At 41.0% G+C, this 144179-nt stretch overlaps 5 protein-coding genes, 1 long non-coding RNA gene and 2 pseudogenes across 6 annotated transcripts; 5 read left to right on the top strand and 3 right to left on the bottom strand.

Moving 5' to 3' along the window:
* The first annotated feature begins 27223 nt into the window (after window positions 1-27223).
* krt8 (keratin 8) lies at window positions 27224-32649 on the top strand. The gene is made up of 8 exons (XM_006785263.3): window positions 27224-27741; window positions 29382-29590; window positions 30225-30285; window positions 30564-30659; window positions 30959-31123; window positions 31213-31338; window positions 31423-31687; window positions 31800-32649. The coding sequence occupies exons 1-8, from the start codon at window positions 27340-27342 to the stop codon at window positions 32039-32041; spliced, it is 1566 nt and encodes a 521-aa protein (XP_006785326.2). The 5' UTR covers window positions 27224-27339; the 3' UTR covers window positions 32042-32649.
* A 35589-nt stretch (window positions 32650-68238) lies between these two features.
* Window positions 68239-72853, top strand: LOC102782105 (keratin, type II cytoskeletal 8-like). The gene is made up of 9 exons (XM_087834360.1): window positions 68239-68898; window positions 70237-70445; window positions 70542-70602; window positions 70714-70809; window positions 70931-71095; window positions 71184-71309; window positions 71443-71663; window positions 71780-71838; window positions 71969-72853. Exons 1-9 carry the CDS (start codon window positions 68365-68367, stop codon window positions 72196-72198), a joined length of 1701 nt encoding a protein of 566 aa, XP_087690486.1. The 5' UTR covers window positions 68239-68364; the 3' UTR covers window positions 72199-72853.
* Window positions 72854-75425: 2572 nt separating this feature from the next.
* Window positions 75426-90872, bottom strand: zgc:171775 (STKc_p38 domain-containing protein). Its single transcript, XM_087834359.1, has 12 exons — window positions 90315-90872; window positions 88839-88968; window positions 87957-88015; window positions 85271-85382; window positions 82321-82350; window positions 78654-78701; window positions 78360-78474; window positions 78169-78240; window positions 77322-77401; window positions 77060-77138; window positions 76645-76818; window positions 75426-76455 (listed from the first exon to the last, which is right to left on the bottom strand). Exons 1-12 carry the CDS (start codon window positions 90446-90448, stop codon window positions 76394-76396), a joined length of 1095 nt encoding a protein of 364 aa, XP_087690485.1. The 5' UTR covers window positions 90449-90872; the 3' UTR covers window positions 75426-76393.
* Window positions 90873-92703: 1831 nt separating this feature from the next.
* Window positions 92704-99515, top strand: LOC118453851 (uncharacterized). The gene is made up of 3 exons (XR_004843465.2): window positions 92704-93017; window positions 96480-96643; window positions 96851-99515. It is a non-coding gene; the product is annotated as an uncharacterized LOC118453851 (long non-coding RNA).
* A 4048-nt stretch (window positions 99516-103563) lies between these two features.
* Window positions 103564-113029, top strand: LOC148096925 (uncharacterized). Its single transcript, XM_087833947.1, has 5 exons — window positions 103564-103680; window positions 103770-103891; window positions 104025-104411; window positions 104822-105161; window positions 112942-113029. The coding sequence occupies exons 3-5, from the start codon at window positions 104151-104153 to the stop codon at window positions 113013-113015; spliced, it is 675 nt and encodes a 224-aa protein (XP_087690073.1). The 5' UTR covers window positions 103564-103680; window positions 103770-103891; window positions 104025-104150; the 3' UTR covers window positions 113016-113029.
* On the bottom strand, window positions 110752-111881 carry LOC148096926 (uncharacterized). Its single transcript, XM_087833499.1, is given in 3 exon segments — window positions 110752-110822; window positions 110825-111352; window positions 111422-111881. Coding segments are annotated over 3 exon segments (1059 nt in total).
* Window positions 113030-117283: 4254 nt separating the features above from the next.
* LOC148096924 (uncharacterized) lies at window positions 117284-119543 on the bottom strand (annotated as a pseudogene).
* A 3402-nt stretch (window positions 119544-122945) lies between these two features.
* LOC102776459 (kinesin-like protein KIF1B) lies at window positions 122946-129574 on the top strand (annotated as a pseudogene).
* Window positions 129575-144179: the final 14605 nt, after the last annotated feature.

Below are 144179 nucleotides of genomic sequence, written 5' to 3'. Positions count from 1 at the left end.
ATACTCCTTCACTCACTCATTTCTCTGAACATATCAATGATTTAATCAATCGCTAAGAGAAGGAATGCTTTCCTGCGCAGTCACTCGCAAAATCAATAGATCCTCTCAATTAAAGATTCACTCTTTTGAATAAATTGTTAACAGAGTCGACTTTATGTCATTCCATCAGAGAGTGAATCTGAATTTTAGGGGGTTAATTGCATAAGCTTCCCTTAACAAGATGGAACCTATACTTGGATTACATGAGCAAATCCTACAAATACAGTCTGCTTAATTTGTCGGAGTAGACCATATATTGGGGTGAGTGATTTAGACGTGAAGGAAGGTAGTGTGCTGAGCGACTGATAAGATACTGTAAAGGAATGTCTGAGATACTGCATAGATGAGGGGAAAGGTTAATTTACCACATGTGCTTGCATAGGAGGAAAAGCTTTGAACAGGAAAATAATATTTTCATTGTGTGATTTCCAACTTTACATAACAAGGATTTGAAAGATTGGTGCAGGAAAGGCTCATGGAGGGTTACAGCTATACAGCTGAGCATTGTTTAAGTATTAAGGGTGTGATCATTTAGTTATCTGGCGCACACACACACACACACACACACACACACACACACACACACACACACACAGGTTGATATACTGTATGCCATTTAGCTGACTTTTCTTTCACTCTTTCATTTTCCATCTTACACCCACTGTGGCATTCCCAGCCACTGTGTCTCCTTTTCCCGATCGCAGTCCACATTCCCGCTCAGTAATTGCTCCCAGAATGCCTCCGTCTCAGCGCTCCCAGGGAAAGAAAGTTTCAAACTGGATCCTTACTGTGTTACCATGGTGAAGGGAAACAAATTTGGAGAGTTCACTTTGAAAAAGTGCACAGTTCAGGCTGTTATTTTACATCCCCCGTTGGGTACTCATCATGGGCCCGTATATTAGTCTCCTGGCAAATGCCTGGTAGAGATGAAACACCACATTTCACAAACGCATGCAAGAACACACTGCAGTAGCCAAAGTCCAATTCTTCAGAGCTTTTGCCCCCTGCTCCCCTCTGTGTCTGAGCTGCTGGGCTGCATGTTTTCAGACACAATGGGTTCATTTGAGTGGACGGACACAGGGTGGAAAAAGTTCTCTAAAGAGCTCTCAGTCTCAGTCAAGGATAACAAGAATGAAAAGAAGGGGGAGAGAAAGAATGACCACTGTCTGGTTTCAAAGAATGTTCAAACTGGCCCAGTTTGACTCAGAGATGAATCAGGCATTGACTGAGATGTGTGTGAGGGGCAAGTGTTCCTATTCACAGCTCAGGCTTCTTAATGTGAAGCCAATTACGGACAAAGGTTGCGTCCATGCCGGACAACAATGGGTTACCCATCACATAAAAGTACAGTACTGTGCGAAAGCCTTGAACCATCCTCATGTCTTTAGATTTTACTTCCAAGCAGCCAGACCTTGTTTTTTGAGTGGGATAGAGCAATACTTCAGGCTCCCTTTCAAAGTTGTTCTTTGAACTCTGGCTGCTTGTCCTTGTACCTGAACGTTTTCAGAGGAAAGCTTTTTGTTTGTTAAGCCAATTAGTGCTGGCATATAGTAAAGGGACAGGTTCTTGACTCAAGCATAGCTTGGCACTCAAAGTGGTTTACACAACTTGCCTCATTCACCCAAAGCACTTCTTTTATATGCTTTTTAGCAAACATTCATATGCATTCTTACTCCAGTGGATGCATCAGAGAGCAACCTGGGGTTAATAGCATATTTGGCATACCTACTGGAGCAGAGAGGTATCAAAACACCAACCTTCTGATTAGAAGGTGACCTGCTCTACCTCCTGAGCTACAGCCACCTGATGAAAATCAACCATTTAAGAGCAAAAAGGCACCTCACTCAAGGGAGGAAGCAGCATTGTGGCTGCATACCTTGCTGGTAACTTATCTTTAGGCACTTTGTTACTTGCAGCCTATTGCAAACAGAAATCATTTGCTCCCATAGAGTGATGAATATAAATATGAATAATTTAATTAATTAATTCTTAATATATATGGAAATCAGTAGAGAGGTAGAAGTGTGGGTGTCTACAGCCATCTCTAGGCTCTGTCATGGCTTGGGGCTGCATTCAACCAGTAGTTTTGGGAATACTGCCAAAATTGATGGACTTATGAACACATCAAAATGCCATATGGAAAGTGTCTCATTGGCAGCAGGTTCATTTTTCAGCATGATAATGATTCAAACACACTGCCACAGCAATGTCTCAAGTTTGGTACCAGCATAGACTACTGGGGTCTTCCCATTGTACAGCTCTTTTAATGTATTATTTGTTTCACTATGTTTCTGTTATACATGTTTCTTTGAGACTGGGCTTATCATCCTTGCAGTTTCCAATCTATTACATGGTCCAAAACACAAACTTAACCTCTGATAGGATCTCTCAATTGAGTCACCTAAGTGGTGAATTGTGAGTCAGTTCAATTCCCCAAGCAATCATCAATACTTAAAAATAGCCCCTGTGACCACAGGATCTATCCAAAGTTTATAAACTTAGCCATGGCCACCAGACTGTAAGCTAGTAATCACACTGATGATGGTGTTTTAACCCTATGAGGTCTAGATAGGAGGTGTAACTCTTAAACCCTCAAACCCAGTGCTATCAGAGTATGTGAATCTTGGCTGTTGGAAATTGTTTTCTAAAGTCCCCATAATCAGGTTGGAAAAAAACAAATATTGACATTTTCATTTGTCTAAAAAAATGTTACACATGCTTTCTTATTGAAAGTCTAGCAATGAGCTGAATTACTGCAACTTATTATCATCTGACAGCAAAATACTCAGTGTTAGAGCAGAAACTGCCAATTTCTCGGAAACCGCTTCTTTCCATCCAGTCACATGCTTTCAACGGTCAGAAGATTAAATCGTTTCCCTTGATTCCATTGGTCCTGAAATCCTTCATATATCTGTCCCATCTTTTAACTTTTTTTTTGTGGGTTGAATCTATTTGAGGCACAGTGACTCATTCCTCCCGTATAATTACCTCTTGGCTCATAGACCATACAGTAAAGCAGGGAAGGAAGCTGCCTTTGGGAAATCTCACTAAAGAGGGGGTATTCCCGTACCAAGGAAACCCTCTAGATCCCCTCCTCTCCAAACCACCGTCACAATGACCATAATGCGCGTCTGGGAACTATTACATCTTCCTGCTTTCCACTCCTTTTTTGCTAGTTTTTCCATCCTTTATTTTTCTGTGCCACCTCACCGTGTCCATACGTGATTTCAATTCATCCCAGATGAGGAAAATGGGAAAATGTATTTTCCACACTCTTCCTCTCGCTGTGGTCTTTGTCAGTTCTGTAATTTACAAGCAAACATTTGCTCACACCACACTCGCACACATAGAGGGACAGTGAGAGGTAACGTGGGAGCAGTGGAATGAAAGAAAGCTGGAGTGAAAGGCAGGGAGAGTCGATAAATATCGCATATGTTCACGAGCCGCAGTGCACCAGTATGAAAATGAAAAACGGCAATCTCCGGCCTCCTCAGTGCCTCTCGGACCGTCTTAGAGGAATTTGTCTGTCTGGCAGCCACATGTTGGCAGGTCAGAAAGTCAGACCATTTGCTGACCTCTCTCTGGTAGAGCCATGGAAACACTTTGTGGTGCAATAGAATTTGACAGCGCCACTGAATGCAGACTTTTTCAGTGTGACTTGGTAGGAACGCGACGCATTCATTACAGTGAATTAAAATCTCGTAATTTTTTTTTCAGTGCAGGAAGACAAACTACGATGATGCCACAGCTATTCTTTTTAATGTTCTTACTTCCAGTCAGTAGGTTGGTGATTTAAATGGCTGGCATTTAGGAGATGAAGGGTGGCATTTCATACTGTATGAACTACAAACAGTAATACAGGGCTTTTCTTAATCCGTTGTCAGGAACAGCATAACAGTGGTTGTGCTGCACAGCATTAGAGATTAGAGACTTCCCCACCCCACTTTTTCAGAAAAAGTGGGGTGGGGGATGAAGCCTTAAATCTTCATCCCCCCACCCCACTTTTTCAGAAAAAGTGGGGTGTTGGAAGTTGGAGTTTGTATCTGGTGCAGAAATTTGAAACTAGTTTGCTGAGCTTGATAACATTCCAACTGGGCTGTCGCATTTGTTCATGGTGAATACACACCTGCTAGCTCTATTTCATGGGTCCAGATGTGGTATAAAACCGACAGCAGCTGCTTATCCTGAAGAAACACTATGCTTTAACCATGGATGCTCATAAGAATACTGGAAAACATAGCAGGGGCGAAGCAGCACTGGCATTGTTGGTCACATTGTTGGTCACTCCTGCTGTTAGAATATTACTCTCCCTCTTTTGAAGTCTGTTGTGTATTCACTCAGCACCAGAGAAAGGTGCAGCTAGGCCGCACAGCTGTTCCAACTTTCAGTCACAGTATGAGGTAGTGTGGGATTCCAGCTGTGCCTCTTAGTACAGCGGTCCCCAACCCCCGGGCCTCGGACTGGTACCGGTCCGTGAGTCGTTTGGTACCGGGCTGCGAGAGTTGAGGCTCAGGTGTGAAATGTATGGTTTTCAGGGTTTTTATCGGTTTTCAGTGTTATTTTGTTATTGTTTTTATTGTTTTATTGTTTTCCTGGGTCTTTTCACATGTGTTATGAATAAATCTTCTTTTTTTCAGTACTGGTACTAGTTTTATTTTGTTGTATTTATCCGCGACACCTTAAAGGCCGGTCCGTGAAAATATTGTCGGGCATAAACCGGTCCGTGGCGCAAAAAAGGTTGGAGACCGCTGTCTTAGTAGACACAGAACTCCCAGAAGTGCTTCTTTCCCCCACAGACAATCAAATGTCAGATTATGTGTCAAATTATGTAATCAAATTTAAAATACTTATTGGGAGCCCTCAATTGCTTATATAATGCACACAACTATATATATGGATATGGTTGCGTGCGTATTCATGTGTGCACAGTTGTCATGCATAAACGTTTTTTCTATGTGTGGATCCTTTTGTGTTTTTTAGTCGCCCGTGTGTCTTCTTCCACATGTATCTTGTAGGTGTGGAGTTTGCTTTCTGTGTTGACATTTGACCAGGGAGTGGTGGATGATGACCTAAACGAGTCCAAACACGCAGAAGTCAGCAGAGCTGGAGCCTCCCTCCTTCCTTTCCGTCCTGAAACGGTCTCAGTTCCCTAAACTTTAAACTCTCCCTTTTTTTTAGGAAGTCTTTCTTTTGGTTGTTCTGTTTTGTCTCTTTTCTTTTACTAACGCCATCCTCTTCCCGTTGTCCTCCTTTATCAGCTATTTGTAATTCTGGCATCATCTTAGTGTTTACTCCCTTTTGCCTTTCACTTGTATACCACACAGTAAATGCTTCCTTTCCTCCCCATGGCCTATCTTCCATCCACCCCCGTGTGTTACTCCCTCGGTTCCTCCCTCATTACTCCGTCTTCATTTCAGTGCAATATTGTGAGCCGTTTAATAATTTCTTGGCTCTGGTGTGTTTTCTTTTTCTCTCCCTCTGCTTCTTTATCCCTTCCCCTCTGACCTTACAGCCTGGGAGCTGAGCTCGGATCCTGTTCTCCACGCCTGTCTCTCTGACAGGAATGTGCTGTTTGTACATAAACACAACAAAAGGACTGATAAGAACGTGTCTCCACAAGGACAAGGCTTTATGACTTCTAACACAACACTGTTGGGGCATCTGGGAGACGGGAATACTCATTAAATTCTCAGTTTGGTTCAGGGGAATTCCTGAACAAAAATCTCAAAGAAAAAGGTTTTAGTACATAAAAAAGCAGAAACAGACAGTGAGTAAATTAAAGCTTTGTTTCCACTGAATGCTAATCACATTGCAATATCTGGGATGCTTATCAAATGATTACTTGGGGGGGGGGGGGGAAAGCCAGATTTACTTTTTTCAACTTAATTTTCCAAACTTTAACTAGCACATTATGTGATTTTATATATATTGTATCATCAAGGTAACGTGAGTGAAGACAACATATTTAAGGCTTTCTTTTGCTGTGTTTGGATAATAACCTGGCAGCTATCACAAATGTATTGCTTGTTGCAAAAAAATAACAGTGCTACATGATGACATGAATGATGACATAGTTACAGTAAATCACCCAACAGCCCCAAACTCCTTAAAAAAATGACTTCTAATATCAGGTCACTGCAGTTTTTTTGTGATGACTGGTGTTTTTGCATGTGGTTAGTGGTTTAGACTCCCAGTTTGACTCCAAATACCAGTAATGTGATTATGAGTGATTGTTCAGGTGTGGCATTATGTGAAAGTTATTTGGTTTTTCATTTTCCCCATGCACACTTTGAAGATTAGACAAACAGCCCTTACCCGTCAATGATTGACCAGAGCAACTGAGCAGTTACTGCTTAGTCATAGCCAAATGGGACGGATGGGGACGTGCCGGTCTCCATGGAAACAGGACGTAGCAGGTGATTCATTGACAAAAATGGACAAGCTGTCAGCTTCTGTACAAAATAGGAAATGTTGCTCACTGCTGCAAACATACCGCCTATTCTCTCGTAGATAGACTTAACATCCCCAGGATCTCGTTCCCCCAGTGCTCAAATCACCCCATTACTGCATTACATAACTGTCTGAATGCATGCAAATACACACAGCTGGGCCACACAATAGCTGCTCTTTCTTTTACCGCTATGCTGAATCTAACAGGGCATTATAATATAGGCTACGTGGTGGATGAATGTCTGCTTTTGATGTGCAGACATGCTGGTTTATTGAACTTTTCACTGTCTTTTTGTTTTTCAAAGCACCAGATGGGGCAGAAGGGGGCAGTGTGGTGCAGGTGTTTGCTGCACAGGTAGATGCTGCAGGTTAAGAATCAGGTGAGGGACATGACTGTCTACCCTACTTTGATCTTTCCTCGCCTTTGCTTCCCTCTCCTCAGTGTGGCTTTTCTGCCCTTTACTATCTAAAGTTTGCCTTCACTCCTTGTTTGTATGGGGGGGTTTTCTCTCCCTCTCTCTCTGTGTGTGTGAGCGTGTGTGTGTGTGTGTGTGTGTGTGAGAGAGACAGAGAGAGACACATCCAGTGGAGAACAGAAACTACATCTGTGGGAAATTGAAAATGTGTGAGTGTGTAAGTGTGTGGCTGTCAGGAATTGGCATTCTTATCAGCACCAGGGGAGCAAGCAACATTAAAGGCGTTGTGACTGGTGTCCAAAACAATGCCTTATAGAGAAAATAAACTCTGGAATACCACATGCCGACTTTTAAAAAAGCCCAACTGCTATCGCAATGCAGCATACCGAGTACATAGGAAATAACAGGTCTGGTGTACCCCTCCCTGTTCCATTATAGCTGACTCTGCTACCTTTACCTCACTTTGCTTGAAGCTTTTGGGAACTCTTTTACAACTCTTCTTCTTCTTTCTGCTTTTTCTTTAGTTCTTTTCTCTTCACTGTGTCCAGTTAGAGTAAACTCTTCATCTTTTGCAGTCAGCAGCAATTTCTCCCAATCTGATCTCTGTGTATTTTCCCTGAAGCAATACTCTGCTGCTTAACCCGTTTACCTGGTTCACATTTTTCATTGAAACTAAAAGCGAGCTGAACTCTCTGTGCCTAGAAAGGGAAGTAGACTCAGTAGATCTATGAGGTGTATTGCGGCACAGCTTGGACAAAAATCAGGAGTGTGATTGTTACAAGGAGATTGGTCGAAGGAGATGGATCAACAATTGTGATCAAACCTTGCAGTCAGTCAGTGTCACTACCCTGTCAGAATTCATGCAAATGCTCCCAGACTTCCACACTCATCTGTTCCTGAAGCAGGTCTGTAACCAGCCATCTTTGCTGTAAAGCTGTACAAAGAAAAGAAAAGACAAAAACAACAAACAAACCCACAAGCATTAAATTACACAGGGTACCTGCAGTTTATATAATACTGGTTGAAGAATGTTCCTGCAGGCAAAGATCCTCCTGAAAAAAAAAAAATCAGCGATGCAAGTTAAATGCCTATCCATCACTCAATACCCTCAGGGAGGCATTGGAGAGTCACAGAATAATTTTACAGCAGGGCAGCAAACCTGAACTTCCAGCTAGAGTCATGAAAACTACATTACATTTCAATTCAAATTTAAATTCATCAGCTCACACTAACATGCTCATTCTCCTTTGAGGTGCTATTACCAAGCTTGGATCACTTTCAGGGTCCTGTTCTCTCACTTTTTAGGACCCCCTCATGATTTCAGCTTGCTCCAAATGCACACATTATGTTTTGTGTCTAGGTTCATCGTTAGTGATTAGTCTCATCCAAATAATAAGACATCTGAGGGAGAAAAAAAACAGAAAAATACATTTGAATTGTGGCAAACGCCACCAAGCACACATTAAGTGAAAGAAGTTTTGTGGCCACACCCACACAGCAGTCGCTCCTTCCCTGCCAATTAGTCTGTGACTTCATTGTCTGCAGAAAAAAAGACCCAGTGGATGAGATCCAAGTGCAAGTTAAAATGGGACTTCTAGGGTAAGAATGAATACACCGAATAAATAAAAACTGCAGTTGACACTAGAGGTGGTCCAGAGGTGCACAACTAGTTCACTAAGAAGTGAACAAGTGAAGAAGTGAAACTTCGGTAAAGTTTCTGCTTCTAATAACAAGATCAAGAAATGATTTTTCCATCACACTTACTGTTGTGAAAGGTTGCAACCAATGTGGGGATCTAGTATAAAGACCACACAAAGGAGCTTGACTTTGCATCTATTTTCATGAGCCAACTGGCTAATGCTAAAGCTTGTTTGTGTGTGTGTGTGCATGTGTCCCAAAAGAAGAGATGACTCACTACTTATGCAATAGAATAAAAAGTAGGAATAGTATCCATGGTATGAATATGGCTTTTTATGGCCGGTGAACAAAAGAATTATCACCTGCAGCACTAAATATGGATTCACCAGCTTTTGGTATACTGATGCTTTTGACTTTGCTACATTAAAAACCAGCAAGTATTAAAATGCAATAGAAACTGTCCAATATGGCTCTATTTATTTGAATATTTTTCAACTTTCTGTCATTTTCTTACCTTGACTACTGAGCATGTATCTTGACATTTGTTAACCATCCTGCTTTTATATGAATTAATACAAACCTCGCTATAGAAGTCTCACAACTGGAATCCGAAAAAGATCCGATTTTGAGCTATTTTACAGTCACGGTGTTGATGGTTGCCAAACACCATTGCAACAGTCATGTTTAGTTTATGTATACATCAACTTAACAAACGCTAATATTTTTTCAGATAAGGCTGAAATGCAAAGTTGTGAAATGCGCTTTTGTGTTATCATGGCAGAGTCTGAGGGTGTGAACACAGGCCAGGTGTAGACCCATATCAATAATTTACACTGTCAGTGGAAGGATCACAATGGGTATTGAAGCATCAGCAGTTGTCATGTGACTGTGTACACAGAGCCTCACAAACCCTCTGACACACAGAAGTGCGCACACACACACACACACACTGTTTATCTTTTCATCGCTGCATAGTCCTTATTATTTTTGTAGATGGGATGATTACTTATGTCAGTAACTTGAAATCCAACGAATGCAAGCGAGACTGTGCAAATCAGCTGCTGATTTCAAGGCCTGGATGGAGACTCATGAAAGTTACATAATTCTATTACACAACTAATCCAGCCTCTTGTGTGGCCCCTCAAACTCTTAGCTGCATGAACTGATGCTAACTCTAAACAAAATTCCACTCCCCTTCCTTCACGTCACTCAACTTGGTATCAGGAAATCTGAACCATGAATACGGTGTGTTGCACATCTTTGGTATACAAGCCAGCACAGATAGGATAGAAGTATCATCAAAGCGCTGAGCGCTGATACAAAGTCTTCCTCGCACATCAGTAAGCTCACAGGAACTTGTTTATTTCTTCAGACATTACAGTTAGTTTTCAATCAGACTGGCCCCAATAAGAAAACACTGGCCAAGAGTTGCTTAGCAGAAATGAACACCACACAAAATATAACAATTTATTAGTTTCTAATACTTTAAAACATAGTTTTGCTTCTAAAACCAAACAAACAGGGATTTCATCTGTCTGACACAAACGTTCTTATTCAGCGTTCATCATTTGTCTTTGTTTCCTGTCTAGTGTTTGAGTTTTGTGTCCCTGAGTTTCCGTGTTTTTGTCTTCTTCTGTTTTGTCTGCGTGTCCGTTTCCCTGACTTCCCTGTTTTCACTTTACATTTATTTTGGTACTGACTTTATTCATTTACCTCAGCTGTTTGCATGTCCTCTGGTTTTCCTGTTTTGTGCGTGTCTGCCTCACCAAGTTCACCTGTGTATATGGTCTAATTTCACTCTTTTACAGTTGTCATTTATTTTCCCTTCTGTTCTTTTTGTTCATTCTTAGATATCCCTTTTGCATCATTGTTTTGTTTCAACGTTACACTGTGTGTATTTCCCATCTATATGCTGTCTTGCTGGTTGTCTTGACATGAATGAGAACAGTGAGACATCACTCACTTCACTTCTTCACTAACTTTATTCTGACTGCACTGATGATAATAAAAATGTGGGAGCTTAGCTGGTAACTCTGAGGAGCCTTAAATCATGATATTTTTTACTTGTAAAATAATAAGAGCGTTAACTGCATTTAAAGTTTTGTAACAAAAACATTTAATAATAGACCAAAGAGTTGGCGGTGTCTTTTTCTTGGCTGTAAATCTTCAAAGACTCTTTTGTTATTTGAAATTTCTGCCTCAACACTGATCCCGTTAACAAAGGTATCCAGTGCTACATCACCCCTGAAGATTGAATCAAATGTTCTGTGATGGACAACATGATCGCTCCCCAGACATGAACCCACAGTAAATTTAGTTTGAAATCAACAGTGTGACACAAGAGGGAGTTTTGGTCTGTGATATTTTGTTATTTATTTATTATTATAGGCAATAACTACTGTAAAAATCTAATGGAAATTGTAGAAACCATATTTTTTGCCAACACAAGTCTTCAAGAGAGCAAAGGGAAAATCATTTATCTGACTCTCAATTAATATACACATGCACAAACACAGGAGCTGTCCTTGTTAGCACAGACTTTTAGGTCTTTAAGGCTAATTCAAATGTTAATGCTTAACTTAACATAACATAACAGTGTCATGAACATGGAGTCGCTTAAACTAATTTCTGTTCAGGCCACGCCCCTAACCCTAGGACCCACAAAATGAAGTCTTACATCAGGACTGTCCTGACAGGGTTTCTAGAAAAGGTCCCAAAAACATGCGCAGCCACATATTTTCTGTTGCTGGTAATTCAGTGTTCAGTTCATGCAGAATAGCAACAAACCTAAATGTGTGGGTGTGTCTAATTTCAGCCAGTGTGACTGGATGTGGCAGGTTATACACGCAGACCTCGACTAACTGGGCGGAGAAGAGGACAACATTGCTTTCTTGTATTAGTCTGGTCAAGCACTGTTGTGTGTGTGTGCATGTGGCCTTAGGTGCATGCATGCTTGAGTGTGGGATTTGCACATGTGAAGTTAAAAGAATGGGACTGACTTCAAAGACAGTTTGCTTGTTGTAACAAACTGACATCCCCTAACACTATGTGCTCTCTAGCACATCGTACAGACCACTCCCTGACAGCCACTCTGGGTCAGGCCACTCATGATTCACTCCACATGTCTGAGTAAAAGAGTAACTAAGTAACTGAACCAGGTGTGGTAGCTCATATTTATGTAATAATTGACAAAACATAATATGAAAACAAAAACAATAATAACCAGGACAATAGAATCAATTACAAGAGTAACAGACTGTCGTTGGTGCTTTTGTTTGATTATTAAAGGCAGAATCTGCTAATAAAACCTAACAAATCCTAATTTGTCAGTGACGTAAACTTGTTTAATCACCTAAAATCTCACTTTATGTTTGCCATTATGACATGAATGCACTCCACCAACACAGGCCTTCAAGGGCAAATACATCCTAGAGATCCCAAAAAACAGTTTTCAAAGGTACCTGTGCTTTTCTGTCCGAAGCTTTGACCCTGCAGGCAGAAAGTTAATTTGGCAAGTCCCTTCAGGATAAAGTACCTCCTTTTCAGCAAGCTTCTCAGAGCAGGATTATGGGTTGCAGACAGAAGGCAAGTGAGGAATTGGACACCTCACATTCTTCCCCGAAACCCATAAATCAGGCTCTTCCTCCACACTGACGGTCTTGTTTGGCCCAGACTCGCTTTTTTTCTATCACACTTTTACTTTATTCCACTCCCAGTGCTTATCCCATAATCCCATGCTTGTATTATCCACCTCACTGTTTGCATGAGAGACAGTTTGTGACGTGCTTAGTGCTTGCTCTCTCTCTCTCTGCCTACCACACTTCCTATTCTGCTGATCTCTTTTAACTACTTTCTGCTTGTGGCACTCTGTGGCAGCCCCTTTGCTTCACACAACAAAAAAAATCCAGCATTTTGACACAGCTCCCCACCCCCACCGCCCATGCCACCCCTACTTTGCAGAGTGGTAGACGTGACGATTGAAACCACTCTCATATCTGTGGTAAATATGGACGGAGATACGGAGGAGTGCTTACTTTAAGCCAAAGATTAAACCAACTAGGATTGTTTTTTTTTATTCTTACCATTGTAAAAGGAAGTGTGAATTAAATAAAATATGATTAAATGTCTGCACATTCATTAGGACTGCAACAGATGGGCATTCCTGATATTACATCCCCAACCCAGTTATTCTGTTTTTCACATGAAGTCTTTCAGAGGTAGGGTGTATAACCCTAAATGTCCAATTACACCTTTAATTCTATTTGATCCCAAGCTAACAACAACATGCTATTTTAAAATGACTATACTTCACTTTTAAAATGACTATACTTTGCTTGACCTTGGTGGAAGGCAGTTGTTTCTTCTAGTACTTGTTATCTAAGAAAGCTTTTCTTTCCACCTTCCATGCCCATCACTCACCAGCGTCTTGTTGCCATACCAATCTCTCCTGTCGTTCTGCAAATCGCCTTCCTTTCCTTATCTGCACTCCTTCACCCTTCAGCAGTAACTCCCTTCCATTCCTGGCAACATTTACGCCCATTTCTTGTCTTCCTTTGCTCCATTTGCCCATTTTGCTGCATTCCGATCCTCTGCCATCATACCTGCCTTTCACACGGGCAAGTTCCCCTCTCTGCAGTAAACCAAATTTTGAACAAAGACTCTTTGGTGCTTCTTTGGGCTCCTTGTATGCTGTTCACAGCTACTGCACAGAGAGGTAGAGTGTAAACAGTGAACCGGATTGCCAGTAAACTTGGTTTATTTGCATATTTGGGAGAATTTTGGAGCACGCTCATTCAGCTTACTGTGTCCATTCTAACGTTTAGTTTTAGTTTGGGGGCTCACTTTAATTGGTGCATAAGCCCACTGCCAAAGTGTGCAAACATTGGTGCAGAGGGCAGGCTCAGAACATTATCCGTTCCACATATAATAGCTCTTTATGAGTCATTTGTGGTCAGGACAGGAAGCACAGATGCAGATTTGAGGCTTAGATTTGGAGATGTTCATTTGATTTTTTTTCCCTGCCACTTCTTTTTTCTCTTCCTCACCAAAAAGTAGCCATGAGGGAGTGAGTCACGTAAGTTTTATTTCCCTTCCGTGAGTGCCTGCTGTTTAACTGCGCCATTGTGTTTCTCTTTTATTGTTCTCCGCTCATTGTGCCAACGTACAATTTGGCTTACTTTGGAAGGTGTTAAAAGTGTAATTGCATAACCACATTTCAAGTTATGTTTTTGGAGATGAATGCTGCACGTTTTTTAATGCCTGGGAAAGTGCCGGCAGTGTTTTGCAAATACTGACTGAATTCCGATGTTTGAATGATAAAGCCGGGATCATAGAGGGTAAAGAAATCATTCAGCTCTTTGCGGCAAACACTTCAAAGGCCTAACGCTTACGGTTTGAGACAGCTACTGCTGCACACACAGATTGCCAGTGTTCATCTTCTTACTATACCTATGACAAAGTGACACACCTTAGCATGAGGACAGTAGCTGTCGGATTACCATTCTCCCCTCTGTTTATGTCGCCGATCGCCTTTATTATACCAGGCGGTATATATTATGTATCACAAAGTGAATTAAAATCACCTATTAAATGTCCGATTTTCCAGCTGTCACTTAGAGAGTCTTTAGCTTTCCATACAGTCATGTTAAATTCCTCACACTGCATCAAGCAAACACAATCGTCCTCAATGCAATAGTTGTGTTTTGGACTGAATTATTTGCTGCTGACTTTGAAGCACATACCTGAAATAAAGCCTCACTCTCTGTTTCCCCTGAATGCCCCTCTGCAGCTTTGTGCTTTTATGGTGAACAAACTCCGAGCTCTCCTTGACCTTTTTGTCATGTTTTTTTCTCTTTTAGCTGTTATCTGCTCTGTCAGGGAGGAGCGCCTGTCAGAAAGAATGCCTCAGCAACCTGATACTCAATCTTTGTAGTTTTAGAAGACTGCACATCCACATCGTCACAATCGAGCATCTTGCCTTTTTTCCCCATGGATCATCATGGCCCACTCTACATTCCTTTGCAGTCTTAACCACAGGAAAATTTCACAGAGTCAGCACTTGCGTCTTTTTTAAGGCACTTTTAGCTTTAGATGTTTTCTATTTGCTGTTTGAAGTTTTTAGCTTTTTAATCCAGGATCAGTCTTACTCTTTTAAGCATACTTAATCATAATGAGCCTTTACTGAGCTCGTTACTTTTATATTCCTGCTCAAGGTCACCGCTGGTCTTTATATAAATCTTAATATCTGTTTTATTTTTCTTCCTGTTAGCTACACCAACCCTTCCATTTACATTATGAATCTATGTATTTTAGATTATGTATTTTGCAAAATACAATTACAAAAACATATAAACTAAATTTGTAAACTAATATATGTGTAAGATAGTCTCATCTGTACAGATCATATTTAATAGCACTGACTTTCATTAATGAACTGTTTATAGAGACACATAAAAAACACTATCATAACAGTATAAAGTCAACCAAACAGCTGACAGTACCTTTTTTTGCAAACTCTCGATTTAGTTACAGTGTTACAGTGTATTACATAGTAAGTCATAATCCAAACATTATGTGTCCAGTGTTTGTGGCTTTGTGACTGTAGTAAAGTTGTGTATTGTATGTAGGTAACTTTTAGGAATTTACAAAGGAAGGTAAAAGAAAACAGAAACATTTCAGGCTAGTCTTTCCTCTTAGATTAGTTTAATGACAGCTAAACAAATAAAAGCTGATTTAATTAAGCCTAAAAAGTAGGCTACATTATCCCCAGGTAAATTAAGAATCTTGTTTCCATGGCAATTATCATTCATGAATACAAGCCATTGTCTCAAACTGGCAAAAAAGAAGCCTGATTGAACAATATTGTTAAACTAGCGTTTGATAACAATATTGTGCTACAAATAATGAGAAGTGTGAGGATGTCCTTTGTTTCACTTTTCTAAGGAAAAACTCATGACCAGCCGTTACAGACTACAGATCTCTCTAAAGCTCTTCAAGCCTTTTTTAGTTTGAAAAAAGTATTCAATTACTTTTAATTTGATTCAATTTGGGGCAAATATTTTGTACTTTAGACAGCTTTGTGTAGTGGATAAATGTAGCCTATCTGTCTCGTGTCTGTTAGACTGATCTAATCATGATCCAGCTTCTCATACTGGCAGACAACCTAGTGCCTGCTTTAAAGCTTCTACACTATGCAAATGCTGGAAATGCATGCAACATGCATGATTAGAGAAATGAGCATTTCTTTTTGACAGACTATGTGTTGATTAGGAAATAAATGTCCTAATTTTGGTTAAAATCAGGGCATTTCAATGGAGGTGATGCTGCCTTTTATTCTCTCAACAATCTCCTTCATTAGTATAATGCAAAGTACAAAAGATAAGACACGGTCAAATTGTTTTGTAACTCCTTTCTCACCCATGCTATCTACATTAGGTGGCCTTGATTTGGTCTTTAAACCTAAATTACCCACATTACACCAGCGTGAAGAGGGCCTCAATCAGCAGCCAAACATTAGAGTAGGCTCAGGTTAAACAGTGCAATCATGTTGAGGATATCATACACTTTGTTGTGTGTTTAAACACAGGCACAGACACACCCAGCTGCCTAGTTTAAGGCCAAAGCAAACAAGGACTGAAGCTGCACACACACACACACACACACACACACACACACACACACACACACACATATATATGCATGTATATGCAGCTTTTTTTTTTAGAAAAAAAAACAAAATAAACAAAATGGTTTATTTAATGACAGAAGAAGGGATAGAAAGTAAGACAAGTAAGACAAGAAAAGGCACGCCTGAAAACCCCCGACTCTGACATGCTACGTATATTTTCATGTTTCCCACTCATACACCCATTCGCCTGTGACAGACCCACCCAGTTAATCCAACCTCACATAAAAGTAAGTGAAAAAGAATCCACTGAACCTGAGCTCAGCAACCTAGTGAAGGCTGCCTGGAGAGTAATGTTACACAAAATCCTTGGCTGTTACCGGTACATCCTTGTCTCACACAACTTGTTCTGACACTAATCCCTTTCTTTGTACTAAACAGGCTGTTTATAATTAAACTGCATTCTTGCTTGTTGCGTATTAATGAAGGCTCAAGGAATGGATTTATGTGATGCAGATAATGCTTGCAGAAATTCACTTTACTACTTAACATTAAAACTAAATTTTGGATGGTTTTTTGTTTTGCATTGGGGACAGGCAACACAGAGCTACTGTAGGTGATCACATGGACTTGCTGGAGTGACTCATAGTCACACTGTTGTAAATATTAGACTTAAGGAAGCGATAAATCAATGAAGCCAGCAGGATAAAACGCAAGACAAAGGACATGGATAATGGTTTAACCATTCCTCTGTGGTTTTTTGTTTGAAAGTGAATATACTGGTATTTATCACGCGATGGGTTGCAAGACGGAAGTGAAAGAGGTGGAGCTAAAGTAGGTGAAGAGGAAGACGTTTCACTCCTCGTGTGTTGCTACGGTCTCCCTAGAAACACACTGTAGCGGCTCGCTTCCTTTTTTATCTGCGTTTTGACAGCTGCAGATAGCGACCGATATATATGTAACTGTGACACGTCATAAACTAGCAAATGTTTCAGATGCGCTCTGTATGAGTGAGGGTGTTCCTTTAAGGGCATTTCTGAGGAGGATGGTAGTATGGTTTGTGTAACTGTTTGTGCAACATGGCAACTTTAAATCAGGAAATGATATTGAGGTCAGGTTGCTTTTTGCAAGAAATTACTGAGTATAGTGCAACATCAAACAAGATGAGTCATTCGCACGCTTTTAGACTGCCGTAGAAAAGAAGTAGTCACAAGAATCCGAAAGAGGGCTGGTTTCTCCGAGCCCCCTCGGTACTGGACTAAAAACTTACCAACACACAGTAACATCTGGCTTTTGCCGTCAGTGATAAAGTGTACTGTCAATATTCATTCCTCAAATAACTCTGCTGGAGATCACGGGTATTCATTAAATCCAGCTCCAAATGGCACTGATGGAAACATGATACCCGGCTGGCTTGGAAGCACATTATTTTTGTTCATTAGTGTTGCATCGAACTACTCCAACTTGTACTTACTTTTCTCATATGTGAACACGCATTTCTGTTCTCCCATCCATAGGTTTCACCAAACCTCTATAACATTTTGTCATTTTGCTGTGACATGAGGATGAGCTACAGTTGGACTTTTATCAGCCTGATAAATACCACTTGTTGGGGTAAGTGTCATTTATCGCTACCAGGCTCTAATACCCTTTGCTGAGAATTCCCACAGGAGCCCAAAACAGTCTCTTTTCCAGGCTTGACGCCAATGTTTTTCCTGTTACTTTCCTTTTCCACGCTCATTTTCAGCACCGCGGAGCCTTTTTGGATGTAAAGCTCTGGCCTTTCAGACACACTGTAGGCATTGTTCTTGGTCTCCATAGAGATGGTCATATTTCAGTTTATGATGCAAGGGAGAGTTGCACTTTCAGTACCCAAGCAAAACATGTACAGGATTTTCAGCAAAGTACAAAAAGCAACCCCCCCCCCCCCCCCCCCCCAAAAAAAAAAACCCAACAACAAACAAACAAAAAAAAAAAACGGTAGTTATCAGAGTTACTGCCACAAAGCTGTCGAGTTTCAAATGTTTGAGGTCTCTGTGGCTAAGGTAAAGTAGCATTATCACACCTCCTACATCAACCCTGAAGCTGTTGCTGTCGTCAAACCAAACTGACCTTTGGCTTGGCCGTGTCTTCTGTTGCTAAACCATTTATTCCATCCAAGTAAGTAATCAATTTATCAGCGAGTGCGCCCTACGAAGTAGTCAAAGCAGTTATAGTTGGTCATCATAGGCCTTGGTTATTTAATTGGACACATAAAGGTTGTGTGGTGAGCTGAGTGAAACCAGCATGTATAGTTCCCTGTCCGAAGTATCAAAACCTCATTAACAGTCTTACTGATATTTGTAGCCATGCCAACAACGAAGAGTCTTAAACAAGAGAGTGCTGTGTGGTCTGTCTATAAAAGGTAAAAACTGCAGTTCGTGGTTGTTTGCACTGAATGTTCTCTCTAAGGTGTTAAAGTATAATTCATTGCTGAAAGTATGATGAATTTATAATGCACAACACCATGAAGCATGTTCCTCATTGCACTCCTGAATTGATGCGGCACCTTTGGTTTTTTTAAGAATGTGAGGTATTCCAGGGCAACCTGCTTTAGTATCTGTGTTATAGCCGGAGAGCCAAAGACACAGACAGACACTGACACAGAAGTAGTCAGTGAGTGAATTAAATCAGGTGTATCAGGTGTTTATATACGCTGTGTACAACGTTTGATCCTGCCTCATAATACAAATTTTTATTCGATATTTTATTGTGCTGTTATAAAGCCGGAGGCTCCAGCTTGCATTACCCAGACTAAAAAAAATCCTTTATCACACAGTCATGCAGTCAGCTTATTGAGTCATAGCCTTGGAAGTTTAGATAAGTCTGTCGGTGAAAACTCGGATGGCATGTTATTCTAAAACATCCTGAAACGGGAGCAGAGTTGTTGTTGTGTCAGCTGGTAAATATGTAACCCAAAGGTTGTAAATGGAGTGTAATTTCAGAGAGACATATCAAAATAAAAGTAAGTGAAATGAAAAAAAGATTCAGCTGCTGTCTGTTTTCTTTTGTTTTTCTTCCCACACTTCTCCTCTGATATTTGCCAATATAAAAATGAATTAAAATGGACCATTTAAAGCTTTATAGATGACCTGATTATATATAACAGTTGTTCAAAGGCATTTTGACAACTATATATAACCCTGCAGGTTTTAGTGAATTTCCTGAATTACCTCCCCCTCCTTCACAAACACCACAGCTTGTTGGTCTCTTCTCTTAATTTACACTAGACGCTGATTATAGCCAGTAAATAAATTCAATATAACATAAAAAGTCCCTGTGCTTATACATTATTTATCTTTATATATTATATACAAAACATTAAATTTGATAAGTGAAGGCTTAAATGCCTTGACACATTGGTGCGACTATGTGACAATTTCAAACTTAGCTTAAAATATAGATAAATAAAAAACGGATTAACAAAAAGGTCCTATGAAAAGGTAATAATACCAAGTTGCATAACACTTAGCTATCCTTCCTTTATACTGTTTCCATCATATGGACAGACCACGTGCCCACACTCGTACCCTCAGAGAACGAGGTTTACAGCTTTGACTGAAGCCTGCTCGCTACTCTTGACTGTTACAAAAAACAGATCATTCTTTGGCTTTAATCACTGAAAATCTTCATGTCTGACTTACAAATCTGTCCATTCCATGTGAGTAACTGAAACCACACAAGTAAAAACAAGGGAGACTATTGTAAGCAGCACTATGATTGGAAACAGATTTATCACAACCAGTTTTGGCTACTTACATTTAGTTTGGAAAAAACAAAACAAAAAAACCCCGAGGGATTCTTAATTGGCTCCTTGCAAAAAAAAAGAAAAAAAAAAAAAAAAGAAAGAAAGAAAAGAAAAGAAAAAAGCATCCATAGACTTCCGTTTCCATTTTGCAGCCCTGTCAAAGTTTATTTATTTTTGCATTGTTCCACAGTCTGTGGGGACTGTTTGGGTTTATCTCTCAGTTTCGATTTTTCTAAAAAAAAAGCAGGGAACAGTCAGGCTTAAGGAATGACCCTCGGTACATTAGCATGAGGTCTACGTGAATGAGTCCAGTCACTTGACAGGAACACGGGAGACTGCAACAGTCTGTGACACATGCTGCAGTTTCCGCAAATACCCAAGTTCCATACAGTGTGCAATTACACATTGTATGCTTCTGTGTGTCTCCGTACCCATGGCAACCACACTATTTCCATGGCAGTCACATATACATCTGACAAAGTCATCACTACACTATGGTAACCCCGTTGCCATAGCAATTGTGGGTGTGGCGTTGAGTGGGGGTAAGGGTGGTGGGTGGTGTTTGAGAGGAGGGTGGTGGGTGGGGCAATACAGAGATCACACGAGGACACACATCAGAGGAACATGTGGTCTGTGTGTGTGCAAGCGTGTGTGTGTGTGGATAGAAACAGCAGACAGATGCATTTGCAACTGATATAAATAAGAGGAAAAGGTTTCCACACACACGCTGCAAATAAAATTAAGCCTTTGTTTTATAAATCAGGAAATTCTGCTGTTCAAAAAGGAAGGAAGAAGAGCGAAAGAGACAGAAACTCAAATAAGCCATCCAGTTTTCTGTGGGCACTAGTAAACTGGGCGCAAGGCCACTGAGTTGAGTAGGACCAGGTTTTTCCATGGAACATGTTGGGTTTCTTACTTCTCTCCTCCCCTTCTCCTCCTCAGTTTTTCTGTCCAAGCTTTATTTAATTTGTTCAAACGGCTGTGAGAGAGTTATAAAAAGAACACAGGAGTATGTTCTGCTGTGCAGTGAGGCACATCAGTAGTGTCTCAATAGATGTTTAAGCCTAAAAACTCAAGGGCTAGTATAAAGTTACTGAATTACCAACATGTATTTTCTTTGCCAGTAGGAATGTTCATATTTCATATCTGTAATAGAGCACTACACTTTCCCTGTAATCACAGTTGTGACTAATGGGGTTTTAACCAAGGCATGCAAACAACTGCAAACAGGAAAAAATGATGACTAAAAAAACCTACAGATGAACAAAATGATAAGAAAGAGATGCAAAAAGAAACTCAAGAGAGCTTCAAAATGACACAAAATAACTACAAAGACAATGATTGACAAAAAGAAGCAGCTAACTTCAAAGAGGCTTAAAGCAAAGACACAAAAACTGACTACGTGCACAAAATGACAATAATGATATGCAACCAATGTCAAAGAAACCCAGAATTATTTTTTTTTAAACTAGTTATGTTATTACACTGTAATACTGCATGATGCCAAATATGTCCCAAAAACATATCACTTAATCTGTTTCTTAAACCTGTTTTGTTTGTTTGCTTATTGGATAGTAAAAAAGAAGGCAATCTATCGTATCTCCGTTTGTATGATATTTTTGTGTTGGTACTGTTTATACACTATTTTGACAATCCACCATATCCAAATCTGGACAGACCTGCTGGTGCACTGGACAGGGTGTGTGTGTGTGTGTGTGTGTGTGTGTGTGTGTGTGTGTGTGTGTGTGGTGGAGGGCTTAGTTTTAATTCTGGTTAAATTTTCACTGTGCATCTAATTGAAGAAGAATTTAAGAGTCAGCCTGTTTTCAGCTTACAACAGGTGTTAGTGATTACCTGCCTGAGCTTTACCCTGGTAACCACCGAGTTGTCATGCAGGAATCACAAGCAGAACTCAGAATCCAATCTCGTGTTTGAGAAGGAATGACTGGCACGCTTGAAATAATAGGTGAAAGCCTGGTATGGAGGATGATTCTGGGGCTGTAGAAGGATTTACTGCGAGGGAGCAGAGCAGTGCTGCTACTGCACCTGTATACACTGAAAGCTACAGCACTAACCTGTTTCACTCTGGCTAACTACACAACAGATGTAGCTTGTCGTAGGCTACATGCACCTACTGCTGCCAGTCCCTCGTTCCTTCTCCCATTTTAATATCAACCCGAAAGGGGAGAATAACAAACAGAATGGGCAAAATCCTAATCCCAGTTATCTATTGTTATAGTTGCTCACTATTTTATTTTTTTCTAGTCCTTCTTTGACCTAAAGACCCGGATCACCATCTGAGCTTCAAATTTCATTAAAAAAAAAATCAGCAATGCATAAAGAACGTATTGTGTCTGATGGGACTCTTTCATGTTGTATTTACATGCTCCCCACTCATTCAGCCTTTTCACACCTGTTAGACAGGATATTTATCACTGATATTGGGTTTGCTCCAACCTCTAACCAGCAGTAGGTGTGGTTTTTGTTCCTATTTGTGTTTGGCACACAACGCACCATGCTTATGCCTTTATGCCTATGTGTGGCAAATAAATTATTTTGTGTTGCAACTGCACTGTGAATGACAAAGATTAATGGACCTCTTTAAGAGGTCGTGTGATTGGGGATAGCATAACTCCACATTGCTTCAGCCTGAACTATTCAACTAAAATTGGTGCAAAATTAACATCATTAACATTAACATCAACATTAATCACTTTAATCACAGGTGACATACAGGATTATGAGGAAACTGCAGCTTTGTTGGTATTGTAGCTCATCCTCATATCAGAAGATTGGAGGTCCATCCATCCTTCCATCTATTCTCTTCGTGTTATCCGCTGATCTGGTACTTGACGACAGGGGGAATAAAAAAAAGAACCAAGCTCAGGAAGGGGCAAATCCCCAGCTCCTCCACACTGAGGTATACGATTTCATAGCTACGAATCAATCTACATTTGTTCATTTTACCATGTGCACCAGTTCTACAATGCGCAAATGAGTCTGAATCCTGAGCATGTATCAATATTTAAAACTTTGGTCATATTCTGAAACAAACAAATGGCAGAAGAGGACAACTTTAACATATAAATCATGCACATTACAAACTACAGAACATGCATGCTTGTTGCCATTACATTACTGTGAAGAAAACTGCATGTGTTGACACTTTTTCCAAGAAAAATGACTCAGACAAGTTTTTGCCAAAGTCAGGATTTGTGGGTTAGAGTTAGCGTTATATCTATTATTACAAGTTATAACATGGAAAACACTGGTTTAATTGTGCAACAGATTATTGTGTGAAGGTTTGCAGTGTGTCCTGGAGTCCTGACACTTTATATTGTGGTTCACTGCGAAACCTAAGTAGAACTGAAACATTGTTAATATTGTTACATTGGTGGTTTCCCTGCCTGACCCTCAGACTCTCTTGATCTGCAACCTTTGATGAGTCTGTGCACTTTGTCACTAGTTTCTTACTGTGCATACCTATTGAATCGGTCTGCAAACACTGGTTAAAACATACAGCTGACATACTTAAACATTTATTGCTTAGCAGGCTTGTGCTGCAAACTTCAGAGGCCCCTTTCTTTAGTTGTGTTAAGACCCCCCCACCCCCCGACTTTTCCAGAGGGAACTCAAGTGAAACAAACAGGTTTGTGCAGTCTGACAGGAAGGGTCCTGTTTAACAATTTATGGTATAGAAGGTTCAATTGGAAAACAATGCTCCCTGAAAATACAAAGGGTGGTTCAAAGTGCAGGGCGAGTGCAGGGTATCCTGTCAGGAAGGACTGGTGTGCATTAAGAGTGAAGACAAATCCTCCAGTTAAAATTCTTAAAAAGCCAAAAATCCAAAACACAAAAAAGTTACACAGTTATTAAATTTGACTTTTAATGCTTTTAGTGGTGTAACTGTACTTAATGCATTTTTGCTGACAAGTCACAAGTTCACCCTGTAATTCCTCCATCTTTTAAAATCTTGCAGGATGAGTAAGTTTCTCCTCCGCCCTGTGTGTCCTTTAAGGTCAACAGGCACATAGGGGCGAGAGTGTTACACCCATCAACATGACAGACTCTGTACCTGCCCACACACGCCCACACACCAAAGTAGCTTGTGACACACTTAGACACACCTTGTGACAGCTGCGGGTTGATGTGACAGCAACGGGTCCTTTGATATGTTGGTAGAGTGTTGTAAGTGTTGGTGTGAAGGTCCACCTCTCTGTGTTCTCATTCATCCCGGTGAATGCCTTAGTCCCAGTCAAACCAGAAAATCAGCTGCCTCAATGGCATGTGATTAGCTGGCAGACACAGGGTCAGTCTCAGGATGTTGATGTTTTTATGACAGACGGTGAAAAAAACTTCAAGCATGTGCTGGTGATGATGAAAGCATCATTACATCTGGTTTAGGTGGACGGTGAGAACGACAGGCGTAGACTGAAACCGCCTTTTTGTTAAGTAAATAAAACTCAAAATCAGATAAACGTGTTGCAATTACAGTGCTTTACCAATATGGGAAGAGAAGGAAGCCTTATGATTACCCTCTGTGTGAGGTTTTATTTCAAACAGGTATCTGCTGATGCTGACATTCTGTGCCTTTATCTCATTTATCTCAGTGGAAGACCACACAAATGTCAGCTGGACTGATCAAAGCGGAACTAGAAGAATCCTCTTTGTTTCAGGTGTCATGTGATTGAAGAAAGAGCAGTGCAAAAATCAGCCCACAGGGGACTCTGATGATTCATAATCTGCTGATACTATATGAGAACTATGATTTCACTGCTATCATATGACGTACACAGAGCCCAACAGGAGTTCCCTCTTTAGTTTGTATTTGTCGCTTAACAGATTCACCAGCGTGACAACCACAGCAACTCACAATACCATGGCAACATTGCCACATAGCACTTCAGTCCCTATGTGCTTTGCAACTTGGTAGAGCTCTTCAGCTGGCATCAATTTGGCATTTCAAAGATGGTGATGTGTTTTATTTCTGCATGTTTCCATGACAGTTATGAGGCCAAGAGGCACTGGCGGGAAAAAAGAAGGCTACAGAAAATGGAGGAGAGAGGGTATGGTAGAGAGGGTTGAATCGGTAATGCCAAGACTCATGACTCATTGTGGCGAGGCACTGAAGGAGGAAATGAATGAGGGAGGAGAAGAACGCAGGGCGGGTATTGGTGGAAAGACTTTTGACACAACATCCTGTCCTATAGTCTGGTAAAAACATGAAGTTACTGTACGCACATTTACACAAACTCCCTCAGGTATCAGCTGTGAATTTGGGAACATGTTTAGAGAGAACAACAATGCATCACAACTGTTTAGCTGAGAAGCGTGCACATCATTTAAACAACTGCTAATGTATAACAGCACAGTGTATATATGCATGAATAAACTGTTAAGCACTTGTGTTCATTTTTTTTTAAAAGCCTCAGGCTTAGTGGCGTTAACCTGACATACTTCTTGGTGGACCGTATCAAAAGCCTGCTGGTTTGTGCAGTTCACCTGGTTTGCAGATGAAAGTACACAGACCTGTATATGTGATGTGCTAAGGCACAGACTGGGATTTGCATACAGGTTCCCTGTAGCTGCAGAGGATCTTGAGCCCCGATGAAAATATTAGAACTCTTTCACTCTTGTTTAAAACAAGGTTGGATTTTCCAAAATTAAATTGTCCTGTCTGGTCAACTATCTCTATTCGTTTTATTCATAAACTACCAGTAAACTCCGAGGTGCTTTATTTTGTAAGGTAAAGAGGCTACAATGTTAAAGGGAAAACCCTAACAATCAGTCATTTACCACAACCAGTTAGGGGACAAGGACAAACCATAAATAAATACAAACTAAGACACATCAAAGTGACTAATCCATTAACCTACACTTTTATTTTTATAAATCACAGTAAGAGCATGAAACCAATTTTTCTGGACTCTGATGGTGAAGTCTGCAGCAGTAGTTATTCAAGAAGCCAGCCTTCCACTATTAATAATACAGAAGCTAAGTTTTTCTCTATTTCTCTGGATATTATCATAAAAATGTTACTATATTTAAAGTATGCTTTTAAACAATGTATAGTTTTACAAACTTGATTTGAAGTGGGCCAGCTGAGCGAAATGGACAAACAGCAGTCAATTACCATAGCTTGACAAAAGGCCAGGCTAGCCTGTTAGCATGTAAGCTAGATTTCTGTACAAATTAAAATAAATATTAAAAAAGAAAACATTTCCTATTGAAACTAATAAGAGACCCTTTATAAATGGTTAATCACTGGCCTGTTAGTTAATATTTTACTAATGATTTATAGGTTATTTAACAGAGTAAGAATAACTTTCAGTTGTATAAGGAATGCAAGCTAAGATATCACTAACCGGCTGCTGGCTGTTGCTGGCTAGCTTAAGCGTGGGATCAGTGTAAATCTTTGCTGCTAACTCAAAGTAAGAAAATAAAAAGTTCTAACTCCTACAAGGCTGATGGCCAAACTGCAGGAAGCTAACATTTAAAAAGTTAATTCATACACAAGTTTTAAACTGCATCCACAACAACTTGTAGTCCAACCTGTTATTTGAATATATGATATTGCAAATTTGCAGTGTCCTACTGAAATGTGTTTTGGACAGACATCAGAAAGATCTGTACACAGACTTGGTGGAGCTGAATGATCTGTGATGATGCGTTATTTGTGTTGAAGTCACAGAAAGGAGGGTGAAGAAATTCCTTGCAGAATAGACATCCCAATGCATCCCAGTCTACATTCCTTATTCATTGTTTGTTTCATTAAGATGACACCTCCCTTCTTACACATACCAGTTCACAAATGCCTTATCAACAGATCATTTTTTGTTGTACAGATGTAACTCACGTACATGTGCGAGAACTGCTGAGCTGCTTATCAACCACCCACTCAGGCACCAGCCCCCACACGCTAATGCTGCAGTTTTTGTCATACAAAGCTTCAGCTGGAATACAATCATTATTACTACAAAGCATTTTATTTGTAGTGTGCTTGAATACTTTTACTAGGAAAGAGACAGACTGAGGAGAGAAATATCTCCACATTCCTCAAAAAGAAAAGTTTTTTCTTACAACCCAGAGAAGCCTGTAGAAAGGGCAGGTAATGGTTTTAAATGACTGGACCGTGTGTCATAGAAGTGTAAAGTTACAGCCCAGCCCTCCCTGTCATAGACTTGCAGCCAATGGCATCTAAAGCCTGAAGTCACTGAAGTCCCCTCCCACTGGGGAAGGCTTTAAAACTCTTCAGTAGATTCTCGTCTTTCTATCCACTCTGGTCTCTCCCGACTGCTGGCCTTCCTGACTGCCTGCCTTATTTACCAAGCCACTTGGTCTGACCTACCCAGACTTTTTTCATCCAAAAGAAAAACTACTTCACAATGGCTTACAGGGTGAACACGAGTTACAAGAGCTCTTCTGCTCCAAGGAACTTCAGCAGCAGTTCCTATGCTGGATCGGGTATTTCTGCCAGCAAGAGGTACTCTGCCAGGAGTTCCTATGGTGCCCCTAGTCAGTTTGTGGGTGGTGGCATCACCAGGTCCTCTGCCTACAGCGTGAGCTCAGGCATGGGTGGCTCAGGAGCAATGGGCATGGGTTTGGGCTACGGTGGTGGTTTGGGTGGTGGTTTGGGTGGTGGCCAGACCATCACTGCTGTGACTGTGAACAAGAGCCTTCTGGCCCCCCTGAACCTGGAGATTGACCCCAACATCCAAGTTGTCCGCACCCAGGAGAAGGAGCAGATCAAGAGCCTCAACAACCGCTTTGCTTCCTTCATTGACAAGGTAAGAGTTTGTAGTAGTGGTCAGATGAGTGTAGCTCAAAGTTTCAGGCTGTTTTAGTCTTCTCAAGCAGGAGCTACTTTGGTTGCACTGAAAGCTGAAAGCTTGGGCAAAGTGTGCTAAGAACAAAGAATGCTGTATTGTATGTATTTCAGAGCTGTTACACTGTTATGCAACATTTGAGAGGGAGACCCATATGTTCGCCACATGTTCTGTAATGCTGATTTCCTCACTTTTGCTGCATGGGGAAATTTGATTTATTCCTCTCTTTGCTTCCCTCCCACAAATGCTGCAAAAGGCAACTCGGGGTTAGGCTCTCATATCTTTTGGCTCTGGCTGCCCTTTTATAGTGATGAAAAACAGACGTGTAGAATGAGAAACGAAGACAAAGAGAGAGAGAGAGGAAAAAAGTTCAGGGTGTGTCAGGGCAGAGCTCAGGGCTTGTGATACGAGTTACCTTGGGAATGGTCCCTCCCTTTGCTTGGGGTGTGGCTCTCCCTGCTGGCCCCCACCCCTGCCAAATACACGCATACAGTCAGTACTGAGTGCTGTTGTTACCTTTGTGACAATGGCGTCTTTCACAGTGACACACTGTATAAAGAATGCCCACCGGGTGTATCAGCACATGAAGTTTTTATCTTTCTAATCAGCAGTGAAGTCCATAAAAGTTTGTGTGACACTCAGTAGAGTATTTGTCCTCTGAGCTCTCAGGAGTGGGTTAATATTTAAAAAGGCCAGTTGGTTTCATGTTCTCTCCAGTGCCAGCTGACTGGCTACATATCGACTCTGTTACTCCCAGAGCAATGATTAAGGAAGCTAGAGTGCATTTTGCATGCTTTGACATCGAGCAAACAAACTTCCGCCCACATGTCTTTTATTTCGTGCGCTGTATTTGGAGCCACTTCTGTTATCTGATTTCTCTCCAGCTCTAATGAAGACAACAGGAGGCAGTCAGGCCTCAGCTTTAGAGTGCACTGTCTCATGGTCCAAGGTCCAATGAGTCACATATCTGCTTTCACTGTTTCTCTTTTTAGTATGCAAGTATGCAAACCACACAGCTCTTCACTTTGCCCCATCTAGCTTTATGTTCTATCCGTTCAGCACATCCATATTACGCGGTTAAATATTGACCTTTCTTCATCTGCCTGCTGACAAAATTCAGCTTCGCCCCTTTTTTTTATTTGTCGCACAAAAACAGGAAGACATGCGGGAGAATGGTCAGCTAAAGCTGTTCCTCCATCACTGCTTTTTTCCAACCCCCTACCTCCTGTCAGGATGCGAGCATGTCATGCATACCTTCCTTTGGAAAAACACAACAGCCAGTCTGGCAGCAGAGCAGCTTACAAAACATAGGCAAGAACAACAAAGACAATAGGTGGCAAATGGCGAGGTTGATGGCCATGTTGATGGTAACTGAATCCTTAGATAAAGCTATTCTATTACATCAGGGTCCCATCGACCGCACGCTCATACTTTACAAGGAAGTTTCATAATAACTCGCATGTCTAACAACAAGCAAAAATGTAAGTGACTGACTTGTTGAAAACCTGTTTCATTTACTGCTTGCTTATATTCATCCATAGATGACTGTACACAGTCAGATGCATAACCCTGTCTTTTCTGCCTCTTTCTGTGAACCTCAGGTCCGCTTCCTGGAGCAGCAGAACAAAATGTTGGAGACCAAGTGGAGCCTGCTGCAGGGACAGACCACCACCCGCTCCAACATCGACGCCATGTTCGAGGCTTACATCGCCAACCTTCGCAGACAGCTGGACAGCCTGGGCAACGACAAGATGAAGCTGGAGGCTGACCTGCACAACATGCAGGGCCTGGTGGAGGACTTCAAGAACAAGTGAGTGTGGAGGGAGGGGGTCAGTGAGGGCAAAGAATGAGCCGCTTCAGTCCTGCAGGGCTGATACGTATGTTTTATGTAGGATTCATCTGTTTCCATTCAACTAATATGTGCACAAAAGAAGCCTTACATTTGAGTGAGCTGTACAGACTACTCCCTACATCTGTCCGTTGTTTTGCGTCACACTTACTCGAGGGAATTACAACACTCAGGAAGCATGTTCCAAACACCCATTACATTACGTATGAGTGGAGGTAAAGCTCATGGCTCATGAGTTGGCTGTCAGCAGACCTGTCTATAGCATTTACACAAGAGGGAAACAAGCTTGATTGCATCCATGCTGGCGTGCACATATCTCCATCAGAGGACAGCAGTGCTGCATGCGCTCTTTAGTTGTCTGCAGACAAATGGGGCACATCAGCTGAGGGGTTCCCAAGGGAGAAATATCAGCAACACCTCTTGGCCCAGAGTCAACAAACACTGTGTGAGGCAAATGTCCCAAAGGAGTTCACCAATCAGTTATGGTCGTCTTGCACCACCTAGTGTTACTTTAGTTTAAAAACACTGAAATACAATAAGTTATTTCTGAATTTTCAAAATGTCCTCATAAATACTATTGTCTTTATCCTTTCAGGTATGAAGACGAGATCAACAAGCGCACAGAGTGTGAGAATGACTTTGTCCTGATCAAGAAGGTCAGCACTGTTTTTTTCTTACAGCATCGTAACATCTGCTGGGCCAGGGGTTGGGGTCGACTGTTGTTTGAGCCACAGCAGAAATTCAGAAACTAGGATATGTTACATGTCAAATGAAGTCTCATACAGTCTTTCTGTTAAAAGCTTTACCGTTTGGGTGTTCTATAAAAAAAGACTCTAACCCTAGGTGGGTTGGAGTCGATGTTAAGAAGGTACAACTTTTCTTAAATTAGCCTCCTATTCTAACAAAAGTTTTGCTTTTCTTTTCTTTCTTCCAGGATGTCGATGAGGCCTACATGAATAAGGTTGAGCTGGAGGCTAAGCTGGAGAGTTTGACAGATGAGATTAACTTCCTCAGGTCGATCTATGAGGAGGTACGGCACAAAATCAGCATGACTGCATTGTTTGTTCCCTGCTTCCCTTTTGGCTTCAAAACCTCCAACCACTAAAACACTTGCTGCTTTCATCAGCATTTATCTTCCCTGTCATGGCATTCTTATGATGTTTGTGGTATCCTTTTGGAATATGTTTTGCCTTTGCAGCAATCTTGATTTTTTCATCTTTTTAGCATCTTTCCTTACAGCACCTCTTTGAGTGTGTTAGTTTTAAGCATTTCATCCTGGGGTTTACATGACTAATCTTTCACCTCTTCTTCTCTTTCCTTTTTGACTAGGAACTGCGTGAGCTCCAGAGCCAGATCAAGGACACATCAGTCATCGTGGAGATGGACAACAGCCGCAACCTGGACATGGATGCCATTGTTGCAGAGGTTAAGGCACAGTATGAGGACATTGCCAACCGTACCCGTGCTGAGGCAGAGACATGGTATAAGACCAAGGTAACAGACGATTCCTATTACTTTTATCAGGTCGTTCTCATTAGAGACTTTCGGGTTTGTAATATTTTGCTTTATTAATGTTCATTTAGTATGAGGAGATGCAGACATCCGCCAACAGATACGGAGATGACTTGAGGACTACAAAGACAGAGATTGCAGACCTTAACCGCATGATCCAGAGACTACAGTCAGAGATTGACGCCGTCAAGGGACAGGTATTTTCAGCCACCACACTTAGCCTAGTCAATTTCTGCCAGTTGTTTGGACAAAGTCTTATTCCTTTATCAATCATCTGTTAGCGTGCCAACCTGGAGGCCCAGATTGCTGAGGCAGAGGAGCGTGGCGAGCTGGCTGTGAAGGACGCCAAGTCCCGCATCAAGGACCTGGAAGATGCCCTGCAGAGAGCCAAACAGGACATGGCCCGCCAGATTAGAGAATACCAGGACCTAATGAACGTCAAGCTGGCTCTGGACATTGAGATCGCCACGTACAGAAAACTCCTGGAAGGAGAAGAGGACAGATTGGCAAACGGCATCAAGGCTATCAACATCTCCCAGCAGAGCAGTAAGTTCCCTTCAGTGACATCCTGCAGCACTTGTAGTTTGGATTCTCTTGTAGTTTTCAGGTTTAACAGATTAATTGAACACTTGTAAGTTAAAGTATTGTCTCTCAACAGCAAGCTACAGTGGATTCCCCATGGACAGCATGAAGAGCAGCTACTCGAGCACCTACTCCAGCGGTTTCAGTGGCGGATACGGTAGTGGATACGGTGGTGGATACAGTAGTGGTGGCTTCAGCAGCAGCAGCGGCAGTGCGGGTGGATACAGCACCCAGACTAAGAAGAATGTTGTGATCAAGATGATTGAGACCAAGGATGGCAAAGTGGTGTCTGAATCCTCCGAAGTCATTGAGGATTGAGCGGTCTAGTCTAGAGGTGTAGCTGCCTGTCTGCTATGATCTTCTCTGCCTCTATGGTAGTTATATAGTCACAGTTCACCCCCAACCCAATAAACAAGTCTGAAACAAAAGCTTGCCAGCCACTCTTCAGAGCCTTTACATGTTCTTAACAAAGCAATAAATGATTGTAACACTACCAAAGATTTGAAAGGGACCAAAGGATTTTGTTTTGTATGTCTGTTTTCTGACAGTTTGTACTAAAAATAGTTGTTTGTTTAAAAAAGTCAGATAAAACCTGGGCCTACTTCAGCTAGGAATAAAACACAGATGTGTCACGCTCCCTTGAAATCTATGCAACTGCTGTTCCATGCTTAAAGTGCCTTTGCGGTGCATCAAATAGACAGTGGTGTTGTCAGAGGAATGTGAATGTACTGACACAGTGCTCCAGTGTTCATGGTCAAATAATGTCGTAAAATTGCCTGCTACAGTAGGTAGTGCATGTGTCTCCTGTGCGTGCCCTGTAACTGAAACTGTTTGACCCCTTAGGAGGCTGCCCACACCAACCTGTTGTCCTGAGGTGCTGTTTTTGCTACCAATTCAAATAAAAATGTGTTTACTGAAGGTAAAAAGGTGTTTCTTTATTTTTTAAATAAATAGTGGTCCAGACTGAAAACTAGAAGGAATAGTAGTGATAGTAGAGTCTAAACAGTCTCCCTTGTTTCACTGCCCAACAAGTCACAGTAGATTGTTGCCCCTCCATGAGCCAGAGGTTCATCCTTCCCTTTCTTGCCGGGGACTTGTTCACAGGGGTCGTTGGATTATTGGGGTTTTTTTTGTATTATTGTGAGGTCTGTACCTTCATCACATCTCACACACCTCATATTCATCAATCAATCAATACCATCCAAATACAGCACTTCACTTCCAGATTAGAGGTTTAGATGTGGGCCTTAGAGATTCCAAAAGAAGATGCAGAGCCTCACACGAATAAACTGGGACAGTAAATACATTTTTTTTAAATGTAAGTTCACACCTATGTGGCTTTACTATCATATTGTAACATAGAGTATGCATCATCCTGTCTTTATGTGGTCACAATAGCTTAAAAATAGTAAAAATATTTTTTAGGGAAAAAGAATAAAGGTAAGGGTCAAACAAAAACACATAGTATGCATACACATATATGCACAGTTTCTGACTGGAGCTAGTATAACACTGCAGATTTATAAATACTTCAGTTTCTAAACAGAATACAGTATTTACTAAAAGGCTTTACACAGAACTTTTACTGTGTATAAAAATTGTCTTTGTTGAGCATGGCTAAGCTACAAAGCGTCTGGCCTTTTTTTAGTTGCTTGAAGACGTTTCACCTCTCATCTGAGAAGCTTCTTCAGTTCTAAGGTCAAATGGTCCCAGATTTAAGCCCTATGGGAGCGTCCCCCAAGAGGGACATGGGCTTCGTATTGATGCTCTACCTTGTCCTTGACATTGGCGCCCTCAAAAGAGTGACCTTTGTCCTTTAGATGCAAATGGACAGCCGAGTCTTGTCCCTTCGAGGTGGCTCTATGTTGCGCTCTTCTATGTGGTCTCTCTCTCATACGTATATAGCGCTACAGAACTGTGCAGTTCAAAATGTGCAAAATGAATATGTATTAATTATGTAAATAAAAAAGACTATGAATATCCTTGGAGTAATTTAAAAGGATCTGTATAGTTGTTTTTATTGAACTTTTAAATACTAATAGTGAATAGTAAAGAAACATTAATAGTATTTATAATAATAGTTTAAATCCAAAAAGTAAGTAGAGATATAGTGTAGTTTACCCAGAATCATAATCATATAACTAAGAATAATCTAATTGTAACTATTTCAGTACTGCAGTATACAGTACAGTACAGTATCTTCAGTACTTCAGATACTGTAATAAATCTCTTACAAAGTAGCCATTTTGAGATGTAATACAAAGGAAATAATAATTGCACTAACTATGGCTCTACACAGCACCTTCAGTTTCCCCCAAAACATTAACTGCACACAGAAGAATATATTGACTTTTTAAAATTTTTCACAAGGAATGTTTACTGGCCACTTTGTGGCAGTTTAACATGACTGTATTGCAGTATTTGTCAGGGTCTCTGTGCCTACCCGGTCGGCTCAGTATGGCTACATATGTTTATATTCTTTTTTGTTCCTGCTCTCTCCCTTCCCCTCTTTCCCTCCTCCCTCTGCTTGGGCGGAGCTCACCTGTGGGCTCCTGCCCTTGGCCCACGCACCTGGTCGCAATCACGCACCTGTGGCTCATCACGAGTGTTCCAGCTCCTTTATAAGATGGCAGCTCTGTGTTTCTCGTCGCTGGACCGTTGCTGACCCTCGTCAGTGTAACCCCAGCTCAGTTAACTCTAGAGTGTTTTCACAGCGATCTTCCTTTGTAATCCCTTCGTGTCTCTGTGTACAGATTCCCTGGACCAACCCCTGTGTTACCCGAGTGTTTGGAGCGTGAAGAGGAGCGTGAGGAGTGGACGGAGTGTGTGTGTGTGAGTGTGTGTGTGTGACTTTCGGCGTCTTTCCCGTTCGTGTGTGGACCCCCGGAGCCCGGCTTTCCCCTTACTTTTGTATATATTCACCTGGTGTATCATAATAAAGACTCTTGTGCTTTCACGACCTAGAGCCTGCGCGTGAGTCCGTTCAGTCCCGTTGTGACAGAAATAATATCGCATTGCAAGTCATTTAATTTAGTTCTAGATGGTTCTAGATCTTGGATATGGATATGTTAGTAAGCCAATTGATATCAGTCAGAGGGAAATGCCCAGACTACTTGAAGCTGATGGGAAGAAAACTTGGACAACAGAAGACTGGAAAAAACATTGTCTCTGAAGAGTCTGGATTCCTGCTGCAGCATTCAAATAGTAGGGTCAGAATTCGGCATAAACAACACAAGAGCTGTTTTCAAATATCAATGATAGCTCTAGATAACATAAACAGTGACATTGAATGGAGCTATAAAACTACAAATACATAGAATATCCAGGTGCATGATTATTTCTTAATTATCATGACTGTCATTTCCCCTTGGCTTCTCTCTGTTCTCTGTAACGTGGTTGCATACCAGATTAAAATAGCTAGCATCATTCCTGTGCTTAAAAAAAAAAACACTCCCTAGGGCCGATTGTCTTAGGCACAGCTTTAAAAAGCTGTTTCTCATTTGTTACTTGGACTGGTCAAAAGAAGAAGAACCAGTATCTTTGATAAATTCCAATCTGGCTACTGAAGAAACCACATGATTACTGAAACTACCCCTGATATGCTTAAATGGTAAGAGTACTGCTTGACTCCAGCCTTTCACACCACTGATCATGACATTCTTACTTACTGTATTTGACAAACATTTCAGGATTGATATTAATTGTATTGCCTCATTTGTGCCCCATGTATGTGGAGTCCCTCAGGGCTCAAAACCTGGTCCAATTCTGCTTTCTTTATAAGCACCAATCAGGAATAACATGATGATCACCTCCCTAATTTTGTGTTGGTCCCCATTTGTTTTACAAACAGGCCTGAGCCATCAAGGGCATGGACTCGAATGGATCCATGAAATATGTGGCACCAAGTTGTTAGAAACACTTGGTGTTTCATCCTTGTCCTGCTGATAGAGGCCACAGCAACCAGGGAATACTGTTTCCATGAAAGGATGTACAGGGTCTGCAGTACCACTTAAGTAGGTGGTACGTGCCAAAGTAACATCCATATGGGTGGCAGGAACCATGATTTCCCAGCAGAACATAGTGACACTGGTCTAGTTTGGACCCAGTGTTGGTGCTTGCAGAAATGCTGACAGGGGTCATGTAGGCATGTGCAGCCTGACTGGTCTGCAGCTATGGAGTCCCATATGCAACAAACTGTGATGCCCTGTGTATCTACAGTAGCTCATCTGTTGAGGCCACACAAGCTATATATATATATATATATATATATATACGCACGCACGCACACACACACACACACACTCGCACACACACACATACACACAGTGGGGCAAAAACATAATTTGAAAATAAATTCTTTAAAAATCAGACAATGTGGTTTTCTGGATTTTTTTTCTCATTTTGTCTCTCAAAGTTGAGGTATACCTATGATGAAAATTACAAGCATAAGTGGGAGAACTTGCAAAATTGATGGCTGATTAAATAGTTTTTTGTCTCACCTTATGTATTTGTAGTGACATTTGCCCTCAATATAAGTGAAACAGTGGTCTTTATTTTCTCCAATAGAGTACCAGAGCCTTAACGACTTGACGTCAAGTTCCATTGAACCAACTCTAGTGACACCTGGTGGTCAATCATTTTTTTATTTTCATTTTTTGACTGGTTATATCCATAACCCTGTGTGCTACATTGTAACAGAAAAGAAAAGAAAAATGACTAATTGCCAACCTGGTGTACGTCGCCTTTCACCTAGTTTTAGCTGGATCCCGAAATGGATACATAGACAAGAAGATGTAGGGTGCGTATGGATGCGTCATTGCACTACACTCTTTAATCCAGGACAAAAAACACATAACAAAAAAAAAAAAAAAAAAATTTAACTGCCAGTTGACTTCTATACAGTGACCCTGAGAGGTCATACACATTGCAATTTAAGAATACACCAGCAAAAGTTTATGTGACCTCTCAGGGCCACCATACTTAATTTTTATGTACTTATTTGCATATGATTGCATAAGGCACAAATGTTCTAAAGAAACTAAAGAAAACATACTGTAAATAATCTCTAAATGATCTGTGTTGGACCTTGAGGAGTTTACTTCCACAATCAATCAGCTCAAAATATTGGTCCATCATTCTAAATTCTGAAATCTCCCACAGAGAATAATCTAATCAATTATCTTCCAAAAGTGTGTTATATAGCTACATATCAAAGAACCTTATCTGCAGGTGTTTATTCACCGATGCCGATGAATGGTATGTTAGGTATGTTATCTTATCTTATCTTATCTTATCTTATCTAACGCTGCCACCAGACCTGACATATAGAACCATGGGTGAGTGGGAGTGACTGGTTTGCTCTTCCTATAGAGCTTTTCTAGGCTTATGGAAAACTCAAAGTACTCATCATTACAGACTGGGTGTTCAGCATCAGGCCATCAAGAGTTGTAGTTGTTGTAGTTCTGGGTTCGTTTAACATTCTGAAAAAACTGAAATGCAAGAAAACTACAACTTAAGAATCATTTGTGAGAACTAGTATACCATAGCTACCTAAACCAATCCGGTCGTTAAGTGATGACGTGACGAATCCTACTTCCGGGCCTAAAGTAGTCTGCGTTTAATATGGCTTTTGTGTTGTTAACATGTTTAATGTTTTGTATTTTCTTCTAATTAATCTCAAAAAGCTCCTAAAACAGTCAGTGATCACTGTTGACCTCCCTCGGCTTTTATTTATAATAAATCATTTATTTAAGCTCAGTTTTTAAAACCTTAGGATATAACTACAGCCCAGCCCATGCAGCAGTATATGAATGACTAACCTCGTATTGTGGATGGATTATCTCAGTCGTTCTCCTGGCTGAAGTTTGGTCCTTTTACAGCATCCTGCCATGCGATTACATTTGTTCCTGACCACCAAGAACACTCACGTTAACTTTTATCGAGTGGAAAAAAAGTTAGCTTGTTCATATTATGCTAACATAGCTGTGTCGCTAGCGGTCACGTAGCACATCATTATATACCAGCTAGCCAAACTTAAGTAACCCTACAAATGTCACTGCTGTTTAGTTTTCTGTCTTCATTTATGTTGGAAGTGTTAAAAGAGCTGTACGTTTTAATTTGTTTCCAAAACCCCGCAGTCAGGACATGCTATATTGTATTTAGATAGAAGCTAGCGAGCTAACTTCCTGCTAACTTCTAACTCCGTTAAATGTCATAAATTCCGTTTTCATGGATGCCTGGATGTTAAACTCAATTGTTACACCTGGTAGAGCATAACGCTGATCATTTTATTAAAGATGAAAGACTTTAGACAGTTTTTCAACTCTCAGTAATGCCATAGTGATCGTTTGATATATGGACCTGCAGCGGAGTTTAGGTCCAGACACGGCTAGTGACGTCAGACTTAACGACCGGATAGAAACGCTCCTGAGCCACAGATCTTACTCCCTTTTTTCCACAAGGTACCACCAGGGGGCAACGTCTCATCACTTATCTTGCCTGCAGGTCACTGAATACTCGAGGAGCAATGAGAGTTGATGCTGGGCACACCCTGTGTATGTATATACCGTATATACTGCATACCAGCAGTATATACGGCATACTGCTGGTATGCTGATCAGAACAAAGGAACTAGAATGTGGAACCAAAATGCGAAACATTACAGATCCTGCTTGTTCTGCTCTCCTGCACAGTATGTTCTCTTTAGAGTTAAATAATATCAAAATACAGTCCAAGCAAAAGCAGCTTAATTGTGAAAACATTCCATAGTTGTGGGAAAAACAAAGTAGATTTTTCAAATGAGCCACCAAGAACGCTCATAATGCCAAATGCTATACAGCAAGTCTAGCATTAGTAAGTTACAATTATATTACAAGCTTTTACACCAAATGTGCCACACAAGAGATGCAACATAGATGTCAAACCATGCATGTTAAAGCTGCATGTCAGGCTTAAGCTGCATTTTGAAGTTATCTCTCTTTTGCTGTCCAGACTCAGAGAATGGCACAACAGTGAGACACAAATCTGTGTACGTGTGTGTGTGTGTGTGCACGTGTAGGTGTGTGTGTGTGTGTGTGCGCGTGTTTGCTTACTTGACATAATGACTCACAACACAGGTAGCTGTCTCTCAGTGACCCTCTGCAGTCCTCATCCGCAACAGTGCACAAATGGAACAGAAAAATAAGCTCAGCTCATGTCAGCAGCCCTGTAGTCTTACACATTTATTTACACAATTATTGCACTTTAATGAAGAACATTCAGGAGGGTGGAGCAGTGATATCTATAATCTCAGCATGTAGCGACCTGAGATGCTTTCGATTTGGCACGTCAACATACGGAGGCAGTTTGCCTGTTAGCGCGATTGCTCCGTTTTGTATGAGGATTACGTGACTTTTCCATTCCTAGCAATGATTTCAAGTTTCATTAAATGTCAGTGCAGAAATGCAGATACATTTAGCTCAAAGTAATTCATTATTAGATATATACTTATTAGAAATCAACAGTATACACACCTTTAAAAAAAGTGTGAATCAGATGCAACAGTTCCACCCTGAATGTGGTCACTGAGGCCATAAAGTCAGAATCATAATCATTTACGGGCATGCAAGGTGGCTAAGCAGGGAGGAGAAAGTGTTAGCCCTTTCTACTCCCTTTTCTGTTTAAAGTCTGAATCATGTCTTGTGTCTGAAGGTCTTTGAACATGTACAGATGTGTAGAGACTTAGTCTTGTCAAAAGATAACACTCATCCTTGTATGGGTGTAGAGGAGAAATGCATGACTGCTGGAATTTTGGAGCTGTGCCGTAGTTATCTCTGTACACACACACGCACGCACGCACGCATACATACATACACACACACACACACACACACACACACACACACATATACATATATATATATATATATATATATATATATATATATATATATATATATATATATATATATATATATATCCCAGGATCCCGGGAATAACATCGGAGATCTCTGTCCAGAAGAGCGCAGTCCTGGGAACAGCTAAGATACTGCGCAGGACCCTCAAGCTCCCAGGCCTCTGGTAGAGGACCCGAGCTTGAAGGATAAACCACCCGCAGGGGCGTGCTGGGTGTTTTTTTATATATGTATGTATGTATGTATGTATGTATGTATGTGTGTGTGTGTGTATATATATATATAAGGTGAGCCCATGTGGGTGTGACCCGACTGTTCCACGAGAGAACTCGTTGGCTTGGTGCCTGAGCGTGGATGAGGGTGTGGACGTTTAGTAACCACCCTGAAAAAACACATGCAGCATTAATAACCATTACTGTCCTTCAATGAACTGGCATGCCAAAAAAAATGATCTGTATGTCCAAGATGGAAGTGTTATACTACTTTTATAGCTCAGGCATTTCCCATGCACTTCAGCCATGCAGAGGATTTTCAGATCCAACAAGAAACTGGAACTGCAACCAATCAACTAAGTACTAATGCTCAGGAACAAAGGAAAAGCAAACAGGAATGAAAAGCAAGATGACAGTACATGACAGCTGTTTTGTTATGCGACCACATACTATTTCTACAACAACACTTGTTGAAATAGGACATGCATGACAACAACTTTCACTCACTTGACTTTGGGCTACAACATCAAAATGTTCTCAAAGTAAAAGAGTTTGATTAAACGAATGACAGGATTGCACCATTACTGATACATTAACATGTAAGCAGGATTTTAACAATCTCTATTTAGTTGAGACTATTTATTAATATAATGGGATGTGGCATTTAAGGCTTCATTTATTGACTGAATGGTCACTAAATCACTGTTAACATAACAAAATACACATTTCAGCTCTTCATCAGCCACTGGTTTAGCAAATTAGTCAATACAAAACAATAAGTGCCAAAATACCTTTGTACAGAAGTGATTGTGTGATCAAGTACTGCAGATCGAGTAGTCTGACTTACTGAACCCCTTTGCCCCACCCTTCACCTGACTAGCTGCCCCTCCCTGTGCCACGCCGCTGAAAAAGTTCAAGACACACCCCCTCCCCAGGTGACGTCACCCTGACTAGGTCTATGCTCAGTCCTCGGGGGGCTTTTCCATGACAACAGCGTATGTTTTCAAAAACATTTCTCCCTCTGTCACAAACATATGTTTTTATGGCTGCATTCAGCAGAGGTCAAAGTCTCTCACTGTGTCGTGTGCTATCCATCTTAGTCTGTAATCCTAATCAATGGCTGCACAAGCAGCTAGAATTCCTCGGTTTTTTGTGTAATATATCAATCACTCCTGTGGCAATTGGTTGCCAGTCCTCCTCTACGTGTTTGGGCCTTTTAGGTTGTAGGCTGCAGGTCGACTCCAGCCCCCCTCCAAAAAAAGAGAAGAAAAATAGAGTGAACTTAGAACTGAGAGGCTTCTCTATGTTGACGCCTTTAGACTTTCACTCAATCTTCTCTAAAACTCACCCGACATGGCTAAGAAAGCTAGCTCTCTTCTGATTGGTTGCTTTAGGCAAGGCTTGTTTTAAACGACTGCCAGGAGAAAGCAGGTTCAGGCAAGGCAGCAGCATAACTCACCGAGTATAAAACAAATCAGATTTGACTCCATATTACAAAAAAGAGAATCCGCCTTTTAAAGGAGTTACCAGTAGGTTCAGATCTTGTCAGAGCCTGTCTCCATGCATAAGTTTCTCGGAGCTGTACAGACCGTTCAAAACAAAAGATGAACCAAAACTGCTCATCAAGCCTCAACCAAAATCTCACATGATCTAACTTCAATGAATAGTCGGTTTGGTTCTTCTGGGGTTGCACTCGGAGCAGTCTGAGCATGTAGTGGGACAACATGTTTGTGGATGTGGGTTTGAAAATGACGTGGTGAATCAAAACCTCAATGACTTCAACTTCATTCAGATGCAAAAGCTTTTTTTCTGCTTTTTTTTCTTTCACAGCCATAAAAGCTGAAGGATGTCATTCAAAAGCTGGGAGTACTTTCAGCACAGATAGCTGAACACCACTCATATGGGTTTGCTTATATCCACTTATGGTACAGTGAGAACATTCAAAGATCAGAAGCTGCATTTCCAGTTTACATCAGAAGTCCATAAAAAATAGAAAGGAAACAAATTACATAATTTCTATCAAATGACCTGCACCATGCCTCTTCTTTCATGCATACAACTCACAATTGTTGCTGCTTCCCAACTCTTACGTTAAAATGCCCAACCTTATAGCAGAAATAGGTAGCCTGTTTTGGATGTTATCATTAATTATATAATTGTGGCGATTTTTTCTTTTTTAAAACACATCTTTAAAACTAAAGGTAACTTCAAGTTAGGAGAAGTGGCTGCTTTGGCGTACAGGTGTTTGCTAGCAGGGGGAGCTTGGTTTTGCCCTGCACATATCATAGGTGCAAGAAAGTACCCAAAAGAAGACTTCTGAGGCAAGCAAAAATGAATCGGGTAAATTCCTAGATGATTAAACATGCAACTATTTTGATGGTAATACATGAAATGAGTAAAGAAAATCAACAGGCTATTTTTGCAAGAAAATTCATAATGTTATTGGGGGGGGGGGGGGTTATATTGGTTGGATCTGATTAATGGGGGGGTCATAGCCCCCCTAACCCCCCTGGAAATTATGCCCCTGGGGTATCTCTGTCTTTGTGTGTGCTGCAGCTTGCCAAATTAGCACTCTGCGGTCTGATACAAGCAGAGTGCAGAAATACAGAAGATAAGAAAAAAAAAATCTACCAGCCCAAGTATGATGTCAAGATGTCTATGTTCCTGTACAGGCTGTGGGACCACTTAAGCCAGGGGTGTCAAACTCCAGGCCTCGAGGGCTGGTGTCCTGCAGGTTTCAGATATCAACCTGGGACAACACACCTGAATCAAATGATTAGTTCATTACCAGGCCTCTGGAGAACTGCAAGACATGTTGTAGAGGTAATTTAGCCATTTGAATGAGCTGTGTTGGATTAAAGATACATCTAAAACCTGCAGGACACCGGCCCTCGAGGCCTGGAGTTGCCCACCACTGACTTAAACAATGCATCATAAAACAGAAAACACCAAACAGCAGAGTTAAAACAGTAATTGAGGCAAAATAAATTTTAGCTTATTGTTAGTCACTTGTATCCCACATCATTACTTTTTCTTTTTAATGCACTCGTTTAAGATACTGCATCTGGATTCTGTCTGCTGAGATTTCCCTACAGACATGTACACTGCATTTGCGCTGACACTGCAGCAATAGCACCATTTTATGAGCCAAATGAGCAAAGTTCCCATAAGTGAGATTAAAACAGCAATAATATGACCTTTATCTGAAATCACCAACTTCTCCCTCGAAGATGTGTTTTGTTTTTTTGTTTTTGTTTTTTTTTGCCTGTCCCGTTTGGTTCTTTTGCCATTAGAATTATTGTCTAAAGGCAAAAAAAGTATGTACACCTGTGAGCATGAACGCGCTTGTTTTTAAAAGGTTCCTTCATGTAATGATCTGCTAGAGGGTGTGGGGAGCCACAGCCCCGTCCTCTAGGGCATGAAGCAGGTATTGAGGAGATCAAGACTCCAGACATCTAGAGGCCCTCAGAACACAAGAGACCAAGGAAGACCAACAGAGCGGCAGCCACGCCACTATCCCAGAAAGAGCTGAGGAGAGTCCCAGATGAGGGGTCACTCAGCAGCCGCGGAGCAGAAGCCAGGGGGGGTTGCAGTGACATGCCCGTGAGCTCCGCCGGCAGCCAGCTGTGCCAGAGTGACAGAGCCCCAGGCCGAGAGGCCGAGGGCACCCCACCCCCGAAGTGGCCCGAGCGAGCCCCAGGCTCCAGGCCCCGACAAGCAGCCACCAAGGAGCGAGCTGGTGTGTACCTGGACGCACATCCCCGGACACAAAGAAGCACCAACGCACCGATGTCTGAGGGCGTCTGCCACTGGCAGGGGAAGTGGTGGGGGGAAGATAGGCCTCCATACCTTGGAGGGCCTGAGATGTCCCCAGAGAGGTGACGTCTGATACCCGACCTGACATATGGACACAGACAAACAGGCACACACAAATACAAACATCCATTCCCACCCTCATGCTCTCATATGCAATTACTCAACACTCACCCAACGTGGAGACAGACATAAAGAGACGCTGTACACACAATCACACTCCCCAAGCGTACTCTAAGCCCCGGGTCTAGGTACCCCTGCCCCTGGAGGGGGAAACTGCACCCAGACCCAGGTGGTGTTACCCTTTTCCCTGGGGTGGGGAGAAACAGACCGCTCCGACTCCGCAGCAGCAGGGAGGCCCCACATTCCAAACCCCAGTCGGACGGCCAACTCCTCCTCCTGGCCCACCCGCTCCAGCAGGCCGCAGAGAACGGGGGTGTGTGAAGACTCCAAACCTCCCTCCGCCCGCTCATATGTAGTGTTGATGCATGTGTGTTCTAAGGTGCCTTTAAAACCCAGGAGGGCATGGAGCTACCCACCAGAGAGCAGCAGGTAAGCGCATATCCCCTCCTGATGCCCTCAATGTCTATATGTATTTAAAATTGAGAGGTGGGCAACGACGCCAGGGGTGAGGTGTACACCCTGATGGTCTTTTGGATTCCGTGTAGTGTGCCCACCCCGAAGATCGGGGACCACAGGCAGCCAGAAGGGGACCGGGGGGGGGGGGGGGGGGGGGGGGATGCCTCCCCTGCACCCTGGTGACACACCTTTACCCCAAGGCCCTGCATGTGTGGGTGATTGTGGTGGAGCGGGAAGAGGGAGGCAGCTGGAGATGGGAAGGGAAGGAAGGGAGGGCCCCTCCCTGGGGCCAGCTCCCCCGCTGACCCCAGTAGGCACCCCCACACTCTGCAACCCGCCAGGGAAAGGGGGCCCATGCCCATCCGGACCGGGGCCCATCATAGCAGCATCTCCTTCGAAGATGTTAAGTACCAGTCATGCGTGCCACTCATCATGACCATAAACCTTCAAATAACTGAATGGGGAGCTCGATGAAAGTGACCCCAGTGGCAGGTAGTTAGTTGCTTTCTCTCTGTTGTTGAATCTGGTTGACCTGTTCCAAAGTAGTTTAGGTTGAAAAAATTGGACAAATTCAGATCCCAGAAAAGGGGCGAAAAATACTTCACTTAGACTTGGATTTCTGCTTTCATGTTGATGTGGTTGGTCCTTTGTACCGCTCTGTTTGAGCCAAGCCTTAACATAGAGGGTAGGGCGAGAAAGAGAAAGGAAAAGTGACCATAAAACATTCAAAGTATACATTTCACAGAGATGACACGTTAAAAAGAATGAGTTAAGGCATGTATATTGATATCCTTACAACACAGACGCTTTCCCTTGAAAAATGATTGTTTACCAAGTATCATAACAGTCAGACTGTATGATTTCACAAAACCTCCTTCTAAGTTTTTTTTTTCTCTAGCAGTCATTAAGACTGGAGAACAGGAAGAGCTACATGATATTTGGGAATGCTCTTTGTGGGCTACAGCTCACCATTCAACACCCAAATGCCAGCCATCGTCATTACCCAACTGGACCACATTCAGATCCCCCCTGGCACCTGTAATTTTCTCACAAACCAACCTCAATCAGTCCAACTGTCACTCAGCACTGGATTCCCACAGGGCTGCGTTCTCAAACCCTGACTTGTATACATATGATTGTAACCCACCCAACCAATATCATCATCAATTATGCCGATGACACTACTCATGACATCGTGGTTGGGCTCATTTCTGATGGAGATGAGTTAGCGTAATGGGTGGAGGTAGAGCACTTGTCCTGCTGGTGCTCAGAAAATAACCCAAACTGAACATTCTTAAAACCAAAGAACTCATGATGGACTGTGGGAGGCACAGACAGGTCCATTCCCCCCTAATAATAAATGGAGAACGGGTGGAATCTGTCTAGGCACAAACATCTCTGCTGATCTCACCTAGACCCACACCAAAGCCCTGGTAAAGAAGGCCCAGAAGCAGCTGCACTTCCTTCATGTCCTGAGAAAGAATAACCTGGACTGGAAGTTGCTTCTGACCTTTTACCACTCCTCAGTGGAGAATGTGCTCTCCTGCTGCCTGGGTGTTTGGTACACAGGGGTCAATTTAATTCAATTTATTTATACAGCGCCAAATCACAAAAACAGTCACCGCAAGGCGCTTTATATTGACAGGTAGACCCTACAATACAATACATAAGAGAAAAATCCAACAACCATATGTGTGTTGGTGAAGGTGGGAATGAAAAACTCACCTTTAACAGGAAAAAACCTCGGGCAGAACCAGGCTCGGGAGGGGCGGCCAATCATCAGCGACTGGTTGGGGTGACAGAAGAAAGGCAGTATAAAAGACATGCTGTGGAAGAGAGCCAGAGATTCAAAACAAGTATGATTGAATGCAGAGAGGTCGATTTACATATAGTGTAAGAAAGGTGTAGTATAGTAAGGAAAGCGACTGAAGAAGAAATACGCAATGCTGGAATCCCCCAGCAGCCTACACCTATTGCAGCATAACTAAGGGAGGATTCAGGGTCACCTGGTCCAGCCCTAACTATATGCTTTAGCAAAAAGGAAAGTTTTAAGCCTAATCTTAAAAATAGAGTTAGTGTCTGTCTCCCAAATCCAAACTGGAAGCAACTGGTTCCACAGAACAAGGGCAAGAAAACTGAAGGCTCTTCCTCCCATTATTCTTTTAATACTCTAGGAACTACAAGTAAGCCTGCAGTCCGAGACCAAAGTGCTCTATTATTTCTAGTATAAGGTCATTAAGATAAGATGAGCCTAATAATTCAAGACCTTGTACTACTTAACTTCTGAGAACAGTAAGGCTGCGCAGAGGGTATATTAACACTGCCCCAAAAACATTAGCTGCCCTCTGCCGCCCCTGGAGATCATCGCAAGATGGAAAACTAGGGGCATCACAGGTGACCCCTAGCACCCACCACCTGTTTGAGCCGCTGCCCTCTGCCTGACCCCTCAGGTCAATCGGGTCCCACAACTCCAGACTCACAGCTTCTTCCCCTGGGCCATTTGGAATGACAACAAACACTATCCCTCCACACCCCACCCCTTCCCAACTACCTCACCAATCTGACCCATGGTCTGAGTAACCATCACTCAGGCCACTCACACATGGACTCTATACTCAGACCAAGTTCCTTTGCACTGCTTCCAAGCACTTTGCTCTTCAAAGTGTTCTTTTCTATTATGTTCCTCTAAACCACAGGTGTCGAACTCCAGTCGAACTCTTGATCCAACACAACTGATTTAAATGGCTAATCTACCTCCTCAACATGCCTTGAAGTTCTGCAGGGGCCTGGTAATGAACTGATCATTTGATACAGGTGTGCTGACCCAGAATGAGATCTACAGCCTGCAGGACACCAGCCCTTGAGGCTTGGAGTTTGACACCTCTGCTCTAGACTGTATATATCTCTTTTATTTGCTATTTATTCCTGATGTGTTTATATATATATATATATATATATATATATATATATATATATATATATATATATATATATATATATATATATATGTATATATGTATATATATATATATATATATATTACTCCTGCACAGTGGTGTGGAACAACCATAATTTTTTAAATAATTATATAATTATAATTATAATTTATATAATTTTATTATACAGTGACAGTAAAGGGCTATTCTTCTTCTTCTTATAAACTGCACAGCTTGTTGCAATTTTCTTATATACTTAGCGCAAACAGCTAAGTAATTACTTTTTTAGTATTTCCTGGGCTGGAGTTCCAAGTCACCTCAGTCAATGTGAAACGACTGGCCCATCAGAGGCATCGCTCCCAAGTCATGAAATCAAAATTGTCCTTTATGAAACCCAGGTACGAGTGAAATGACTGGACAAACCAACAGTATGGTCCACTGACAAGTTTAGTTTAGCAGAAAGGTATACCACCGTGTGCTGTACCTTCAATAGAGTCATGTGTGTTAAGCTTGCGATAGTTTGAGGTAACAGTTGAGAGTTTGGTGGGAGAAACTTTGATGAGCTAACCGCTAGATACCTGGGGCAAATAAGGTTTCAGAATATGTTAATGTGTTTACATGTGTTGTATGTGATAGATCATGACTCAGTGTTTGAAATTGTAAAAACAAGTCAATTACATCACAAGTGTAATATTTTATTTTTCATTTCTGCAGCACAGTTTTATATTGCAGCTAACAGTAAACATCTAAAACATATCTTCTGATTCCTGGATGTTTATTGTGGATCTGCCATGCTAACTGCGAAGCTAGAAACCAGCTTTACACCCTACTGAGGGCAGAATGCATCACCCCAATGTTCTCCATTTTTTTGTTGTTTGCATCGCATGCAAATTATCCAATGTGACCTTTGGCTACACTCCTATAATGACCCCAAGCACATTATGTTGGTACTCAATCAACTTAGTTTTTATCCTGAGGTGCTTACTGTGACAGATTTAAAAATAGTATTCTGCGTTCTCACTATAGCGAGAATGGCTGGGAGGCATGCGGCAGTCCCAAGCGTCAGCCCAGGAGCATTAAAAGAACAAGCCATCAGTTTGTCAACAGCTTAAGCGTCTCTATTTTGTCTTTGTGAACTTAACTCAAAAAATGTGCCAACAATAACAATCAGAAAGACGCTTTGTGTGTTGAAACCAACTCTAGTGAATATCTGCATAGTTGCTCTTGTGAAACTTCCGAGAGAGCACAGGGATATATTGTTTTACCCCTACTTACTTACTTAGTTACTTGGCTATATCTGGACTAGTTATTTGTGTTATGTGTGTAGAGTGCTGCAGCCCTTAGCGTTATCAGCACTTCAACTAATCTCTAAACAGATACCTGCAGCCTGTGGTGTATTCATAATTGTCTCTGGTACATTTGTTGGGCAGTATGTGTTCATTGTTTGATTGTGTAATTACACGTTACGCACTGGTTACGCACTGGCCACTTAAGCCATAATGTCCACATAATAGCACTGATTAAAAAAAAAATACAGCTAAATGTAACATTAGACCACAGGTGTCGAATTCCAGGCCTTGAGGGCTAGTGTCCTGCAGGATTTAGAGTTTCCTTGATCCAACACAACTGATTTAAATGGCTAAATTACCTCCTCAATATGTCTTGAAGTTCTCCAGAGGCCTGGTAATGAACTGATCACTTGATTCAGGTGTGTTGACCTAGGGTTATATCTAAAACCTGCAGGACACCGACCCTCAAGGCCTGGAGTTCGACACACCATTAGACCTTCAAATGGACCGGTACTTATGCTACAAACCTCATTCGACCAATCATACAAGCATTTTTTTTGTCTAACATCCATCCACACACACACACACACACACTCCAGTGGTTGTAGAATCACCTCAGGGCTTAATGTCTTGTCTAAGCAAACATTGGCGTGCAGACTAGAGTAGTTGGAGAATGGATCTACTGACTTTCTGAGTGATGGACAACCTGTTCTGCCCCTGGGATTGTTGAATATTAAATCTAGTTGGGAATGCAAATTGCAATGATCTTACACACGTATTTTTTTGAATTGTCATAACTGGCTTAGGTTACAAGTAAGCTCATCTTATCATACTCCACAGTAATTACAGCTATCCTGAATAATTTGTCATATTCTTGGAGTAAAGTCAAAGGCAAACTGTGTAATGTTACATTCTTTTACAGTTGATTTTTGTTCCTGTTTTTTCTAGGATGTCCTAGAATTCTCTCTCTCTCTGTTTCTGTCATATTATTTTGTTTGTGTTGTCCGTGGGTTAGAAATGGGGGAGAACTAAAAGATATTCACCACAAACACCTCATGCCAAACATAGTGAGACATGGCAATGGAGAGGTGATGATTTGGGCTTATTTTGCAGTCACAGGACCTGGGTACCTTGCTGTTGTTGAGTTTAACATAAACTCCTCTGTTTACCAAAGTATTCTAGAGTCATATATGACGACATCTGACTGCTAAGGCTTGGTCCACACTGGGTCATGCAACAGGATGATGATGCCAAGCACATGACAACAGTTTGGCTGAAATAGAAAGGATTCAAGCTTTTGCAATGTTTCGATCAAGGTCCAGACATCAGCCTGACTGAAATGCTGTGATGGGACCTTAAGAGATCAAATTGTGCCCATCTGACCTTGCTACAAGAGGAGATTACTTCCGATTGGATCACTTCCAAACTCGTCCCACCTCTCTGTACAACTTAATGAATTTTGATTGGATCTTGTATTTCCAGATAACTTTGATCTTGTTTGGTTCGTCGACGAACTTTTAAATATTTACATCTTACATCTTTATCAGATCAAGAAAGGTTGTTGACAAAAACTATTAGTAAATAAAATTAACATTGACATGATCAAATGACTGAAACTTAAAAAATTAGAGACTGATATAGCCATGCAGAGAATGATGACTTCATGTTATTGCTCCTGAAGGTGGTTCTGCAAGCTGCTGAAGCACAAGACTTGCTATGTTTTTCACACACTGCTTCTGCAATTTAGCCAAATGTTTGAATTTAAAAGAGGATGTGCTGTCTTTGACACTGCTGTGACAGCTTCAGTAGTCTTATTGTTTGGTGGACCTGTTTTTGTTTCCTTTTGTTCATAAATGTGGGATGTCTGTTGACATAAGTTCTTGGTTGGAGGGAGCATGCAGCTAAAGTGGTAAATTTACATGTATTTTATTATTTCAGCTCTTATCAAAAGGCACCGAGGGAGTGAAATAAAGTGCAAAACGTCTTTTCTTTTTGGTATTTCTCCACTGCAATTTCTTTTTACTTACAACATACATGTACACTAATACTAAGCTATCTGCAACAAGCTTAAATGAGCTGATATACCAGCCAAGCTAATTTATTATATTAGTACCAATCATGTTGAAAAATCATGTTGAAGTGTGTTTATATTTTACTAATTAACATTTAGAAAAGTTTGTAAAATAATGAGAGATTATAGTCTGACAAGATGAGACCAAAACTGAACTCTTTGGATAAGATAACACACACTATGTTTGGAGGTAAAAAGGACGTGCATATCAGTCCAAAAACATCATACCAACAGTGAAGTTTGGAGTTGGGAACATCATGGTGTGGGGCTGGCACACTTCATAGCATTGAAGGAAGGATGAATGGAAAAATATGCTGAGACATTCTTGATAAAATTTTGCTGCAATCTACCAGGATGATGAAAATGAAATGAGGACCGACGTTTCAGCAAGACAATGATCCTAAACACACACTCAAGGAAACTCTCAGCTGGTTACAGACAAAGAAAATAAAGCTAGAATGGCCCAGCCAATCAGCTGACCTGAATCCAGTGGAAAATCTATGGAAGGAGCCTACGCAACCTTTGGGACTTTAAGACTCTGTGAAAGAATTCCAAGAAATTGATTCTGTTCATCTGGAGGTAACCTTTTCAGTGCGGGAAATTGTGTGTTATATACTTTTCTCTGTGTCAACGATCATTATTTATGTCTAATAATCTCCATAATTTATGGAGATCAATGGTTTGATTTTTTTTGTATGTATAAACTGGATGTATTGTTACCAGTGTTGGGACTAACGCGTTATTAAGTAACGCGTTACAGTAACTACGTTATTATTGTGGTAACGAGCAAGGTAACTAGTTATTATGCCAAAATCAGGAACGCGTTAGTCGTTACTGGGATTTAGATAGGGTCGTTACTCGTTACTTCGTGTGGTGGCTATCGCAGAGCTTCCACAGATTCAGTAACATTAGCAAGTGGTGGAGGCAGCAGGTGGATGAGAAAAAGGGGAGGCAGGAGGAGAAGCAGAGACCCGAGGCAGCCGCTGGTCCGACTGTCAGGTGAACTGAACTTCAGGTAAGAAGTTATGACCTGCAGTCTGAGTCAGATATAAACCAAGTTTAGGTGGAGTTTATTTTCGTTATTCTGACTTTTTCCGTACTGCGTACTAGCTAGCATGACGGAGTTTCTATACAGCTGGGTGAGTGCTATGAAGATGTTGAACTTTATTTTGTTCATAGGTTAATTATTAGAGTTTCCAACCGTCCCGTAAAAAACAGAATCGTCTCGTATTCAGAGAAAATATTGCGCGTTTCGTATTGAGGTGAAAAGACACACAGTTTGTCCCAGACTTCAGCTACAATGAAAAAGACACAAAGCTGGAGTTATTCTGTGTTTGCTGCACAGCTGCCTCTTCTTCTCTCATTCTCTCCTCTCCTGTTTCTACTTCAATCATGAAAACTGATCAAGATCAGCTGATCGGCTTTTCTCTCGTTTGTTTATCGCCCACTTTGCGCCAGAAAGAAACCAGCTGATGTCGCTAAACAACAGCAGCACGTTTAAGCTTGATCAGCTGTAGTTAGAATTTATTTAATATTAATTTCTACTATCAGCTGATGTTTGCTGGAGCCACAGCTGTATAGCTGCTGGTCATGATATCGGTTTGGTTATCTGGTGAGAGGGAAACATGAAGATGAAACCAGGAAATGTCCTTACTGAATCATCAGAGCTGAGCAGGTGATGGAGAAACAGGTTTACCTTTTAGGTGACATGAATGAGTTGAAGGGAAGTTATGAACTGTTTCTGAGAGACAAATAACACCAGGATCATTTTTCTACGTAGCTGACAGCTGGTAACTGTGCAGGGGCGGGTCTAGCAAAGTGTTGCCAGGGGGACCAGGTAGGGCATTAACAGGGAGAGGGGGGCACAAAGAAATACTTTTCTTTCTTATTCTCATTTAAAATGTCTCGCTTTTAAAAAATAATTATCGGAATCTTACAACAAACGATTGATAGATTGATACATATATACCATCAAAACAGTGTACATCACTGTCACAACAGCGTTTGTTTTTATTCAAAGGCTTTATGATTTTTCCTATAATGGCAGGCCAGTCTCTAGTCAAAATGCCCGGGACGATTTTTTGTCCCAGTCCAGCCCTGTATGCAGCTCATCTGCAGTCTGGTGTTGCTTACATCTTCCTATTCAGAAGTCAGAATTTCCGAGTACAATCAAAAGCATCACGACTGCGGTTTTTGTGTTGGATGTAAAAAGCACACATGATGCTGTGACGTAGGCTAGAATCATGGCTGCGGTCAACGATGGTCCAGGCGTGGGATTTCTCTTGTGGAAATATGCACATTATTATTATTTTTTCTATTGGTAGGTGGCACAGTGCACTTGTGGCAAGTAAGTGTCAGGGTTCCTGGGTTGCTGACCCAGTGCTTTCAGTTTTGTTCATGTTCAGTTTATTTTGCCACTTCCATGTTCTCACTTCCTGCTTTTCCTGTGTCAGCTCGTCTCGTGTCATTAGCCAGATTATGTTCAGCTGTGTACTCACTGGTCTCTCATTATCATCCTCATCAGTCTGTGTATTTAAGTCTTCTGTTTCTACTCGTGTCATTGATGTTAATGTCGTCTGTCCGTATGTATGTTCAGTTCAGTCAGCCAGCCAGCCAGCCAGCCAGCCAGCCAGCCAGCCAGCCAGTCCTTCGTTCCTGCCCTGTTTATCCACGATTCATAATAAACCATCTTCAGTTCTTCACTATCCACGAGTCCTGCGTTTGGGTCACTTCCTCGCCTCCACACACGACACTCCTGACAGTAAGCAAGCTAGAAGACTGGCAAAGTTATGGAAGCAACACATTAACAAGAGAATTCTGAGTAAAACCAAAGTTACTTTCCCTAGTAACTAGTTACTTTGAAAGTAACGAGTAACTTGAAGTAACGGAGTTACTTTTGATAGAAGTAACTAGTAATGTAACTAAGTTACTAATTTAAAGTAACTTACCCAACACTGATTGTTACTGAAATATGTTGAGGAGTTCATGTAGATAGCAACTTTAGAAATATATTTACTTAGAAAATTGGCGATGTGTATTTGCTGCATGAAAAAAAGGATGAGATTTATCTGGATATGAATGCTAATAAAAGGATATTGTGATTAAGCTATACACACAGATGTATAAGACATGCAAAACCTGAAGCAGTTGCATAACGCTGCTCATGTTTTCCAGTATGGCTTGCAAGCTTCTACACAACATGCATTATTTGCATTTACAGTGATGTGAAAAAGTGTTTGCCCGCTTATTTATTTCTTCTATATAGTTTTTTTTTTTTGCATGTTTGTCACATTAAATGTGTCGGATCATCAAACAAATTTCTATATTAGAGAAAGACTACACAAGTAAACACAAAATGCAATTTCTGAATAAATAATAAAAGATTATCATTAACATAACATTAAAATGAATTAACTATAGTGTATCATATCTGTGGAAACCTTAGTTTTAGTGTTTTAATGAGGGAAACGTCTCCAACTAAATACGCTCTCTATGTCCTGAGTGACCTGATTTGAATTTATGTGTACAAGCAGCAACATTCAGAATGTCACATCAAATCCTTTGAACTCTTGGAGGGAGTGACATAGTGACAACCTGGAATTAATAATACCACGCAAGAGGACTGATAAAACTGGCTGTGAATGTTTACAGTGAAACCCACAGTCTCTCCCATAGGTGAAGCATGGCTCCAGGGCTCTAGAAAGTGCTTTAATTATCTAACGGCCAATGAGGAAAGGCATTATATAACAGCTGAACAACAGCAAGTACACTCATGCACTGAGAGCAAGCAGAACATAAAACTTTCTGTAACTCATCTCTGGGGTACACATCAATCATCTATACACAGGCACATAGAAATGAATTCAATAACTGATTTCCATCTGTAGTGTGCACATTCTTGTTAAAGTTTCATGCAGTGTCCTGACCTACAGTGTGTGTATAATTTATGGTTTGGAACATGCCTGTAGGATTGCCTGAAGTGGTGACACTGCACACCTGCGCTACTTTTCATGACAACATGTTGGTATTTTGGTATTGCCTCTTTTTGTTGTTATATCTGGCATTTATGCATTTGGATCTCACTTTTTAAAAATCTCCACTCCATAACTCTCTGCAGTTTGCACTGATGCAAGGTTGCATTTCCCAACATTTTTAAAAAAAATTTCATACACATCTGAAGTCAGTGCAGACCATTTTGGTACAAGGTACTGAAGTCACACGTCACTGAACAGCTCATTATTTCAAAATCTGAGAATAATGCATCCCAATTTGCTTATGCACAGGGCTACGATCTGTGCCTCAAGGCGGTGAGTAAAATTTGCCCGCATGACTTTTTCAATCCAACGTTATTTATAGTGCACTTTAAAAACAACATGGTTGACCAAAGTACTTTCCAAAGACAATGATAAAAGTTAAAAATAAATAGTAAAACATGAATAAAATAGACAATAAAATATCCAATAAATAAAATTAACAAAACAGCAAATATTAAAAGTGACCAAAAACTGGCTAATACTGACTACAAGCTGACTCTGGTACTACTCTGGTAAAATGTCAAGTGTTGGGACCAGCCTAACATGGAGAGGCAACTTATTCCATAATTTGGGAGCCACAACATCAAACGCTCAGGCCCCCCCAGGTGTTTCAGTTTTGACATTGGGACAGTAAGGCGTGATAGGTCAGTTGATTTAAGGGACCTTTGTAGAGTGTATATGTGTAGTAGGCAGTGTTGGTCAAGTTACTTGAAAAAAGTAATCAGTAATTAATTACTGATTACTTCCCCAAAAAAGTAATCCCGTTACTTTACTGATTACTTATTTTCAAAAGTAATTAATTACTTAGTTACTTAGTTACTTAGTTACTTTTTAAAAACATGATTTACAACCTGAATAGGTGATAAAGCGATAGATCTTTCAGCCCAATTCTACTTTTTCTACATAATCCATCATACAAAATGTAATCAAATGGAAAAGTATTTTTTTAAAACTTGTTTTATTAGTTTTAATCTTTTAACTTTATGCATGAAGCAAAATTTTAATTATATGTACCATTCTCTGACTGGAAGAAATTAGTTTAACATTTAAACCTATTTTCTGCACATTCCAGCACATATATATATATGTATATATATATATATATATATATATATATATATATATAGTGTTTACACTCACTCTTTCAGATGCAAGTAAAACACAGCAGAAAATAAATAAAGTCAAAGACTAGCGGTCCTTTTGCTCTATTTTCACCTGTAAAGCAGGAGTAGAGTAGGCGGAGGTTTATCCTGGTGCAGGTGTGCCGCAGCGGTCAGTGGAAGGATACCGCAGTTTCTCTGTGAGTTTCTCATTACGACATAGCTACTCGGTGCTTGCTTGGAAGTTTAGGGTTTTTTTTTTTCGCTGTAAAAAGAAGTTTTCTTCCCACGCACAGCGGACACTAATGTTTTTGTCACTTTTTACGGAATCAAACTCAAAATAAGGTCAGTACTTCCACGCTTTAAACGCTGCATGCTCATACTCTCTCCCGCACTCGATATATGATCCATTGTTGATCTGCACACAGCTGTTGTCACGAACATCACACTCCCTTACGTCACTGTCATGAGACATTCTCGCAAGAAAATCACGGTTTTAGTAACGCAGTAACGCAGCGTTCCTACGGGAAAGTAACGGTAATCTAATTACCGTTTTTGCAATAGTAATCCCTTACTTTACTCGTTACTTGAAAAAAGTAATCGGATTACAGTAACGCGTTACAAGTAACGCGTTACTGCCCATCTCTGGTAGTAGGTCTGCCAGGTAAGTAGGAGCCAGCTCATTTAAAACTTTGAAACAATAAGATTTTAAAATGAATTCTAAAATGGACAGGCAACCAGAGGGAAGAACAGGGCTAATGTGCTTGTGTTGGTGTATCCCTTACAGCAAGCGAGCAGCAGCATTCTGGACCATTTGTAAGCATGATAGTGAGGCCTGATCCATACCAACATAAAGTACATTAAAATAATCGAGGTGAGCAGTCACAAATGCATGTAAAACTATCTCTGAGTCACCAAAAGAGATAAAAGGTTTGACTTTAGAGAGCTGCCTCAGCTGAAAAAAGCTATTTCTCACCACTGTCAAAGGAGCTTGCAAAGAAAAGCGTCTGGACTTCTTTAAGTTACTTGAAGACGTTTCACCTCTCATCCGAGAGGCTTCTTCAGTTCTAAGGTCAAATGGTGGAGAGTCCCAGATATAAACCTGGTGGGAGTGTCAAAGGACCCCCTGAAGGGACAAAGGACCCCCTGATGATCCTCTAATCGCCTGAGCCAAGGTGTGGAACTGGGTGTGGGTCCCAATCAGCCAGAGTTTCGGGTGAGTTCATTGTGAAACCTGGCCCCACCTTATCATGCGAATTCCTGAGGTCAGATGGCCCAGGGTGTGAGTGGGCGTTAAGGCGTCTGGGAAGGGATCTCAAAACTGGATTATAGATGGCAGAGAGTTGGTGTCGTAAACCACCGCCTCTGTTCAAAGATGGTCGCTCACAGTGGACATAGATGGCTTCTTTCACTCCTCTTTCACACCATCTGTCCTCTCTGTCCAAAATGTGAACATTGGCATCCTCGAAAGAGTGTCCTTTATCCTTAAGATGCAGATGGACAGCTGAGTCTTGTCCTGTGGAGGTGGCTCTTCTGTGTTGTGCCATGCGCTTGTGAAGTGGCTGTTTGGTCTCTCCAATGTAGAGGTCTGGGCATTCCTCGCTGCACTGTACAGCATACACCACATTGTTAAGTCTGTGTTTTGGCGTTTTGTCTTTCGGGTGAACCAGTTTTTGTCTGAGTGTGTTGCTGGGTCTGAAGTACACCGGGATGTCATGCTTGGAGAAAACCCTCCTGAGTTTCTCTGATACACCGGCTACATAGGGGATGACAATGTTGTTGCGTCTGTCCTTCTTATCCTCCCTCGCTGGTGTCTGATCTTCTTTTCTGTGCCTCTTTGCTGACTTTAAGAATGCCCATTTAGGATAGCCGCACGTTTTGAGTGCTTCCTTTACATGTGTGTGTTCCTTCTTTTTCCCTTCAGGCTTAGAGGGAACATGTTCTGCCCGGTGGTGTAGGGTCCTAATTACTCCAAGTTTGTGTTCCAGAGGGTGATGGGAGTCAAACAGGAGGTACTGGTCCGTGTGTGTGGGCTTCCGGTAAACTTCAATGTTGAGGTTGCCATTCTCTTCAATGTGCACAGCGCAGTCCAGGAAAGGCAAACAGTCGTCCTTCGTGTCTTCCCTGGTGATGTTTTTATCCACAGCGTTGATGTGCACAGTGAAGGATTCCACTTCTTGTGTCTTGATTTTGACCCAGGTGTCGTCTACATATCTGTACCAGTGGCTGGGTACTCTTCCTTTGAAAGAGCCAAGAGCCTTCCTTTCCACTTCCTCCATGTAAAGGTTGGCTACAATAGGTGACACGGGGGAGCCCATGGCACAGCCATGTTTTTGTCTGTAATAGCCTACATGGTTGGTTTGACACAGGATATAAAAGGACCCACGTCAGATGGTGGGACTACATGACCCAAATATAATAACCTCGGTTTTGTTTTCATTAAAACATAAAGACAGACATTTTAAAATAGACCTGAGGGGGATAGGGTATTCTTTGACTGTAACTCCATTGCTGTGATGATCTGAGTGAGTGTCAGCAGTTTTGGTGTGTTTTTTCTGTGCCTGCTCTGGTTCTCTGATATCCTTTGATATGGAGGCAGAAGCTTGTTTCCACACCTGCATCACCCAACTGCAATCCATCAGCGGCAATCAGTAGGCCGGCATTTAAGACCAGCTGAGCCTTCCACTCACCTCCCATGGTGGTCATGCGGTTCTTACAGCTCTTGTTGTTATGTGCCTCGTCGTTTCTGACTGCTCTTAACTTGTGTGTCCAGTTTGTTTTGCCGTTCCTGGAACAACTCAATTCCACTCACCTGCAGCTCTCTTGGCTGGTCGTCTGGCACTACGCACCTGCTCAGGCTGTATAATCATCGCTGGCTATCTGCCATCACTCATCCACTCAGGCTACACCTTTTGGCCTCTGACAGCTACAGACTAGAAAGTAAATTCAAAATAAAGAACTAAAATTCGTAAAGATGAGAACACAAGCTTTATGGGAATAGTCAATACATCATGGTAGCACAACGAACCATGATATGAGCTAGAAAGAAAATGTAAAGTTTACTGAAAGATGAGATTTTTTTTTTAAATTTACAGCCAAAATTACAAAATAAGATAATTAGGCCTGTATGGATCTTTGTTGAGAAATGGTATCATTATGTGGAAATCCCACGCAATTCCAAATTACTGTGCGGGACAAAGCCCAGTGCATATATTAATTTTCAGACTAAATGCCTTCCAGTCATCGTTTTTGTTTTTTGTCCGTTGTTAAAGAAAACAAGTTCTGTTGAACTAGAGTTCAGCAGAAACCCAAAATCTTTGCAGGTGCACTGTTTCCAGGGTGTGGTTTGCATTTCTCTTTAACAGTCTCTACCTGCATGTAAACTACAAATCTAAAAAAAAATACACGTTTAAGCATTTTGTACCATGTGACGTTCTTCACTGGAATAATAAATTACCTTCACCTAAGATATATAGCTAAATGCAGCACCCACACATCAGACCAGCCCTTACCTTAAGGGGTAAGTTAAACCTCCAGCCCTTTCAAAATAAAACGAAAAAATGATCTCACTTTTTGCAGTTCTGTTTCCAAAAAGGTTTTAAAATGCAAATAAAAGAAGAACAGAGTGATGCAGCAAAAACAAAAAAAGGTCTTGGGCAAGAAAGTTGCATCACCTCTTTTCTGTACCTGCTTTTGGGAAATGAACGCGACAAAAATCGGTAGTTTTAAAAGATTGTTCTTGTTACATATAGCATTTGAGGCGTTCGACAGTCTGAGGCCTCCTTTGTCGTATTTGTGCTTTCATAATGTGCCAAAAATATTTCAGTGGTGACAGGTCTGGAGTGTTTACATGAGTTTAAGCCCTGACTCGAATGAAATATGTTTAGTAGGTGATTTGGCATTGTCTTGTTGTAATAACCAAGTTGTTATGCACGCTGACCTTTTGGCCTCATTTTGAGAGCTGTCTTTCTCTGTGCACCACGTTTGTTTTCATGCTTTTCACACCTTACTGCCTGGCCTCCCCACACCTGAATGTCACCACAGCACATGCTCCGATTGTTCACTGGTAGGGCACTCGTTGCAGTTTTACAGCTCGGCTTTGTGCTCGATGCTGTGATTCAGCTTCTTTAATATTGCTCAACATGCGTTCCCTGAAATGAACGTGCTGCAGACCTGCTTTTTCTTTAAGGTAGAATAGGCTTTGTAGTGTTTGTCTGGCAGTGTATGTTACAGGCCCTGTTCACACTAATACGTTTTCGTTTGAAAACGCATCTTTTTCTCTCCGTTTTGGCCTCCCGCAAACACTGAGACGGCGTTTTTCGGTCAAGGGAAACGCAGCGTTTTGAAAACATTTGAGAACGCTGTTTTCGCGTCACAGTGTGGACAGCAAACCCGGAGCCTTTTCATGTGATGCAGTCATGTGACCAGTTAAACTAAGATAGCGGAGGGCATTATACAGCAGTTGTTTTGTTTGCTCTCAATTTTGACAACCCTATAAAAGATTTGTATCAGTCTTTACATGCTCTGCAACTTGCTTTTGCAACTTTTTACTTTTGTGTTACTCGCAGCAGCAACTCCTTGTCAGTCCATTTAAAAAACTCTGTGCTTTTCCTCAACATTTTGCCGCGACATTTCAAAGAGCGGGAAAGTAAATAAACGGCACAATAAATGAGGATAAATGATGTGAATCGTCTTGCGTTTCACGCTTGCGCAGTACTGGAACATTAGTGTTTTTGGCTGTTTCAATGTGGACAGACAACTCTGTAAAAAAAAGTTAGTTACAGTTAAGTTTGACATGTTGTCTTTGCAGCCTAGGAATGGTAAGTTTGTGTTCTGCGCTAATACCCACAGCGCTCCACTGTGCCAGTTTGCCCGGTGGCTGTTGTAGGACTGGGTGTGGTTGCGGAGGAGTGGAACTGTAGAGAGGTGGAGCTGAATGAATGGCATTTTTCTTTTTTCTTTTTTGTCAGATGCTGCTTGTGCAGCAAATTTGTGGCTTGCTAAAGGAGCTGTAAAGCTGTGAGTTATGTGCAGCATTATTGCAGCACAATGGTGTGTTTCAGCCCGCTCTGCAGTCTTTAAGTTTTGAATGTACAAAAAAATATGTTTATTAATTTATGACTATCAAAAGCACAGGTGGAGAACTCCAGAGGGAACATTGGATGCAGGTGTCTGCCACTATCTGTGTGTTGCACACTTTAGTCAACAAACAGATAGTGGCAGACACCTGCAACCAATGTTCCCTCTGCGAGCGCAATTGCGCACTGCTGGCACGGTCACTGCGCACAGAAAATCTGTGTTGCGCACAAAAAAAATCTAACCTGAATTGAAATTAAAATTAAAACTTTAACAATTCTGTTTTGCAGTGTTAGTCAGTAAGTGACTGGCTACTCCAGTATGGGATTAGAACGATGCCACCTTATCCCATAGTCCAGCCAATCACGCCATTCACATTCATATATACGCAGCTAATCAACGTTGACAGGCTATGACAGTGTCCTTATGTACCGACACCAGTATTTTAGCTAGCAAAGCGGCGTGGCTGATGTGGAGTGAAGCCACGTTAATGACAACGTGTACAACCATTGGAGATGTGAGCAGGACAGACGGAACAAATAACAGAAAAAGTGTGGACTTTATAGCAGTTTTAAATTGCATTGATAGGCCACGTAAAACCAGAGTTATGATAAAAATATATGCAATGTTTGTTTTTCTTATACTTTCTTATACTATAGTTGTTTATATTTACTGCGGGAAGAAGCGGTAAAAAGGAAGGAAAACGCTCGAGAGCACTCTCCACCTGTGAGCAAAAAACCCCCCAAAAAACCCCACCCTTTCCTATTTAACGAAAAATGTATCATGTCGACCAATCAAAAAATGATATGGCAACACATCTATGAAGCGCCTTGAGGCGACTTTTGTTGTGATTTGGCGCTATATAAATAAAATTGAATTGAATTGAACATGGCATTTAGGCTACGTTCACACTGCAGGCGAAAGCGCATCAAATCCGATTTTTTTGACCCTATGCGACCCATATCCGATCATGGTATGACAGTGTGAACGGCACAAATCCGATATTTTCAAATCCGATCTGGGTCACTTTCGTATGTGGTACTGAATCCGATACATATCCGATGTTTTAGAAAGCGACTGCTGTGTTGGTCAGGTCGCATCAAGTCCGTCTTTTATGTCACTGACACAAGACAGACGCCAATTATCAGCGCCGTAGAAGCGCCCGATGAGACATCGCGAACGCTTCCTGGCCATCCGGTGAAACTGTTGGGAAGACAACGTTGGAGAAACGTTAACATTTCATTTGTACAGTAAAATCTGCAGATTCTGAAAGAAATCTGCAACTATCCTTTGAAGCACCGCTCCTCTAAAACAGCAATAAGGATAATTATTAGGTTATTTACATTATTATGTAAATAACGAAATAACTTGAAGCAAAAATTGGGAAACGTAAAGTCCGAAGTCTTTATATTAAGGGCCATCAGTCAAACAATATTGTTTGCTCTGGATCTAAACAGAGCGCGTTGTGTAACATCTTCTTTTGCGCATGCGGGCCGCTTTGAGCGTTCACACTAGAGCGCGTTTGCTGTCGCATTTTATCTGTAGTGTGAACAAGCAGACAAAAAAATCGGATTTGATCAAAAAGTCGGAATTGAGCATTAAGACCTGCAGTGTGTAGCCTTAGTTGTTTAGGAAAGGGGGAAGTTTTAAGAGTGACGGTGGTGTTTTGAGATGTGAGAGATTTGCAACGTTTAGAACAACGAGGCGACTGCTGAATGTTACAGGTGTTACAGGAGTGATACATGACCTGTCGTCAGGCCTGCAGGTATCAGGCTGTTGTTCTCCTTTATCTCACAGTGGACAGAAATTATTTTTTGGAGTGACACAAATAATTTGTGTGGCATCAAATTTGATGCAGAACAGCTGATTGTTCTGTAAATAGTTTGAAATGTTTATTTAAAAAACACCTTGGCTGCATTTTTAGGTAAACAGCAGCAAAAAACTTTGTTGTTTCCATAACTCAGTTACTTCTTTGAAGAAGTAACTATATAATTAATTGCCCAGCATTGCTCATTATATACTGTATTTTGCAGACAGAGAGTTACAGGAGTCTCTCCCAGACCACAGACTCATACTCATAATACAAGTCAGAGCTTTATTAAAAAAATATTTTTTAAATTTTCATTGTAAGTGGGCTAAAGCAGTTAATTAAAAGTAGTCTAACATAAATATATTGCTGTAATTTGATTATTTTAATAACCCATGTAACTTGGATGGATTCGATGCTGGCGTGACCCACACATCAAATGTTGCTCAAAGTGGTCCAAGGGACCGCTCAGGGAGTTGGTGTGTTCGCTCAGACACATGACAAATTAGAGGGAACATTGCCAGCATCAGTCACTTTAAGGTGATTTATACTGTAAGGCAGAGACCCTACCTTCCTCTTTTGACCTTCCCTGGCTTTGTTAAATTGAGTTTGCTCCTCACTGAGCGACATCAAATGAAATAATTTTAGCCTAAAAATAAAGCTGCAAGGGATTGATGCCTAATTCTTGCATTTTCATTCAGTTGAACTGAAAGAAGCCATGTGTCCTTCAGAGACAGAACATTACCCTCACTGCATTTGTCCTCATACCGCATCTTCGTAATTCATTTTAAGGTGTGGCAGTTAGCTTAATCTTTCCATTATAGAATCTGGTAGAATTCCCCTCTGGCTTGATGGACTCACTCCACTAACACTCCCTTGTAGTGGCTTTTGTAGAACAAGCATGTGTATGTGAAAGAAGATTAGGGAGTAGTAAATCTGTGCAGATTTAGTCAGAGCCACACCTCAGTCACAGAAACTTACACTAAGGGTTGAGTAAGAATTCTTTTTGTCTAAAATGCTGTTTTCTCTTTGCACTTTTACCGTTTGTCTCACTCCAGCAGCTGTGTCGTGTACTGTCACCTTTAGTCCACTGCTTTAAGAAGTGAATGGCATTTTTGTTCTTTTGACTGACTAATATGAACAAAACTGACTTAAAACAGAGACATGCTGCCATTTCTATGCATGCATTGAAAATGCATGATAGAAAAACAAAGTGATTGCCAGAGAGTTTTGTGCTTATACACCTGATCAAATCCAGTAACGTGCATCAGCTGCATGAGGTGGATAGACTGTATGCTGGGTTATAACATTGCATTTCATAGATCTGACTCTAGTTTTCAGGGTCTTTCTTCATTCCTGAACAAGCAATGTCTCAGTAATTAATCTTTCATGGACAGATTAGCAGGGCAAAAATCTTAAAGTTAACTAGTGCCAGGCACTGTGACATATGTATTCCCCTTGCTCTAAGGCCGATGACAAGAAAAGAGTTAGAAGTCCTCAGCTTTTTGTTTTTTATCTCTGTGCCAGCAAGATAATGCAAAAAACTCCAAATCCAATGTTCATTCTAAAAACTTCTTGTATAATCTTAGGAAAAAGCTGTTTTGTGATAGATACAAAAACTTTAAATTAAGTTTTACTTCATTTAAAGTTTTTGTAACTATCAAGTTGTTTTTTTGTTCTTTTTACTGCATGTTTTAAAAAATTTGAAGTGCAAAATTCTCCTCTAGTTAGTGCAGCCCTAAGTCTCATTTAAAGCCTGGAACAGATGACATTCACCACATTTTAAAAAAAACCTAATCTATAATAGTAGGAATAATAATGCAGAAATCCTGTTGCAATGCATATGAAGTTGCTTTTCCTGTAATATTATCTGCTTTTACTAACATATTGCAGGCCTATGCAGGCAAATATAAATCTGGCATTTGTCCACCGTTTGCCACTTTATGGATGTCAGTATTATTGTGAGAGAACACTAAAGTAACATACTTGTCATATATTAAGCAGAGGAATAGACTGGGACACTTGTCATTATGTTTTTGTATAGGTTCAGGTTCAAAAGGCAGCTTGACTATTTGATTTAGCTCCAATATGTCAGTTCATGAACTTCTGACAATTTTAGTAAAGTTTAGTTTTTGATTCGACCCCACACCGACTCTTTCTAAGTGACATCTTCAAACTATCATTTTAACCAGACGGTATGATGCCTGACTCACCTGATTTGATCACTATGGTGTAAGGAAGTCTAAATAACTGAAAAACTGTTTGTGTTTTTGGAAAACATAACAACATGGCCTTTTTACTAAAGTTCAGTGGTGAAGGTTGCCGGCAAATCAGATCCGAGATACAGTTAAATGTAAATTGTCAAGTTTCAATATTGTATAATACAAAAGCTGTCCTAATTGACACCTGAAACTTAATTACGCTTTCTTCCCCAGCGGTCCCTCTTGCCAAGTTTCAGTAGAGTAAACTCCCATCTCAAGCTTGGTTCTCACAGAGTAAATGAGCTTGTGAACATTCCACTACGTGTTCTGACTAGAAAGCTTGAAAAGCCACCCGTCACATCATCTGAGATGAAATACAGTCTTGCAGAGTGTAGTTGTCACTGCCCTGAGTTTAGTTTTCATTTCAGAATCCAGTCTCTGTCAGTGTAGTTTATTCTAATGATGGTCAGGGGTTTTTACATTTGACTTTTGCAGCTTTTTTTTTAATGTCTGGGTCCTCGTAGAGTACTATAGCGTTCAAATAAATGTGACCTTCCTGTTACCAAATATCCTTCTAATTTCTAACACAGTTTCTTAGTGTTGCCATGCAGAACAATAAATATGTTGTTAGGTGTGTGGTTTGGGAGATGTCAGAGTTGTCATACTTTCTTCACGGTTTTTGATCATCTAATCAGTTACAAGCCTAGGCTAATTGAAGCAGCTTTTCCTGGAAGTAAGTTGTCGTTTGTTTTAGTTCTAAAGTAAGCAGTACAATTTCATCTTAAATGATCCAATAAATGACTCAAAGACAGCATAAAGGTCATTTGATAACTGCTGCAGCTTGCACAGTGTGCAGCTCATCCCTACAGAGATAGGGAAAGGAGTTGGAGTCGTTGCCTGAAAGGAACCAGTTATATTGGTCTGAGCATGTCTTTGCCTCTTTATTGCCTTCAGCTGGACGTTTTCCAGGCACGTTGAACTAGGGAAGACTCATAACCCACTGGGGAGTTTTTAAAATCTCCTATGGAATAACTGGCTTAGCCTGCTACTACTGTGAAATAGCTCTGGGAAAGAAGCAGAAACATGAAGGATGGCTTGAAGAAAGTTTCAAGTCCCCACAATCTGACCAGCATGGGGAAACCAACAGCAAAACCTAAAATACTGCAGATTTCAAATTTTGGGTTAACGTGTCTGACCTCATGGGCCTCAGGCAACTAATTACGCCTTGATTCTAGACAAGCAAAAATGACAAATACTATTATATTTGACCTGTTGTCATCGTGTGGCGCTCTGAAGTCTAAAACAGTCTGTTTGGCAAATGCAAAATATAAATTTACTGCTCAGGTAGTGAAGTTAAAATGGAAAAACGTTTGATATAACTTTATAAGTTTGATAAGTTTCATTCTGTATTTATCTTGCATATTCCTGTACACTGATACAGCGATTATCAGCATTGCCTCACAGAAAGGGTTCTGGGTTTGAACATAAGTTCATTCTCCATGGTCGAGGGTGCAGCTGTGAGTTCTTGTCAATCCTAGTGTTCATGGTCTTGTCAGCTTGCACATCTAGAAAGGCGTTATCAATGCTAAAACTAATTTACTGCTTTTAGAGCGACATATGGCCCCAACCAGAAACATCTTTTTCAGGGAAGGCCTCACATATTTCAGCAAGGCGATGCTGTTTTTTTGGAACTGTGATCATAAAACTAACAGCATTGGCACTGCTCAGATACACACATTTGTCTACATATAAGATAAATCATAGGTCCTTACGGTTTCAAACTATTTAGACTTCACTTTGTAGAATTGTGCTCTGTTGGAGCATTACATTATGTGACACACCCAGGTAAGATTGGATCACAGCACTTTTTATGTGCTAACAAAACCTAAAGTTGAATACTTCTAGCAAAGTATGATCAGCTTTGCAGCTGCAAAATAATGCTTGAAATAAAAACATAGTTATAACTTCCTTTTTCAGGTCTGCCTGAGCATATGCAGCCTGCCATGACAAACTGGCTCATTCTTCATGGTGGTGGTGGTTGGCGATGGTGGGAATTCTTGATGCATAATGAAGTCCATGGATTGCACATACAAATAGTGTTTGCAGCAAACATTTTGTAGGCACAAACATATTTTTTGGCATGTTTCCCTCCTGACTAATGCAAATTTGTGAATGTGCAGTAAGTGGCATAGGAGCATAGTTCTTCCACTAGACAGTGTTGGAAGTGAGAGTGAACCACTGGTATTTTAATTTGGGGTGTGACTCAGTTATGCCCTGGAGCTTGTTTAGAAGCTACTACAGTACAGAGGCTGGGAAGCCAACACCTATACTGGAGTTGTTAAGATGGTTTTAAACAGGTACCAACAGTTCCAGCTCTGTCGGAGCAAGAAATCGACTCTACTTTTGGCTTCTCGTTCGTCCAAGCTGACATTAAGTTAAAAAAAGACTTGCAATGGCCCTTTTTCTTAAGATTGAAATATCTAAACCGATGCAATACATTCACTCAATAAACCTGGGTGAGTGTATTGTGTATTGAAAGCATTGTGCACAGTAGCCTCAAGCACCCGCAAGCTGCAGGCCTGAGCACATAAGCAGCACGGGGTGGATTCCTTCATATGCTCACTGTGCATAATGTGGAAACCATGTTTCATTGAAATGACCACCATTTATTCTCCGATTCAGCTTTTCTCTGTGTGTATCTGTGGGATTTTGTGCAGTGGGTAAGTACTGTACTGTCTGCAGGGAATCTCCTGTAAAACCAGTTTACTCGTCTCAAGGTCTCCACTTTATCTTGGATTATCCTTCAGCCGACTACCAAACTAATTATCTTAATGTGACTTTGTTTTTTTGGTTTTATTTTATGTAAAAATGTTTTACTTGTGAAGTCACACTTTGGTGCTCTGTCGCAGATCTTAAAACTCACTTTAAAGATTATTTAAATTTAAGGTTTTCCTGTGTATCTAAAAACATACCTGGAAGAATGTGCATTGCATTTTGACAAGCAAAAACTGGTTAAATTGCTTGCTGAAACATTTTCAGCGTAGTTAAAGGGCAATTTTACCCAACTTAATCCTATAGATCGTTTTATCTTAATTTCATGTCCACAATCCCAGTAAAATACAAAGATGTGCTCACACAGAGGATACAGAGAAAAAATGCTTTGAAAAAGTCAAAACTTTTGTTGAATCTCGCCAGAAGGTAAAAAGTAGATAAAAGAAAGGTGCTACAGTGAGTATGCAGGTCCCCACCCTATACACAGAACACCCCTAGCTAATTAACAAAAACAGTCTTTGCCAAATGCCTTTCCTGCCCTCCCAGCTCTGGGTGTGTCAAGCCCAGATCGCTTTACAGGGGTGGCGCTATTACCTGTCTGACAGGCTGAGCCAATCTACACTGCCTGCAAGCACACCTTTCAGGATCCAGGTAATAGGAGGAGGGTTGAGGGGAGGTGCAGAGGAGGCTGAGCTTACTGGGACCTCCTCCTCAGCTGGAGACAGATAAAAATCCATCGTAGACAGAGACAAGACACTTAGAGGGACTTGACCTTCCTCTTAGTGGGCTCCACTACTCTCCCAAACCTCTCTCTCTTTGCTTTTCTCTTTGAATCCTTCTTCTTAAGAAGAAACCAGCCATGTCGTCGACCAGGTCCACAACGGTTGTGCGGCACAGCTATAGTGGAGGTGTACAAACTGGTGGTAATTTCAGCCGTATGGGAGGAGGAGGAGGAGGAAGACAGAGTTTTTCCTCAAGATCTTTCACTCTAGGGGGGGCAATAAAGTCATCAGCAACCCCAATGCTCAGATCAGGCATGGGTAGCGGTTATGGTGGTGGTGGTGGTGGTGGTAGTGGTAGTGGTAGTGGTAGTGGTAGTTTCAGTAGTTATTCTTCTTATGCCTCTGGTGGCGGTGGTGGTGGCGGTTTCGGTGGTGGCGGTTTCGGTGGTGGCGGTTTCGGTGGTGGCGGTTACGGTGGTGGCGGTTACGGTGGTGGCGGTTTCGGTGGTGGTGTTTCAAGTTCAGTGCCTCTGATCACACAAGTCCAAGTAAACCAGAGCTTGCTGGCCCCCTATAACCTTGAGATCGACCCCAACATCCAGACTGTCCGCACCCAGGAGAAAGAGCAAATCAAGACTCTCAACAACCGCTTTGCTTCCTTCATTGACAAGGTAAGAGTTTCAAAAAAAAGTTTCAGGCCGTTTTATTCTTCTCAAGCAGGAGCTACTCTAGTTGCACTGAAAGCTTTGCACACTTCATTGAGAAGGTGAGTGGCACGTTTCCTATCTGATATTGAAAAAGGTTTTGTCTAGCTTTCATTTTAGTCTCACAACATGTCAGCAGAATGAAAATCCTGAAGCTGGTTTCTAAATTAACCTCAACATATTAGAAAAAGATGCAAAGGCAGGCTTTTGTTGAAAGGGCCCTTGAGCTCATTAAATATTATGCAACAGCTCAACTAAACCTGGAAATGCTAACTGAATGCTGATGAATGTTGAGAACTGCTGGGTGATTTGCTTAAAATTCACCCCTCAAACTAAGCAACATGATGCTCCTTAAAATTTCATCATGAGCACAGACTGCAAGCTGTCTCTGTGTAGAGTGAAAGCATGGAAACAGTAGAGCGGTCATATCCAGTTACTGCTGCATTATCAGGTGAGAGGAGTGAGGGATCTGGTTATCACTTGTTCCCATGGCAGCAAGAAGTGACAGGCTTTTACTTTAAATTCTCCCATATGCAGTTTCATGTTTAATTAAAGAGGATGCATTGATGAGGGACCGTTTCTCTCAGGCAGTAATGGCAAAATCTCTAACCACACCCTGTATGAGAAAATGCTGAGTTAGCTCTTTCTGCGCGCTACGTGCCACACCTTATCTGTCTTCAAACAGGTAACCTGATCCCATCCTTTGAAGACTCCTTATTTCAAATTTCAAATAAAACGGTATATTACTGCAATAAAGCATCACAAAAACAATCATTAATAGCAGAAAAAAATGACTTAGATGTTTAAAGAACATTTTTGTTTAGTATAATATATTAAACTAAAGTATAATGCGCATCGTACATTTGACATAACAGTTAATCTTAATCTTTAGGTGTGACACATTAATTGGTGAGGGTTGAGGCAGGCTTGTTCAATCAGTGAAAGTATGCATCCTGGAGGCGAGGGAGCGCTGATGTCAAGTGGTTGGAGGAGGGTGTGGCACCTTAAAGACACACCCAGAAATTAACTTTTGGGCTCTACTGTTTAATCAAACAATGGTTGATCTTCTAAGTCTCACAAGCAAACTCCACAGTGCAGTGTGTCTAGAACAGTCGTGCACTGTGAGGAATTTTAATATGGTCGTTGGCAGTGTTTTATCTGCAAGAGTTTTTAATGTGGGAAAGTTACACGTGATCCATGGACTGATGGATCTCCAGAGAAAAACAAGCAGGCATAGGACCTCAAGGCAAGTATTGCTATTCTATGACTGCAGATCTAAATTTGTCAAATTATATCACCATTTAGGTCCGCTTCCTGGAGCAGCAAAACAAAATGCTGGAGACCAAGTGGAACCTGCTGCAGGAGCAGACCACCACCCGCTCCAACATCGACGCCATGTTTGAAGCTTACATTGCCAACCTGCGCAGACAGCTGGACGGGCTGGGCAATGAGAAGATCAAGCTGGAGTCTGAGCTGAAAAACATGCAGGGACTGGTGGAGGACTTCAAGAACAAGTGAGTTCCCACGAGTCACAATGAACACATCAGCTGACTTCCAGTAGATGATGCCTGATTGTTTTCAGCTCATTTTTCTTGCATTTTTTGCGACAGATATGAAGATGAAATCAACAAGCGTGCTGGAGTCGAAAATGAATTTGTGCTCCTTAAGAAGGTGAGAATGGATGTGCCATTAAAAAGTTGTCATAATGATGATAGATGATGCATGAATTATCATTTCTGCAAGCGCCGTGACTAATGCAGTCTACTTTATCCTCCTTTACAGGATGTAGATGGAGCCTACATGAACAAAATTGAGTTGGAGGCCAAGGTTGACGCTCTTCAGGATGAAATTAACTTCCTCAGAGCTATCTATGAAGCTGTAAGAAAAAAAAACATTGAATAGCACTGTGGCACACACAGATGTGTTTATTTTGTACTATTTTTTTTTTTTAATCTTTCAGTTCAATTTTTTTTTAAAAGAACTTGTGTCTTGTTCACAGGAGCTTGCTGAGCTTCAGGGACAGATCAAGGACACTTCTGTCATTGTGGAGATGGACAACAGCCGCAGCCTGGATATGGACGCCATTGTGGCTGAAGTCAAGGCACAGTACGAGGACATCGCCAACAACAGCCGAGCGGAAGCTGAGAAATGGTACCAGTCCAAGGTAGGTAGAGAAAGTCTGCCAAGTCAAATAAAAGTGGATTGGTCTGTGGAATCTGCAATAACACTTGTTCTCAATCTGATTCCTTCAGTTCCAGGAGATGCAGGTCAGTGCAAACCAGGCAGGGGATGACCTTCGTAACACAAAGAGTGAGATTGCTGAGCTCAACCGCATGATTAGCCGCCTTCAGAATGAGATTGAGGCAATCAAGGGACAGGTAATGCATGTTTCTGCATAGCTGATGAGATTATTTCTTACATATGTGTTAAACATAAATGCTTAACACATAGATACCATTGTGAATGAGAAATATCACATTTAAAGCTTCTGCTAATTTTCTAACCTCCCAGCGCACCAACCTGGAGGCCCAGATTGCTGAGGCAGAGGAGCGTGGCGAGCTGGCTGTGAAGGACGCCAAGGCCCGCATCAAGGACCTGGAAGATGCCCTGCAGAGAGCCAAGCAGGACATGGCCCGCCAAGTCCGCGAGTACCAAGAGCTCATGAACGTCAAGCTGGCTCTGGACATTGAGATTGCCACCTACAGGAAACTGCTGGAAGGAGAGGAAATAAGGTAATAAATAAATAAATAAATAATCCTCTAAAACACAGGAGAAGCTAAATTAAGTTTTCATGGTGACAATGACATTACCAGCTCATCAAATTGTTACATTTTGTTCTTCTTTGTAGGATTGCCTCTGGTGGTCCAAGCACAACCATCCATATGCAGTCCTCAACCAGCAGCTCTGGTATGTATTAACATATACAGCATTTTGGGCTTTTTTGTTGTTGTTTGTTTTGTATCAGAGTTCCAAAGTTTTACCTAAAAAACGAAATTTAAAGCCTTTCTCCTGACAAATGTGTTCTTCTCCTCACCAGGTGGTGGCGGTGGCGGCGGCGGTGGCGGCGGCTTCGGCGGCTTCGGCGGCGGTGGCGGCGGCTTCGGCGGCGGTGGCGGCGGCTTCGGCGGCTTCGGCAGCGGCAGCTACGGCGGAGGATTTGGTGGCAGTGGCGGCATGGGCTACGGTAGCGGCATGGGCGGCTTTGGCAGTGGCAGCACCTCTAGCAGCTCAAATCAGAGAGTCAGCCAACGTTCCACCCGCCGTTAACAGAACCAGTGGCCATCTTCCAATCCATTTTTTCTTCTTCTCTTATTTTTCTTCTCGTCATCATGACCTCCATAAACCCCGCCCTGTCGTTCCCTGCATGCACAGAGCAACCTCAGAAACATATACGCTTGACAAGTCAAAGACAGCCGATCCATGTAATGGCACCACATGCCCAAAGAGAGTTAGAGACATTAAATCCAAATTCAAGCAGAAAGGTACAGAGATTGTTGTGAGCAGCAAAGATGTGAGTCAGTCCTTTCTTTCTTTGATCAGTCAGCCTGGCTGTCTTTTAGTTGTTGGATGTGCTGTTGTGCAGACAAGAGGATCCTTGTAGTGTCAGGACAGAGAATCCTTTCAAAGCAACTACTATTGTATACAAAATGGCACCACAGGAAGTTTTCTAATATCTGTCATTTTGTTATGCAGTTTGACATCATCAAAAGCAGCCACATGAAACACTTTCATATTTCTTCTCCTATGTTAAGAGAAAAATGATTTCTCCACTGCAGTAAATAAATGGTGTTGTGATCATGCTTTACTTCTATTTTCACTCTGAATAATAAAAATGTTTTAAAAAGGATCAGGCTGACTGGAACTGCCAGGTTTATTGGGAATTTGTACCAACAAAACTGAAATAAATCTGTGTTCACATACATTTCCAGATCTTGTTTCTGTGAATTCTTACTATTGTAACATTTGAATGTCCCAAACTTTTAACTCATGGTTAGCTGTAGCTGAAACTGCTGAAATAATACGGTTGATATAACACAACACTAATGTAGTCAAGCAAATAATAGTAAAATAATGGAACATTATTTACATTACATTATACAAATGTAACTGGTTTGCTTAGTTATTATAGAGCAACACGGTGTTAATCTTCAGTTTAATTTTGAAGTGAAAAGTATTAATAAATAAGCAAACAAGTAGTATTTGTGGATAAGAAACTAGCAAACGGAAACCTCCAAGGCTAAAAATGCAGACACCGCACAAACACACACACACACACTAGATTCAATATTTCAAACCTGGATCATATTTAAATTCCACATTATATGACAGAAAAACCAAATATAACCAAATAAGTTTCCTTTATTGTCTTTATAGTGATCTAAAAATACCATCCATCCATTCGCTTCCGCTTATCCTTTTCAGAGTCGCAGGGGGGGATCTAAAAATACAAAACAAAAAAATAATTCAGCCCTCAAAAGGCTCCTCAAAATGACAGAGCTGGAATTCTCTTTAATATAGGACATTGATATGCAGTGCAAATATGGAAGTGACTCTGTAGGCATAATTATATTGTTTCACTTATCCACCTGAAGGTTTTTACTTTGCATACTGTATATCATGAGGGCACTTATTCAAGCCAATCAATTGTCTGGCACCATCTGGGACAGATACATGCTAGAAAGATATGTTAAAAACTTATTAAGCTACATTTTTGACAAATTTCGGGAAGCCCTGTGAATATGATATGCGGCCCACACCTATGACACGGCAGATATGTGTAAGCAGGTCTGCCAAAAGTTTGACTAAGGTGAGATGAATGCAACAAGCCCGTGCAGAACCGTGAAACAGGAGAGCACACAGGACTACGCTGGAGTGGTGATTGGGTGTGGCACGATAGATGTTTGTGTCTGCAGTAGATGCTTGTAAAATGGGGCTAAAAATCAGGAGCATCAGTAAAGCAGTCTGCAACAGTTCACAATATGAGTGATCCCCACAGTATCAGTACTGCACATTTGCTTTGTTCTTTATGTAAACTTTTTCTTGGCAGCAGCCAAGAAGATAAGGAGCCTTATGTTAACAAAGCTGCACTTCCTGATCGAAAGCAGTAAACAGGGCCCTCCACTACCTTCATTAAATGCTGTGCATTGCAGCTTAGCTCTGCTGCAGCACTGCAGCACATATTAGACTGATTGGAGTTTCCTCACTTTCCTATTTTTTTTTAACTGGGATATCTTGTGTGCCACAATTTCACTGCTTTCTTTTTATTATCAAGTTTTCAGCTTTATTGTGTGTATATTTTAGTACTTACACTGTAACTTCAAAAGAGATAAAACTGAAATAGTTTGGACTGTTGTGGGTTTTTTCATCCTTTTTTAATGTTCATGATTGAAGTTTTAAGAAACAGTGTTGTTACTCTGAACCTCAGACTGTGGACTAAAGATGGAGGGAGCCCTCACCTTTTGAAATCTGCACTACCTGCACCTTTATAAGGAGGCAACAAATCAAAATAAATCCATCTGTTTTAATTACACCAGTGCACACATTTGTCCTGATCTGAAAATAGGTGCATATCAAGCATATCACAGTCTGGCTCACAGCAAAGTTTTGTCTCTGGAGCGGCCAAGCACTCAGCTATAAACCAAAACAGAGCAAACTCATAAACTTCACTTTGTCTCATGCTACAGCAGAGAGACTGTCCTGAAAGCATTATAAAGAAAAATTGGGACATTATTGGGACAGGGTGGATGAACATAGATATTGTTGTGCTTTGAATAGTGCTACGGGCAAAAGCTACGTGGATGCGCATCATAGTGATGAATCAACCATAAGAGTATCAGGTATATAAACCTTTGGCTTTGAAACCAGAGGTGGGGATTAAGTCAGTCAACTCAAAATAAGAGAAGCACATGGATTTTTGCCCTTAAGGTCACCAGTTACCTTAGCTTCAATGAGTAAACTAAATAAAACAGTCATGAATATATCCTAGAAGTATTCCTACAGAATGTCAAACACATGCCCGATCATCACCATCAGAATTCCCTATGAAGGTGAGATCTGCTACTTCTTGTTCCAACTTGTTGAGTTGCTGTTATCCACCACGGCTGCAGTCTGCGACATCCTGCAGATGGACGACGATTCCCTGAAGAAACGTTACTTCCAAGGTTAGTTTGCTCAATCCTCATTGATCAATGAGGATGAGGTACATCAAGTAAGGTGGACTGCAGGTTGGGATGACCAGGAAATAAAGCTGCATCTAAATGTTTGGTTTTTTTAATGGCCTGCACAGTGAGTTGAGTTAACTGCTACTTTCAGCTCTTTGAATACAAGATTATTATTATTATTATTATTATTATTATTATTATTATTATTATTATTATGTGTAAGATATGACACTTCAGGTATAAGCCACCACTGAGTAACTTTGTTCTTCATACCTGTAATGCTATACTGCCCTCTACTGAAACTAAACTGAAACCACAATAGAAAACAGACAGTTTCTTTTATTTTTTAATTGAAATGGGTTTTTTTCTTGAATTAAGATGACAGAAGTAATAAAAAAAACAAAGATAAACACAACAGTGTAAATGATTAGGATCATTATGAAATGAAGAGAGTAACATTGCACAATATACCCATATTTGTTGTGAATACATGACACAAAAACATACAGAAAGACAAATACGCCCATGTAAAGTGACTGTAACTAGCTTTTAACCATAAACCCCTGTACTTATGAACCTGATCTTGACTTTGTCACACACGTCTGTTCCCACTGACAATTCAGTGATAAGTAAAATAAAGTGTTATTAAATGTGAAAGGAGTCTTGGACTGAAATCTTCTAAACTCTTTGTTAATTAGCATTTCCTTTCCAAACACTTTGACACGGGGCGTGTCAGATAAAAACCTTGAATTAAAGCTATACTCAATAAAAAAAAAAAAAAATTCATCCTTACTGAAATGAGCAGACACCGCTTCAGCGTAACAAACAAATGTTGCAATGTTGTTATGTTAAGTATGAACGGCTTTTCCTGTACTTGTATTTTATTTTGTTTGCCTTTCATTCTAAATGTGGTTTAAGTTATTACAAACACCACAGGTCATTGAACAGATAATATCCACAAGCGCCAGTTCCAACATAACATTTGTGCATTTCCTAAAGCTTACTTACATTTGAATCACAAATGCATTTTACGTGCAACCACACTTGCAAACACATTTGTTTTCATTGCATAGTGAAGGTACCAAAGTAATCCACAATGAAAGAATATTACTCTTATCGTTACTTCTTACAGACTCTAGTTTTCCTATTGTCCTGTAGAGGCCGCCATACAAAATAAAGCTGCCCTGTATTGAAATACATTGTAACTGCAATACACATCAGATGCACCAAAAACACTTTTAAGATGTTATATGACAAATTTTCACTTTGTGCATATATTATACCTAAACAGTTGAAGGGATCTACATGGCTGTCATACTAGGGTGGTCAGGGTCAAAGGTCATGATCTCCATATGGATCAGACCTGATTGGAAAGAAGGAAAGGAAAGCAATGTTAAAAAAATATGACTGAAATTTGGATAGTATTAGAATTCTGTTCATTTTACACACACACACACACACACACACACACACACAGTACTCATAAATTATCTCATCACATGTTGGCAACATTTCCATCATCTCCATTCTCCAACATAACACCTGCACTTACTCTTCCACTCGCCAATAGCGAGCTCCAGGCTCTCGAAGGAGTCGTCATAGGGCTCAGAGTCTGGTTCGCAGTCTGGGTCGTGATATTCAGCCACGTAGGGGTGGGACAATCCCTGCTTAGCTGTCAGCCTGGCCTCAGGATCCAGCAGCAACATCCCCTCCAACAGGTCTATAACTGGATGTATCAAGACACAAAATGCTTTAAAGCTGATTTTTTTTTAATTCAAAGATTCACTGCAGTAAAATCTACTCATCACACATGTAAAATGTGCGTCACTGGATTCAGCAGCCACGCTCTCCATATACACATACTTGAAATATCTGGTTTGAGCTTTAATCTAAGCGGAGTGTGAGGGAACATCTTTGTAAAGAAAACTATTCAAGATTTCAGATGTGAATAAAATAAAGCAGCCCACCATTGTCATCCAAGCCTGGAAAAGCTTCCTTGAAGTTTTTCTTCTTTTGTGGAGGGAGACCTCGCACATATGATTGTGCCTGAAACACACATTTGTTTCCATGTTAGAGCTTTATAAAACAGAAAAGATCAGCAGCATCAGCCAAACTAAAATCTCTGCAACACATGGAGAGTGTAAAAAGTAAGGCACGCAGACAAAGCCCTTCCAGAAACAACTGTTGCAGCTCCACAGCCTTTTAAAAACACCAGACTGCAAAACTCACATCTTTACTCTGCATCTTCTGCACCAGGGAGGAATCTGGAGTCCCTGTTAGACGGAGGATCTTCTTCAGCTGATCGATACCTGAACAAGCTCGTTAAGAAAGGCTGAGAATATTCAACATGCACGAGGTAGATCTGTTGGCAGAGTATGCTTGCCAGCATTAGCTGAAAGCACTCTCAAATAAATACGGCTTCAAAACACTAACATGGTGCTAGTGAAGCTTTAAAATACAAAGTCCAAAACGAATGGTCAATAGCACGACGGCCGCATCCATCCTTTATGTACAGTAGATCATTTATCTATGGTAAAAACCCAGTTACCTTAAAGACTTCCTATTGTGTCCAGTTCTCTGGGAGCTTTTCATTAAAATGTTTAAGGTAAGTATTAAAGCTTGCTATGTTCTTAGAAGGGAGGCCAGATTTCATCATCACATACTCAAGAGTTCAGTGCTGTCCTACCTCAAAAAAGACTGTTAAAAAAATATATCTTTGTTGTTTCCGTCTTGTCTTTTCTTCCCTTATCATCATTATTATTATTATTACTACCTTATTACAAGTTTTAGCATTGCACTTGAGTGATGGATTTAGTAGATAGAAAACTGACTAAATATTCCTGCAAACATCACCAACTCTTGAGTCAAGATTGGGGAAATGACATAATATAGACGTAGATTTTAGCGATAACCTACTCTCAGCTTTCTGGTCATCGAGACACCAGGAATAACAAACTTTTACAGTGCTTCACCTGACTTTTTTTTATTTCCTTAACATTCAAATAAAAAGAAATCATGCTGGGTTGTGTCTCCCATAACTGAGCATACAGAGTTTCATTAAAATGTGTGTGGATACTGTCCTGTCCTCGGAAAAGCACCTGGCCAGTGATCATTTCAGCCAGTATACAGGCAGCTGACCAGACATCCACTGCAGAGGAGAAGAGTTCAAAAAAGGACCTGAGTATTAGCACATTGTAGCATGTTGCAACAGTCTGTTTATATCTTAAACAAATAACTATTTGCTTTGAAGGTAAACAACATTATTACCTGTCTGGCTGTAGTGCATCCAGTTAAATATGACCTCTGGTGCTCGGTACCACCGTGTTACAACGTAACCAGTCATTTCACTCTCTGTATGTCTTGCCAGGCCAAAATCCAGAATCTGAGATCAAAGATATTTTGTTGCATCTTCATCGACAGTTAAAATGAAATGCTTTGCCTATTTTAAGCATGAATGAGAGGATGGTAAAATTATTTAAAGATCAAAAATCTAACTGCTACATCTGTTTTTATTTTAACTCTTGATTTTGACTGTATACTGCTTTTTTTCTTTCATCTTACCTTTAATTCACAGTTCTCATTCACAGCGAGATTACCAGGCTTCAGATCCTACAAGACATTAAGTCATTAAGTCAGTGTATTACAACCTTAGAAAAATGAGCAGTTAATACAAAAAATAATACAGAAAAACCCAAACAGTTCAACGTGTTCGGAAATAACACTCTGAATGGCTTCTTTACTTAGAGATAAAGGAATGTTTGCATCCTTTTTGGGTATTTCTCTCATTCCTCTAAGATATAACTCTTTGTTTCCTCCATTGGCCTGTTGTGACCTGGAAATCAGTCAAGTCGGTGTGTGGTCATTAAAGATGTTCAAAGAGAAGGCAAATGTTAAAGGAGGAGCTTTAAAAAAGGATGCACAGGGATGGGAAAGAGGCCATGTTTGTATCAGGTAATGTTTCTTCTGTTTAGTGGGTCATTCCAAGAACTGTGTACAACTTGTACTTACAGTTTTACCTCAATGCTGGTAAAAAGCAATGACATCTCAGAATTGTCCACTTTTCATTTTCAGGCATGTGGAAGAAAATAATTTCTGAAACACTGCCAAAACACAGAGCTCTCAGGACGATGTTTTTAAATGTAAACACAAAAACCGATCACATGTTGCCTTGCAAGACTATTTGCATGAAATGAGTTACTAATCCCTCTTTTATTACTAGGGATGGGTATCGAAAACCGGTTCTTGTTGAGAACCGGTTCCCAGTGTTTCAATTCCTTGGAATTGTTTGCCATTTTTGCAAACGATTCCCTTATCGATTCCAGTCGCCCCGAATGACGTCACCACGTTGCGGAGCGTCATTTACCTGGCAGGAAACACGGCGCCTAAGCGGCTCAAACGCTCAAAAGTTTGGTTTTGCTTTACGAGAATGGATGACAACAGGGCAACTTGCAATACTTGCAAAGTAGATATTTCATTTAAGGGAGGAAACACTACAAATATACAAAAGCATTTGCTCACAAAACACACGATGACCTTAAATGAATGTCGTGTTTTTAATTCCGCTCCGGACTTGTGAATCTCAACCCAGCAGCAGCGGTAACGTTTGCACGTCCTCTCCCGTTAATGCGGCAGGTAAATAATCAACTAACAGTGCATATTATGTTAGCGCGATCTGCCTTATTACAAAACCTGCCATTACTGTGCATTTAGGTGACCATGATGAGAGAGACAAACAGAGTCTGGCTGGCTCAGATGCTGGCAGTTCTCACTGCAGTCTACCATTAGCGTCTCCTTTCAGGCTAGGATAGACGAATGTCACCAAGCAGTGACTAAGTTTGTGGTCAAAGGTTTGCACCCATTTGCCACAGCAGATGATTTTCGGTAAGTGAATGTGTTTAATTGTAGGCAGGGACATTACTGGATATTCTTGTGTAATTGCTACAGAATAATTTATGTTAAACTTTGTTATTGCTACAGAAGAATATTTATTTTATTATTTTACATTCACAATTTTTTTTTCCTGGGGACCCTGTGAGACCCCATTGAAGAGACATAGGCTGGATCTCTTAAGATCTCACTGTTGGGTTTGTAAGGCCATGTTACTCCTAAATTTCTATCTTGTTCAAAGAGAAGATATAAAACAAAGTTCTAAGCTATTAGACCTTAGTGTTCTCCTTTTTTAAAAAGAATCGATAAGAGAATCGATAAAGAATCGAATCGTTAAACAGAATCGAAAATGGAATCGGAATCGTGAAAATCTTATCAATACCCATCCCTATTTATTACTCTTAATTATTTTGCTCCATTTATTTGTATGTAAACACAATTGTACATTGATACTTTGCGTTAGGTAGCTTTATTTTTAATGCCTTTGAGCATATTTTAAAATGAACCTGTATTATTAGTTCCTCAAAGACAGTAGGCCTCAAAAATGAAAAACGTGCATTTTCTTTCAGTCTGGCATGAAAGTTGAATGAAAATGGCAAAATAGTATTTTTCCTCATTTTAAGTCTAAGAATTTCATGTTAAAAAAATATTAATACAATCCAACTTTATCTATCCATCCATTCGCTTCCGCTTAACCTTTCCAGGATCGCGGAGCGCTGGAGCCTATGCCAACTGTCATAGGGCGAGAGGCAGGGTACACCCTGGAGAGGTTGCCAGTCTGTTGCAGGGCTAACACATAGAGACAACCATTCGCACTCACTCATTAACTCATAGATTCACACCTATGGGCAATTTAGATTGACCAATTAACCTATCCGCACTAACTGCATGTCTCTGGACTGTGGGAGGAAACCGAAGTACCCGGGGAGAACACGGGCAGAACATGCAAACTGCACACAGAAAGACCCCAGTCTGATGGTGGAATTGAACTTGGGACCTTCTTGCTGTGCAGCAACAGTGCTAACCACCATGCTGATCCAACTTTATACCATTCAGAAATTTCGACTGGTTATCTTTTTTTAATGTGAAGTTTGTGCTCTAATGCCATTATCTATGTCTAAACTCTGGACTGTAGCTTTAAGGCTAACTGTGCCTGTGTGACAAAGTATAAATATGCCAAAATCACTTCACTGGACCATTTTCAGAAACATAAAGTCTCATTTTACCCAATGTACCCAATGTAAATGCAAAATTGAGGACTGGAGTCAACTGAAGTAGATCAGTGTGAAAAGGGTTACTAAGCTCTTCTTGAAACTATTTTCACACATGCACTCCAGCCCTAAACTTTTCTACACTTTACCCAACCCGATAGCACAGTAATTGTCCAGTCCTGCAGTGTGATAGAAGGGGTAACTGTGAAAAATATCTGGATCTACCAGTGGAGAATACTTTGAAACATCCAAGGAGATGCAGGCCACTGTCATCTCAGTAAAGAGTTCTGAAAGATCTGAAAATAGGTTAGGAATTGTCATGAAGTCTACTCCCATGCGACTTTTTAAAATATTTTTTGATTCAGACACTGCTGTCAATAAAAATGAGGTGTAATGTGTTAAAAACAAGTAGAAAGGCTGAGTTTTTAGACCACATACTACATGGGTGCTAACACTATGAGCAATATGTCTGTGAAGGTTCTCAGTCATCCAGGTCATCGTAGTCAAAGGAGCTTGCAAAGAAAAGCGTCTGGACTTCTTTAAGTAACTTAAAGAAGTCCAGACGCTTTTCTTTGCAAGCTCCTTTGACAACACTATGAGCAATGAGTCCTAAGTTTCATTATGCGGGCTGCAGGTTTCTGTCCTCTTTGCTAAAAAAAAGAAACAAAAAAAACAATGACACTGACCCAGGTAAGGTAGTTTCTGCTGAATATTTCCAATCTGTATGCTTAGCTTAGCATACAGACCTAAACTGTTAGCTAGCTCAAACGTCATACTGGTCCAACATGAAGGTAAAAGGATTTCCCAAAATGCCAAACTATTCTTCTAACAGCACTTTAGAGGCAAACATGATTCTGAGTGAGAATGCTGTAAGTCTGGTAACATTTGTAATGATAACAGCAAATCCTTATTTGCCTACTATCATGTTTTATGTTGTTAATACTCCTAGACTGTAGGGGGAACTAGAGAGCCAGAGGGCGTTACCTCGGAGTAGACTGTGATGGCGAAGCTTTGTTTACATGTGAACCACAGTTCGATAAAATACCTCTCTTCAAGTAATGGTGTCATTCTTGAGAACCCACGACAACGTAAAGAAACAAGACAACATTCAGTAATGTTCATATACCCACCCGATGAATGATTCCTGCAGAGTGAATGTACTGTGAAGAAAGAGAAGAAACAGTTTACACCCACAGTATAACACAGCATGTGTCATGTTTAATATAGCAGGCAGTTGCACAGGTTTACTACTCTGTAAACAAAGCCTCCACCCGCACCCACAAACCCAGTTGCTGTGATGTCACAGAAGCACTGATAACAAGGAGAAAACATCTTGCGATCAAAGATTCTGGCAGTTAAAGTCAAAGACACAAAGCTGGCATTGTTTCCCCCTTTGAAACCAGAATTCCATACAGTATCCTGGTTACACATTGATGAGCATTACATGAGAAGCATACGTAAAGCTTACTCACTCTAGCATCCATTAACTGAACAGCCTGGGTGTGCTCTGAGTGTTTAAAATAAACACAGTTTATTTAAATAATTTAAATAATATAGACTAAATTTAGAACAACTTAGTAAGTCCAGAGAACTGATTCCCCAATCTTAATTTGCAAGATTTATTTCAGTTTGTGTCGCAAATAATAAAGATTTAACAAAGGTTTAACAAATATGCCAGACACCATATTTATATACAGTCCTCCATTTTCAGTAGTGATTGGAAAGTTTTCTGACAAGTAGTTCATGGCCAGGTGAGGCCGATTAAGCAGATAAAAGGTCTGGATTTGATTTGGTAGCTGTTCACTGGACTTAGGCTGAACACAGTAAACCTGTCAGAGAAACATTGAAAACCAACAATCTGGTTCATTCTTAAAACGTAGGAAACCACTCAGCTCAGTGACAGCAAACGGCCCGAGAGGATGATGACAACCACGGTCTGAAGACGTAGAGACTGGTCATGTTTCTCAGTAAATATCTGAGAATACAGACTTGAGTGAATCCATTCATTTCGTCATGTTAGGAAGCTGTCTTTCTTTTTCACTCTGCATGTTTCACCTTGTGCTGCTGCTGCAGTCTTTTATTACTTTAAAGCATTCAGTTCAGACTTGTTACTTGCTGACTGCGGCACAGTGGTGCAGCGGTTAGCACTATCGCCTCACGACAAGAAGATTCATGCTTTAAACTGGAGCTTACACATCCCCTCTGTGCTTGTGTGAATTTCCTGCAGGGACTCTGGGTTAATCCGACAGATCTCAGACATGCATGCTGGTCTAATTAGCAATTCTAAATTGGCCGTGGATCTGAGGCAGATAGAGTGTTTGAAGTGTTTAGCCTAAAGCTCTTTGACTGGAAAGAAGTACTAGAAAAGCAATATATAAATGTCAGCCTATTCTATTCCATATACTCTAAGATCCAGCAATTAATTCTTGTCCTCTGTGAGCGACACGAGTCTGAAACCTCTCCATCGACCAAAAATTATGCAACGTATCAGAGTCCAACTGTAGTGTCAAGCGGACATCCTGGTTTTCCTTTTGATGCCACATTTTGGGGGGTTGGTGTAACAGACCACATCGACTTTCGTTTAAAAATCATGAGCATTGCAGCTTCCACATTTCATGGCTACAAGGGAGGTTAGCTGATGGTTTCTTCAACCTTAGGTTCTTATCTTCAGTAGTATTTCAGCTTGTACAGTAATTTTAACTCTTTCAAAACAAAACTTTTATACAATGTCTCTTATAGTGGACAGCAGAACTTACTAACTCCTATTTGTGAGTGAGACAGATGTATAGCCGTCTGGGAATGATGTTGAGGAGGGCCAGAGCAAGAAGGTGAAAGCTCAAAGGACAAACCAGCTTTCAGGGAGACTGAGCAGGGATAAAGTGACTGCACCCAGCGCCCATTGTGGATGAGAAGCAATTTGTGAGCAGGGACAAGAAAACAGAACAACGCTAGCAACAACCACAATGACCGCAGGCAGTCTGATTACATCAGGCAGTAGTTATGCAACCACGTTGCCTGGTTAATTAAATAATAATAATAATAATAATAATAATAGTTCTTCAAGATTTGGCAGTCGATCAAAGTAACCAATCGTCTTAACGTCCTTGATAAGGGTAAAAAGAATAATGTCTGCAGGGGAGTCAAACTTACTGCTGTCAGGTGAAGTTATGGAGGAGTAGCAGGGTGAAAGCTGTACCTCCCCTTTCTTTATCAATTCAATGTTAAACTTACTAGAATTGAGTTTTTAACATGAAAACAGAACAACACTGCTTGCAACTAGCAAAACACTAATTAGACAATTGGCTTTTAAAAAAGTCACAGCATACAAACCACAGGGAGGCGCTCATCTCTGAAAGCTCATATGTTCACATCTATGGCATGACTTGGATCCAGATATACTGGGTCCTAGTTATAGACAGTACAATAAGTTGAGGCAGATTCTTCAAGATTACCCATATGGAAAAGAAATAGTAAAAACTTATAAAAGACTTGCATAAGATGTGGCCTACTTCATATAGTGAATCATGTAAGGCTTATATGATTTACTCATGAAAGTAGCCACTTTCTTATTACTTTCATATATTGTTTTAGTAAGTATCGAAAACACACAAGTTTCATTTATATAATTTTTTCAAGGGATCTTATATCTGTTTTCACTCTTGTATGCTTTTCATACAGGTTTCACACAAGACAGATACAAACTTTATAAGATTTATATATATATTTTCCATATGGGTAGGCCGTCTATCAAAGTAACAAATGAGACTGATGCCTCTGATGAAGGAGAAAAAATCAGATGTGGAAATAGCCATTTTCAACCTGCCGTCATGATTTTACTAAGAATTGAAGTCAGCATGGAAAGAAGTGCACCTCAAAAAGGAGCACCTCACAGCTCACCTTTCCACAAGGGTTACACAACACTGGCACTGTCACTGCTTTCATCCCTCGCTGCTTAACTGAGAGCGAGATGACGCTCCAGCAAACACTTTCAGCTCAATGTATCACACTTAAACAGCCTCCCGACTGAGAAAATGTTATAGTCTTCATTAAGCCACTGATAATAATCAAGGAAGCACTCACCTTCAAGCCTCTTAGAAGCTGGTAGAACAGGTATGTGACGATGCGATTGCTTAATCTCTTGGTCTTCATAATGTGGCCCAGATCCTGGGCTACGAAGGGCATTACCATATAACTAGAGGGAAAAGAACAAGAGTGAGAGGCCAGCAGCGGTTTACAAACAGACTAACACACAGACAATGTAAACCAGCATGTGGGGGGAGTGACACATTTACCACTGTGTCGCGCCCCCTCTTCCTGTGTTTAGAAATGTGAAAACTGAAATGAACAGCAGTGACTTTGCAAAGTGAAATGTTTTTAAATTTTCCTGGCACTGTTTGCTGTGATGGGTTTTAGTCTCATAATTTTTTTTAGTTTCAGTTCATGCTTGGATGTTACTGTTATCTCGTGACCTCAGGATCTGTGCCTTTTGCCCACCTTCGTCCTGTCTCTGAGTGAGTGTCTTTGTCCCCCTGTGTATGCTGTATAGTCATAGCCTTCATGTCCCAGTGTTTGCTGTGTTTTGGTTATTCCCTGTCTGTGGCGGGGCACAGTCCGCAGTGCCGCTGCAGGGAGATGGATGCACCTCGCCGGCATAAAAGGCTGCGCTATCTGTCAGAATGATGTTGTTGTTGTGGTGTATGTGTCAGCTGTGAGCTGTGGAGCTGTAGCCGAGTGTGTGAACAGCAACCAGAAGGGAAAAAAAAGTGTGAAATGCTCAAAAGCATGAAAGTGTGGTCATCGGGTCTGTTGTGGTATTGCTACGCTGTCACTCTTAGCAGGTTTTCTCTTGTCTGTTCATCAGACAGACAGACAGCAGTCAGTAAACAGGTGCTGTCAGTTAAATGTAGTGAGATTTGGAACAGTACTGCAGCTCTAACTCATGTGTGTATGTTATATGTTTTTATTTATTTGTTGTTTTACATTTCATTGTATTATGTTGTGTATTTTTTGTCGAGACTACATTGTTGTACATTGTCTTATGGTTTGCTCAAATTTTTATTTATTGTTTTTGAGATGAAAGGAAGCCTCCTGGCTAAGTCTGGCATATTTACATTGATACATGTTCAATAATACGCAAAGTTTTTAAGCAGAGGTTTGCTCTCTGTTCATTGTCCTGCATTCATTATCTTCACCTGTCGCTGACGGCTTTCAGCTGCGTCTTCTCTTTTGCATCAACTTTGGCCATTGGCTGCTTTTTCACATATTTTCAGTCCAGTCCTTATAAGTGACTGGACTGAAAATGAGCACAAAAGCAGAGGAATGCTTTTTTGTTTGTTAAGTCACTTAACACTGACCTATGAGTCATTCAGGCATTAAAAAAAAGTCACCTATCTCAAACCAGGATGAATTAGTATTGTGTCTACACATAACAGACAACTGAGCAAAGAACTCGTTTTAAATTGTTATAGGAACTAGCAGGCTGTCACAAAGTGCATTATATACTCTAATGTTTTAGTTGAGCCAAGTTGGCTTACACAGTTTAACAGGCATAAAATAGTATTTCTGCACTCACATTCCCAAAGAGCCTTTAGCTGAAATCCTGACATGACGTGCAGTAAGTCCTTAAAGTTTTGAGGAAACTGAACAAGTGGAGGACAAAGGACAAAGTATCTGAAAGCGATGTTGTAGGGAAAAAAACACCAGCAAAGACCTGACACAGTACCTAAGAGATGGTGTTATTTAAATTGATGGACTAGAGCACTGTGAGGGATCATTTTGACAGAGAGCAGAACGAAAGGCAGCCAATGTACAAAGAAGAGCTTTGAATGCCCTTCAAGAAGCCTGGAGAACTATTCCTGAAGACGACTAAAAGAAAGCTTATCTAAGAGAGTTATTTTCATGTCTGTTGCTTAATAGGCCCATGCTCTGATTTCCTCTACACAGCTGTACCTGCTTTAAATCTGCTTCTGTCTGAGAGCCTGAAGATCCTGGCCATTTAATATTATTTTTCCAGTCCCATCCTTGCATACTGAGAAGTACCCACACTCTCTGAATGATATTATGTACTGTAGATGATGAAACACACAAATTGATAGCAAAATACACTGAGGGACATTTTCTTAAACTGTTGAAGTTGCGTCTTACACAGTTTGTCACGATGGTGAAGCCCTTTCCAATCTTTACTCCTGACAGACTTGCACTCTTTGGGATTTTTTTTAACACAGTTGTGTTACTGACCTGTTGCCACGACAGTGTCATGGCAACAGGTCAGTATGTTTTTAACGTTATAGATACATACTTTGCTGAAATGTGTTGCTAGTGTCAAAATCAGGTAATTCTTTCTTTTTACATGCATCAGGTCCCAATCAGCCCAAATAGCAAAGAGAAATTAAAGATGCATGTCATGAAAGAGTTCGGGTCTTAGGAGGTTAATAATCAAAATTACTTACTTTTAGCATCTGATATATTGTGTTTGTATTATTTTGGGTTTAAAACACAGGGTTTGTAAGTCACTGCATTCTGTTTTTGTTCAAATCAACAGAGCTGAATAGCGCATTTGAAGCTTTTTACATGTGGAGACACAGTTGGACAACTGCTAAAAAGACAGGCAAAACAAACAAGAATCAGCTTGCTCTCACACTAGCGTTTTTGAACTTTTCACACATCCATGTACACATACACGTACATGCACGCGCACACATGCATGCGGGGTCTCAACAAGTTGCAACAACTAGTGGGAGAATGCTACTCCTGACTTTCAACTTACAAGGTTTGGAATTTCTCCAGTGTGGGGTCAGGTGTGAAGACATTAAGAAGGCAGATCACCTTTAAAGAAAAACACAGTGAGGAAATTAGTAAAACACCAATAGCTTAAGAACAGACTTACAGTGTATGAAACACTTCAGGAGCTCTATATTTGTCAGGGGATCACATACAGTTCAGTGTTAGCAGTAGGACAGGTAGTAAAATCTACTAGTTCTGGGTTCTGGGTTTTTGTGACTTTGTGACTCCTGTTTTCAAAGCTGTAAATAAAAGTAACATCTTTGTTACAATGAGTCATTGAACATCAAAGGGATCCAACTTTGAACATCTTTGCACTATCTAAAAATAAAGTGTGATGGTTAGAAATTGTTAAAAAAAAGAAGAAGCTTGAATTAAAAACAACAAGTGATTCACATTTTTAAACATGTTTCCACATGTCAATGGAAGCAAAGCAGAAACTCATTTAAATGTTTTTCAAGGAAAATACTGAGCGATGAGGGTTCCACCAATATACAACAGTCTCAGCTCATCAAGGCCCACTGATGAGATTATGGGGCTTTTGTTGAAGGGTCAACAAAGTGTGCTTATCCTCAAAATTGACCTTTTTTTCCAGACAGGAGAAAAAAGAGCAAAGGTTATAATTAACTCATGTGTATCTTTCCCAACAGAGTCACTTTGACAGCACTAATTTGATATACTAGAGTTCTTCTAATGTCATTCAAATTACAAATTTGCAGCTTAGAAAAATGACAAATTCAGATGTTTCTGTCATGCTAGAGTCTGACCTTGCTGTCTGAGTAAGGATTAAGCATAAGCACCTACTGTATGACAGGGATTATAATGCTTCATGTTAATAAATCATCTTATTTTCATTGACTTTTCTTACATTTTCATGCTGTATTTGGCGGAGCAGCCTGAGCTCTCTGTAGGCCCGCGTGGCGTGGATGAGGGACTGAAAAGGCCGGTAGAGCTTCTTGATGGCCACCTTCTCCTTGGTCTTCTGGTCAATGGCAGAGCTAAATGTGACCAACCACAGACTCAGTGATTGAAAACACAGTGGCCATTGTAATCTAGCACTGCTATTAATCTGTACTAATTTCGGCGCTGAATATTCTAATCTAATCTAAAAAAATCAGTGAGCTGATAAAGTCATTGAACTAATAGAGTCATACATTGACACAACAACAAATACAATACATATATTTCACATGGCTGACCAATCCATTCATTAACTAAACACTGATAAGTATTGCTGCTGTTCGGAAATGTGCTCTGAATGAGCCTCAAATCCATTGCAGGTCTGCCTTATATATGCCAGCGGTCGGGTGTGTTGGGATATTTGGGCCACATGTGGTCCAAATAACACTTACCAGCGCTGTACTGCACCGTAAACGCCTAAAAAATAACCCAGAATAAATCCAACCCTAACATAACTATCTTGTTTCATAATGTTACCTTATGTTACATTACATTATGTTATTTTACATTAGGTTATCTTACATCAGGTCATGTTACGTAATGCAACATTACATTGTTACGATGCATTGCATTAGCTTACATTATGTTATGTTGCCTTTGATTATGTGACCTATTTATCTGTAAAGCCAGAAATGCAGCGTTCGAAAAGTATTCACGTATTCTGCAACACTAAACAAAATCTTTATGATAATATCAGTAATACGATTCTGTCTGTCAGTAGCTTATCATTAGGTAGCGCCACGTCTGGGATATCCTGGATTCCTGCAGGCTGGGTTCTTCTGTGTTAGTGGAGAGATTCTTGTCATATCAGAGAACCTGCACTGACTTGCTGAGTGGCCTCAGGGGGACAATTGTGTTTCTGTTAACAGATGAGAAAGCCAGCTAGACCCATTCAGGGAGCGAAACGAATTTCCAAGAAATTCAGAAACCTTAGTGAAAAACATTTCAAGACGATCATTTAAATATATTCAGACTAAGCAGAGAGAAATGAAGCCACACTAAGCTGTTTTTAAAACGCAACATTACCTAATGGAAAATCATTATATTACCACACACTTTAACATGTTTACCAGTTTTCCAAATCCTTTATGATTGTTGGAGTTGAGTCTTTTTGTTATTTTTGTTGTTGTTGTTTTTACATTTTGTGTTTAAAAACGTTATAATAAATACTTCCCTAGAGGGGATGAATTCCTTGTTGGTACTAAACCACGTCAAGTAATAGTTTAATATGTTTAGCCTTTTATTGCAGTTTTAAACTTAATCGTAGGCCACCAAAAGACCAACAAAAACACAACAAAAGCAACTTTATAGCTTTCTGTACACAGTAGGGAAAGGAGCGATACAAATTATGTCTGCACTGTCGCCATCGCCCGGGTAAACTCACCACACTGTCCCGTAAGCTCCGGAGCCGATGGCCTGCAGGTTCGCGTATCTATGCGGGACGTCCCACGTCGTTTTCTGGATCTCCATTCTGTGGAAACCCGGTCTCACCGGGGAATCCTTCACTGGAGACTCCATGGCGCTGTTTTGTTTTGTTTTCCAGTCGGGTTTTGACCAAGAAAGTTCTTTACGGCCTCGGTCTTGCAACCTGACAGGTGAGCTCTAGGGTAGGATCCGCATAGAGACACGCCCACGCGTTCTAGTAGCCTGCCCCCGGTCACGTGAGCAGCTGAATCGAGGGTTATCGGCTCGTGCCTGACATGTGTTGCCAACTTAGCGACTTTGTCGCTATATTTAGCGAGTTTTCAGACCCCCTTAGCGACTTTTTTTTCTAAAAAGCGACTAGCGACAAATCTGGCGACTTTTTCTGGTATTATTGGAGACTTATTTATGACGTCTTTTTGACGTGAAAGCGCGTATCGCTCTTACTCTCAACAAGCAGCGGTGCTGCCGTGGGCACCTCGCCCGTGCCAAAGCGCTCACGGGCGGAGGATAGTCCTCCCCAAGCTAAAGGAGATGTTCCCACCTATGCGTCCAAACGGCAAATGAATCGCGCATGAGCGAAGCCGCTGCTCCCGCACTGACTGTAACGCAGTCAATTCTTCTTTTACTGTTATGCTGTTTTGTGGATCACAAGGTTTAAAACGACTTATAAACACACACACATACACAAAGTAACTCCACCAGAGTGCCAATTTCGGGTCACTTTTGCCGGTCCAGGCCCGGATAAAGGAGCAGGGTTGGAATTGTGACATTACAAAACAATAATTGCTAAAATAAATTTAATTCATAGTTCTAAATAAATTCTAACTGCATTTAGGACGTTTTACTCACTTTATGTGTCTTCCACGATGTTATTTCTCTCTCCAACAACGTAGGTTACAATTACATTAGCATGACCAATTATGCAAATTAGGCGATGACGTCATTTGGCGACTTCTAGCGACTTTTAGGACAGCCAATAGCGATTTTCCTTACTGAGGAGTTGGCAACACTGTGCCTGACCTGTAAAACCACATATACATTTTCAGCCAAGCCAAAGCTGGTCCTTTTGTATATGCCACTGTGACACAGAGCACAGCACCACCCAGGACGAGACAGAGATATTAGCATTAACCAGAAGTTCTTTGTGTAGCAGGCTGAAGCAAAAGGGGATTAACGGCATCTTTCATGGGTGTGTCAGCTTCTTTTTACCACCCACCTGGAGGCCAGGCCCACCATGTTTTGCCTAAGTGGCACCGAATGGAAAACCCACATACCGGGTAGGCCATCGCCTGCTGCATTGATCAGAGGAAGGGAAGAGAAGGTGCTGCTCGTTGTAACAGATAACGGGGCCAACATCATCGAGACTATTAGGCAGTAGTGCTTTTTGATACGGGGCGGCATCGTGGTGGGGGGCGGCATAAAATAAATAAAATTGCTCGTACTCATGCTGCCCCGACATCAGCCAGCGCATATTGGGAATGGTACAGGCACCGATCGGTTTTCTATCGCCCATTTGCTGGGAGTAAGGAGGCCCTCCGTTTGCGAGGTGCGCCTGGTGCTTGCGGCACAGGGAGGAGAGGGCGGGGGAGCAGCATCTAATAACCAACTCGCAAAATAAAACAAAAATAAAAACAAAACAACAAACACGAAAGCACCAGACATTATAATACAGACTTATAATTTGCACCGATGTTTTTTCGAAATTCTTCAGCAGCAAGCAGGTGCGCCTGAGGGAGTGTTCGCCCAGGGAGCAAAACAGGCTAGGACCGCCACTGCTGTTTGGCTTGTACCAAAGCTTCTCAGCATGAGCAAAGAGCTGATGCGGAGGGCCAAGATGAAATGTGGATGGACTCTGAGTCAGACAGAGAGTCTGAGGTAAGGGGAGCTCTCGGTGAGTGTTGTCATAGTAGCAAACACATTGTTGTTGTTTTTTTCTTTTTACTTATGTAAACTGTGCATTAATCAACAGCATTTGTAGCTATAATGTTCGAGTTCCCTTTTGGCTTTTCTGATTCATATGAATATATAGAAGAAATCTGTGCATGGCCCTTGTCTGAATGGTGGCACCACCAACAAATTCACAGTGGAAACAAGGTATTTATGACGGATTCATGGTGAAGTGTTACAAATCTGTTTTCTGCTCGTATTGTGAAACTCTATCATCTTCCCTGTGCAGAGGAGCAGGTACTGTTGCCCCTGGTCTACCAATGGAACTTCCATCTGAGGCCAAAATGTCCTGAACCGACAACAAGGATGGCAGCTGCAGTGTGGAGTACATCCCATATGTGGCTGGCACGTACCACCTCAACATCACATATAGAGAACAACCTATCACAGGTGCTGAATGGTATTTTAGTAGTATTAAGAAATACAATTGTGAGATAAGAGCGTCTTAAGTGTATAGTGTTGAAATGTACTCCATCTGCTGCTGTTAAAAAAGGGGGGGCTTAAATATTTCTTCTAATTTTCCCTCATGTCTTGCCTGAGCCCAAGAAGGCAAATAACCATTACAACCATGATGGGACCTACCTGGTGTGTTATGTGCCAGACATGACTGACAGATACACCATTCTCATTAAGTACGGAGGAGACGAGATCCCTTATTTACCCTACTGAACCAGGCTTCTGTTTAGCAGAGATGCCAGCAAGTGCACTTTCACAGGTACGTACTGGACAAATGGGCTTCTGCAGTCATAGCAGTTATAGAGGTTTTGTTGTTGTTTCTGTTGTTTTCTTTACTTTTTGTGGTTTTTCTACTAATTTGTCAAAGTCAGTTGTACTGCTGACCAGCTTCTCATTTCAGTAGGAATAATTAGTAGAACATATTGTGTAGAATACTGATACAAAATGCACCTAAATTTTCAACATTCACATCTGATTCTTATAAACAATATATGCCCCTTTTTTCCAAATGTTGCTTTCTATTGCTATTAAAGTTCTTGCAACCAGGAGAGATCAAAAGGTGTTTTGTCCTGGTTTTCACTCAGACTGCAGAAATCCATAGTTGCTCTTACAGGATGTAATATATTTCAGAAAATGTTAAACATATTTACAAATGGGTAAATACCTATAAATAAGTCTCTTTAGAACACGAGTAGGTGTTTCTCAGCCAGTATAAGTGGCTGGGTTAGTGATATGAAATGACCTTGCAGACCTCTTGAGCTGTTGTCCAGTTTCATACATACAATGAACTGAGGTATTCTCTTTGGTTAATTACTTGTTTGACAATGGCAACGATTGCAAGTCTTCCTCCCCAACCAAATCTACTAAGGGGACACCGAACTTTTGCTCTCCAGAGATGATTATGTAGGTGTTCTGTAAGGATGACGAGTTTTGAAAAAAGTCATGTGATACAGATCCCCTCTCAGTATACCTGCTGCTCATATCTCATCATTTTTCTGTGCATTGGTATGTGGTATTCCTCACACTGTGCTCCTCAGTTACACCCCCTGCCCAATCCTCACACTGGTTCCTCTCTCATAACTGTGTGTCTCCATTTCCATTTTATATTGCACAAACTAATGGACTGACAGAGTAGGTAGGAAAGCGTGGTGAAATGGCACTTTGGCTAATCTAGATTTCTGTTTATACGTGGAAAATGTAACGGTTATAGACCCTGTGCACGAGAAAATGCTAATTTGTTGTTTTAAGACCGGATGTAGGGTTGTACATTTCCGGTAGCTTTATTTTGCGGTCAATCGCTACTGCGAAGGTGGACTCCAAAATCATGTCCAAAATACGAAAATGGAGAGATTGCATTAAGTTAAAAAGAGCAGGAGGTGGGAACAGTCGCCATTGCTGTGTCATAAAAAATCAAATGTTAAATTTTGACGTTTGAAGCATGTAGATTGATTGGTTGTTTACATCACTCAACACAAGCAAAATTACATTACAAAATCAGAAGACACATCGTCCACATTCAGAAGCACATCTCTATATAGTGACAGTTCTTATGATTTAAAGAGGGAAATGTCCAGTATTCAAACTAAATAGAATAGAATGCCTTTATTGTCACTATACAGTTGTACAATGAGATACAGAGCATCTCCTACTCAGTGTAAACATGCTGGGGCGGGGGGGTACAGTTCTGCAGCACTATATACATATGGGCAGTATTAATATAGGGAAAAATGATATATATATATAAAAAATGTACAAATATACAAGCCGGTTTTAAAAAAAAAAGTAATATGTAAAAAATAGTGTTGTGTATATACAGTTGAGTTATTGCACATAGAATTGGTATCCATAGAGGAAGTGGGAAGAAAGAAATTGTGTGTGTGTGTGTGTGTGTGTGGGGGGGGGGGGGGGGGGTGCTGTGTTATCTGTGCATGTGTGAGTTCAGGGTGGTTATGGCTTTGGGGAAGAAAGTGTTTTTGAGTCTGTGGGTTTTTGTGCTGATGCACCTGTAGCGTTTCCCTGAGGGAAGCAGGCTGAACATGTTGAAACCAGGGTGGGAGCTGTCCTTGATAATGTTTGCTGCTCTGCTGAGGCAGCAGGAGGAATAAATGTCCATCAGGGAGGGGAGAGGGTAGCCGATGATCTTTTGTGCTGTCTTGACCACACTCTGAAGCCTCACTCTATCCGCCTTGGTGCAGCTGCCGTACCATACCGTGATGCAGTAGGTTAGCAGGCTCTCAATGGACGAGCGGTAGAAGGTCAGCAGCAGGTTGGAGTTCAGCTTGTACTTCCTGAGGACTCTCAGGAAGTGCAGCCGCTGTTGGGCCTTCTTGACGACCGCTGAGATGTTGTCTGTCCAGGAGATGTCAGCAGAGATGAGGACACCAAGGAACCGGAAGGTGTGGACCCTCTCCACACACTCCCCGTTGATGTAAAGGGGGGCCAAGTCAGTGCTGTGTCTCCTGAAGTCAACAATGAGCTCTTTGGTTTTCTTAGTGTTCAGTGCCAGGTTGTTTTCTGAACACCATGCTGCCAGCTTCAGGACTTCCTCTCTGTAGTCTGCCTCGTCTCCCTTTGAGATGAGTCCGACTACCGTGGTGTCATCAGCAAACTTGATGATGAGAGTGTTGTTGTGGGTTGAACTGCAGTCGTGGGTGTAGAGAGAATAGTCAAAGCCAGATGTTTCCCAGATGTCTCTATATAATATTTACGAAGGGTATGTTGTGACTTATCTTGACAATTACAGTGGTCCCTCGCTATAACGCGGTTCACCTTAAGCAGCCTCGCTGTTTCGCGAGTTTGCATGCTTGTTTTTTTTTTTAGTGCAGTGTGTTCTGCGTCCTGATCAGCTGTAGACCATTGTCGATCTCCTCCATGCCATCTCTCCTGTACAGTACAGAATCGCTTCATCAATTGCTAGCAGTGTGACTCTGAAGTGCTGTACTGTATGTTTGTAAGTTTTCTCCCCAACAAAAAACAATGTCGGCGAAACGTTTTGCACCGTCATAGGCAGCTGACTGAAAACTGGTTTTGATCTTCGGTTTCATTCTATAATACTGGACTTTTTTTTCTTGAAGTTTGAGAGTGTTTAAACGAGAGAGAAAAGTGGGACAATATCGATGCCTGTCTGAGAAAAGTGTATAAAGTGTGTAGTGAGGGGTTTTACAGCCTTAAAACATATAAAATAATTGTAAAAAAAATAAAGTTGGCTATTTTGCGGATTTCACCTATTGCTGGTTATTTTTAGAACATAACACCCGCGATAAAGGAGAGACCACTATATACAAATACTGAGAAATATTCTCTATTTTGCTCTGAGGCCAGGGGGAAAAGTATTGACAAGTCAATGAACGTCATCTACAGATATCTTTGGTAAATGCTCAAGACATCTTGAGAATTGTAAATCGCCGCTTGTGTCAATTTTTTTTTTTTTTTTTGAAAAAACGACCATAAACAAGGTGCGAATATCACACCGAAAACGAAGCGCCTTACAGGAGTTTCCCCACCGGAAGTTGCATATGCTAAGGTGCACATAGTCTATTGGTAAAAAATATATAAGAGATGGTAATAACACGACTAGATTTTCATTCTTTAACCTGGTCTGATGGTTGTAGAATGTGAAAAGCAGTGTGTTTGTGTCTTTGTAACAAATGAGTTTAAAAATAACAATAAATTAACCCTTTCACACAACTATTCAAAGGTTGTTTTCTTGTATTTGTGTCAGTGTTGCTGGTGTACTTGCACATAAACCACTGAAGGTGGGCTCGGCTGCAAATATTCCACTGGACATAGGAGAGCTTGACCTCAGCCAGCTGACAGCCTCTCTTACAACACCCTCGGTGCGAGAGGAGCCCTGCCTGCTGATGATTCTGCGTAACACTCACATTGGTGAGTGTCCGTCTGATAAGTGAGAAGTTTGCCAAACAATGAGACTCATCAGAATCCAAATACTTTATTATTCCCTGAGTAAAAGACAGAGGGGGGAAAAGCAATAAAAGTTAAAGCATGGAGAAAGAAGCAGGGACAACTGAGACAGGCTGCATGCACACACAAGAATAAGCGTTAACCCTCATCTGTTTTGTCTGTCTGTCTTAGGAATCTCCTTTGTTTCCAAGGAGATTGGTGAGCACCTTGTTAACATCAAGAAGAACGGTCATCATGTTCCCAGCAGCCCAGTTGCTGTTATGATCAAGCAGTCAGGGATTGGTGATGTGAGCCGTGTGAGTGGACCGGGGCTGACCGAGGCCAGGACTTTTCAGCCTGCAGAGTTCATCATTGACACTCATGATGCAGGTATATGCTCAGTGAAAGAATAGATAGGTGAGATCCTTTGGTGTGAACAGAACTATTCTAAGGACGTTCTACGACACTGTGGTGGCGTCTACTGTCAATTATGCTGCGGTCTGAAGTTCTCCAGAGGCCTGGTAATGAACTAATCATTTGATTCAGGTGTGTTGACCCAGGGTGAGATCTAAAACCTGCAGGACACCGGCCCTTGAGGCCTGGAGTTCAACACCCATGGTGAGCTAACATCCATCATGGACAGCCCCTCCCACCCCCTGCATGAGACTGTAGGAGCACTGAGCAGCTCGTTCAGCAGAAGACTTTTACACCCACAGTGTAGGAAGGAGCGCTACCAAAGGTCATTCTTACCAGCAGCTGTCAGACTCTATAATCTAGTTTAACATGGTTATCTTACTCGTCATCTGTTTAATTGACATATCAAATGTTTTTAATTGCTGCTGCTCACTTGCAGCTTGTTTGTACACTGTATATTTCACCAGGATCATTCACCACTTGTGTACATATCTCTGTACACTTTCGTCTTTACATGTGAATTTCAGTTGCTTACTTTGTGTTTTCCTTCTATATTTTATATTCCTCTTGCTATAAGAGCTGTGTAACACCCAAATTTTGGAACTACCAGTACTGGAAGGACTCTCTCTGCAAAAGGTGGCGTTACAGAGGATATTGGCTTGGAGGGACCTCTTCCAGGTGGATGAAAGATGGTGCTCGGCTCTTTATGAAATTGAAGCTGCTCACCAAAGAGCCCAATTGTCACATAGGGAGAGAATTTTCACAGACTGCATCCAGCTGAGGTGGCTAGAACTGATATCGCTGTGTCTGGATGCCCCCTGCATCAGCATGCCTCACCTACTCCAGCTAATCATGGATGACATGCTCCATGTCATCCAGCATTTGTCACGATGAGTTGTGTGGCTGGACCCAGGTGCAGGACTCGGAGCCAAAACATTAACTTAAATGGCCACTTTATTTGCTGTTGCGACAAAACTGGGAATACATAAACAAAACAGAAACTAACTAGACTGAAGATGCATAGCGGGGCTTGACTTAACCTGGAGATAGACGACGAGGAATACACACACAACAAACGTGGAGGACACAACAACTGGCAGGGAAAAACACAGGGCTTAAATACATACTGAGGTTGAAAAATAAAAACCATTAAAATGAAGCATGTACAGCTGTGACAAACAATGTGATTCCTCCAAGAGTCATTCTCATATAAGCTCCCATCTCCACCTTTACAGCAGGAAAAAAAGCTGTTTGTGGACAGCACGGGCAGTTTCCTGCTTTCACAGCAACACAACATATGTGACTTTATTGGCTTTAACAAGGACATTAAATCGGAGCTTTGGCATCTGGGACTGCTTATGCATTTACTTCAGTCGGTGGCATCTGTCACTCTTATTAGCACTCACTTAAATTGCTTATGTAGAATTTGAGAAAAGCTTATCTTGGGTCTTGCCCACGTCCTATCAACTCAAGTTATCTCACCCATAGGTGCTTCATGTCGTTAACTTGACAGAGCTCAAGACTCATCTTAAGACACTACTGCTTCTCTAACTCGAGGGTCATTCTTGACAACTGTACTCTTCCTGTTTGCGATTGTTTTGACTGAGACTGAAAACTCAGTTTTATTCATGAAATTCTAGTTGTCATAAACAGCACGTAGGATTAAATGCAGATCACTCACCGTGACTTGGAATGGACTGTTAGGGATGTCAGACTAGTGTCAGCTGTTTTCCCCATGTGTTTCCTCTCCCCCTAATCACCCTTGTGTGTATTTAGTCTGTGTGTTTCTGTTCATTTTTTGTCAGGTCGTCTGTTGTTCCACGTCATGTTACCATGTCTCCATGTTTCTAGGATTTTCCATGTTTAGGTTTTTTGCAGCGTTCAAGGTTTAGTTCTTTGCCCTGTGTGTTTAGCATTTAATTTTCCCAGTTTAGTTCTATTTAGGTTCTTTCTTGTGTGCATCTGCCTTTTGTACTTTTTTTATCAGCCATATTAAACGGCTCGCGTTTTGTTAATTCAAGTTTTGTTCCACGTTCCATTTTGTCTGCATTTTGGGTCCTCTACATCACTCCATACAGTCTGCCTCTGCCAGACTGTGACATGCTGAGGTCTTCCTGGTCACTGGAGCTTTAATTGGAGCTGGCGGACGTACTGGTCCTGCTACAAGTGGAAGGAAACCACCTCGCTAAAGGAAAAACAAGACAACAATATGAGCATAGGTTTGGTTACAATAAAATAAGTCAGTTGATCAAAATCAGTGTGACACAGACCCTGATGTTTTTGAAAAGAGCCCATCAGTAACATTTAATTCATACATTTTTACTGTGAGGGTTTGTAAAATGTCTGTATGAATATTATTATGAATATTAATTCTACAACAGAAAACGACTCAGCATTTAAACCATCATGTATTAAATGTTTCCGAAGATACTAAAATTTGATAACGAGCAAAGTTATTTATCCTGAAATGTACTCATTGATAGAAACTTTGAAAGGCAGTGCAGAAAACAAAGTTAAGCAACACAGAAAAATGTGGTAGCGATTACTCTTTATAGCCTATTAGTTTTATTTTCAATGCGCTCTGAGGTCATAGCAAATTAGAACAAACATCCTAATGAGTGATTTTGTACATATACGTTATATTTATAGAGTTGCTAATTGTTTTTCATTATTGCAGCCAAACCAGCCTATGAAATAAAACAAATCCTGACTGGGTTCCAATGCTACACATGCAAAATCCCTGCTTCAAACTACATGCTACAAACCACCATGCCAATCAGATTACATCTTCCATGTGAGGGTGAAGAGGTGACCCTTCTGGATAAGATGGTGAAGGTTTGCTGCGTTTTGGTGAACATGTGCCCCAGTGTGGTAGTAAAACCAGGGGAAAATGCTCTTGTTAAATAGTCTTAAAAGTCTTGTGCTGTATATGTAGTGATAAGATTTCAAAAGAGAGTGTAAATTACAGAATGCTAGTAGTGGGTGATATTATTTAAATGCTGTCATGATTTTATGTGAACATTTTATCATTTGCAAACTATACATGACATTGATTCTACATTGTTACTGGTGTGATGTTCTACAAAGTGGTTTTAATTTTTTTTTTTTTTTAAAAAGGCTAACATTTATTTATTTCTTTATTCAACTTTTGAACAATGGTACTTAGTAAGTACATATTCAGTAAATGCAAATTATTTAGATGGCAATGCACTTCAGGCACAAATGTAGACCCCCTAAATACAACATTATGGGTTATTCAGAACAGAACTATGCTTGGAGAAATATTTTCCCATCAGTTGAGACAACTCCTCCACAGTAGCAGGTGGAATTTCTTTGTATTTCTTTTGTTTTTCTTGTACGTTGGCTGTATCCCAATTCAGCCTTAAAGTACGCAGCCTTAACGGTCCACAAGGGCCGCACACACAAAGACTGCTAAGACAGGAAGTGTGAGGCTTGTGAAATGGGACGGTCTAGCCCCCGTCTCGCTGCCCAGGTTGCCTAGCAACCATGATACTAACCACGTTTCATACAGCATTGTTTGACAGAAATGAAGGAGAAAATGTTTTGTTCATTTGTTTGTTTGTTTTTACATGAGTGTAACATTTGACCCATTATGCATACGCTGGACACGAGTGTGATGACAGCAGAACTTTTATTTACAACTGTGGTTTTTGTTTTGCACTGGGACACTCCCGCTCTCTGCTGTCACGTCCGCTCTCCTCCATCTCCGACTGTCACTGTGAACATATAAAGAGTCAAAATCACCTTCAGATCTCAGCACACCTGTTCACCCCACCCTGCGCCGCCCCGGGACCTCACTGCGTCACCCCTCCTCTGCAGCTGGCCAGAGACCACACCCACGCCACAATGAGCTTTTTTTGATTAGATAAGTATCTGAGGCTGAGTCCACGAGACTTTAAAAACATGATTGTTGGGCTTCATTTCTGTACTGAACAGTCATTTTAAGATTAGCTAGTAAATAACAATTAGCTAATGTTGTTCATTAGACTAAAGTCATCTTACTTTGGTAATGTAAATATAATATGGTCAATATTAAAGTTATTCTATTAATCCTTATTAGTTATACCACCAGTGAACTTGAACTCTGTGTCAAATACTGAGCTTCAGTAAAGATTCAAGTTGTGTTTATTTAAATTTCCTTTCACCTTAAATCTTCACTCAAAGACAAGCATCTTTTACAGTGTATATATAGATATATTATATATAAGTGTAAAACAATTATATATGTGTAAAAACAAAATGTACGAGCTGTGATAACTGTTGCTGATAGAATGAAGAGTACACTGACATATGAAATATTCCTTTATTGGGTGAGAAAATCAGACCATGTCATAACTGCTTTAAGTCATACAGAATAGATATCAGAGCCTTAAACAGGCTGACTTCTGCTAAATGGGTCAGAATGGGCAGAAAGTATACAAACACATAACATCCTTATAGAATATGATGTAACACTATAGATCAACTTAGCTCAAAATATGTAAAGCATATAAACAATTACAGAAATATGATACAACAAGCACAGCAGTGCTACTAATCCAAAATACTCAAAGCTTCATAGAACTGAAACAAACATTTATTTTTAGATCCATTCTGCTGCTGATACATACTTTAGGTTTCTGAATATCAAACTTGTTGCTGCCTTTCATAGTGTGTAACTTGAAGGCCCTGAGTACTTTCTCCCACACTGAAAACACTGGAATGATAAAATTATTTGAACATTACCTAATAAGACAGATTCAGGACAGATAATTAGTTATTTTAAACTTCCTTTATTTTCTCCACACGGCTCACTCCACTCGCCATGACATCATCACTAGTTTACAGAGACTAGAAAAAGAGACAATATCTAGTGGTGGCTCTCTGTGTAAAATAAGAATGATTTGATTGCTTCAAGCTGATGGGAAGAAAACATAGCTTGTTACAATCAATGCAGAAGAGCATCTCAGAATACATAACACGTCAAGCTTTGAAGCAGATCGGCGACAGCTGCAGAAGACCACACCGGACGCCACTTCTGTCACCAAAGAAGAGGAAGATTCTGCAGGTTTACCAATATTAGATAATAGAAGATTGAAAAACTGTCATCTAGTCTGATTAGTCTCACTTTTAGCTCTGATATTAGATTGATGGGGTCAGAATTTGACATAAAAAAAAACCATGAAAGCATGGATCCATCCTGTCTTCTTGGCACATCTGATTATTGTTTAAATCTTACAGCCCTCCTATTGTTGCTGAACATGTCCAGTCTTTCATGAACACATGTTAACTATCTTCTGATGGCTGCTTCCAGCAGGTCAAAATCAATATGGAATAGTATGGGACAAATAATTAAGTCAATCCACTATTTTAAATGTAAAAGAAACAAAGTGATCTTGAACAGAAGGTGGGGCTGTATGAAGACAGCCCCACCTGCTGGTAAGATTGTGTGGTATTCATATTGAAAAAGTACATCATCAGCAATGCACGATGCAGAGTAATGCTTCTTAACTGCAATATGTGACACTTTAAACTCATTGTTGACAAAAGTCTCTGTGTTTGTGGGAAAAAGATCAGTGTGTGTCTGCAGAATCACATCAAAGCTTGAGAAAGACTGGAAATGATTAAAGGTCAAAGGTCAATTTTTTGTGGAATCACATTTCTTGACTTATGCACTATTTATTTATCCTTTTCAACATCCATTTCATTGTTTTTCAGAGCAAAATTTGGGATATTTTTTCCCCATCATTAATGAAACTATTTTAATAATGTAAACATTAAAAATGATGAAAAGATGAGACTGAGTGACTTTTGAGGTCTGGTGGAGCAGTGGGAGTTTTGGTGTTTTTTCAGATATAAAGCAAGAATGGCCTCATTAGCTGCCAGCATTTGCAATGTAAGCAGTATGTGTATAGTTGGTTTACTTAGGCTGTGGGACTCACATTCATGTATAAATGTATACATTCGCTGTTCGCAGCAGTACTTGTTCTTCATTTCAAACAAAGTGGCAAATACAAAGTACTGGGCAGAGCTGCATTTCAGTGAGATAAATAAAGAGAATATGGACAAATCAGCTACAGGTGTTACAGGTCTTCCATGGGGTCTGTTTTTATACAGAAAGGTAGAGACAGGAGACATGAGTTGCGTTTGGTCTGCAGGCTCTTCCTCGTCTGAGGTACAGAAGCGTTGCAACGGCCTATCGCACTCACAACTACTTCCCCCTTGTGGCGTTGCCACGCAATCTCGTCTTCATAACTTTAACTGAAAAGTGCAATACCACCATGAAAAAAATGCTTTTTACATTAATAAATGTTTTACAAAAAAATACAATTGACCATACATTTGTAGGTGTCACACAGGCATCAACAGCTCATTGTTATCGGTAATTTGGACCTGAAATCCTCCATAGCTTCATTTGAAAGAGGATAATCCCTGGAAACTGAAGCTGTTGTTTTTTAAAATGTCTTCACACAGATTTTTAAAAGAACAAACTGCCCTGCTGTGAGTGGTGGCTGCTCATTGCTATAAAGCTATAGCTATAACCAAAGCTACCAGACCAAACAGCAGTTGCCTGGGAACAAATTACAACAAATGCCACATTTACCCAAGTGAGTCCCAGCTGACAGACAGCCATGATGCAGCATGGTGATTTTTGACCTGTCAAACAGCAGCAGTCTGACCGCTTATCTATTTACAGCTCTTTGCAGTGACAGTTGGACGTGTGGCAACGTTCTTAGGCAGAGGAAAGAGATAGTCAAGTATCTTCTGTTTTTCTCTTCCCTGCTGTTTTGTACTGCGTGTGAGAAGGCATTAATGCTGGTAAGGAGTCAAAAGTGTTTTCTGTTCATAAGTTTAAACTCACTGCAAGTCTTATTCTGATTTCTGTTGTCATGTTAGCATTGTTGTCATGGAACAGAGCAAATGATACTGTTACTCATATTTTATCTAACAGGAAGGGTAAAGCTTGACTTTGTCTACAGTTACCGCTGCCTGGGTAACGTGATCTCACAGACTGGCTCCACGGTCAACTCTGTCGTCACAGCGCATTAGTGGAAAAGGTTAACTACAGACTAACAGCATGGCCAAGGGAACGAAAGCCAAAAGAAAGACTAAAAGTAAGAAGATCACCTTGAAAATGGCCCAGAACTGCGTGGAGCTGACATTGGATGGTAAACGCCGACTGGATCTCACTTTCAAGGGGATTACAGCTGTTCCAAAGTGCATCCAGAAGCTCTTTCACATGGATGAAGTGGACCTGAGCAGGAACATGATCAGAAAAATTCCAGATTTTATTGCTCAGTTCATCAAAATGACTGTTTTGGATTTGCACAGCAATTATGTGAGTGTGACAGATAATGCCTAATGTTTACAACAACTCTTTAAAAGTAGGTAAATAAATGGTAGCTACTGTATAGCAGCAATACTGTGGGGCTGCTACAGTATTGCTGTGGGGCTGCTACACAGTTGTTGTGTCACACTATTTTAAATAATTTTAAATAATTAAATATTCCAAATATTTAAAATTAAGCCCATTAAAAAAAAACAACCTCTAGATTAAAGTACTAATCATCAAAAGCCAATCATTAAATAATCACAAACATACGGGGACACCTTAGAGACCCGCTAACTGTAACTAGCCTTTTGGCAGTTGTAGTTTGCCCATTTCAAAATTGTACCATGGTTCATAACTATGTCCATGTTTAATGCACCAAAATCACCATCTGTTAAAAAATGTGTTATTATTTCTAGCTGGAGGAGCTCCCCGTGGCTATCGGCTACCTGCAGAACTTTAAGGTTTTAAACCTGTGCAACAACCGTCTCACAAGCCTCCCAAGTGAGCTCGGCCTCCTGAATAAACTCCAAACACTGAACCTGGGTCTCAACCAGTTGGAAGCTCTTCTTGCCTCCATTGGTGCACTGGAGGAGCTCCGCCACATTGGCCTTTCTGACAACAGATTCACCTGCCTCCCCGGCTGCCTCTTGAAGCTGAAAAAACTGGAGAGTATCAGGATGGACAGGAATCCAATTATTGCTAAGAAGATACCCACTGAGAAACCAGTCAGTATTACAGAGAGCTTTTACCTAGTCTGTAGCACCCTCAAGGATTGACGTACGCACGATGTAGTATAGAACAGGGTTTATTCTGGTCTTGGCAACCCGTGAGAACTGCTCACGGACAAAACAATAAAACAAAAACATCACATCAAAATGCGCTCTTGTACATAATGTCAATCAATCAAAAATCCTTAATTACAGAAAATAAAACACTTAAAATACACAAACCTCGTGAGCTGACATCCAGGAGGTGCTAAATAATCCTTTATGGCCTTATTGCCTCATCTTCCATCTTCTTTGTCAATTATTTCCACTCTTTAAACAACATTTTCTCCAAGTGTGGAGCTAACTGTGAGCTGCCGCATGCAGACACCGTGTGCGCTAGCAAAAGACAAGTGGCTGGGTGGAGACCCAAACAGCAAAGCTGTACCCTACATAGTTCACCACCAGAGGGCGCAAAGGAACAAAATCCAGACATACAGCTAAACAAATATCAAATGCAACAAACATCAAATGCAAAAGACCGTTACACTCCCACCAATCACTTGTGATTAAAAAGAATAAAGTATTGCCTATGAACTAATGAACGGCTTTTGAATGAACTATCATGAATTATCCTTTAAGCAGAGTGCGGTGGAGAATCTTCTTCCGCTTCCATCAGAATGACTGTCTTCTGAATGGGTCTTTCCAGGTGCACAGGTTTGGAAGTACGTTTTCCTGCTCTATCCAGGGTTGGATCACTCAGCAGCAATTTCACCTTCCTCACTTTTCCATCCTTTCCAGGATACACTTCAATGATCCTTGCCAACTTCCACTGGTTGCGTGGAGTTATCTCATCCTTCGGGAGGACAACATCATTGATCTTAGCATGTCTGTGCTCTTTGGTCCACTTCTGTTTTCCTTGAAGATTTAACAAATACTCCTTTTTCCATCTTGTCCAGAAAGTGTTGGCAAGTAGTTGAACACGACGCCACCTCTTACGGAGATAAAGATCTTCTTTCACCAACCTTCCTGGAGGTGGAGAGATAATTGTGGACTTCATGGTTAGTATGTGATTCGGTGTTAAAGGTTCTGGGTTTGATGGATCACATAGTTGGTCAGTAGTCAATGGTCTGCTATTAATCACTGCCATGACTTCATACAGGAATGTCCTCAGAGAGGAGCTGTCGAGTTGTTTGGCTGATTGTTCCAGAATGGACATGAGAACACTCCTTATGGTGCGAATTTGTCTTTCCCAGACACCACCCATATGACTAGATGCTGGGGTGTTCATGAGAAACTCACAGTCCAGTTTCCCTAGCTTGGCTTGATCCATTTCCTTAAATGCTCCAATAAACTCATTTCTAGTGCCGACAAAATTTGTGCCTTGATCGCATCTTATCTGGCGAACTGTACCTCTGATGGCCATGAATGCACGTAAGGAGTTGATGAGAGAATCTGTAGAGAGATCGTCAAGCATTTCAAGATGCACTGCTCTGGAGCACATGCAAGTGATTAGCAAGCCATAACGCTTTAGCTCCTTGCGGCCTTCTTTGACATAAAAAGGACCAAAGCAGTCCATCCCACAGTAGGTGAATGGCGGTGTGGTCTCCATCCGATCCTCTGGGAGGTCTGCCATCTTCTGCTGCTCTGTGCGCCTTCTGAACCTTCTGCATTTTACACATTTATAGATGTAAGATGACACAATCTTGCTGCATGCAAGAATCCAGAATCCGTTAGCTTTAAGCTCATTCATGGTGATCCCTCGTCCTTGATGGTATGTCTTCTCGTGATAATGTTTGACCAGTAATGCCGACACGTGACTGTCTCTTGGCAGGATCGCAGGATGCTTGACATTGGGGTGCAAAGCTGCATGTGTTAAGCGTCCGCCTACCCGAAGAATGCCTTGGTCATCAAGAAATGGACATAACTTGTGTAACTTGTTAACCTTGTCTTTCATCCGGATCACATCATGGTGTTGCAAGGTTTTTATTTGCTGAGCAAAGGCTGTTTCTTGAACCATCTTTATGATTGTTAACTCTGCTTCCTTTCTCTCTTGTAGGCTACTGATGTCGTGTGATCTACTCTTGTGATCCTTTGTTTCTTTCACATAGCGCTTGAGTCTAGCAACTGCCTTGATCATCCTCGACCAGTCGGAAAACTTGTGTAAGCGATCTAACAGGGACCCTTGTTCCTCCACTTGTATCTTGTGGACTTGAACCTTCTTAACCTCCGGGTCACTGGTTGATAACTCTCCCACCTTAATTTCCCCACTGGGTATGACCTTCTGCCAAAGGAGGTCTGGGCCTTTGAACCAGTTTGATGCTACAAGTTGTTCTGCTGTGAGGCCTCTTGAGGCGTGGTCCGCCGGATTATCTTCGGAAGTTACATACCTCCATTGGGTTGAATCTGTGCTTTGTTTGATGCGTTCCACTCGGTTTGCAACAAACACATGAAATCTTCTGGCTTCATTGCTGAGGTATCCGAGTACCACCTTCGAGTCAGTCCAATACCTTTCTTCTGAAATTTTTATTTCCAATTCCTTTTTCAGCATGTCACCAGTGCGCACAGCAACAACGGCCGCCGACAACTCAAGCCGAGGTATAGTTGTGACTTTGGTTGGTGGAACTCTTGATCTTCCCATCACCAATGAGCAGTGAACTTCACCAGTTGGGCTAACTGCTCTGAGGTAAGTGCACATTCCATATCCGGACGCACTTGCATCAGAAAAATGATGAAGTTCGTAGTGCTGTGCCTTGAAGTTAGAAGGAATGTAGCATCTGTGAACCTTTACGTCTGCAAGGTTTCCCAGGTCACGCAACCAATACTCCCACTGAGGTCGAAGTCTGTCAGGTAAGTTATCATCCCAGCTGAGTTTATCTCGACACATTTGTTGCAAGATCTGCTTTCCCAGCAGAATGAAAGGTGACACAAACCCAAGTGGATCGAACACAGAGGCGACTGTGGCCAATACTCCTCTTCTGGTGAGTGGTTTTTCCTTAACAACTACTCTGAACTGAAATTGATCTGATGCCACACACCATTGTACGCCAAGTGCTCTTTCCATATGTACTTCACCGAGTGCCATATCTAGCTGTTTGGGAGCTGCAGCGCATTCTTCTTTCGGAAGCGAAGCTAGAACTTTGGTGCTGTTTGAGATGAACTTGTGCAACCGAAGTTTGCCCATGCTGCAGAGTTTGCGTGCTTCATTAACCAGCTGTATTGCCTGATCTTCAGTGTCAACACTTGCTAGTCCGTCATCAACATAGAAGTTGGTTTTGATGAACTTGACGGTTTCTTCATTAAAATTTCCTTCCCCTTCAGCTGCAAGATGCTTGAGGCCATAGTTGGCGCAACCTGGAGAAGATGCTGCTCCAAATAGGTGTACCTTCATCCTGTAGACAGTGAATGGAGTTTCAAGGTCACCGTTCTCCCACCACAAGAACCGTAGGTAATCTTGGTCACAAGCATGCACATGGAATTGGTGGAACATGCGTTCGATGTCACACATGAAAGCCACTGGGCCTCTTCGGAAGCGACACAAGACTCCGAGCAAGGTGTTTGTTAGCTCTGGACCAGTGAGGAGTTGGTCATTTAAGGAAGCGCCTTGGAACTTGGCAGAGGCATCAAAGACGACACGAATCTTTCCGGGTTTTTGTGGATGATACACACCATGGTGTGGGATGTACCAAACTGGTGTCTTGTCAATGTCTTGCTCTGGGACCTTTTCAGCATCTCCATGGGCTAGGATCTCATCCATGAATTTCTTATAGTCCATGTAGTACTGCTTGTTACTCTTGAGCCTTTTTTCTAAACATTTGAGGCGATGAATAGCACATGCCTTGTTGTTCGGCAGGTTCGGCCTTTCACTCTTAAATGGGAGTGGCATTTCAAAATGACCATCCTCCTTGTGCCTAATGCCAGCCTTCATCGTTGTTAAAAATTTGAGATCTTCTTGAGAGACCTTCGTGTCTTCTGGTGCTTTCTCAACAAAGTCAGACTCCAACATCTTTAGAACCTCTGTGGGAGAGATCATTTCCTTTATTTGAGTTCTGTAGACATAGTGAACCTTGTTGGTGAGGTTTGACGAGGGATGAATGTCAGGCACCACTTCCTTCACAATGACTTGGTGACTTATTCCGAAGGCGTCTCCATAATCGAGACATGGATTGCCATAACCCACAATACTCCATCCCAAATCAGTTCTTTGTGCAAACGGCTGATTTTCCTTTCCAGACACAACCTCACGAGGAACAAGTGCTTGGGGGCAGTTGTACCCAATCAGCAGACCAACATCACAGCTTTGTAGTGGAGCGATCTCATTTGCAATGCATTCAAGATGAGGCCATGCCTTAGCTGTTGCAGGTGATGGAATGTGATCTCGGTTTGCGGGAATAAAGTCTCTGGCATATGTTACTGGTAGGGAAATGGTCTTATTTGAGTAGAACGCTCTGACTTGTAAACCTGAGAGCTTGCGACAGGACACAACTGTGTTTCTTGAAGACATGGTAGTGAGCTTTAGCTGAGTCGATTCACCTTTGATATGCAGAGCTTGTGCTGTTTCTTCAAGAATAAAGGTCGTATCGCTCTGTGTATCAAGGAGCGCGTACACAAGAATTTCATGCTCTGGCTCACCTTTGGTTGACACCCATACTGGAATAATGGAAGATGTGTGAGTGTCGTCAACATTCTGCGTAACTCTGTTAGAAGTTGCTTCACTTGTTAATGGTGTGACACTGTTGTCTTGTGAGATGTCTGAGTTCGTTTGTCTTGTCCTGTCACTGTTCTTGGTTTGATTTCTCCTTGTTCTGTCTTCCTTCGTGCGATTGTCATGAAGACATGTTGGATGTCTTTTATTACATGTGTCACAGGTTTCTCTCCTTTCACAATCCTTGGAGCGATGACCAGAGTTCAGACAGCCAAAACATAACTTCTTGTCTTGAACAAACTTTAGTCTCTCAACAATGCTCTCATTTATGAACCTTCTACACTTAAGTAGGCTGTGACCCGACCTTTCACAGTACACACAACTAGCACTAACAGTCCTTTCATTTGAGTTAGTTGCTAGCACCTTTACTCCATTGCCTCTGTTCCTTGTTGTTTTTGCCCCTTCAGTTTCACTTGGCTTCAGAGCAAAGAGAGATGTTATGGGATTACAGGCAATTTTGGCTTCCCGTGAGATGAAATCTACAAATTGGCTGAAGCTTGGAAAGGTGTGAGTCTCTTCTTGCACCTCTGTAACCTTTCTGTTCCACCTTGAAGTAAGCCAATCTGGAAGTTTTGCGAGCATTTTTTGGTTTTCATTGCAGTCATTGAGCACTTCAAGCCCCTTCATTTGCGACATGGCTGTCTTACAGCAGCAAAGGAAGTCAGCAAATGCTTGAAGTTCCATACTGCCTTTAGAGCTTATCTTAGGCCATGCATCAAGTTTGTCTCTGAAGGCCTTTGCTACGAGGAAGGGATTGCCATACCTCTCTTCGAGAACTGTCCATGCTGCATAGTATGCAGACTCTGTGCCAAGCGGGAAATAGCCTTCTATTGCCTTCCTTGCAGGTCCACTTACATATTTCCTCAGATAATAAGTCTTCTCTTCAGTTGGTATATTTTTCCTGTCAATCAGAGTCTGAAAGGAAATTTTCCAATCATTATATCTGATAGGGTCGCCACTGAATATTGTTGGCTCTGGTACCGGAAGGCGACTTGCATTAAGAGACACTGCAAATGCTTTGACCAGATCTTCTGTGTTCACCTCTCGGTGCGGTGTCACATTTTGTGGCGAGGAACACCGTTTCATATGCTGGTCATTGTTTTCAGACTTGACTTCATTTTTCTTATCAGATCTGTGGTGAAGTAGGTTGTATATTTCTTCATCTGAACATTCACTTTGTTCATACACCCGCTGTCGAGCCTTTGCTGCATTCAGCTTTTTTACAGTCTCAAGTCGCTCTACTTCTCTGCGCTTAGCTTCTAGAGCCTTTTGTCTTTGTGCTATTTCTGCTTCTTGCCTTTCAATTTCCTTCATATGGATTTCTTGTTCAAGCAGAACTTGGAGAGCAGCCTCATTTGCTGCAACTTCAGCAGCTGCATCTTGTCTTTTAGCCGAGAGCCGGCTGGAGTGTCTAGAGGAAACTCTCGAATGAGAAGAGAGCTTAGTGTGGTGTGACTTAACACTCATCCTGTCTGAGGCTTCTAACTTAGGCATAGACTCAGTCTCCTTCCATTTTTCATCCCTTTGACTTTTCACATCTGAGGCTACGGATTTAGATGAAGACTCAGTGTCCTTCCAAAGTTCTTCACCTCTTTGAATCTCCGCACTACTTGGGCTTGGACACTTTCTTACAGATTCGATAATTGTCTTTGTTATGGCTTCACACGTATCCATCCTTCGTCTTGTGTCACTATCTGGAGATTCAATACGTCTCAAGTCATCATAGGCAGCATTCACATCCTTAGAAGCACTCAAAACCTTGGAAACATGTTCTTGTAGCAGATCCTTTGAGCATTGACCATCTATAGCTCCTTTGGCATCCTTAATGACAACCTTCCACTTCTCATAGCGCACACTGAAACGATGTGCAGCCTTCTTTATGTGCTCACCGTACAGTTCTTTGCCCTTTTCCGTCAACGTATGGACTCGTTGGCTCTGTCGTGCTCTTTGTGAGGTAGTAGAAACATCATCAGCTGTGCCTTCAACTGCTTGTAGTTGCTCATCTGCAGAAAGTTGTTCCACATCACCCTTTTCACTGACTTCTGGATTAGCCTCAAACTCTGCCATTGTTGGAGGGGTTTGGGTTTTTTTTGTGTATCTTACTTAGCCTTAATGTAAAGGTGCAGCAGCTTAAATTTGATTTGGTAGTTGAGGAGCAAATGAATATTAATCTAAGTTTACTGTTACAACTTTAAAGCACAGTAATTACTGTTACTCCTTAAACATCACTTAATGTATATACTTAAGTCACATTACAAATCTTGTTCAAGCCAGTAATACTGTTTCTTACAGCAACTGCTTATGCCACCCATATGCACAATGCACAGGTTACTCATCACAACATTAACTTAACACTGTATGAATATCAGTCACTTAAACAGCAGAAATGTAAACAATGAGAAAGAAAGAAAGAGAAATATTCCAGTCCTTTGTTCATTTATAAAGGAAACTTATCTTAATTATTTTTACAGTCCATTTTTTTTCTTTTTATTTCTCTTTCTTGAGGTTAATTATATTGAGTCCTGAGGAAACACTTATTTTCGGGGCACCTGACTTTCCTGCGGTGGCTGCGTCCTTTCATCTACCCGTGCAGAGCAGAGGAGTTCTCACTGTAGCACCCTCAAGGATTGACGTACGCACGATGTAGTATAGAACAGGGTTTATTCTGGTCTTGGCAACCCGTGAGAACTGCTCACGGACAAAACAATAAAACAAAAACATCACATCAAAATGCGCTCTTGTACATAATGTCAATCAATCAAAAATCCTTAATTACAGAAAATAAAACACTTAAAATACACAAACCTCGTGAGCTGACATCCAGGAGGTGCTAAATAATCCTTTATGGCCTTATTGCCTCATCTTCCATCTTCTTTGTCAATTATTTCCACTCTTTAAACAACATTTTCTCCATGTGTGGAGCTAACTGTGAGCTGCCGCATGCAGACACCGTGTGCGCTAGCAAAAGACAAGTGGCTGGGTGGAGACCCAAACAGCAAAGCTGTACCCTACATAGTTCACCACCAGAGGGCGCAAAGGAACAAAATCCAGACATACAGCTAAACAAATATCAAATGCAACAAACATCAAATGCAACAAACATCAAATGCAAAAGACCGTTACATAGTCAAAGAAAGCTTCCTGTGCAAAGAGTGTCTGAATAGGTGCCAAGGTGAGAGGAAGGAGCTGAGGGAGGAATAAATACCATACTGTGTTCTTAACTCAAGAGTGCCTTTCACTTACAGTACTGCATGTTACTCTGATCTGTACTCTACATAGTACATAGATTCAATTAATATCAGACAGTAACAGAAAACTTTGCAGTTTCCCTTGTAAGTGTATATAAAGAATTATATTTTTACACATATTTTATACAATTACTATGCTTATAACTGCATGATAGTTAGATACAAATAAAGTGTTTTGACAGTCTGTTGGGCCTAGAGGGCAGCAGAGAGCACCCTTATCTCTGAGTACCTGTCACTGGCTTTAAACATTTCAACATATTTCATGTTATTAAACATACAAACGTTATCTTTTCCATGTGATCATAATTCATTCATCATGATCATAATCATATATGGAAAAAATTATGTTCCTGAAGTCTCTAATAATAATAATAATAATAATAATAATAATAATAATAATAAAAGTAACAATGTTTTATGTACATCTGAGTCAAAGGTCTAGCAAGAATGAGGTTGTTTATTCATTTGCTTACAGTATTTCACATTACAAAATATCTCACTATAATGTAGCATTAACTTGACTTTGAAATTATCTGTCAGCGATACAGTAAACAAGATACAACAACTGTTTATGTACACGTGGGGTCTTTCATGTCTCCTTAACAAAAACAAAAAACAAAATCCTCATTCAGAAATCTGTCTTCCATTAGATGGTATGTGTGTGTGTGTGTGTGTGTGTGTGTGTGTGTGTGTGTGTGTGTGTGTACACTTTAGTTTTTGACAATATATACAATATAGTACTTAAAGGAACACACTCCACTTTTTTTGGAAATAGGCTCATTCTCCATCTCCATACATATCATACAAAACATGCACTCAAAAAAGGTGCATCTAAACAAACCTGTTTGAATCAACAGGCCTCTGTACCCTGTGTTGCAAACAGTTTTGTTAAACTATATAAAAAACATGATTTTATCTTGCTGGAGAGCACATAATACACACGACAGATTACACATCCAAGCTTTAATCATCATGTCATGCCTGTGGGAGTTACCTGGAAAAAATGCAAAGACTGACTTAACATTAGAGGAAGGCATGTTGTCCAACATCGGTCTAAGGTGTGAGTGAACCAGTTTTTTTGGTTGTCACTATGCAGTTTAATCATTCTTACACAAACTAATAAGAACATATCTGATAAAAAAAATATGATACTGTAAATAATCCTTAGTTTTAAATTGTTGTTATAGGAGGGAACATATGTGGTATTTTAGCATCAGACACTTAGTTTTCTGTTTTCTGATGAAGTTGTTCATTTGTGCAGATGATGTCTTTTATTTAACGAAAACACAAATCAGACACCAGCTCACAACCTTAAACGTGATTATTGTGCTAGCAATTGGGTGTGATCCAGTGATGGATTCATGATTAGCTAACAATGAGGAATGGCAGGGATTTTTTTCTTTAGCAAAGCCCATCAAATCAAAGGACACCATGGTTTCATCTGGATCCAGGGTAAGTTTCTGGACCTTGTCAGTGAAGTCGGTGGAGTTCTTGATGTGGTGTGGGGTGTTCCCCACGAGAGGAGCAAGGATGGTAGCAAGGTGTTTTGCAATGTTATAAGTGGCTGAGTTTATGCTACTGACTATGGGTCTGAGTGGGACAGCTTCCTTGTGGACTTTTGGAAGTCCGTAAATGCAGGGTATGGCATCCCCTGGGTAAAGGCGGTGATAAGTAAGGCGGTCAATGATTTTGTCCTTTTCCAAGTCTTGAAGGCAAGCTATAACTTTCTTTTTGTAGCTGCTTGTGGGGTCTCGCTTTAAGGCTTCGTAGGTATTGTTGTCACTGAGGAGAGTAGTGATCTTTGTATGGTAATCTGTAGTGTTTAGGACCACGGTGCATCTTCCCTTATCCGCTGGTAAAATAGTGATGTTGTGGTCTTTGCTCAGGGAAGCAACGGCCTTCTTTTCCTGTATTGTGAGGTTGGACGGAGGGACTTTGGCACTGGAGAGGGTGGCTGAGACTTTCATCCTGATTTGCTCTGCTTCTGTCTGTGATAATTTATTAATCCGTATGGCAGGATCTGTGGCTGTGATGAGGTCCACTATGGGCAACTGTTGTGGAGAAATGGCAAAATTGAGACCTTTGGCTAATACTCTCTTTTCAGGTTCAGTGAGATTCCTGTCTGAAAAGTTCTGAACCCATTTCTCCTGACTGTCTTCAGGAGAGAGAGAGAGAGAGAGAGAGAGACTTCATCTTTTGATGTAGTCTCTCTCTTCACGTGCATACCCACCACGGAGGCAGTGGAGACTGTCAGAAAACGACTACAAGAAGACAACTCCTTGGAGGACAGGACCAACTTCACACCCGATCAGATTTGCACACTGTTAGACCTCTGCCTCACCACTACATATTTCAAATACAACGAAGGCTATTACAGACAAAAACATGGCTGTGCCATGGGCTCCCCCGTGTCACCTATTGTAGCCAACCTTTACATGGAGGAAGTGGAAAGGAAGGCTCTTGGCTCTTTCAAAGGAAGAGTACCCAGCCACTGGTACAGATATGTAGACGACACCTGGGTCAAAATCAAGACACAAGAAGTGGAATCCTTCACTGCGCACATCAACGCTGTGGATAAAAACATCAAGTTCACCAGGGAAGACACAAAGGACGACTGTTTGCCTTTCCTGGACTGCGCTGTGCACATTGAAGAGAATGGCAACCTCAACATCGAAGTTTACCGGAAGCCCACACACACGGACCAGTACCTCCTGTTTGACTCCCATCACCCTCTGGAACACAAACTTGGAGTAATTAGGACCCTTCACCACCGGGCAGAACATGTTCCCTCTAAGCCTGAAGGGAAAAAGAAGGAACACACACATGTAAAGGAAGCACTCAAAATGTGCGGCTATCCTAAATGGGCATTCTTAAAGTCAGCAAAGAGGCACAGAAAAGAAGATCAGACACCAGCGAGGGAGGATAAGAAGGACAGACGCAACAACATTGTCATCTCCTATGTAGCCGGTGTATCAGAGAAACTCAGGAGGGTTTTCTCCAAGCATGACATCCCGGTGTACTTCAGACCCAGCAACACACTCAGACAAAAACTGGTTCACCCGAAAGACAAAACGCCAAAACACAGACTTAACAATGTGGTGTATGCCGTACAGTGCAGCGAGGAATGCCCAGACCTCTACATTGGAGAGACCAAACAGCCACTTCACAAGCGCATGGCACAACACAGAAGAGCCACCTCCACAGGACAAGATTCAGCTGTCCATCTGCATCTTAAGGATAAAGGACACTCTTTCGAGGATGCCAATGTTCACATTTTGGACAGAGAGGACAGATGGTTTGAAAGAGGAGTGAAAGAAGCCATCTATGTCCACTGTGAGCGACCATCTTTGAACAGAGGCGGTGGTTTACGACACCAACTCTCTGCCATCTATAATCCAGTTTTGAGATCCCTTCCCAGACGCCTTAACGCCCACTCACACCCTGGGCCATCTGACCTCAGGAATTCGCATGATAAGGTGGGGCCAGGTTTCACAATGAACTCACCCGAAACTCTGGCTGATTGGGACCCACACCCAGTTCCACACCTTGGCTCAGGCGATTAGAGGATCATCAGGGGGTCCTTTTGTCCCTCTGTGGGGGGACACTCCCACCAGGTTTTTATCTGGGACTCTCCACCATTTGACCTTAGAACTGAAGAAGCCTCTCGGATGAGAGGTGAAACGTCTTCAAGTAACTTAAAGAAGTCCTGACGCTTTTCTTTGCAAGCTCCTTTGACTACGATGACCTGGATGACTGAGAACCTTCACAGACAGTGCTACCGGGATTTAAAAATAGTTATGTAAAACGGAGCGTACCCGCTCAGACCGGCTTTAAAGGGTTAATAACAAAAACAATCACAGCTGAAATAAAAGGCTTCAGCCTACTAATATTAGTTCATAAAATACATTCTTGGAGCCAAAAGTGATGAGCTAAGGTGCCCATGGAGGCAAGGGTGCCACCAGGCATTTGGCCCCGGGGCAGACCCAAGACAGGCTGGAGAGATTATATCTCTTGGCTGGCCTGGGAATGCCTTGGTGTTCAAATTCATATTAATATTCTTATTCTTCTATGACAAAGAGTACAAGTGTTCATTTAAGGAAATAAACAGAGCAGTAAGAGATATTTTTCAATTTTTTATTTTTATTTTTTATTTGCCGCCAATTACATGTTTTTATTTGTAATTTTTGTAGTGCTCCCTGCTCCCTACTTTGTGGACCCCTCACCTGATGTTTTATGTTTATTAGTTTAGTTTAGATTCTAAACTATCAACCCCAACAATCGAATGATCTCCTTTAATAGCAAGCGCTGGGCAACGGTGGAAAGGAAAAACTCCCTTATAAAAGGGGAGAAACCTTTGACAGAACCAGGCTAAGAAAGGGGCAGCCATCTGTCATGACTGGTTGGGGGGTGAGAGGCAGAGGAAAAGAAAAAAGAGAGCACATGTTAGCTATATGTTGCTCACATTGCCTAAAATGAACAACGTATGGTTTTCTGGACTGTGAAAGAAAAGTCTCAAGTCAGTTTTCAGTGACGTGACTGAAGACTTTTCTGGATGGCCGTGCGGATGCTTGTCAGAAACAGTTCATTTCCTTTCTTGGAGAAACGAACTCCGTTGCGTAAAAAAATGGAGTTGCCGCAAAACCTGATGTGCGGATGCTCAATAATCACTCCATCGAAGCGGTCGACAGCCTTTCTAATGCTGGCATTCACAGTCTTCCTGTCCTTATTGATTTCGCCTGGATTTCCATATATCCACACTTGACGCTCGTTGATGGATGAATATGTAATTGTCATTGAGGGGAACTCTGTGTGCAATTGCATCAATTCCTTCTCAATGACAGAAGAAAGTTCATAAGCAGAAAAGAGTCCCAAATCATTGCCCCCAGCATGGATTACCAGTATGTCAGGTGGGCTCTGTGTGGATAGCTCCTTATAAAAACAAGGAAGGACTCCCCACCAGTGCATTCCTTGTTTGCCAAACCACTGGACTTTGGTATTAAGTCCGAAATTTTCTCCGAAAATCTCTTTTGCTTCACCCTTGGCTCGTCTGATGTAACTGGACCCAATGATCCACACGTTTGTTTCTCTCTGGTCTTCTGGGCTCTCTTTCTTTTTCGGTGTGTTTTCACGGGTGTTGGTATCGCTCAAGGCTGTATCGTTTGTTTTCTGACCTGGGAGTTGGATAGTCCTGGACCAGGACTTTTTTGGATACTCTGTGTCACTACTGCTTGTTCTGGCCTCTTGTTGTCTTTTGGTGTGTTTTCAGAGGTTTTGGTATCACCCAAGGTCATATTGTTCATTGTTTTAAAAGGTACTGGATATTCTTTGGCGGAAAACTTTTTTGGCTGCTCTCTGTCACTTCTGCTTGTTCTGGCCTCTTGTTGTCTTTTGGTGTGTTTTCAGAGGTTTTGGTATCACCCAAGGCCATATTGTTCATTGTTTTAACTAGGTACTGGATATTCTTTGGCGGAAAACATTTTTGGCTGCTCTATGTCACTGCTGCTTGTTCTGGCCTCTTGTTGTATTTTGGAGTGTTTTCAGAGGTTATGGTATCACTCGAGGTCGTAACGTCCATTTTCTCAACTACGTGTTGGATAGTCCTTGGCACATAACTTTTCTGGTTGCTCTGTGTCACTGCTGCTTGTTCTGGCTTCTTGTTGTCTATCAGTGTGTTTTCAGAGGTTTTGGTATCACTCAAGGTCATATTGTTCATTGTTTTAACTAGGTACTGGATATTCTTTGGCGGAAAACTTTTTTGGCTGCTCTCTGTCACTGCTGCTTGTTCTGGCCTCTTGTTGTATTTTGGAGTGTTTTCAGAGGTTTTGGTATCACTCAAGGTCGTAACGTCCATTTTCTCAACTACGTGTTGGATAGTCCTTGGCACATAACTTTTCTGGTTGCTCTGTGTCACTGCTGCTTGTTCTGGCCTCTTGTTGTCTTTCAGTGTGTTTTCAGAGGTTTTAGTATCACTCAAGTTCATATCGTTCTTTTTCTGAACTTGGAGTTGGATAGTCCTTGAAGAAGAACCTTTTTGGATGCTCGGAGTCACTGCTGTTTCTTTTTTCTCAGTGTCTATTCTCATCGTCTTTCTCTCTGGAGAGTAGCTCTCAGAGTTGTTTTTGCTGCCTTTCAAAATCTGACTGTATCGTCTTTTCAACACAGTTTTTTCTTCACAGATTCGTCTCTTCTTCCTTGGTGGAGAGCAGCTGTCGGGACTTCTGCAATTCTGTGCAGCATAATCCGGGCCTCGCTTCCTCTTGAGTGGAAGCTGGAAATGTGTTTCTTCAGAATTTGGCTCTGGATTTTGGTGGTCCATTGTAGTAAAGCCAGCGTAAGCTTGTTGACTTTTGCTGTGTTTACTCTGAGACATGTTAGAGTGTTGATGAAGTGACTGTGTTAAAGATTCAACTGTTTTAAAATGTTTCTCAGGTTTACCTTTGAATGCTGCAATCTTGAGTGTTGCAAATAAACTGACTGAAAGTTTGGGATTCTTACCCCTACTTAAGGATTCACTGATCAAAGGCATATGAAATGCCTTTGATCATCATACTGATGTCATAACATAATGTAACAGTAACATTCTTTTTTTTTTCTTTTTTTTTAAAAATTTGGTGTTATTGTCTATAGGGCTTTGGAACGTGATGTCACGGGAGGGGGCGTGGTCGCCGGGGCGCCATTTTAGCTGGCCAAACAAAGGGCTTAAGGAGCGAATGCATCAGCAATGGTTCGCTTTGCTGTGTTGTGGGTTTTAATGTTAGATCGCACCATCGGGAAGGGAATAAGCTTGAAAATTGGCTCTCTTTTTATTCTTTCCCAGCCTGAAAGCAACGTGAGGGAGCTTATGTAGTGGTTGTTACCAAAAGAAGGCATCTAGCCTGGATAGCAGCTGTGAGACGAGCTGATATCCGGTTCTCTCCACTGTTAGTTGGTGATTGGCTCTTGAGTTGTGAATGACAGAGAGGGCATCAGACAGCCAGCGTGGAAGAAATGACTGCATGGAGTGATCACAGCACTGGTCATGTCCTGGAACAAATCAAATGTCACATTAGCCTAGCTTTTAAAGCCCCAGATTAAGTTTTGGTCATGCATCCTCTTTAGATAAACATAAAAAAACAGTTCATACCTGGAAGCAGATAGCACAGATGTCATTATACTGCTCCAGCTGTGTATTGCTAGATGTGGGGAGGCTTTTTATCTTGTTTACAGCATCTCTCCTGAGCAGGAAGCTCTGCCAGCCCAGCTGGGCTCTGAACCAGACATTATAGTACGAGTGGACCAAGATGATGGTGCTTCCCATCACACTCCACTCGCCAAATACAGTCTCTGATACACCATAGCACACCACGCACAGCGCAACCTGGTGAGGTAACAAATCACTGACGTTGAGGCAGAGACGGTGCTGATGCATTACATGACAGTGTCTGTTTACAGTCAGAACTTAGCGAAGAGTGGTGTATGTGTGTGTGACACATACCAGAAACTCCAGCATCTGTAGGTCCCATTTACACAATATATGACGTCATCCATGTTCTCCACTGGAGCTTTACGAAACTCCTCCACCATGAAGAGAACAACAGGTCAACAGAGTGCAGAGCACCTGGCGGTAGAGTGTTTCAGAGTTAATATGGAATTAAAAAACAAGCAAATATACATGTTTAATTATTATTGGGCTGAACTGTTAGGGTAGAGCAAGTTTAAACTATTTAATTTAATGTTTTTGCACACTGCGATGCGGTTGTGTGTTACCTGGAGAGAGGTGAGGATTGAGGAGGAGATGATGATGAGAAGCCAGAAGTCCATGTGGAAGAACTGGCAGATCATATAAGCCATGTACGCTGGAAAGATCAGCAGGAAGGGACAGAGAGAAACTGCACAGAAGTGCTTCCACAAACTCCTGTGGGACAGGCAGCAAAACCAGCATATGAGAAAGCAGTCAGGTTGATAGCAGGACTGCATGGACTGCAGGATGGAAGCAACAACAATAAAGAGGACGATAGAGAGGAGGAAGGCTCTGTGGATGACCTGCAACTCAATGAGGCCAGTTTGGACAGCAAGGACTAGCAGGGTGATAGCTTCAGTCATCCCCCTGCACAGAGAGGAAACAAATTAGAGTTGACACACCACACAATTATATGCCTTGGCTTTGCATTCAAGTTGGAGATCATATACACGTTTATCCAGACTTGACCTTTGGGTATACAATGTCAATTATTTTATCCTATTAGACAGTTGTGTGAAATGCAGACATCCTTAAAGAATAGTTCTAGATATAATAATAATAATGATGGATTGGATTTATATAGCGCTTTTCAAGGCACCCAAAGCGCTTTACAATTCATTTATTCATTCACTCTCACATTCACAAACTGGTGGAGGCAAGCTACAGTTGTAGCCACAGCTGCCCTGGGGCAGACTGACAGAAGCGAGGCTGCCATATCGCGCCATTGGCCCCTCTGGCCAACACCAGTAGGCGGTAGGGTAAAGTGTCTTGCCCACGGACACCACGACCAGGACAGAGAGCCCGAGGATCGAACCGGCGACCTTCCGGTTACAGATGCACTTCCCAACCCCCAGCGACCGTGGTGCTGGGGGAAAACACCATGTGTTTCCACATGAAGAGAGGTTGAAACAGACTAAACCAGGGGTAGGCAACTCCAGGCCTCGAGTGCCGGTGTCCTGCAGGTTTTAGATGTGTCCTTGATCCAACACAGCTGATTCAAATGGCTAAATTGTCTAAAACCTGCAGGACACCGGCACTTGAGGCCTGGAGTTGCCTACCCCTGGACTAAACTAACACGTGTGTGTGTACAAAGCTAAAGCACGAAAACAAGCGTGACTGTTGGTGGAGGCACGTTATCTAATATCGGTGAAACAGCAATGTCAGAGAAAACAAGCACCACAGCTGGCTCTGTGAGCCTGCTCCCAGTGTGAAATGACACATTTGTTGGCGCTTCCCATGGCGGTGGCATGAAAAGAAGAAAAGTAGAAAGGATGGATGAGTTGGTGCTTAGCGTGTTATGTGGAGGCTGTGTGCAGGCAGGAAAAGGACCCAAAGTGCAGACTCCGGAGACAAACGTGAACTCAAACAGCTTTAATGCTAAACTCCAAAAAAGTAACAAGACTGAGACTCCACGGTAAACTTACGCAGACAGAACATACAGCCAGATGAGGATGGATAAGGGAGATTGTGACACAGACCAAAGAGAACACTAACCTGCTAGCCCGCCACATGTTGCCACATGACGGGCGAACAGAATGGGAAAAATTCTTATATTTAAAGAGCACAACGTGCAACCAGCCATTCCAAATTAGCTGGAGACCACACATTTTTGCACTCAAATACTCACCAGATTTCACACACTCACACCTGCTTTTTTCCCTGCACACCTCTTTCTCCACTTATTTCTCAACAACCACTCCTTTTTCCATCTCTTCTACCTTGCCTTTGTTACATCCTCTTAGCTAGCATCAATGACTGGACAAAAGAGCAACCCAGTGCTTTTCTCATCATTTCTTTAGTCACGCTCTCTTCATTCGCCTCTACGGATTAGCTAAACCAACTTTACAAAACAAGTTTCCCCAAAGATCCCACTTCTCATCTTAGCTGCCTAGATTTCAGGACGTAGCTAAGGACAGTAGTTACTGACACAAACACATTTAACTTACCGAAAAAAAGCAGTGGCGGGGCCTCGGTCTGTCTGTGGGGTAGTCCAGTTTACTGAAGAACACCTCAGGCTGTCCAATAAATATAAATATCATGCTTTATTGCAGCTTGAAAAACTCCATGCCCTTGGCTACAAACCAGCGCTGCTTCTTGGGAAGAAGAGCAAAACAGGAGAAATCGGATGTGAAATATTAACCCCTGGCTGCAGACTAACAGCCTATGTCCAGGGATCCCTTCAGAGGATGGGCTGATGTTATGAGTACCTTTGTAAAGGTAAGATTCAGATCCTGCAGTTTTAAAGTTATGATTTATGTTTAGTGTCTAAAAATATTTTCTTATGTTTACCTGTTAGAAGACCATTTTACTGTAAAAACAGAAATTCAATCATCAATCCTTCTCCCATTTTCACATAAGCAGCACATAATTTATAAGTGTTGGTTCCTTCCTCAGCAGTAGTTAACAGCATATGGTGGCTTATTTTTCCTTTCCAAATCTTGAGTGACAGCTACTTTTGCTGCTATCACGCTTAAAGATAGCAGCACCCTGAGGTGAAGAGAAGAGGGGACAGCAGAGTTCCCTTTGGTGCTCCTGTGCTGCTGACCACAGTGTCAGACGTGACGTCCTTCAGCCTGACGTACTGTGGTTTGTCAGTGAGGTAGTTGGTTTTTAATAGTATGAATTTATTTCTCCTCTGACTTTGGCCTGGGTCTTGCGGTTCCAGTGAAAGGAAATCTTAACGCTTCAGGTTATAAAGACATTTTGGACCAGTCTGTGCTTAAAACATTGTGAGAACAGTTTAGGGAGGGTCTTTTTCCCTTCCAACACGTCTGTGACCTAATGCACAAACATGGTCCATAAAGACATGATTGAATGTGTCTGGCATAGAAGCAGAGTGGCTTGCTTTGAGCCCTGATCTTAACTCCTAGATCACCATTGTGATGAACCAGAATGAACCCCTCAGTTTCTTGCTTTTTCCACCGAGCATCTGAAAAACACTGGCAAATGAGCTCCTCTGGGCTTTTACCACGTCCAGAATGTGGGTGCACACACACATCTGCACCTACACACACTAACTGTGCTTCAACGATTTTATTCTAACTCATTTTGTTCAAACCTTTTTCTTTTTTTTATCTGTTGGAACAGATTTCTGTCGAAGTTACAGAGTCTTTTATTGAGCACATCAAGAGAAAGCCCGTCGTGTTTGAAGTGTTCGGCCACTACCAGCAGCACCCGCTGCACCACCATGGCCAGGACGTGAACAGGTTGGTGGGGGTCAAACAGCAGATCCAGTCGTGCAGTGATAATTCATATTTAATGCAGCTAATTTTGTTAGAAATGTGTAAACGATTGTATTCTAATCACATTGGCTAATTTTATATGCATATATGAATAAAAGGTATTTTTATTATGTCAACAGTCCTCCAACACCATCCAGGAAGTACTATCCTATTCCCATGCCTCTGTCCAAACCAGGCGAGTGTTTCCATGTCACTTCAATGTGTTCTTTGCCATCAATAATTTTATGTTGATTTTTTGTTACATAAGCATGCCTCATGTGTCCTTCCACTTTTTTTCCCTTGTCATTTCTTGCCTCCTTTGGATTTTTTTTTGTCTCTTATTCAATCATTCCCTCACAATTTATATAATCCTCTTACCCAACTCTGTCCTCCTTCCTCTTCTTTTCCCCTTCAATCTCTCTCACCGTTCATCAATATCGCACATCCAGACTATACCCGTAAGATAGAGTTGATCCGCTACCTTGTGAGCGGCTATGTGAATGGCAAAGTGCTGGACATGCTGTCCGAGCACGCCAACTCCCTGGCGTCCTCTGCTCTGGCCAATCTGGAGGACGAGGCTGACCAGCTCTCTCACTTCCCCTTCCTCCCAGTGGCCAGTGACCCTGTGTTAACTGTCCCCAAGCATCATGGTTGGTACAGTGGACTCTGTTGTAGCTAATGAGCCAGACATTTGATGCTGGTGCTGTAGTGATTAGAGTCGTGCTGTGCTCTTATAGTGCTCTGTGGCTGCAGGCAGTAGCACGGTAAAGCTCTGCTGTGGTTATGAGTGCTGCACCTTGCTAACATATCATTCACACCAAAAGAAGACGTGAATAGAGCAGTTTTCAAGTGTAATAACATTCCTTTCGATCATATTGAGTATAGACGAATGCAACTGTGAGCTTTAGCAATTAGCCCGTTTCAACAGGACCGTGATCCCAATGTGTGAGACAGCAGGGTGCTGCCACTGGTGTTTTAATCTGTGATTTACTTCCTCCTAACATTTCAGTTTGCTTCCAGTATCTATCCTCTGTGATTACTGGCTCTTTAGACAGATTTAGTAGAAGTGTGTGAGCTATTGGCTCAGTATAAAGGGTCAGAAGTGTTTTCACGTCACCTATCCATCCTCCATTTAGTCACCCAAAGCATGTAGTAAATACTCCTCACTTTTACTCATCTTCTCTTAAATCCAGACAAATTCCAGCTTGATAACATTGAGCGTGTGTGTGTGTGTGTGTGTGTGTGTGTGTGTGTGTATGTGTGTGTGTGTGTGTGTGTGTGTGTGTCAGTTCCAGCCACCGAGTTGAACACCATCACCAAATCCAACCTGCGTCAGTGTGTCAGCAAGTACGACCTGCTGGTCTGGTTTGAGATCAGTGAGCTGGAGCCCACTGGAGAGTGAGTATCCACCTGTAGTGTTATATTCACGCACAAGCTTTAAAGGAACCATAAAAATTATCTCCACGAAGAATATTATAAGTTGGGATGTTGTGTCACCTCCTCCCTCCATGCACAGGTACATCCCAGCCATCATGGATCACAGTGGAGGCCTGCCCTGCCTTGGTACCTACCTGCTGCACCAGGTACAGGATTGGTGCACATGTTGTTTTCTTATTACTCACACAGTGGTAACTGCTTCCTTTGTACACAGTTGAATATCTTCTTTTAAAGTGTAATGTTGCTCTAGCTGTGCTCACTGTGATCCTGAGCTCCTGTTATGTTTGCTGCAGGGGATCCAGCGGAGGATCACAGTGACCCTCATTCACAAGAAGGGCAGCGAGCTCCATTGGAAAGATGTTCGTGAGCTGGTTGTAGGTGAGCAGCCTACCTTTAGGGTTTAGTCGTACTATACCTCTGTGTAGAAAACAAACAAACCCAAAGCACAGAAACAATGTTTTATAGTGTTTGTGTGCTTTTGATAGAGGAAGACAGGACAGAACATCATTAAAGGGATTTGACTTTGTGAGATCACACTGAAAACGCACCACTCGGTTCACTCTGAGATATTTTCAGTCTGGAAAGATGAATCTGTCGGGCTTTAGGCACTAATTTGTATCCATGTGTGCTGTATATTCTGAGCATATGCAGTTATGTGAGCTCTCAGGTTTTATGTATCAGGACATAATTTAAAAAATCAGGTCCTTAGTAGGTCTTAATATGAGGTAAATGCAACCTCAGATGAACAACACATTATACCACGTCATTATTTATTTAACAAACACTGAGCTGAAATTCAGATGTTTAAAAAACTAAGTACATCCAAGACTATTTCCATAATTAGTTAAGAGGGTCGGTATCAGCCAAGTGCTAATCAAATGCAATAGATCATCAGTAAGTGTAACCACTACTGTCAGTTTGCTGGTGTGGCGTATTCAGGTAAGTGGTAACATACTGAGGAGGAGAGAAGCAGTTGTTGATACCCATGAATCTGGGAAGGCTTTGAAGTCGATCATTTTACAGCAAGAAAGATTATTTGCATGTATATATCTATCTACTTAGCACTTTTAATTCTTATTTTTATTTTTATGTCTATATAAGCGTTATATGACAGTATGTTTGCACTAAGTACCGCAGCAATTTCCTAATGTTGTAAACCTGTTCAACATTTGGCAATAAAACCCTTTCTGATTCTGATTCTGATTCTGCAAGTTAAAAAAATCAAAGACTGTTTCCAATCTTACCAGGAGTGGACGTCCCAGAAAATTCACCCCACACATCTGAGGCTCTACAGGCCACAGTTAGCATGCTAAATGTTGGAGTTCATGGCAGTGCAATTAGAAAAAGACTCAACAAATATGGCCTGTTTGGAAAGGCTTCCAGGAGAAACCATTTTCCCTCTAAATACAACATGGCAGCATGGGTTAGGTTTGCAAAGTTGAAAAGCTAAACCCTAATGCACAGCTTCAACATTGGTGAAAACCAAACACTGCATATCAGTACAAACACCTCATACCAACGGTTTTGCTCGGGTGATGATTATTTGGGCTTTTTTTGCTGCCAAAAAACCTGCAAAGTGTCCAGTTCACTGAGTGAGCCATGAAGTACTCTAGAGTCAAAGAGATCATCGTTGGGTCAGTGACTCCAGAGCGCAGCAGCAAAGCAACAACACAGTGGTGTTGCAGTGGTTCAAAGTTGAGACTTCAACATGATTGAACGTTAAGAAAGCTTTGAATGAATAAATATCTGCAAACTTCAATGAACCGAAGAACCATTGTAAAGACAAATGGGCCAAAAATCCGTCCACACTGCTGTGAAACACTAATAAAAAATGATTACCTCAAGTTTGTGCTGCTAAAGTTGGTTCCATCAGCTGCTGAATCACAGGTACTCACAGGTCACATGTACTTGGTTATAGTCATTTGTGCATTTTGGGTTGTTTTAAATAAATAATGTGTTGTAATAATCTAGATCCAGAACCTTAAACTGCTTTTTCACGTGTCTGTAAATGAATTTCTTTCTTATCATTGTCCCGATTGGTGTCGGCTGACACTTGACACTCTGTGGCTCCTGATTTATCTGTTGTCAAGGTCTCACCTCAGTGCGATTCCTCACGTTTTGTCATGATTAAAGGATGAATGTGAACACCGCTTTAGTCACTGTGTTCACTTCCTGATATGTCAGAACTGTGCTCACGTCACTCACTTTTTGTAACAGCATGACACACTGCTGTAAACAGAGACCCTGTAATGTTAGCACCAAATAGGACTTCATAAAAAATAATGCTGTCAAGCTAACGTTTTCCTCTTTCTGTCTTTTTCAGGACTTTCTATCGCTTTGAGGCAGTGTGGGACAGCTCTCTGCACAACTCCCTCCTGCTCAACCGCATCACTCCATATGGAGAGAAGATCTACATGACCTTATCTGCGTATCTGGAGGTCAGCCGCTGCTCCGCCGTGTTGTACCTGTTTGTACGTGTTTTTAAGTCTCTTGATGTCATCGTGTCTAACACACATGCTTTATCTCCTCTCTACAGCTGGACCATTGCATCCAGCCTGCCATTATCACCAAAGACATCTGCATGGTCTTTTACTCCCGAGACCCCAAGATGTCCCCACCCCGTTCTCTCAAGAACCTCTTTGGGACTGGATACTCCAAAACTCCTGACTGGTAAATCTGGGCTGCTGCACTGTGGCCATCTCTGTTTCACAATCAAAGATATCTGCCCTGTTACAAAGTTTCCTTGTTCATAACTTCTGCTTCATTATAGCAACCGAGTGACTGGGATCTACGGGCTGATCTTGTGTAAGATGTCGGACACTGGAAGCCCAGGTGAGCAGCCATGAAACATGTTTAAAGAACAGCAGCTGTTTTATCATAATTCTGCAGAGAACTTCATCCTAATGAGGGCTCATGTCCTGAGCAGGGATGCAGAGGAGGAGGAGGAAGGTCCTGGACACATCAGTGGCTTACGTGCGTGGAGAGGAGAGCCTCGCTGGCTGGAGGCCGAGAGGAGATAGCCTCATCCTAGAGCACCAGTGGGAGCTAGAGAAGATGGAGCAGCTGCAGGAGGTGGGGCCTTAAAAGATTTATAAAGAAATAAATCTCTGTTTAATATCGTAGAGGGAAAAATGACTTTTCAACTCAAAGACCAAAGTGCTATTCTAAAAAGTTTTTTCTTAGAGTACAGACTTTACATGACTAACCCTCCCCTCTTCTCCCCACCTCACATTCGCCCCCATCTTTCGTCCAGGTGGATGAAAAGACTCATCACCTTCTGGCGCTGAGAGAGAAGCTGGGAGAGGCGGCTCCCGTGGGAACAGCTCCCACCACCAAGTCCCCGAGTGAGTCTCTGTCCCCCAGCGTGAGCTCCAGCACTCTGTCCACGTCTGCCTCCATCTCCTCACAGATCTCCAGCACCACCTTTGAAAGCGCCATCACGCCGAGCGAGAGCAGCGGCTACAACATCGAGAGCTGGTGGATTGTGAGAAGGAGCTGGCCACCAAGGTGAGAAAAACGTCGGCTTAGTGGGCGATCTTGTTGCTGCCTTCTTCCTTCTCTGCTCGGAGCTGATCGGTCTTGTTCCTGTCGTGTTGTAGTGCCTGCGCCTTCTGACACACACCTTCAATAGTGAATACAACCAGCTGGTGAACAGCATCAGTGACTGCAAGGTGAGACATAATACAAAGAAATAAAAACAATAGCCTTTCTGTGTCACATCAGGGAGTTGATATATTAACATCTACCTCATCCTGCTGTTGTTTCACTTCAGCTTTCTCTCATCTCACCGATCGGACGTGATCCATCCGTGACGAGCTTCAGCAGTGCCACCCTCACCCCTTCCTCTACCTGCCCCTCTCTGTCAGACTCCCGCTGTGGCTCCATCGACCAGAAGAAACATATTTTTAGGAACATTGACCTCGCTGTGCAAACGGTTATTGACAGGTTATCTACTTGATTCTAACTTGGTGTGATTTGTGTTAAAGGCCCCCTGGGAACAGCTCACGTGCCTCCAGTCCCTCCTGCTCAGACTATGAAAACTTCCCGATGGTTCCCACTCTGGAGACCTCCGACCTCGCGCGGGCTGCAAAGAACAAGTTCCTCAACTTGGTGCCTGATATTGAAGAAATGTGACCAGGGTGAGTAATGCCATATTAACCCAAATACTGTCACTATGACATGTGTCTCACAGACCAAATGTAAGTCGACACTCATGTTCTAGTATTGTATTGTATTAGGTTGAGTATTGTTTCATTCATCCATCTAGAGACACTCTGAACCATTTAAGGTGAAGGATTAAGACTCAACCTAACCCGACTTAGTACTTTGATTAGCAAAGTACTTTTCAACTCTAATAATTGTTAAGAGTATATTTCTTATCATCTATTGGTCATCTGACCTGATAAACTTCAGTTAACATTATAACACAGAAGTGATTGTCTGATCAGAAACTGTTTATTCCACGAGGTGGACAGCAGGAATAAAACAAACCAGATACTAAGAAATAAATTATACAACAAAAAATTCCCACCGAGACTAGATAAGATTATTCTAAAACTGGTCAGAATACAATTCTCTTTGCATTGGTGATTCTTGGTGTCCGGGGCTGGGCGCTCAGGTATGTACCAGCTCACTCCCGGTGTCTTGTCAATTTCGTCAAACTTTTTCATAAAAGTGTTATGAAGAGTTGTTCCATGTAGTATGACGGTATGACGATAACATTCCGACTGTATTATAGACCAACAAACTAAACAAACAGACTATTTTTTGTTAGTACTCTCTGACTTTGTGAGGCAGTACAGGTATTCTTACCACTGCCGCTGAGTCCTGTGAGTAAACATAACACACAAAAAGTTAAAAATTACTGTGCTGATTAAGGAAATATTAAATTTGGTTGGTTTGGGGTCTTGAGCTTCAGGTTTGTGGGTTCAGTTGCTCTCAAAATTGAGGAAAGACAAAAAATGTTTCTTTTGAAAGGTTGTTGGAGGATTTTTACTGTAAGAAATATTAATGTTAATGCTACTTTTAAAAAATGCAGTTTACTTGTAATTTTGTAGAAAAAGGCTCTGCACCTGTGAAAAACAAATCCACACCCCCAAAATCACTGTAGATCAAAGTAGCTAAGCCCTGGTTAACTGCAATTATATTACATATTAAATATATATTAAATTAGTTACCCTAAGGTCTGAAGGAGGAGGCACCTTCACTAGAAGAAAAGAATAATGTGTATGGGAATTTTTTTAAATGACAAAGCTACATTTTGACATCTTTCATTATTAATAACATTTACAGTACTGTGCAAAAGTCGTGAGCCACACGCTGAAGTATTTCTTTGGACATTATCTGGTTTTTCCACTCCTTTTTAGTCCAGTTCTTGTACCTGACCGATTTCTGAGTAATGTTTTTTGTTTGTTTTTGTTTGTGTAAACACTTTGCACTGACCATTATTGGAGAATTAAAAAGCACCTAATTCAAGGAATGTGTGTGCACATAGCAGAAAACTTGGGAAAGAACCAATTTTAAATCTTTAAGCACTTTGTTACTAGCAGCCTGTCACAAAAACACATTTTGTATAGTGTTTTGTTTTTTTATAAAATAAATAAATATTAAAATGTATACAAATGTGTGTGATTCATGACAATGTGTTAGTGTGTAATCACCCTGAGACATGCATGCCTGTCTGCTAGCGTCAGATCTAAAGCCATTTCTGATTTGGAGATGCAGGCTACAGATTCTGTCCAGATCATCCCAGCTCTCGTCACTAAACATCCAGTCTTCACTTATCAAATGTGTAAAATTCAAGGCTGGTCCTTAAAAGCTCCCAACAACGCAAAAACTGCATAGCCACACAAGTCCCAGCGTTTCCCACAGCAGCAGCAGCTGTGAAAAGAAAGTGGAGAAAGGATGAATGAGTCTGTGCTTATCGGCTCTCCGCTCTCCCCCAAGCTGGTGTTGTTCTTGGTAGCCATGACAACGGAGATTGTCCCAGCTTTATAAATAAAGGCCCCAACACCCCCAAAAAGAAAAAAACGTCGGGATTCCCTGCGCAGACCAGGAATCCCCCTAGCAGACCAAAGCTACAGAGAGGATTTTGAGTGAGTGAGTGTGTGTGTGTGTGTGTGAGCGATTGAGTGAGAATCGAACCAGCGCCTGTCTGTGCTTCAACCTGCCAGGGACCCGCAAGTGCTCTGCGCCACCTGCCGGCCGTGGAATCCGTGCAAATTTGACATATTTGACTTCTCTGAATACGAATTATTTTTGAAAAGGAAAAATAATAATTTTAATGTGAGGCAAAACATGTATGGTGTTCGGTAAAGTTGATACCCCGACTCCCTTCTTCTTTTTTTTTTGTTTGAGAAAGTTTGTTTTCATTTTAAACCATTGTCAGTGACGTCATTCTACGCAACTACCACAGGTAAGGAAAAGCCTGAATCTGTAGATCTTTTTCTTTTATTTTTGTTGTCTAAAACACAAAAATCCCGAAACAGTCAGCTCGCAGCTTGATGTAATCCTCTCATTTATCCAGGTTTGGGACCAGCAGTAAGAGTATACTAGCTTTGGAAGCCCTGAGGGTGGGTGTCTCCTCCAACAAGGAGCCACTAAGAAAATACATGAAAATTGTATAAATATGGTTACAGCTGTTGATTTTTCTTTTCTTTTCTAAAGTACAAGAGCCGGCATTGCCACATAAAAGATTTCATTTTTGCTTGATGCAATGATGATGATGATGCAATGTGCATAAAGTTCAAAGATTAAAGCTAATAAAACAAATTGCATTTGATTCAATAATATATGTGTGCATGAATTAACCTTCGGTCAGCTGTGTTGCCTTTAAACGTGCTATAGAAATGACATTGGACAATGGAGAAAGGAAAAATTGAACCCATTCATAACCATTCATGGCCAGCTTGATCCAAGCTCTCGGTAGCCATGACAACGAAGACGTCCCAGAAATCCCACTTGGCGCAAACAAAAGGGATTGTTGCACACCCCGCAACTAAATATAATCATATAAGGGTGTTTACTCACTTTATGTCTCTTCCACGATGTTATTTCTCTCTTCTACAGCTTCCATAAGCATGATGAATTATGCAAATTAGCCGATGATGTCATTTAGCCACTTGTAATGACTTTTAGGAAAGTCAGTAGCGATTTTCCTTACTGAGGGGTTGGCAACACTGTTAGAAGCAGACACACATTGCCAGGGTTGTGGTTGGCACGGCTGACTGGGTAACGCCTTGTGAGCAGCTTGTGACAATGGCAGGCAAATATTATACTTCCAAAAATAGTAAATCTAGCAACATCTGTGTCTGAAACACAACATTTCTAATATGATTAGATCAAATTTGCACTGTCCTGAAAAGAGAGTGACACGTTGTATAAAACCTAAAAGTAAAAATAATTTACAATGAATGATTCTGTTGGGTTTAAGTCAACCCTGCTGGTAAACAGAAACTGTTACTGAAAGCAGCCACACAGACACCTCAGTACGTTTTACTTGCAAGGGGAGCGTCGGAGAGCAGTGCTGCCACTCGCCTGTCCAAGCAACTCCAACTCCTCTGCATCCGCCTCACTCTTTTATTGACAACAGAGGTTACAATTCACTTAACCACGTGACGACAAGACAAGCATATGTGTTTGTGTGTGTGTGTCACTTCCTGACACCATACAAGGCATGCTATCAATCAACGACCTAGCGTGTGTTATGCTGAAACAGCAGAAGTGAGCGTCTCGCTAAACTATAAAAACAGGAACTTGCCAAAGGTCACAGAAGTGTGAAATCTAAGTGTGTAATGGGGAATTATAGCATGTCTGCACAAAGCTGAAAATAAAGCTTCTAATCGTCTAGCTCTTTCTGCACAATGACAACCATATCAGGACACATAAAAGCAATGGTTGTATATATCTTAGCACAAATGACAATCTTAAATGATCAACTCTGACATTCCCTCCTGTTTGTTGTTTATGCAAGGCACTTCTCCTATCGTTGGTGATCCACATCTGTTTTTCTGCTCTAGGGTTAGGGGCAGAGCACGTCGTACACCCCCGTAGTCTTCCTCAATGTCACCGCAGGATCACTTTCCACCTTTTTTGGATTTCACTGTTGTTCACAATCTGTAGGAAGCCGAGTGGTACAGCCCTCTGCCTTAGCTCTTCTCTGGATTGTCGGCTGTGCTGGAAATGGTCCCTGCTTCCCACTGGTCCTCTTGGAGCTTCCTCTTGGAGCTTCCTCTTGTCGCATGTTCAGAATATTGAGGATGAGAACAAAACAACACTGGTTCAGGAGGGTTAGGTCAAATGATGATTTTAATGAACACACGCGTGGGGAGATGAACACCGTTACACAAGCAGCGTTGATCTCCACCTAACAATACACAAGCAGTTGTTTTTATAACATCAGGGTATTCTTGCGCCCCCTCATGCGTCAAGCAGATACATCACATGCATAAGTTAAAACCACAAATGTTCTGTTGACAACTTTTGACACAGTTTGAAAAGAACATCGTCTCCGTCTCAATGCCAGGTGCTTACTGTAGCTCGTCCTGCTCTCGCTTATCTCTGGAATATCAGACGCACGTCCTGCAACAAACTTTCACTTCTGCAGGCACAAAATGCAGTTGCAAGCAAAATATGTCTGAACTCTTACCTAAACATGATTCTACCTACGGTGTGTGTGTGTGTGGATGTCTCGACCTCAATTGCACTCTGTCTCACCTCTCACCTCACCTACTACAGTTTTTTTTAATTGGTTTGGTACTATTTTCATAACTAAAATGTGCATTTTCAAATCTCTCAGTACAAAACTCACATTTGTAACACCACTAGTCATTCTTTCAAATCTGATGTCATGATTTCATTGTATTTGCACATATTTTCATTCCACTTACTCATTGTTTCAGAACACATGATCATTGTGATATATTTTGAGAACATTTGCTTTAATCACCCAAACAAAACAGTAAGATCTTTTTTCAACTTAGTACTTTTACCAATCATTTCATTCAGGAGCAAATAATACAAGGTAAGCGTTTCAAATTGTCCTTGGTGATGAATGAGTGTAACTGAACTGTAAAACTTTACACAGCAAATATTACACTTATGTTCAGACATAAAAAAAATTATATATATACACACACACACACACACACACGAGAAAGGGAGAAAAAAAACAAGTCATTTACCTAAGCAAAATATATTTTTATTTTTATCACTTTTACACAATTAATCAAGCCGGTCATTAACATTGGGTCATAAGTTTTCATCAACATCACAGTGGATGTCTATGTTGTTCAGGAAAAATCTCCTGGCATGACGAATTCAGGCTTGACATTGCTCAGCAGTTCATATAGCATATAGTTCATATAGCATAGCATATCACCACAAGCTTCACACATGGCTTAAAGAAGGGAGACATGCTCATGGGGATGGCGATCATACACCTTCGACCTCCATGTAGAGAAGAATTCCTCAATTCGGTTGAGGAAAGGGGAATATGGTGTGTTTGAAACCATTCCTGAACCAGTTGTGCATGGTGGAAGCTGACATTGTCCCACACAACAACATAGACGATGTCTTCTCCCTGACAGGCCTGCTCCAGTTCATTTAAAAAAAAACTATCAGGTGTTCAGTGTTGTATGACCCTAGAACTGGTCTACAGCCTACCACACCATCTTCAGATATAGCTGCACACATTGAGATGTTCCCCTCACGTTGTCCAGGGACTTGGATGGTAGCCCTTTGTCCAATAAGGTTACGTCCTCTGTGTCTAGTTTTTGCCAGATTGAAACCGGCCTCATCAACAAAAATATACTTGTGATGATTCACAGCAGCGTCCAGCTCCATCACCCTCTGTTACAGTAATTGCATGCCAGTTTAGTGTTGTACCTGAATATATTCTGAACGCAGTTGTTTCACCCAGACATTGTTCCTCTCAAAAGGAACTTACAAATGACCAGACAACAATCAGTCAAGTTGAAAATCCATGGATATAATGAATGATTCACTGATTAAACATTAAGATCAGTTGAATTAAATGACAGAAAAATGTATTAAACTGAATAATAAGAGATGCAAATCAAAAATTTGATAGTGATAACATTATGAAAGGCAGTAACTGTGAACGAAACATTTATTTAGATGAAACACTTATTTTGTGTAGTGAAAAGGATATTTTGTCCTTATGTGTATTGTACTAACACAATTGAAAATAGGCTGAAATGTTTGAAAAAGGTGCACTTTTGATGATCTGTTGTGATATAAGTACTAAGAGTTTTGAAAATATACCAATTGCTTGTGAAAACTGCGCCAAACCAATAAAAAAAACTGTAAAGCTCACAACCGGACAGAGGCCACTCTCATATGTGTAACAATCTAACTAAAACTATATATGTATATATTGAATAAATGCTTTAATCAAATGCCACTACTCAAAGCTCAATAAAAAGAATATAAACGAATAAAAGATAATAATGAATAACATGGCATATGTGTCTTGTAAGCGTGTAGACAATCCTTCCATAGCTCTAAGTCACTTTGCACAATAGATCGTCTGGACCTAGCGCCGGACGAATCTTCTGACCTTCAATTACTGACTGAGCTTTAACTCTTTAATAAGCACAAACTGCAAGGTGTATATAAAATAGTTATAACTGCACCTGTAATAAAGGTTAATATGGTGCCAGAATGTTTAAGCATCTTAATGTCGTCTTAAAGCTATCTCTTATATTGTTAATGCAATATTAATGCTGTAGATTATATTGTAGCAGTAAAATAATTCGTTTAATTCCACAATCTCCTGGTCTCAGTCTGCACCTGCACCTCAGTCTCTCCTTTCATACCACTAACGTCATGGTACCTGCAATTTAAAAATGAAAGCTCCCCCACAAAAGCCTCTTTTGCCACATGGTTCTTGCCGTGCGTCAACTCAACACAGTTAGAGATACACAATAAAGTTGCACATTCTCCATTAAAAGTTTCAGGGCTTCTCCCCTGGAGTAGCTCCGCTCCAGGCCTGTAAACCTGCGTTAGGAGATGTTAGTGTGGTTTTCATGTTAAGTCTGTTTAACTTGTAGCTTCACCTGGAGCCTGCATCCTAGAAAACAAAATCTATAAGTTAATACAATTTCACATTTGCAAGCAACTGTAGACTATAAGAGTAATAATGCATACAACACCACAGACACCAGTGTGCCACGTGCAGTTTATTTCCCCAAATCATGGATCATCCCATGTCTGTCAAACAACAAAACAACACATTAGCAGTGGAGCGTCCTGGAGGTCAGGCCTGGATTATGCTGCTGTGTCTGTGTGACACAGCAGCATGTGTCACACAGACACAACAGCATGTGTCACACAGGATGTGACGGAGTTACACCGTCCCGGGCCGCAGACAGCTGATCTGGGCGCATACACGTACCACCACCATTAGTTTCTACAATTACCGTGGCTGCGCGTCTTTTCATCGACCCGGCAGATAAACAAAAAGGGGTGAGAGGTATATTTTGAGCGGCGCAGAGGGTGGCCAACATATTTTTCCCGATGGTATGGTGTTCCGGGGTTCAAATAGTGCCTAGTGGGAGGGGCCATGGGGTATAAAAGAAGGCTGTCAGGGCCTACCTGGGGTTCTTTCGGTGAGATGTTACAGAGAGGGTAACATGCAGACTGTGTTTTGTATATAAATGTTTGTTTTGTGTTGACTTAAGTTAGTTTTCTATTTTCTTTGTAAATAATCTTTTGTGCACCTGGGAGGCCGGCAGAATAAACTATCCACACTGAATGCTTCCTGACTACGCCTGCAGCATGTGTCACACAGACACAGCAGCAGCATGTGTCACACATGTGATGAAAACAACGGAATTTGAAAACAAACAATGGAATTTGATCAAAAACCAAAGAATTTGTATGAAAACAATTGAATTTGAACCAAAACAACAGAATTTGAATGAAAACAACGGAATTAGAATGAAAAGAACAGAATTTGAATGAAAACAACGGAATCTGAATGGAAACAATGGAATTTGAATGAAAACAATGGAAGTTTAAAACAAACAACAGAATTAGAATGAAAACAACGGAATTTGAGAACAAACAAAGGAATTTGAATGAAAACAACAGAATCTGAATTAAAAGAACAGAATTTGATCAAAAACCAAAGAATTTGCATGAAAACAACAGAATTTGAGCGAAAACAACAGAATTTGAGCGAAAACAACGGAATTAGAATGAAAACAACGGAATTTGAAAACAAACAAGGGAATTTGAATAAAAAGAGTAGAATTAGAATGAAAACAAAAGCATTTGAATGAAAACAATGGAATTTCAATGAAAAGAACGGAATTAGAATGAAATGAATAGAATTTGAATGAAAACAACGGAATTAGAATGAACAGAACAGAATTTGAATCAAAACAACTGAATTTGAATGAAAACAACAGAATTTGAATGAAAACAATGGAAGTTTAAAACAAACAATGAAATTAGAATGAAAACAACGGAATTAAAATGAAAACAACAGAATTTGAGAACAAACAATGGAATTTGAATGAAAACAACGGAATTTGAATGAAAACAACAGAATTTGATCAAAAACCAAAGAATTTGCATGAAAACAACAGAATTAAAATGAAAACAACAGAATTTGAGAACAAACAATGGAATTTGAATGAAAACAACGGAATTTGAATGAAAACAACAGAATTTGATCAAAAACCAAAGAATTTGCATGAAAACAACAGAATTTGAGAACAAACAATGGAATTTGAATGAAAACAACGGAATTTGATCAAAAACAAAAGAATTTGCATGAAAACAACAGAATTTGAACGAAAACAATGGAATTAGAATGAAAACAACGGAATTTGAATGAAAACAACGGAATTAGAATGTACAGAACAGAGTTTGAATGAAAGCAACAGAATTCTAAAACAAACAATGGAATTTGAATAAAAAGAGTAGAATTAGAATGAAAACAACAGCATTTGAATGAAAATAACGGAATTAGAATGAACAGACCAGAATTTGAATCAAAACAATGGAAGTTTAAAACAAACAACAGAATTAGAATGAAAACGACGGAATTAAAATGAAAACGACGGAATTTGATTGAAAACAACAGAATTTGAGAACAAACAATGGAATTTGAATGAAAACAATGGAATTTGAATGAAAAGAACAGAATTTGAGAACAAACAATGGAATTTGAATGAAAACAACGGAATTAAAATGAAAACAATGGAATTTGATTGAAAACAACAGAATTTGAGAACAAACAATGGAATTTGAATGAAAACAATGGAATTTGAATGAAAAGAACAGAATTTGAGAACAAACAATGGAATTTGAATGAAAACGACGGAATTTGAATGAAAACAACAGAATTGACTATGTGCACGTTAGCATATGCTACTTCCGGTGCGGAAACTCCTGTGGGGAGCTTTGTTTCCGGTGTCCTATTCGCGCCTGGTTTACGGTCCAAAATAAGTTAAGCAAATGAATGAATCAAGCGGCGATTTACATTTCTATAGATGTCTTGGGCATTTACCCAATATATCTGTAAATGATGTTCATCAACTTGTCGATATTTTTTCCCCACGCCTCAGGGCAAAAGAGAAAATGGATTCAAATGTTATATTTCTCAGCTGTCCCTCGTTTATCGCGGGTGTTATGTTCTAAAAATAACCAGCGATAGGTGAAATCAAGTAGCCAATTTTATTTTTTGACGGTGCAAAACGTTTCGTGGACATCGTGGACATACAGTACTGCACTTCAGAGTCACACTTATTAGCGAGGGACCACTGTAATTTTTAAGGTAAGTCACAACATAAGGAACAATTGACTTATCTCACAAACGGACGGCTTATTGAAGCAGGACTCCAACAGGGTTGGAAATCAAGTCATGTTGAGCCACAAACAACATTCCTATAACAAGGTAGAAGCCGCAATGAGTTTTTGGTAGTGACTTTTATATATGCTTTATTTATCTAGTTCCAAAAATGTGGTTGACATTAAAAAAGTGTTTTTGAAGAGTAATGTGGGCAAGAAATATAAGAATAGTTGTGTAAAGATATTTTAAGTGGACAAAGAGGATAAGGCGTTTGTAAACCCTGTTCAGGAAAGTCTATCTAGCAAGAGATGTAAATGTGGTGTCCCGATAGAGGGATAACCGGGGACGGTAACTAAGATGTTGACAACGCCACCTGGGGGAGGGCGTTACACCCCAGGAAAGATTTCTCTAGCCAATGTAAGTGTTGCACTGGCTACTAAAGCCCACAGATTCGTTATTGACAGCAGAGGTGAGACAGTTTACAAATCAAAATTTATTAAGAGGAACTACTAAAAACATAGAACTATAAAATCAGATGGCAAAATAGTTAATTAAAACACATTATTAACAAACAATGATTAAAATGACCAGACTCCCTACCACGATGCTACCCTAAAACAATCACAGCATGATAAAAAACTAACTAAACAAAATAGTGGAGACCGGCCACTTGAGAAGGCAACCTACAGGAGGAGTGCCCAAGGATACCACCAATTACTCACCCGTGTAATTCCACTGCAGACCTCACTGTCACTCACACTAAACTCTAAACGGTGCAGTCTACCCATAGCTGGACTGGCCATCGGGCATACCGGGCATTTGATCGGCTTTTCTCTCTTGTTTGTTTATCGCCCACTTTGCGCCAGAAAGAGGAAACCAGTGGATGTCGCGCTAAACAACAGCAGCACGTTTAAGCTTGATCAACTGTTGTTAGAATTTATTTAATATTAATTTCTAGTATCAGCTGATGTTTGTTGGACCCAGAGCTGTAAAAAGTGCTGGTCATGAAGAGGGAAACATGAAGATGAAACCAGGAGATGTCCTGAATCATCAGAGCTGAACAGGTGATGGAGAAACAGGTTTACCTTTTAGGTGACATGAATGAGTTGAAGGGGCGTTATGAACTGTTTCTGAGAGACAAATTACACCAGGATCCTTTTCTTAGTAGCTGACAGCTGGTAACTGTGCAGGGGTGGATCTATCAAAGTTTTTCCAGGGGCCCAGGCAGGGCATTAACAGGGAGAAAGGGGGCACAAAGAAATACTTTTCTTTCTTATTCTCATTTAAAATGTCTCGCTTTTAACAAATAATTATCTGAATCTTACAACAAACGTTTTCATCTGATGTAAAATGTATAGAAATCCATTATTGTACATAGTAATTTTTTTAGGGTCCCATCACAATTTCTTCAGAAGTAGCTAAGTACTGTATATGATGCCAGTATTTTCACACATTTTCTAGATACTGTACCAGTACTGTGTGTAAAATGCCATCAAAAAGTCAATTAAGTTTTATTCTTTCTCACCTGTCTTTCTATCTCCTCTCACTTTTTAAAGGTTGCCATGTTAGAAAAAATATTTTGCCCTGTCAATTGTCAGTTGGGAAGGTATGGATGTTAGTGGTGCATTCTTGGACATCATGTAAAATCCTACCCCAGAATCTACCTCACTACATAAAGATATTTGAGATTTAAAAAAAAAACACAGGGAAACATAGGAAATAATGTTTTGTCAGGCAATGACTTGTTGGCACAATAAGAGTGGTCCTTGGTAGCCATGACAACAAGGACGTCTGTTTGTTGCTGGCAGGTAAAAGAAAAAAAAAAACCCCACACACACACAAAAAAAAGTCAGGGGAAGCCCAGGCTGAATAAGGTTCATCCCTTGGAATTTTCACTCCAAGATCACCTGCCTGGACCTCCCCCTAGCAGGTGAACATACAGAGCCAGGTGAGCTGAGGGTTCGAACCCCGGCCTGTATATTACTAACCTGCTAGCCCGCCACATGTCGGGCGAACAAATTAATGCAGACTAACAAGTAACTCAACATGTAACACAGTGATCAATAGAGAGGAAAGAAAATAACCCATTTCAACATTTCTAGTTCAGATCAAAATTATTGTTCTGATTAAGGAAACAGTAAATTTGGCCACATTATTGTCCTGATCCTCCAATTTTCCCTTTCCAATGTGACTAAGTGACTAAATAAAATTCAAATTTTTTTTTTTAAATAAAAGCAGATGCACACCCAGATATTTCTTACAGTAAGAATCCTCCAACAACCTTTCAAAAGAAACATTTTTTGTCTTTCCTCAATTTTGAGAGCAACTGAAACCACAAACCTGAAGCTCGAGACCCCAAACTAACCAAATTTAATGTTTCCTTAATCAGCACAGTCATTTTTAACTTTTTGTGTGTTATGTTTACTCACAGTTTTGATGCTTTCTTCTTCGACTTGATCCACGATTAGCTCTGCACCATCGCTGCTCTTCTGTTTTCTCTCTCCTCATGCTTCTCCTCATGGTTCTCCTTCATGCGTCCTGTCCTCAAATATAGTCCAACCTGCCTCCTTGTTTCCTCCTTGACTTGTATTAGCAAAATTTCCAGGTAAATTAAGAGAAATCCAAAAAAGTTTTCCTGTTTCAAAAGCTCTTCCAGTTGCCGGTCTTCTTGTCCTCCTTTAAATGTGCATTTTTCTACATTTGTATTTATTTGACTTCATTGCCATGACAACATAGCACAGAGCATCATGGTAGTTTAAAGCAGGTGGTTCTGTCCTCTGCAGAAATGCTGGTGTTCCATAGTGATGTAAAAGTATGTTAATAATCTTAAAACAGACACTCACTGATCCTGTAAGAGCATGAATTTATCTACAAACCCTCACAGTCCCCATCAGTATTCTTCATTCTGCTTTGCACCAATGGTCACAGTGGCTGCTTTAAGTACGTTTGCCCCATAGAAATCCACTGATGTTCAGTGAGTCCCTTTGATACATATTTAGACCTTCATAATTTTCAGGGTGCATGAGTATTATATCTCCATCTCATCCTAAACATTTTACCAACATGTAAAAGGCATACATCCTCGAGATTTTGATTTGTTTAATTTTAATTTAAACTTGTTTTATTCTGAATAAATGTGTGAGATGGCCCTCAGGCCTCTAAATCCACGTCCAGGTTTGGGTGACTACTTGGATTAGGGGAGTATTATTTAGAGCAGTGTTTGTCACTTTAGTTAATGGCTCAACTCAGGTTGTTTTTGTTCAGTCTTTTTCTAACTGAACTTTCACATTTAACATGTTAACTGAAGCCTGTAGAGTCTGAGCTGTAGCTCTTTTATTTTCTGTATTGTACAGTCGGACTTGCTGGGATTGGTGACTGTGTTGCATGTTTTGAATAATCTTATTCAGAGTAGACTTTTGATGTAAGCTGATAGTGAATGAAAAAAACTATACATATATATATATATATATATATATATATATATATATATATATATATATATATATATATATATACATACACATGTATACATATATATACACATATATACATACACATATATACATATATATATATATATATATATATATATATATATATATATATATATATATATACATATACATACATACATATATATATATATATATATATATATATATATACACACACACACATATATATATACACATACACACACATATATATATATATATATATATATATATATATATATATATATATGTATGTATGAGAGAAGAAGAGGCAGCTGTGCAGCGTAAACACAGAATAAATCCAGCTTTGTGTCTTTTTCATTGTAGCTGAAGTCCGGGACAAAATGTTTCTTTTCACCTCAATAAGAAACGCGTAATATTTTCTCTGAATACGAGACGATTCTGTTTTTTACGGGACGGTTGGCAACTCTAATAATTAACTGTATGAACAAAATAAAGTTCAACATCAGTAACATAGCACCCACCCAGCTGTATAGAAACTCCGTCATGCTAGCTAGTACGCAGTACGAAAAAGTCAGCATAACGAAAATAAACTCCACCTAAACTTGGTTTATATCTGACTCAGATACACTGCAGGTCATAACTTCTTACCTGAAGTTCAGTTCACCTGACAGTCGGACCAGCGGCCGCTTCGGGTCTCTCCTCTTGCCTCCCTTTTCCTTCATCCACCTGCTGGCTTCCACCACTTGCTAATGTTATTGAATCTGTGGAAGCTCTGCGATAGCCACCACACGAAGTAACGAATAACGAGCCTATTTAAATCCCAGTAACGAGTAACGCGTTCCTGGTTTTGGCATAATAACTAGTTACCGTGCTCGTTACCACAATAATAATGTAGTTACTGTAACGCGTTACTTAATAACGCGTTAGTCCCAACACTGTTAATAAGTATCTGAGGCTGAGACCACAGGACTGTAAAACATGATTATTGGGCTTCATATCTGTCCTGAACAGTCATATAAGATTAGCTAGTAAATAACAAATAGTTAATGTTGTTCATGAGACTAAAGTCAGTGTAAATATGATATGGCCAATATTATAGTTATTATATTAATCATTATTAGTTATTACAGCAGTGAGTTTGAACTCTCAAATCAAATCACTTCTATTGTCACATCACATGTGCAGGTACACTGGTACAGCACATGAGTGAACTCTGTGTCAAATACTGAGCTTCAGTAAAGATACAAGTTGCAGTTGTTTATATTTCCCATCACCTTAAATCTTCACTCAAAGACACTCAAGTATCTTTGACAGTATATATATAGATGTATTATATATAAGAGACAAATGTTGTTCCTTCAGTATGTTGGCATTACTAAATTTGGCTCACTGCTTACATTTATGTGTAAAAAGAGAATGTATGAGCTGTGATGACTGTTTTCTTTCCTAGCAGTCCTTC

Source organism: Neolamprologus brichardi, chromosome 20 (genome assembly GCF_056152115.1).
Source record: "Neolamprologus brichardi isolate AB-2024 chromosome 20, ASM5615211v1, whole genome shotgun sequence".
NCBI lineage: Eukaryota > Metazoa > Chordata > Actinopteri > Cichliformes > Cichlidae > Neolamprologus > Neolamprologus brichardi.
The sequence above is the reverse complement of the archived record's forward strand: the minus strand, read 5'-3'. Positions and strand labels throughout refer to the sequence as shown.

What these genes read in the sequence shown, in the direction of transcription:
- LOC102782105 (XM_087834360.1), top strand. Translation starts at nt 68,365, where the DNA reads ATGTCGTCGACCAGGTCCACAACGGTTGTGCGGCACAGCTATAGTGGA. An exon ending in AATTTGTGCTCCTTAAGAAG is followed by an intron (nt 70,603 to 70,713) that starts GTGAGAATGGAT and finishes CCTCCTTTACAG; the next exon opens with GATGTAGATGGAGCCTACAT. An exon ending in CTGGAAGGAGAGGAAATAAG is followed by an intron (nt 71,664 to 71,779) that starts GTAATAAATAAA and finishes TCTTCTTTGTAG; the next exon opens with GATTGCCTCTGGTGGTCCAA.
- LOC148096925 (XM_087833947.1), top strand. Translation starts at nt 104,151, where the DNA reads ATGGCCAAGGGAACGAAAGCCAAAAGAAAGACTAAAAGTAAGAAGATC. An exon ending in TGGATTTGCACAGCAATTAT is followed by an intron (nt 104,412 to 104,821) that starts GTGAGTGTGACA and finishes TATTATTTCTAG; the next exon opens with CTGGAGGAGCTCCCCGTGGC. An exon ending in AGAGAGCTTTTACCTAGTCT is followed by an intron (nt 105,162 to 112,941) that starts GTAGCACCCTCA and finishes ACCGTTACATAG; the next exon opens with TCAAAGAAAGCTTCCTGTGC.
- zgc:171775 (XM_087834359.1), bottom strand. Translation starts at nt 90,448, where the DNA reads ATGGAGTCTCCAGTGAAGGATTCCCCGGTGAGACCGGGTTTCCACAGA. An exon ending in AGCTTCTAAGAGGCTTGAAG is followed by an intron (nt 82,351 to 85,270) that starts GTGAGTGCTTCC and finishes CTTTCTTCACAG; the next exon opens with TACATTCACTCTGCAGGAAT. An exon ending in AGAAGATGCAGAGTAAAGAT is followed by an intron (nt 77,139 to 77,321) that starts GTGAGTTTTGCA and finishes TGTGTGTTTCAG; the next exon opens with GCACAATCATATGTGCGAGG.
- krt8 (XM_006785263.3), top strand. Translation starts at nt 27,340, where the DNA reads ATGGCTTACAGGGTGAACACGAGTTACAAGAGCTCTTCTGCTCCAAGG. An exon ending in ACTTTGTCCTGATCAAGAAG is followed by an intron (nt 30,286 to 30,563) that starts GTCAGCACTGTT and finishes TCTTTCTTCCAG; the next exon opens with GATGTCGATGAGGCCTACAT. An exon ending in TCAGGTCGATCTATGAGGAG is followed by an intron (nt 30,660 to 30,958) that starts GTACGGCACAAA and finishes CTTTTTGACTAG; the next exon opens with GAACTGCGTGAGCTCCAGAG.